Source organism: Aulonocara stuartgranti (assembly GCF_965226115.1).
Source record: "Aulonocara stuartgranti genome assembly, chromosome: 2".
Taxonomy (NCBI): Eukaryota; Metazoa; Chordata; class Actinopteri; order Cichliformes; family Cichlidae; genus Aulonocara; species Aulonocara stuartgranti.
In genome coordinates, this window is record NC_138940.1 from 25,642,768 (window position 1) to 25,786,510 (window position 143,743).

General features: G+C 40.4%; 8 protein-coding genes across 16 annotated transcripts; 3 read left to right on the top strand and 5 right to left on the bottom strand.

The window, feature by feature from the left end:
* Nucleotides 1–6,557: 6,557 nt before the first annotated feature.
* On the bottom strand, nt 6,558–10,844 carry nek12 (NIMA-related kinase 12). Its single transcript, XM_082543573.1, has 2 exons — nt 9,497–10,844; nt 6,558–7,453 (listed from the first exon to the last, which is right to left on the bottom strand). Exons 1-2 carry the CDS (start codon nt 10,593–10,595, stop codon nt 7,257–7,259), a joined length of 1,296 nt encoding a protein of 431 aa, XP_082399699.1. The 5' UTR covers nt 10,596–10,844; the 3' UTR covers nt 6,558–7,256.
* Nucleotides 10,845–11,130: 286 nt separating this feature from the next.
* pin4 (protein (peptidylprolyl cis/trans isomerase) NIMA-interacting, 4 (parvulin)) lies at nt 11,131–14,593 on the top strand. Its single transcript, XM_082543735.1, has 4 exons — nt 11,131–11,297; nt 11,471–11,538; nt 12,573–12,692; nt 13,066–14,593. Exons 1-4 carry the CDS (start codon nt 11,261–11,263, stop codon nt 13,222–13,224), a joined length of 384 nt encoding a protein of 127 aa, XP_082399861.1. The 5' UTR covers nt 11,131–11,260; the 3' UTR covers nt 13,225–14,593.
* A 141-nt stretch (nt 14,594–14,734) lies between these two features.
* Nucleotides 14,735–21,360, top strand: faf2 (Fas associated factor family member 2). The gene is made up of 11 exons (XM_082543497.1): nt 14,735–14,843; nt 15,683–15,751; nt 15,849–15,983; nt 16,260–16,336; nt 16,429–16,567; nt 16,671–16,756; nt 16,987–17,078; nt 17,558–17,735; nt 19,480–19,651; nt 19,738–19,881; nt 20,121–21,360. The coding sequence occupies exons 1-11, from the start codon at nt 14,781–14,783 to the stop codon at nt 20,301–20,303; spliced, it is 1,338 nt and encodes a 445-aa protein (XP_082399623.1). The 5' UTR covers nt 14,735–14,780; the 3' UTR covers nt 20,304–21,360.
* A 437-nt stretch (nt 21,361–21,797) lies between these two features.
* rnf44 (ring finger protein 44) lies at nt 21,798–35,114 on the bottom strand. Of its 7 annotated transcripts, XM_082543513.1 has the most exons (12): nt 33,591–33,985; nt 32,919–33,322; nt 30,713–30,905; nt 30,304–30,526; nt 29,940–30,107; nt 29,348–29,521; nt 29,066–29,227; nt 27,001–27,116; nt 26,193–26,280; nt 25,824–25,945; nt 25,640–25,739; nt 21,798–25,545 (listed from the first exon to the last, which is right to left on the bottom strand). In XM_082543513.1, exons 3-12 carry the CDS (start codon nt 30,817–30,819, stop codon nt 25,483–25,485), a joined length of 1,323 nt encoding a protein of 440 aa, XP_082399639.1. In that variant the 5' UTR covers nt 30,820–30,905; nt 32,919–33,322; nt 33,591–33,985; the 3' UTR covers nt 21,798–25,482. The 7 variants fall into 7 exon arrangements, with proteins under 7 accessions (XP_082399639.1, XP_082399638.1, XP_082399640.1 ...); XM_082543512.1 differs by lacking the exons at nt 32,919–33,322; nt 33,591–33,985 and adding an exon at nt 34,813–35,114; XM_082543514.1 differs by lacking the exon at nt 32,919–33,322.
* Nucleotides 35,115–39,829: 4,715 nt separating this feature from the next.
* Nucleotides 39,830–53,991, top strand: cdhr2 (cadherin related family member 2). Of its 2 annotated transcripts, none has more exons than XM_082543442.1 (31): nt 39,830–39,919; nt 40,536–40,660; nt 40,953–41,009; nt 41,092–41,151; nt 41,255–41,394; nt 41,489–41,542; nt 41,626–41,715; nt 42,200–42,289; nt 42,381–42,503; nt 43,510–43,656; nt 43,905–43,980; nt 44,055–44,164; nt 45,053–45,268; nt 45,402–45,551; nt 45,676–45,837; nt 45,936–45,997; nt 46,083–46,326; nt 48,425–48,664; nt 48,769–48,838; nt 48,922–49,506; nt 49,596–49,670; nt 49,799–49,848; nt 49,940–50,091; nt 50,302–50,398; nt 50,498–50,586; nt 50,700–50,771; nt 50,953–51,088; nt 52,083–52,204; nt 52,290–52,403; nt 52,503–52,580; nt 52,911–53,989. In XM_082543442.1, exons 3-31 carry the CDS (start codon nt 40,955–40,957, stop codon nt 53,086–53,088), a joined length of 3,837 nt encoding a protein of 1,278 aa, XP_082399568.1. In that variant the 5' UTR covers nt 39,830–39,919; nt 40,536–40,660; nt 40,953–40,954; the 3' UTR covers nt 53,089–53,989. The 2 variants fall into 2 exon arrangements, with proteins under 2 accessions (XP_082399568.1, XP_082399567.1); XM_082543441.1 differs by having other exon boundaries at nt 39,862–39,919; nt 40,616–40,660; nt 52,911–53,991.
* An 849-nt stretch (nt 53,992–54,840) lies between these two features.
* gprin1 (G protein regulated inducer of neurite outgrowth 1) lies at nt 54,841–57,639 on the bottom strand (the record flags this gene model as incomplete). The annotated part of the gene is made up of 2 exons (XM_082505462.1): nt 57,589–57,639; nt 54,841–57,174 (listed from the first exon to the last, which is right to left on the bottom strand). Exon 2 carries the CDS (start codon nt 57,142–57,144, stop codon nt 54,841–54,843), a length of 2,304 nt encoding a protein of 767 aa, XP_082361588.1. The 5' UTR covers nt 57,145–57,174; nt 57,589–57,639.
* A 1,573-nt stretch (nt 57,640–59,212) lies between these two features.
* adirf (adipogenesis regulatory factor) lies at nt 59,213–60,197 on the bottom strand. Its single transcript, XM_082543763.1, has 3 exons — nt 60,097–60,197; nt 59,870–59,932; nt 59,213–59,428 (listed from the first exon to the last, which is right to left on the bottom strand). Exons 1-3 carry the CDS (start codon nt 60,173–60,175, stop codon nt 59,325–59,327), a joined length of 246 nt encoding a protein of 81 aa, XP_082399889.1. The 5' UTR covers nt 60,176–60,197; the 3' UTR covers nt 59,213–59,324.
* A 363-nt stretch (nt 60,198–60,560) lies between these two features.
* On the bottom strand, nt 60,561–72,494 carry sncb (synuclein, beta). Of its 2 annotated transcripts, none has more exons than XM_082543752.1 (6): nt 72,350–72,494; nt 71,216–71,346; nt 66,988–67,017; nt 66,582–66,667; nt 62,850–62,936; nt 60,561–61,413 (listed from the first exon to the last, which is right to left on the bottom strand). In XM_082543752.1, the coding sequence occupies exons 2-6, from the start codon at nt 71,334–71,336 to the stop codon at nt 61,384–61,386; spliced, it is 354 nt and encodes a 117-aa protein (XP_082399878.1). In that variant the 5' UTR covers nt 71,337–71,346; nt 72,350–72,494; the 3' UTR covers nt 60,561–61,383. The 2 variants fall into 2 exon arrangements, with proteins under 2 accessions (XP_082399878.1, XP_082399877.1); XM_082543751.1 differs by having other exon boundaries at nt 71,216–71,349.
* Between the last annotated feature and the right edge of the window lie 71,249 nt (nt 72,495–143,743).

Sequence of the window (143,743 nt, forward strand, 5' to 3'; positions counted from 1 at the left end):
TGATAGTTAGGCACTCATAGATCTGATGAAACTCATGGCTGTCCTCTCAGAAGTGTTCTAATGTTGTTAATCCTAACAGTCGATCCTGAGATGATATTCACTGTATCATTCACCAGGCAGTTTCTTCTTTAACCTCCTAGGACCTGGCGTCCACATATGTGCACATCACATTTTGGGTTATTTAGACCAAAATAGTAAATTTTGCTCTACAAGGGCCTACTATCCACTTATGAGGACATTATACTGCTACTGTCCTATCGAAGTTTTAAACGAATATCCTTATATGTGGCTCTCATTTTTCTTAGAAACAAAAATCAGGTAAAAAAAAAAAAAAAAAGAAATCAGGTAATTCTTTGCTTTTACATTCATCAGGTCCCAATCAGCCCAAATATCAAAGAGAAATTAAAAACGCAAGCCATGAAAGAGTCCAGGTCTTAGGAGGTTAAAGCAGTATATTTAGAGTGAGGATGCGTTTCGAGATGTCTTTCAAAACCATGAAATGAAATACATAAATTGTTGGCTTTCGAGACTCATTGTTCCAATTCATAAACAAATTGTGTGTCAGTAGTGTGAGGAAAATAAAAGGTTTGTAGCAGGTTTTTTAACACTGACCCATGACTTCATTCATGATCTGTCTACCTGGTTCTCCCCTTTTTTGTGGTGTGGAGTTTCAGAAAGGAAAATATTGCCAACGCTGCATTTGTGTGTACAGTATTTACTAATGGAACAATTCACTTGTGTCTGTCATCTCAGAGCGGGACCTTTATGTTGCGATGGCGAAGTTACTGTGGGTGAACTTGAGACTGCTGACTGCGAGCTCGGAAAACCTTGGTTAGCTCATGAAAAGATCGTGTGCTGATAAAAGGTGAATCTTTCCGTTGAGACAACATTCCACCTTGAATTTGGCACATTCAAAGCTCATTACACTTTCAGAAAGATGGCGGGGAAAACTCACTCTCTACCATCTTCTTGAAAATGTAACGAGATAGTGGTTAGTGAAATGAGTTAGTGGCAGTTAGCTTTACATTACCTGTCTGCTCTGTTACAGCAGGCCCAGCACCATCGATGACAGTGTGATCCGTATGATCTGAGCGCCTGGGCGTCTTCGTGATATCAAAAAAGGATTAGCTGTTGACGTGTTTATATAATAGGTCACCAAAGGGTCATTTTAAGATTGTGTTTGATATTCCTGAATTTTAAAACTTGCTTTGATGACTGTTGCTTTGAGGAAAAACACAGAGGTGACAAATGCAATGTAAAAACGTACATGTTGAATGCTAATGCTATAATTGATGAATTATTGTGGCATGACAGTTGATTTGTCCCCTTATGATAAAATAACATCATAATAAGGCAGTTTTTTGTCCCTCATTTGTACTTGCAACAAAACTGAACCTGTCTGAAATAATCACAAATTGCAGGCTGCTATGACAATTCAGCTAATTCTTCTGTTCAATATATGGTTTGATCCACGAAAGATTGCAATAGTCATTCAAGGTTTCATGAGCTCTATCCACATCTATTTTCTGCTGCTTATCTGGGTCTGACTCATGAAGGCAGCTGACTGTGTATTTAGGCGTGTATCTGTACTTTTAACCCTGGCATGAGCGAAAATCCAAAATAAATTCAAAGTTGTTCACACAGTGCTTTTTTAAAGGTCACTAAATATATACACTGTGTAATCATTCCAACCCGAAAAAAGAACAGTTCAAAGAAATTACTAAAATAAAATCCCTAAATTCCCATTACATTCACGCCTATGACAAGACAATCTAAACTTCTGACCCCAACTGTAATATTTCCAGCTTGTGCTGGGTTTGTCCTGATGCCTCCTCCTCCTGGTAGGAAATGTCAAGAATTCGTCACTTAGCTTAGGGCTCAAATTAACTTAATCAGAAGTTAATAGTTTATTTCTTAGACAATGACCGACTCTAAAGTATGAAACCCATTTGGACATCCTGCTTTGTAGTGTTTTACCAGACCTATACTGCAGTTGTCGTCAGCTGTCTTTCTGTCTTCAGTTTTGTCCTCAACAAATAAAAAGGTAATTTGCTCAGCTTGAATCAGATAATTGACTTGGCTACTGCAGAATAGTACATTTCTTTTCCTTCAGCAACAAAAGGAGGTTGACCTCATTATCTGTCTAAAGATTTTTCTGGCTGTGACAAATCTGCCTGTCCTGTTTTTTAAGCTGATTGTGCTTTTTTTTGTGTTGAATCTTTCCATATTAATTTCTTAAATGATGATTCTTTTGGAGATTGTGATTCACTTCACTGGATGGTGAGAAGTGTTTTTTTCTTTCTTTACCATGGAAATGTGATCATCAGTCCCTGCTGTCTTCTTCAGACTTCCTTAGAAAGTACCGAATGATTGACTTGGCCACTCCTATTATTTTGGAGCTCACGTACAGTCTGTTTCACTTGCGTCGATACCGCAACTGCTTCCATATGCAAATACCAAACCAGCTTAATTGTTGAAGAAATCGTTTTAAAAAAACACACTATAATAATCCGACTGTGGAGAAATCAATTGTCTAAAAATTTGAATTATTCCACTCTTTCAGCCTACAGAAGAGGGGACTATGTATAAACATGGTGGTAACTCCTTAACAATTAAGGAGTTACAGACTACTTTGAGCCGATATGAAACACCCAGTCGTTACAGCACAGTTATGCCGAGATTTTCCTCTGCACAACTCTGTAGTGACAACTTAGTTGCATGCCTTCTGTTGTAGCCCATCTGCTTCCCACCTTGATGGGCACTACATAAACAGAAGACTGGGTGCCACTGCTTCTAGCTAAGAAAAGAAAACCGAGGTTACAGTTCACCCACAATCACCAGTGGTGAAAAGTAGACCATTGGAAAAATCCAACTTTCAGATGGTAGGATCCAAATTACGCGTAAACAACATGAAAGCATGGATCCATCCTGTCTTGTATCAATGGTTGAGGCTGGTGGTGGTAGTGTAATGGTGTGGGAGATGTTTTCTTGGCCCACTTTGAGCCCCTTACGGCTAATAATAATAATAATAATGGATTGGATTTATACAGCGCTTTTCAAGGCACCCAAAGCGCTTTACAATGCCACTATTCATTCACTCTCGCATTCACACACTGGTGGCTAACTGAGCATCATTTAAACAAACTTCACAGCTTGAAGATTTGAGTTCAAATACCTGGGTTCAACTATTCAAAGGAACAAGAGAGGTAAAGAAGAGAATGCAGGTGGGATTAAATGGGTGGAAACGAGTCTTTGGGGTGATTTGTCATATACAGTGGGGCAAAAAAGTATTTAGTCAGCCACCGATTGTGCAAGTTCCCCCACTTAAAATGATGACAGAGGTCAGTAATTTGCACCAGAGGTACACTTCAACTGTGAGAGACAGAATGTGAAAAAAAAAATCCATGAATCCACATGGTAGGATTTGTAAAGAATCCTACCATGTGTATTTTTTTTGTAAATTTTTGGGTGGAAAATAAGTATTTGGTCACCTCAAACAAGGAAAATCTCTGGCTCTCACAGACCTGTAACGTCTTCTGTAAGAAGCTTTTCTGTCCCCCACTCGTTACCTGTATGAATGGCACCTGTTTGAACTCATCATCTGTATAAAAGACACCTGTCCACAGCCTCAAACAGTCAGACTCCAAACTCCGCCATGGCCAAGACCAAAGAGCTTTCGAAGGACACCAGGAAAAGTATTGTAGACCTGCACCAGACTGGGAAGAGTGAATCAACAATAGGCAAGCAGCTTGGTGTGAAAAAAATCAACTGTGGGAGCAATCATCAGAAAATGGAAGACATACAAGACCACTGATAATCTCCCTCGATCTGGGGCTCCACGCAAGATCTCATCCCATGGGGTCAAAATGATCATGAGAACGGTGAGCAAAGATCCCAGAACCACACGGGGGGACCTGGTGAATGACCTGCAGAGAGCTGGGACCAAAGTAACAAAGGTCACCATCAGTAACACACTACAACGGCAGGGAATCAAATCCCGCAGTGCCAGACGTGTTCCGCTGCTGAAGCCAGTGCATGTCCAGGCCCGTCTGAAGTTTGCCAGAGAGCACATGGATGATACAGCAGAGGATTGGGAGAATGTCATGTGGTCAGATGAAACCAAAGTAGAACTTTTTGGTATAAACTCAACTCGTCGTGTTTGGAGGAAGAAGAATACTGAGTTGCATCCCAAGAACACCATACCTAGTGTGAAGCATGGGGGTGGAAACATCATGCTATGGGGCTGTTTTTCTGCCAAGGGGACAGGACGACTGATCCGTGTTAAGGACAGAATGAATGGGGCCATGTATCGTGAGATTTTGAGCCAAAACCTCCTTCCATCAGTGAGAACTTTGAAGATGAAACGAGGCTGGGTCTTCCAACATGACAATGATCCAAAACACACCGCCCGGGCAACAAAGGAGTGACTCCGTAAGAAGCATTTGAAAGTCCTGGAGTGGCCTAGCCAGTCTCCAGACCTCAACCCCATAGAAAATCTGTGGCGGGAGTTGAAAGTCCGTGTTGCTCGGCGACAGCCCCAAAACATCACTGCTCTCGAGAAGATCTGCATGGAGGAATGGGCCAAAATACCAGCTACTGTGTGTGCAAACCTGGTAAAGACCTATAGTAGACGTTTGACCTCTGTTATTGCCAACAAAGGTTATGTTACAAAGTATTGAGTTGTATTTTTGTTATTGACCAAATACTTATTTTCCACCCTGATTTACGAATAAATTCTTTACAAATCCTACCATGTGGATTCATGGATTTTTTTTTCACATTCTGTCTCTCACAGTTGAAGTGTACCTCTGGTGCAAATTACTGACCTCTGTCATCATTTTAGGTGGGGGAACTTGCACAATCGGTGGCTGACTAAATACTTTTTTGCCCCACTGTAGGGGACAGCAAGTATGAAAGGGAAGGTTTACAAGATGGTAGTGACACCTGCTATTATGTATGGTCTGGAGACTGTTGCACAAACAAAAAAATGGAATTTGGTTGCGGAGTAGAAGGTATTTAGATTTTAATGATGAGTACACCAGTGGTACAAGTCCGGTTGAGCAGACTAGAGACAAAGTTAGAGATTTGAGACTGAGATGATTTGGCCATGTGCAAAGGAGGGATAGCGGATATTTTTGACAAAGGTTGTTGAATACGGAGCTGCCAGGCAGGAGCAAAAAAACACTGAGAAAATCCATGTATCTAGTGAAGGAGGGCATGCAGAGGGTTGGTGTGACAGAAGAGAATGCTAAGGCTAGGATGAGATGGAGGCAGATAATCGACTGCGGTAACCTCTAAAGGGAGCAGCTGAAAGAAGAAGAAGCATACTTGAGTATTGTTACTGCTACTGTATGACCACAGTGTACCCATCGCCTGAAAGCTGCGTCCAGCAGATAATTTGCCATGTCACAAAGCTTAAATCGTCACAAACTGGTTTGTTAAATGTGACAATGAGTCCAGTGTACTCAAGTGGCCTTAACGGGCAACAGATGTCAATCCAGTTGAGTACCTTTTGGATGTGATGGAACAGGAATTTCACGCGATGCATGTCCAGTCATCAAATTTGCAACAGCTGAAGAATGCTGCACGAAGAATCACCCACTACTAGTGATGTGTACCTAATGAAGTGGCTAGTGAGCACATGACACCAGGTTGATGTAATAATGTTGCGCACACCTTAATAACACAAAATAACATGACTTTGAAAGCGTCAAATAAAGTGTGAGCATTATGAAGCTCCTTATTATGATTTTTTTTATATATCGAATCTTAAATATGCGGTTTCACTTTATTTTTTTTCTTTCTTAACAGACACGATCACAGGAAACACAGCGTTCAGTAGTGCCTGCTCGGTATAATGCTGAGACAATGAAGGAGGGTGTTGCTATGTGTGCGCTCTGCCAGTCAGCACTGGGCTTTCTGTTACTTTTTAATTTGAACGTTTGATTAAAACGTTCAAATTAAAAAGTAACAGAAAGCTGAATCAGTGCCGTCCCAGATTACAGCTTTTACCCACAGCGAGCAAATGCTTTAGGTAGATCCTAGCTTTTCAGCAAATATAAACACCACACTTGCGTTGCCCTTTTTGCCACCAATTTTTCATGCTGCCATATTTGGCTCACACTTTGTTTTTCTTTTCGCTGCCAGTATGACTAAGCTACGAATGACATGTAAGATGAGTGAAGAGCATTTGCATGTAAACATCATTGCTTAAGCATTGTGACTGACAGGAAAAAGACGCCTTAAAATCTTCAAATAACATAAATGGCGTGCGTCACAGGAGTTTGCGTGGATTCGGAGATGGAAAAAAAAAATACCATAATATTTTTAATGTCAGTTACTGGTTTGCTGCATAGTCAGTTTTAGCAAAAACAATGAGCTCATTGAGTTGAACACAGAAAGATAAGGAGCTCTAACATTCACTGTGGGGCCTTTTGAATCCTGAATGCAATCAAGTTTAAAGTCGCGCACCGAGTGATGATAATAATGTTTCCTGGCAGGTCTTGCGTTATTTGCAGACCTTTGACTTCTAAGCAGTTTACCCATTATGTCTCTTTGCAATTCCTGCAATATTTTCTGCGCTCATATGTTATCATGGTTAACTTTATGACCAGCATCGTGCACCACATACTTCCTCTGAACAAATGCGTGCCATATAATGAAGCAGAGGTTAAGAAATAGCTGGTAGAAAGGCCGTGTCATTTCACATATATTATGTAATAACACAAAAGACAAAGCATTGAAAGTAATAGGATAAAGACACAAATACACAAACAGATAGAAGCCTGATATTGAAAGTTGTGTATTAACGTTTAACATCCACTTCCAAATGTCCACTGCTGCTTTTGGAAAGCATTCAAAAGTCATTGCTGGTGTTTCATCCTCCATAAGAAAACAATATCAAACTGCATCTACAAAATGTATAAAATTGTAAAACTTCACCTTCACTTCTGTGGCCATAATGCATCACATTCATTCAGCATTTATCACACAGCTGAGCAGCCACAACACAACTATTTGTTCTCTTTAGCCCCACCAAGTGTTTTGAACATCATCCAGCAGTAAAAGGAACTTATTTATCCCAAAAGGGTCTCTTATGGAGGGGAAATGTGCTATAAGACCGCTGACAGGAGGCCTCGCGTCCTTTTCAAACTGAGGCGTATAAAGCTTTTATCAAGCCAGGCACTTTTAAAATAGGTTCAGCGTCAAAGGTCCCGTTATTTAACACTGTTTTATTTTAACAATGCATTGTCTCTTTACCCCTTCTCCTTCAGCACTTTCAGTGTAATGGTCAAACCTCCAGCATCGCAGAGCTGAAACTCTTCCACCAGAGCTTCATCGTGTGGCTGCTGAGCAGCGTCAGCGTGCACACAGTCTCCTTCATCATCGTCCTTGTCCTCAATTTCCTCAAAGTCATCTGGATAGTCAACTTGTTCTGAAGTGTCAGGGATCGCTGGAAAAAAAAAACAAGATTCAAGGGATGACACACGTTTGGTTTTAATAATGGCGTTGTAAGTCGGTTTATTCTCAACAGACCTGATATAGGAGAGCTGTTAACATCTTTCACACATTGTTTTGATCACCAGTAGTGGATTGTTTCGTTTTCACACATCACAGATGAACAGAAGGTCCCACTGGAAAAGCAGGTTTTCCCTCAGTTTATCAGTTGATCATTCTGTTCATCTATCCCTTTTAGCAGAGGAATCAGCTATTTAACACAATGTTGGTAAGTAGCTGAAAAAAGTCTAGCATCTTTCTCAGAACACATTGTAGTGTTTTCATTTCCCCCCAAACTGTCTACATTATTAATCCATCCATCCATCCATATTTTTCTTATCCCAGCTGTCACAAAGACCTTTTTGGTGCATGGCCACACTGCTAACCACTGTACCACCTCTGACATTATTAAGTTGGAACAGATAACGGTAGACATGTTGCACTTTGATGCTGCTGCTGTAAAAGATCTGTAATAATAACTAAATAACTAAAAATGGAATTTCACATTTTTCTGGCCTTAAACAATAATCACTGTATTGTTTGGTAATTTCTGGGTTATTCCACTTTTACTATGCTGCTGTCATGAAACTACACACTGACTATTGATCCCTAAAGTGCCACCAGAAATTCTCAGATTTAAGAAGCTGAAACAGTTGAAGAAATAATATTTTGCTTGATAACACACACACTTCTACATAAATGTTACAAATGTGTTTTGACAGTGTTCAGACAATAACCATAGCCCCAGATAGTTCTTACGTTAGGCTAATCAGTTCACTATAAGATCTAACAAAAAAAAGTTTAGGATTTGATAGAAGTTGCTCAATGAACAATTAACAATATGTGACTGAAGTGATTCAGCTTTAAATCAAGAAATTTAGCCACAATATTACCATTTCCAAAGGCCCAAACTAACTTTAAATATAAGGTTTACTTTTAATACAGCCAATGAGTACATGAAGTCCATAACCTGTGAATATCATCATTGAGATGATAAGTGGGTTTATCTGCATTCAGCTTTGTCTTCATTAACTGAAAAGCTGCTCTACTGAGTTGAAATCAGGTGACTGAACTCTTGGGTTGCTTTTGCACTTTGCTTTGGTTTGATTTGAACACCTGCAGTTCATCCTGCTACTTCCATTAGCAGTCACAGCATCAATAAACCCCTGAGACCCGATTCCACCGGCGGCCACATGTGTCAATGCCATAACGCTGCCTCCGCCATGCTTGACAGATGATGCGGTATGCTTTGGATCATGAGCTTTTTCTCTCCTTCTCCGTAATTGATCCACAGATTCCTTTTACAGAATTGTGCAGACTCGTTTAGATGGGGTTTTTTTTGACAGACTCTAATCTGGCATTCCTGTCCTTTAGCGTAAAAGGTTTTCAGCTTGTTTTACACCTGCAGTGTTTCCATTTACAAAGCCATTTCTTAATTGTAGATTTTGGCAGTGACACACCTGCCCTCTCAAGAGTATTCTTAACGTCATTCAATGTTGTGAAGTAGTTTTTCTCAACCTCAGAAAGACCTGTGTGATCATCCACTTTAGTTTTCTTTGTGGTCTCTCAGGCTTTTTCTCATGCTGAGCTGGCCAGTACATTAATTCTTGTTAGGACAGTACTACATAACTGATCTGGCAATTCCCAATTTTTTGTTTATAGACATATTTTGGGTTTTTTCAACCTAATGACAGCCTATGAATCTTTTACGTCATTTATTTGTCATAGAATAACACAAAGCCTCACTGGGCTATTAAATTACTCATCGGTGAATTTTCCAGTTACTTTCAAGCCTTTGAAAATGGAAGACTGTTTATAAAAATGTTTCTAATTCCTAAAGAGTTAATGTTTTTTGTTAAACTCTGATTTAAACCTAAAGTTGGCCTGTCAGTCACATCATGATTGCCGGATATAAAATCCACTGTGGTGTTTTAATGTTTTTTTTAAATGTCATATGCCCAATGTCTGAATACTTATGGACATTGGAGGGACGCATTACCAATGGACTCAGCAGAATTGCTCCTCATTGCCAACCCAGATTGTTTACTTTGTCCCTCCAGAGAAGACAAACTTCCATCATCATCAAAATCCTCAGGATAGTGGGATTGGTTCTGTTCATCTTCCTCCTCTACATCTGCAGAGGAGAAACTGACATCCATACTTTGTTCTTTCTCTTCCCAAGAGTAGGACTGACTGGCGAAACAGGGTTGAAGTGTTGTGTTGATGTCTTCTTTTCTAAATTCCACATTAATGTGAGCCACAGGCGTGGAGCAATCTGTCTGTGTGTCTTTGATAGATTGCAGGTGATCTCGCACATAGGCACTGCTAAGTATACAAGCAGCACTGGGCCTGTTGTCCGGATTGAGGTTGAGCATGCTCTGGATTAATGAGGAAATACTATCTGAGAACAAGTCAGGCACCGGGTGGTATTCTCCTTTGGTGATCTTATTGAACAGACTCAGGAGATTTGTGGCTGCAAAAGCAGGCCTGAGAGCACAGAGCTCATACAGGAGACAACCAAGAGCCCAGATGTCAGACTTGCAGCTGTACGGGATGTCCTGGCAAAGCTCAGGACTTAGGTAGCTGGGTGTCCCAACACATGTGGAAGCCATATCGGCTGTGTTAGTCATTATTCTGGATATGCCGAAATCCCCTAACTTTACCACACCTTGCTTTGTCAGCAGCACATTAGAGGGTTTGATGTCCCTGTGAAGTATTTTGGCTGTGTGTATGTAATTTACAGCCATAGCGACCTGGACAAACCAGCCCATCACAGTGTGCTCTGTGAAGAACTCCCCTGGCTTCCTCTCCTTTACTCTGTCATCCAAAGTCCCTCCATCGCAGTAGCTCATCACAATGTAAACGAACCCATCGTCGGAGTTCACAAAGGCCTCGCTGCATTTCACAACGTGAGGATGCACCAGCCTTTTGATAATTTCAGCTTCGTGGAGAATGGCCCTCTGCGTTTTTGCCCTCCTCGTGGTCTCCGCCTTTATCCTCTTCACCGCGTACAGGCACTTCCGCTCTACGTGCCTCATGAGAAACACGTCTGCCGCTCCTCCGCTGCCCAACCGCAAGACCCTCTCGTACTTCTCCATATTTGTGTCATAGAAACAAAAACACAGAGGAAACACCCAAACTGCAGCCCGCACGTCACGAGCCGTTTGTGTTCATTACGTTTCCATAGTGACCCATGACGCTGTGAGAATGGGTATGGGGCCAGTCAGCGGCGTCGGGGTGTGAGAGTTACACATGCGAGTCCAAGCATTAGTGTGGTTTCTAAATGGACACACTGTTTTCTTTATTTAGCACCTGTTTCATTACCTCTGCCCTGCACAAACTTTTAAAAAAACCCTTTAATGTTAAAACTATTTAAACTGTGGTTCGACAATATGAATTTATTAATAAATCAAAATATTAAAGCTCGCTGTGCATGCGTGAGCCTTTATGTTGGCAAAGGGGATAACATTGAGTGCCGTCGAATGACTGTAAAAAAAACAGTCATTGGTACTGTCTCATAAGAAAAGGAAGAAAGATCTCATTAGCTTGTACATGAATGAACCGCGTTTATGGTTCTATACAGTAGATGGCGGTATATTGTGTCAAGAATCTTTGATCTACCAACGAGTGGCGAAAGAAGAAGAAGAGTTTGGGTTCTCTGCGCAGGTTTATGCGCATGCTAATCACAACATAGCAAGTGTTTGATCTGTAACTGTTATTTCTCATTGATTATTGTTGAGTTATAAGTGCACGTTAGCCTGAAATGCCACCAAAGGGAAAAGGGGGAAAGGGTGGTAAAGGTTAGTGTCCTATAACTTACTAACTGTATATGTATTCTATAATTAAAGTCAGCTAATAACTTTTCCATGTGATCCCAGAAGCGCCTTTATCACAACGGTTACTACTACAGTGCAGTTTTAATGGGTTTAACGGGTGCTGTGGTGTGTTCATCTGCCACCTTGTCACTATGTAGGAGCTGCTTCAGGGAGTGCAGACACCGACAAGAAAGAAAAAGGCCCAAAAGGAGGGACCGCTGTCAAGGTAACGTTACATTGAAGACAAAGCTTAACTGCAACATTAATGACAGATTTCATTCCCTTCCCAACAAAAATGTGACTTTTGGGGGAGTTGAAAGGAGAGCACAGATGAACGAGTCCATGTCGCGTGCAGTGTCCCGTACGATGCTATTTTAATAATCTAAACCTTCCTGCTTTAACAGAAATGTCTGAACAATTGTTGCCTTTTCTTGTCTTTTTAATAATTATCCTTTGCACAGTATATAATTCCCGCCTTATTTAGGTACATTCAGAGAGACTGTTGTTAAACGTTTTTGTTAAAAAAAAAAAAAAGGTTTTCTGTTAAAAAATATTCTGTGAAAAAGCACTTCATAAACTTAACTAAACATCAAAATTTAGTACCAATAATATCAAAATCTGAATCTTTTGATGTGGAGAAATCTCTGTGCACAAGGGCTGCGATCTTCGAGCCCTCAGGAGGCATAACGTTGAAAAAAAGGCTTGATTCTGTCATGGAAATCACTGGCTCTGTCATGCAAAGAAGAAGTCATGTGAGCATGATCCAGAACTTCCCTCGCTCGCTTAAAATGGACCGAGGGAAAGTGGAAAACCGTTCTGGGTTGAGACAAATAGAAACATGAATATTTTTTTTATTTTTGGAAAACATGGATGCTGAACTAAAGACAAAGAGCGACCATCCAGCTTGTTATATCATCACTCGTCTCTAACACTAGCTTCTCTGATGGCTTGGGGGTACAACAGTGCACTCCTTGGGAGCTCGCACATCTGGAAAGGCACCATCAATGCTGAAAGGTATATACAGGTTTTTAGACCAAAGTGTGCTTCCATCTAGACAATGTGTTTTCGAGGGAAAGGCTTGTGAGAGAATGCTAAACTGCATACTACTGCAAACTGCAAAACATTTAACACATTGTGAAATGAAAAATAAAAAAGACTCAGGGCTATCGGGCAGCTAGAATCATATATCAGACAAGAGTGGGACAACATTTCTCTCCCACAAGTCAAGCAGAATCATCTGTTTTTGTTTTTTTTCCGCAGGTCCGGCATATCCTGTGTGAAAAACATGGAAAATGCATGGAAGCAATGGAGAAACTGAAGGCTGGAGTTCGTTTCAGTGAAGTAGCTACACAGTATAGTGAAGACAAAGCCAGACAAGGAGTAAGCGCTTGCACTCATAATCAGATGTGCGGTGTTAGTTTCCCTTTATTGACAGTCTCAGTTTGTTTATAATGTTTAACTGAAATCATCCCAGTCAGAAGTAACGTAACCATGGAAAATTTGTCATATGATTCCTTAGTTATCATATTACACAGTACGTGGCTTAGATGAGGTCATTGTTGAGAGTTTTTCTTGGCTCTGGCAGAAATCTATCCATTTTAGTCCTTTCTCTTAACTATTTGATAATTGACATTTGGATTATATTAGAGCAAACGAAATCCAAACTAATAGAAATGTTTACAGATTGCTTTTTGCATTTCCCCAGATGCATATCATGTGATCTCTTCATGACTTTTATGTTTGTTTGTCACAGGGTGATCTAGGGTGGATGACGCGAGGATCGATGGTCGGACCTTTCCAGGATGCAGCATTCGCCCTCCCTGTCAGCTCCATGGATAAACCAGTCTACACAGACCCTCCTGTCAAGACAAAATTTGGGTACCACATCATTATGATAGAGGGGAAAAAGTAACTCGGGCCAGTTCAACACTTGAAATCAAGACATGTAAATTCCCCAATGTGCTATATTCCTAAACTTCTGATGATTTTCTTATATTTTTCAAAACACATGAGAATAAAAAAACATTGATGTAGAATTCTGTCAGATTTGTCTGTGATAAATGTGCTTGCCATACTGAAAATTTAACTTGAGGGAGAAGATATGCATTTATGTAATAAAGAAGTTTACTGGTATGACTGAGAGGGTATAACAAGACTGCTAGAAGTTAGACTCATTATTGAAAAAGATCTAATGCCTTATTATCTTTTAGAAAAGGGGATTTATTTTTCTTTAACGTGATGTCTTTTAATTCTTCGCTTCCATAAATAAAATTACCATAGTAAAAAAGGAAATTCTTCAGTGGGTGTGAATATTGGATGATTGAGTGTTAATGTAGGAGTTTCTATTATTGTGTATCCCGAAGAAGAGTTTCATTATAGAGAACATTTTAATTATAGAGAACGTCACATGAATTATAAATCATCAGAATTGTGTAAAAATGTATAAAAGATGCATGCTAAAACACGAACCCTTGAAGCAGAGTTATTACTGTACTGCACATCAGTAGTGTATATGGATGGACAGTCTGGTAGACTCCCACCTTATCATCAAGAATTGGACTGCATGCTAAATCTCAAGTGAACAGACTGTAAATATATGATATACAGTCCAGGGCGTTTCTTGGCTCAAAACAGGCTGTAAATTTTCTTGGGTTTTTCAGAAGGATAGGGGGCAGATGTTCACCAATCTTCAAAAGACTTGAAAAGAAAAATTGTAAAGACTTTGAATATTTTATCATCTGCCGTGCATAATAAGGTCTTAAAAATCAAAGAATCTGGAAAATCTTTGTGCAAAGAACAAGGTTGAAAATCAGTATGGGATAGCCATTATCTTTAAGCTCTGCATCGACACTACATTATAAACAAGCATGATCATTAGATGGAAATCACTGCATGACCTCAAGAACACTTTCATAAATCACTGTCTCTGAACACAGTTCCCTGTGCCATGCACAAATGAAGGTTAAAGCTCAAAGAAGAAGCATATGTGAACATGATCCAGAGACAGCACATTCTTCATTGTGCCAAATTACATTTTAAATGGCAAAGCAGAAAGGTGTTGTGTGATTAATTGAAATTTCAAGTTTCTTTTGGAAAACATGGATCCGGCGTCCTCCAGACTAAGGAGAAGAGCGACCATCTGACTTGTTATTGTGCATTAGTGCATATGGAATTGGCTAAGTTATTACTGTACTGCACATCAGTGGTGTATGTTGATGAAGAAGTCAGTGAATTTTAGTATTTTATAAACAAATAAATGGAATAAAGCTTGAGTAAATGAACATTTTTGTACTTTTGCTTTTCCTTTCAATGGAAAACAAAAACTTCTTTCATGGGTGCCATAATGAGGTGCTCAAATACATCCAAACCGCTAGGCGGCAGCAGCCCGCGCAGCTCGCGCCTGCACGGCTGGAATCAGGAAAAGACAGTTGACGTTGTTAGGCCTTGCTAGATGATTGGCGAGGTAAGATGGCGGCGCCAGAGGAGCCAGAATTATCCCAGGCGCAGACTGAAAAACTCCTCCAATTTCAGGTAGACAGCTGATATTCCGCCTCAACTCGTGCCCGTTTGAGACCTCGTGTGGCGATGCTCTGTCGTCGATAGTAACAGGGTGTGAACGTAGTGTGGCCCGCATGTTTCAACGCTTTTTTGCACAGTCAACTTCGATAACGTTACCCCCAGCCCTCACCCGTCAACTTGAGTCAGAGCTAACGTTAGCGAAGCTAGCGAACACTAGCTAGGCTGGCTAACAAGTTAGCAGACTTTAAACGTTTATATATTTGTCGCGCGGCTCTCACGCGGGTATAAACACTCCAGCTAGGTCAGTCCGTTCCACCATTACCTGGTGTTTAATGTCATTTTTGACTCAACGTCAACTTGGGCTGAGGCTAGCTTTTCATTGACGCTCCCTACATAACACTTGCTGAGTTAACATTAGCACAGCTGCCACTGAAGTTTCTGAGCCACACAATAGTTGTAGCTACGCGAAGTCACTCTGTCATTATATGATAATAAACCAAATACATGCGATATTGCTCCATCTCCATTTGTAGCCTGCTCTAGCTTTCTTTGGCCGTTGGTAAGCTAACTGTTGGAACCACTTGAATTAACATTACATACCATCGTGCTTTGTTCTCTAGATGATTTATCTTGTTTTCGAGGTCAAATTCCTCCCCAAACCCCGTTAAAGGACACTAAATAAGATAGGCGATTCAGACTATTATTGTGTCATTGTTGCTCATTCTTAATGAAGAATTTGTGAGAGACAATCCAAGCTTAGAGACGACAATTTTCTTCTTTTATAGTCCACCTATGGTCTTTTTAATCTTTCGGGGTTTTTTTCTGTTTGTTTGTTGTTGTTTTTTTAATAGGATTTAACCGGTTTGGAATCAATGGACCAATGTCGTCGAACATTAGAGCAACACAATTGGAACATAGAGGTACAGGAGACATGCTTTTTTTATGATTTTCTATTGACTTAATATACATATGACTGCTGAAATAAGAACAACTGGCTTAAACATTTGTTTATTTCAGGCTGCAGTACAAGACAGGCTTAACGAGCAGGAAGGAGTTCCCAGTGTGTTTAACCCTCCACCATCCAGACCACTTCAGGTCAATACAGCAGATCATAGAGTATATAGTTACATCGTGTCAAGGCCACAACCCAGGGTAGGTCTGGAGACTGGTATCTATTGTTTCACTATACAAAAATGGTATACTAGATTCTTTTCAACTCTGGCACATACTTCACCTGTTTCTCTTGGAAATAGTGCTACTTATATGCTGTGTGTAATATTACGTGTGTAACCTTTAAGTGTCTTTGAACAAATGTTCAGTCTAAGTGATTTTGTAGTTTTTAGTTGTGTTTTATAGTTAAAAAGATAGAGAATCTCTCATTTTGGCAATGTTTAAGGTGTGATGGATTGCACTGGTGTTTCTTTTCAGGGGTTACTAGGATGGAGTTACTATTTGATAATGCTACCATTCAGATTTACATATTACACACTTCTGGACATATTCAGGTAATTAGAGCCTTTAGGTTTTTAACTCACAGTTGCTGCATAAAGCAAAATTCCTGATTGCAACTATTATATAAAATGTTTTTTGTTCCAAGGCTCGCCCTGCGGTTCATCAGGCCTGATCCTCGTGGTCGTGTGACAGACCCCGTTGGAGACGTTGTGTCTTTCATTCATAGTTTTGAGGAGAAGTATGGGCAGGCACACCCTGTCTTTTACCAGGGAACATACAGCCAGGTGAGAACATGGATATGGATGATAAAAGTATATTTTCGTTTCTGAAGTGATGTTAAGACAGCTTAAAAGATAAAACCGCCTTTGCTTATTGTGATACTTGTAGGCACTGAATGATGCCAAAAGGGAGCTCCGCTACCTATTAGTGTACCTTCACGGAGACGATCATCAAGACACTGACGAGTTTTGCCGGTATAGTTTTTTTTTTTTTTTATGCCCACATCACCTGTAGCCACTATAGGTCCCATACTGTCTGATGCATGTGTTGTACAGTTGCTGGTGTACAGGTACATCTGCTTGCTTTTTGCTGCATGATGTAAAGACACATCCTTTCTTTATTAACAATTAATTAACAATTTATTTGTTCTAAGCATATACACATAAAAAACATGTTTTTATGGTCCTGATTTGTCACATTCCAGCTCCACATTATGTACTGAAGAGGTCATTACCTTCCTCAACACACGAATGCTCTTTTGGGCATGTTCAACAAGCAAGCCTGAGGGCTACAGAGGTATGCATGTTTGTTGCTTATTACTGAGTTGCTGTGATAAATGGGAAATAAAGTATAAAACAGGTTGAAGTGAGGAAGTGCCCTCCTTGTTTTTGACTTAAAGAATGATAAGAAAAGAGAGCACCATCTTTGTTGTGTGGAGGTGGTCTAGTTGTAATAAAAAAACGCTCAGTTTGAACATCCATGTGCAGTTTTATTAATCATCATTAATGGAGATGTTGTTTCTAGAAACGGTCACATGCTGAGTCTGTAATGTCATTTTTGATGCTTGGAGAAGCAACAAAATCCCTTTTATTGCTTTGAGCTGGCAGTGAAGGGTTTAAAGCCTAATTTGAATAGAAATGATTTGCCTGTGAGCTGCCACATGTTCGATGAGGTAGGATTCGTTTGTCCATTTGTGCTTGGTGTGAACTGACTTTTAATTAAAATGTAGTGTCACTGTTATTACAGGAGATTTGACAGTGTAATTTCTTTTTAAGTGTCCCAAGCGTTGCGAGAGAACACCTACCCATTCCTGGCCATGATAATGCTGAAGGATCGCAAGATGACAGTGGTCGGCAGGCTCGAGGGTCTCATTCAGCCAGAGGACCTTATCAACCAGCTGACGTTCATCATGGATGCTAACCAAACATATCTAATGTCAGAGCGCCTTGAACGGTACAGAAAATTGATTAACTAACACTGACTTGCATGACTTTAAAAGATCTTCTCGACACTTAAAAAACCCCATTATGTTTTGGGGTCTTTGCCTTCATTCGACAGTGTAGTAGTGGAGAGTAGACAGGAAATGAGAGAGAGAGTAAAGGGCTCTGGGTTGAACTCAAACCTAAGCCGCTGTATTCAGCCTTGTGACATATGGTCGTCCATTAACCCCGTGAGCAAAACTGCTCTCTGTTTATGTTTAACTTTAATTGTGTGATAGTTTTGATTGAAGTGTGACCATCACAAATTATTTCATCACTTTCTTTCCCCTGATTACTGAAGGCAAAACTGACCATTGTGATGTTTGTGAAAAAAGATAATAGGCAACTAGTTAAGCTCATCGTAAAAGCTAATCGAAGCCCTGTGGGCTCGCCTTTTGAGTGCTGATTGGTTGTTTGCCAACTGTCAGTCACTTGTGTGTGAAATGTCTGTGAAGGTTCTCAGTCATCCAGGTCATCGTAGTCAAAGGAGCTTGCAAAGAAAAGCGTCTGGACTTCTTTAAGTTGCTTGAAGACGTTTCACCTCTCATCCGAGAAGCTTCTTCAGTTCTAAGGTCAAATGGTGGGGAGTCCCAGATTTAAACCTAGTGGGAGCATCCCCCCGCAGAGGGACAAAAGGACCCCCTGATGATCCTCTAGTCGCCTTAGCCAAGGTGTGAAACTGGGTGTGGGTCCCAATCAGCCAGGGTTTCGGGTGAGCTCATTGTGAAACCTGGCCCCACCTTATCCCCACCGAATTCCTGAGGTCAGATGGCCCAGGATGTGAGTGGGCGTTCAGGCGTCTGGGGAGGGATCTCAAAACTGGATTATAGATGGCAGACAGTTGGAGTCGTAAACCCCCGCCTCTGTTCAAAGATGGTTGCTCACAGTGGACATAGATGACTTCTTTCACTCCTCTTTCAAACCATCTGTCCTCTCTGTTCAAAATGTGAACATTGGCATCCTCGATGCTGATGGCTGATTGGGACCCACACCCAATTTCACACCTTGGCTCAGGCGATTAGAGGATCATCAGGGGGTCCTTTTGTCCCTCTTTGGGGGGATGCTCCCACTAGGTTTATATCTGGGACTCTCCACCATTTGACCTTAGAACTGAAGAAGCTTCTCGGATGAGAGGTGAAACGTCTTCAAGCAACTTAAAGAAGTCCAGACGCTTTTCTTTGCAAGCTCCTTTGACCACTGGTGTGTGAAGTACTTCTGCCTTAGACCTAGTCCACACATACACTAATATTTTTTTTAAAACAGTTTCCCCTTTCTCAAATAAGTGTGCACATGAGAATCCAAAAACACAACTTAGATGTTGTTCAGAGCATGCCCAACCAGTAGGAGGTGATATAACCCCAAAATATAATATTAATACAGAGAAGTGTACACATATTTTTGCCTTAGAAGGATTTCCAAAGGTCAGTTTTGTTAGTAGATGAATGAAAATGGAAAAGTCCAATTTCTGAAAAACACCCATGTTTGTTTTGGTAGGAGGCCCATATTGTTTAATTTAATTGAAGTGCAAGGACAAGGACACAAGGCTAATTTAATGACCACAGCTTATTATGGCATGGACAATGATGTGTAGATGTAGATGTGGTAGTCAGAGATATCGACATGGCCGGCATTTGCGGATATACACAAAACAATAGTATATCATTCACTGCTTAATGCCTCACTTTGTGTCGGATAAAGACGTCACCTTTTTGTTTCAGCGAGGAGAGGAACCAGACCCAAGTGCTAAGGCAGCAGCAGGATGAGGCCTATCTGGCTTCGCTCCGTGCCGACCAGGAGAAGGAACGAAAGAAAAGGGAGGAGCAGGAGCAGAAGAGGCAAGAGGAGGAGAAGGTCCGACAGAGTGCTCTTGCTGAAGAGCGGAGACGACGAGTGAGTCCTGTTTTGCATTGATGGAAATAAGAGATTTTTTTCATGTTTGCATTCTGAGTTTCTGATTAATGTTGTCACTTTTCCAGACACTTGAAGAGGAGAAGGAGAGGAAGTCGGAATGTCTTCCTCCAGAGCCTCCTGCAGATGATCCTGAAAGTGTCAAAATAGTGTTCAAGCTGCCCAACGATACACGAGTAGAGAGGCGATTCCTGTTTGGCCAGTCTCTGACGGTGAGCATCACTCCCTTGCTTAATTTATCTACTTTTAATAATTGTTTTGGCAAAGTGTCAGGTTTCTAGTAAATGATGTTGTGTAGTCACATGGTTTAGCTTCCTTATTTGGTTTTCTCATCTAATTGCAGTAATTCAGTAGTCAACAAATTAATTTTTACATAATTTCATGTTATTAGAAAAAAGTTTCTTCTCTTGTTTCATTATGAAAGCGTCATTTTGTTATTTTTCTTTCACAGGTAATACACGATTTCCTATTCTCTTTGAAAGAAACTCCAGAGAAGTTTCAGATAGTTACAAACTTCCCTCGCCGAGTCTTGCCCTGCCTTCCCACTGAAGAGCAGCCCAACCCACCCACGCTGAAAGAGGCAGGACTCAGCCGCTCCGAGGTGCTTTTTGTTCAGGACCTTACGGACGATTAATAGATAACATACCTCTTCTACAGCGAGGAAACATTTTCCTCTGACACCAACCCATCCTTTTTTTCTTTTTTCATATTTTGTTCAATGGCCATTATGCATAAGGGATCATTGAGATAAAACCCTAACCTGGAAAAAAAAAATTAAACCACCCTACATCTCTAGTCCTTGTTTGGTTGTGTTACAGGGTTCCCAATAGCCTGGAAAGTCTTGAATTTTATCAAATAAATATTTCTTGAAGTCCTTCCTTGAACTCATCTATGTGTGGACAGAGTTTGATTTCCATCACTTGTACTTGCCCCGGTTAATTCGTGTTTTCACACCAGTATTTGTTGCAGCACCAGATTAATCATCTAATGAAATGTTCTGAAACAGCACAATAGCTTTGTGCAACACCAGAATCATAACCCAGTCGTTCTTTTGTGGGCATTTGACCCACCAGAATGTGTTAATAGTTACATTGAGGATGCAGAATGGAGATTTCTATGATGGTGTGTTTCCTTAGCTAACTTTTTTTTTTGGTCAAAGTTTTGATGTTTGATCCTTGTCCCCATCCAACATCCTTTCGCCTTGAGTTTGTTTCCCCTCACACTGACTAATGAGCACAACAAAATCAGTCTGAGTTGGGTTTGTTACCGCTGTGATTGTTAATCCATGTGGTTTGAAGAACAAATGTACCTACTTCAGGGAGCAGGTTAGTGGTTTTGGACTTTGAGGATAAATGGGAACCCTGTTATAAATGAGCCATGACCTGTACATAAGTTAGCTATTTAAAATCCCTAAATTTACCATATGTTTTGTTTGACTCCTTTGTGTCATGAAATGACCAAATGCAGATTGGTTACTATGTAAAGCAGACTGCCGCAAGCTCATGAAGTTCAAAGATACATTATTTAACAAGAAGCCACAGCTTTTACATGTGGCTTTATCTAGTATAGTGCGAGTCTGCTCATAGTGTGCCTGTGGTTACTCATAGATGCCTGTTCGCCTGTAACATCTAAATGGGCTCATGTAAAGATGTAATTTTCCAACTATAAATTAAAAACATTTTAAAAATGTGGGTTTATTGAGAATGAACAACACTTGCATGCAGTGATGAGATCTTATTTCTCTCTTCTTTTTTTTTTTTAGAATGACCTGATGTTATTTAAAGTACAATGAGCCATATATCCCCCCAACCTTGAATAGCGAGTCAGATGACAGTTGTGATATTGGTATACATCATACATTTATTAGTGAACAACCCTCTCAAATCAGCCACAACAATTAAAAAAAAATATGATTGCACTACTTGGTAAAGCATAACTAGCAACTTTTCATTTAAAAAAAGTACAAATCTTAAAAATTTCAAACAGTATACAGATGTATATATATAATACACTAACTAGTTATGTTAAATGCTACAAACAATATGATTCCAATGGAATGAAAAATTATAACATTAATAAGAACCATTTCCTATATATAATATATATTAGTTGTTTTCTCCCCCTCCCACCCGCCCCAATACAAACATGGAAAAAATGAGGTAACTGTAAATGTGCAAGTACCAAAGCAAAATATCTGCCTAACACAGAACACATGCCCCTGGCTCTGTTGGTGGGTGGGTAGTCTGGTGTTCAGGCGAGGGCCCCTAGAGGCCAAGGAGAGTAAGAACAGTAAACCACTATCCCACCACAGCAAAAAAAGAAAAATCATTGGTAAACAATAAATGGCGTCTACGGAGCAATCGATCACAAATCCTAAATAAATTTTAGCTGCTTATTGGAACACAGTTTTCCACCACACAAGCTGTGAGATTATTCAATAACTCTTAACAGAAAGACTACAAGACTCTATTCTCAATTGTCGTTAAAAATTACTTCATTACCTAGGCCTTAATGGGAGGTTCTTTTTAATTAATAGGGTAACTGGATATTGTCAATTAAATATTTACTCCAAAAAGAACAGTGCTAACATTAACATGAATTAAGGTAATCTATATGTGAACAATATATTTTTAAGATATTGATACACTGAGAGCAAGAGCCTGATAGGCAGGTAAAGTACTACACTGAAATAAGTATGACAACACTTTCTTTTTTTCCTTTTTTCTTTTTTTTAAATCCCTTAAACTATATTGGTTTTCACTTACATTGTTTAGGGGTATTGGTATAACATGCTTTAAGAATACATGGGATCCATGACAAACTATTGCATTCACGCAAGTGAGTTTTCATACCTAAAAGCAGAACATCTAGCACCTTTTCACTATGGCTTTTGATAAACTACAGTAGTTTCAGAGCATGTAATTTTCAGTCGTCAGGGCAAGAACAGTAACACAATGTATGTAAGAATTTCTGGATTCAAGACCAGTCTTTTTTTTTCTCTTCTTCTTTTCTATAAAATGAAATTAGCGCAATAAAATCTTGTAGTCATTCAGTTCTATTACAAATGTGTGCAGTACAATGCATGGCAGTTATCAGCTGAGCGTTAAGATCCAAACCCCCAGAACCCGAAGCCAACTAGAGCTAAAAATCAGTTGGGATCTGGTTGACAAGCATGCATATTGTGCACCATTAAATAGGTCCCGACCAGATTTTGAGAGATCCTCCACTATAACACTTGTTTTTACTTTTTTTTCCTTCTTCTTCTTGTTTTTTTTTTAAAGTCATGCAAAACACCTCTGAAATAGATCTGGGAGTGAATTAGGTAGGATAGTGTGCACTGTGGCACGTTTAGAAATGGGATCACAACCGCTATGTCTGAACATATGGTTTGAGTACAAGAACAAAAGTCAAACAGGTTTGAATAATACACTTGTAAATGAGTTGCAGTGTACATTGCCTCTTTTCAGTGAATATTATTAACATATTTACTGATCTTTTTTTCTTGCATGCCTGTCTTTAAATGATGTAATATCTACTATTTCAGACAAAACTGAATATTATAATTGATTACATTAAATTATTTATGGTCTGAGGAAAATGACCAAACTAAATTCAGATATACCCTTTTCATGGCATCCTTTCCATCTGAAATGGACTGTTCTCCTTTATTTTTATATACCGAGAGGCCCTGAGTGATTTTTTTTTTTTAAACTTACAATATATGCCAGCGAATAGATATGTACACATAGGTTAATTCTCAAAGCTGTGGGTTTAACTCATTAAATGGCTTTTTTTCTCTTGAAGGTGGCACACATCAACGACTCACATTCACGTAAGAAACAAAATTAAAAGGAAAAAAAAAAAAGGCAAGATCCCTTTACACATAAAAGCAAAGGTTACAACCGCCTGTTAGTGCTTAGTGGGGCAGTTAGGAGGCAAGAGAGAATTAAAAGCAAAAGTTCATATGTTGCTCTTTTCCCTCCCACCCCTAATAGATCCTGTTTTCTTTTTTTAGCATCAACGCAAGCAGGGAACTAGAAGTCAAACAGTGTTTCTACACTACTGAACACTCCAGCTCCGTGTCATTTGAAGCCCGCTCTGATCACTGTAGAGCTGGTGGAGTGTCATCAGTGACTTCTACAAGGTTTTGTCAACATTCTTCTGTCTTCAAACGTTTATCTAAAAGCATTCACACTGAAGCTATACATACAGTTGGCTCTTTTACAAACACCATTACCATGGCCTAAGACAATGACCTGACCGAGTTACCAGATTATAACACTTACACAAACATTGTTAGTGCTCTAACTGTTTTCTTCAATGCATTTTCTCTAGAACGTAAAACCAATAAATAAACCTTAAAAAAAGGAAATAAAACGGCATACTTTCAAAACAAGTGGAAATGACATAGTATTTTCAGGATTAGTAACAGGTTTGTGCTTGTCAAGGTCATAAAAAGGCAGATCTGAAATCTTCAACAGTAGGCTATATATGTATATAGGATTTGGCTCACAAACAATGAAATAAAAAGCCCAGTCTTCCTAAAAGGGGAAGAAAAATGTTCATTTAAAACTCGCCACTCACTGCACATATTGCTTTCTGCACAGGTCTCCAGAGCACTATGGCATCAGCATACCCCTCAGAAGAGTACTCCCATACTTTAAATACACAGCCATGGTGTATTCACATGCTAAGTCTTCTCTCATGGCGCTTTCTGAACAAGCAAGCAATTCATTTAGTATGCTTCTTTGTCTTTTCTATTTCTTTAAAATTTGATAATTTTGGTGGCAATGCTTGATTAAAATATTGCTAGTCTGAATCAACAGTTCATGCAAATCCTAGCATGCTGCCCTGTATCCAGTGGTTACACAATGCATTGGCTCTGTGAACAGGACAAACATACACGCACAATATGCACACACGCGTACACACTTTGCCAGAGGAACAATGCTGACGTGGAGGGTGGATGAAGCACTTGTGCAGTTATGCCGGATGACCTCGAAAAGATGCAGTCCATTAATCTACGACTGCTTTTTGTACAGATCCGTGTTCCAGAGTGGATTATCTGGGGTAGAGGATACCCCATGGTTGCAGTCCATAAACCTCAGGCTTAACAGAATCTGCACTGAACCACAGCAAGTCACACTTTCACAATAGCATCGGCAAAAAAACTAAAATAAAAACAAACAAACAAAAAAACAACCCTAAAAACAAATAATGGATAAAACCGTTAAAAGGATCAATACATTATTGCAGAACATACATTATTAACAAGTCACTTTGCCCAACACCTACACAAACATGCATCTATGATGGTTAGGTGTCGCCTCCAAACACAGATACCCATGTTGAAGTACTCCTATTATTTTTCTGCTAATTGCACACGGTGTCCAGCCATCATTATCCAGGCTTCCGACTCACCTCTTCCAAAGCAGGACCCCCACTTTTCACAAACGCCCCAACCAAATCCACCAAATTTAAAAGAAACCCTGTAAACAAAAGCAGCAAATAATGCATTGCAGGGAAAAATCTTTGGAATCTGCAACGAGGGGGCAGAGAAAGAACTGGCTGGCGATCCCAGATCTCTGGCTATAGGCTGCGATAGGCAGTGGGTTTCATGTGACTCGGGTGATGAAGCACAGCAGAGGTACAACAGGCTCCAGAAACAATCCTGGATTGCTTTTTATTTAGGAAGGGGCAGGAGTAGTGGGTTGGTAAGCAATAATTACTGGAGGACGCAGGGGCAGGTGTCCCCAGCTTTGGGGCAGACTCTGGTGTGTGCAGCTTTCCAGTTCAGCACTCAGAGACAGTTCTCACTCCACCTCCCGGTGTACGTCCGAGGCATCGGCTCGGCAAATAGGACAAGTGCGATTGGTCTGAAAGCCAAACAACACTCAGTGTAAAGACAAAGTCTTCTAAACAAAGTGCTAAAAATATACTTTTTAAAGGTTTAAGCAGACATCCGCTTACCTTTAACCACTTGTCCACACACTTGGCGTGGAATTCGTGGTTACACGGTAATACACGAAGTAGCTGCCTACACTCAAAGTCACTAAAGCACACAACACACCTGAAGGGATGGAGGGGACTGGTTAGTATCATTAAGCCAATCTACACTTACTGAATCCTACTGAAAAGTGAGAGATGATCTTACAGCGTTTGTTCAGATAGATGATTCTCTGAGTTGAATCTATAGGACGGAAGTTGCTCTATATCTGCTTTTGTGAGTCCTCGTGGTTTTGCTTCACCCAACCTCTCTGCCAGATTCAGTAATGCCTAAGAAGAGAGAGAGAGAGGGAAATTATGTTGATGTTTTTGGTGTTCCTTCTAGGTTTTTGATCCACATATAGAAATGAGAATTGTATTTTATAGGTGTTTTTCAGCACTTGTACATGAAGTCAGAATTCAAGAACAATGAGCGCTATGATGCATTTGTATTACTGCAACCCTTTGGTATGTAATGTCAATTCAGCGTGGAAACAAGTTTACATGTGACAAATGAGCGATTAACAAATTCACTAACTTCATAGTTCTCCATCTCCACATCATCCACATCCAGGTCTAAACTGATGGCTGGGCCCACTGCTGTTGGAGGCACAGGAAGCATTGACCTGAGCATGCAAACACACAGAGACAACAGGTGTAAGAAAGAACTGAACCCAAACACATAATTTCTCCTTGTCAAAAGGCAGCACATGCCGTGCAAATACTAGCACTGAGTGGCAGCTACATTGAACCTCCATTTATTTTTAGACAGCAGAGATTCAAAAGTCATTATCATCATCAATATCTGCATAAATTTAAAAAGGATATGAAACACTAAACATATTCCTGTTTGAGTGCAGCTAGCCAAACAATGTAGAGCCACTTACAGCTAAAGAGTAAGTGGGTGAACATGGACAGTATATCCTAAAACACATTGTTGCAGCCAGAGCCAGCTGACTTTTACTAATAGTGTCGCTAGTTTCCTCTGAGTTATCAAATCTGTCACTAGTTCGCTAATATAAACGAATGTAAGTCTATTAATCCACAACCAACCACATGACTTCACACTCCAAACTGACAGAAGATGGCGCTAAACATGTTTTTATAACTTTAAGTACTTGTTTCTGAAATCCAGCTTCACAGAGTTGCATCTATGTTAGTTTTTGAGAGCAGGGCTCCTTTATATGTGTAGCATTTCATGTCCCCTTTAACCCTGATGTAGCTGCAGTCAATCATCAAGCCCATGCACTAAAATCAGTGTAATCAGGCAGTTTTTATTGAAAAAAAGTATATGATTAAAACTGCTATATTTCATCAAGAGGTGTGCTTTTCCTGCAGATACTCACAGGAAGTAAGGGAGGAAGCCTGGGTAGTAAGATGGGGGAGGGGGAGGTGGGGGGAGAGGCTGCTGCAACCGGTATCTCTGTCCACTCATTCGCCGGGGCAGCATGTGTGGATATGGCTGCAGAAAGACACAGTGTCAAACAATTCAGTGTTTATAGTTGTACCTTTTCTTCCATTTTACCTTCAAATGACAGTAAATTCAGTATTAATATTTTACAGAAATTAATTTTCATGCTTTGAAGTTGATGTAAAGCAACATTTGAAACAGCTGGAACAGAATGTGACCAGCTACTTTTAAGCACAGTAATAATATTACATTTTCTATGTTAAATAAATAGGGAGCCAATTATTACAATTTGCAAGTAATGTGCCTAAAACTGCTGATTATTCAGAGAAATTGTTCTCATACCAGTCACAAACGTGAATCACATGAATTACTATACAGTGCAAAATGCTTGAGCTACACCCCATTTCTTTATATTTCACTAGGAAAATGGGAAATAGATGCAGTGATTTATTAAAATGCGCAAACATATGCTGAAAAAAAAAGTTTGTACAATTCTAACAGGCTTGAAAGTCAATATTTGTTTGTAGTTACAGTGCATATGGTGAGTTAATATCTGACAGTACTTTTCTCTGTTCATAATTCCATCAGTTAACAAGATTACCAACATCACAGGCTCAAATGCTGCTCCAAATGACAACAGGGCTTCCACTGTGTTCTACAGATTGATGTAGACACTGTACTGCTACTCTTCTGACCTCCGTGTACGTATTATACCAAATCTTTCAAATTTGGGTTCACTCCATAAGACCTGTTGCCACTGATTTTCAGTCCAGTTCTTGTGTAATTTGGCATACCTCTGTTTTTTTCTCCCCATTTCGCTTCCTTAAGAATGGCTTCTTGACAGCCATCCTTCCCCTGACACCATTTCTGATGACGCTTATGTAGATGGATCAACTGAAGGGCCAGATGCGTCTCTCAAGTGTCTGTTCTTTGCTTTTCCCTATTTCTTAAGGACACAACTTGTCCTGTTCATCTGCTGCAGATAGTTTTTTAGGCATGACACTTTTTTTGTCCTCCAATTGCCCTTAATTTTTAAGGACACACTGGACAACATGTCAAGAAATGCCAAATGTCCAACTAATAGCTCTTTGCATCTTGTTGGCACAAGTGCTATTTTATGCCTGTCAAACTGTGTTTTCATTCTGCGACAAGCTGCTAGTAACAAAATAGCTAAAGATAAAATTTTAAATTGGTTCTTTGCCAAGTTTTCTATTATGTGTATTGAGTTAGGTATTTTCCTTATGCTTTAATGTTTCATAGGTCAAAAAAAAAAAAAAAAAAAACTCATCTGAAAATGGTCAGGTACAAGGAATGGACTGAAAACGAGTGAAAAAGGAGCAGCTTTGAAAGACCTACAGAAAATACAATTTACAAATTTGTGCAAAAATGTGTTCAGTATTTCAAAAACTCAAAAAGGATTGTTTCAGTTCAGACTCTTACTTTGTAAATATGAACACAATGTGTCTGTTTTTTCATATATACATGAACACATTGTAACCAATATAAGTATTACTACTTTAGATTTCTAACTTCAATTTCACACCTCAAAAATCTTAATCTTCTGTAAAGCTTCTGGCATACTTAAATGCATCAGTGTGTATGCACCTACTCAGATTAGAGCACACTGGCGTGTGAATTTGAGACGCTTTCCATGCTCTCTGCTCAACCCAAAACCACCAGGGCATGTCAAAAACTAGGAGATCATTCAGTGGATTCATATTTTCAAAGTGGGAAAAAAGTTTTTCTAAACAGACAAGTTAGAACTAACTCAATTGGAATACACGCATTTACCAACTACTGACTTTACCTTGACTTATAAATATAAATATAGCTAGTAAAGGCAAAAAGTACATAACGTTCAATCAAGACAATGTAACTGTAACATTGGAAGGACTCATCCAACTTTTTGCAGCAGTAAAGCTAACATTAATGTTAGTTCCCTGAAAAATAGAGCTCCAGTTGTTAATCTGTTTAACTGTGCGAGTCACAGGCTGTCTTACCACTCCAAAGGGAAGCTCCTGATGCAGAGGCTCTTGAGGAAGATACTGAAGGGGCAAAGAAGGAGGCAGCGCTGGTGGGTGATGAGAGGGAGGGTAGGAGAAGGTGCCTAATGGGTGCTGGTCCCCTCTTAGGTCAACTTCATTGTCTACCCTCTGTAGAGGCTGCCAGGAGACAGAAAAGGTCAGCATCGGGTTAAGCATGCAGACTGACCAACAAGCGACAATATTCTCTCTTTTTCTAGATTTTTATTATAGAACAAAAATATACAGTGCAGTACTCACCATGCGTGGGTGCTGAGGCTGTAAAGGGACAAACTGGCTCAAAGGAGTAAGGTGCGGTGGCTGGTGGGGTGGTACAGATGGGGTTGGGTGCAATACAAAATGTTCGCTGGAGATCAGGGGTGGGAAGGCTTGATAAGACACCGGTATATGCTGCATGGTACATGCCTGTATGAGCTGAGGAGAGAAAACACCACAAGAACAAACATTTAAGTCAATTTAGAATCAAACCCAGTATTTTGAATAAGCCTCCACTTAACCAAAGCAAATTTGCTCCTTATATTCACAATAATGCAGCTATAATGAAAGCGTGTAGTGAATAGAAGCAATGTGCTGCATAAAGCCACACCACTGACATTACTAACACAACACCAGTCTGCTTAATAACAGTTAAAAAAAAACAACAAAAAAAAAAAAATTAAATATGCCAAAAATCTTATTTCACACTGCCTGACTCATTTTTATGCTAACATGAACACTAATTTACAAATCCAAGAAGCTTGTTTGCTAATCATGAACAGTGACAGATTGCATGGCTGTTATGGCGTGCTACATGGATGCCACTGACATTTGGGCTCTTCCTTTTCAAACTCACAGGAGGAGGAAGGCAGCAGAGCAGAGAGAGCTGTCCGCTGAACATTACCGAGCATGCTGGGAGCTGCTGAGTGTTGCACCCTGGAAGGGGCTGCCCGGTGTGCATGGGAAATCCGTGGGTCGTCACCGTCGTAACAGTGTATGATATAGGAACCGATCCCTGGTGCATCTTTTAAGGGAACAAAGTAAGGGGGCAAGATGAGGCAAAACAAAAAAAAAAAACAGATGTCTGTCTGTTAAAAAACATTTATTACATATTAACCCACAAGAGACTTAAAATAATATATTACTGTGAATACATCCAGTTAGATAGCACAGCTTAACACATTTAACAAATGGTAGAAACAAGTTACTCTCACTGTTACCTGGTCATGTAGATCCACCATGATGGGGCTCTGCTGGGGCAGGTGAGCAGCAGGGTGAAGCATGCGTGGTGCTGTGCTGGTGTGGCTGTACTGTCTGGACTCATCTAAAGGAACCTGTTGGTGGTGTTGGGAGAAAAGCAGATGATGGAAGTTCTCATCCTGGACCGGCGAAGTGTGCAGTACAGGTCTGTCTCGTCTCCCCCACTGGCGTCTTATTGGTGGGCTATATGTCCATATAGGGAAAAAACAAAACAACAACAAGTGATTGCTACAAACACTGAGTACATTGTATGAAGGTATATGGTCTGAAATTGTTCTAGAAACCATTTGACATGCTTGATGCAAAACTATACTTCAAAAATAACTCAAAACAACAATCCTGGATGGAAAGACAGGGCTGAGAGTTTACCTTCTCCTGAGGTGCACTGGGGCGTTGCAGGGCTCTCCAAGGAACCTCCTCGGGTTTAAGGGGGCTGTTGGTGGCAGCCTATTTACTGCTATTTCCCATGGTCGCATTGGTGACGTCGTGCAGACGAGTCACGCTCTGGGAAAGGAAATCGTACAGTGGAGGCACTTGTATGTTGCCTCTGATTGTCTTAACCCTGCAAAGAAAAAAAAACACCAACAACAAAAATGCCAACTGTCACGTTAATAATCATGATTATGCTGCAGTGCTTATTGCTGTGTCTATTAACTGAGCATGCACCAATGATAAGTGAAGTTTATGGGTAGAAAATAAAACGAATATTAACCTTTTTAAAAGGACCCTCTATGTAAGATTCACAAAGATTTCCAGGATCTTAACCCAAATTGGATCAAAAAAGAAGGCTGATAACAGGATCACTGACACTATCTGCACACTGTTTTGGTTAGATTAAATATGAAACAAGAGCATTTTTATGAACTAACCTGTAAATTTCATAATACAAGCAACATAACAAGATATGTGACTTAAGAAAGTGTCTGTAACTTCATGTTTTACTAAGGCACAAGAGGATTTAATTGCTCCTAGGCCCATATCTCACTGCTTTGTTTTAATGACCTCATTCAGGACTCAGAATTTATGAAAAAGGAGCTAAAGTATATTCACCGCAGCTCCCTTTATTTAAGTGCTAAATTTAAAGGGAAAGCCAACATAGCAGGGTGTTGGGCCACCACGTGCACCTTTGGTGACCATTCTACAAGTCCCTGAAACAAATAGATTAATGGAAAACCATTCCTCCAAAAGATTTTCCCTCATCTGGTGTTTTGATGATTTTAGTGAGAGAGCTGTGTAACACGCATTCACTGTGTCGAGATCTAGTGTTTGCAAAGGCCAAAGCTTATGAGTCATATCATTTTCATACTCAAACCATTCAGTGATCCTTGTGCCTATTGGATGTGGCCATTGTCAGGTTGGCAGCACAATAGAACAGTGCTTTTCCAGACTCAAAATGGGCCTTTGGTAGATAAGAAAGCCCACAACCCACAAAAAAGTATTTTACCCTCTTTTTGTCAAGAAAATTCATCTTTAATTTGCAAGGCCAGATAAACCTACACAACAGATTCCACCAGTTAATAGCAAATGTAACACACACAAACACAGTGTTGTGTGAGGAGGTGCAAAAGTAATCATCAATTTCACTGACAGTCATTCTTGATGCTAAATAAATCAGTATGTTGTCCTCACACACACACCAAATTATTTTTCCTCATTAATTTCCAACTTAATGACATCAATGTATGACTTTAAATTTGGATTGTTAGCCACTTTTTAAAAAAATACCTAGAACTGTCCTATGCTTTCGCAGGCACTGCCATCTGACCAACAAGGTTTCATCCCAGGATAAAAGAGATTATTCTGAACAACTTTATATTGATTTTCAGCAGCCCTACCTTCCAAGTGAACAAGCAGAGCCAAAGGGGAAAAAAAAAAAATCATATCAGAATGCTCAGATCCCTTTCATTTAAAGTAAGGCTCAAGGTTCCTTTCCTTTTCCCCCTTCCCCTTTAATTTGCTACCGGGCTGTAAACTAAAACTGACAATTTCTATAACTCATTTATACATTATCGAATAAATATCACTTGAGCTAAAAAATAAATAAATAAAATCTGTATAAAATAGTAAATTCTAAACTACACCTCTTCTCTGAGGGGCCTCCTGTCTGTTTCACTTACTGTTGCCTACTCCGAGATATGAAAATGTAACAAACACATCATGTTGCTAGTTACAGGTGCCTAACTGGACTAACAGGAACTGGATAATTACATCCAGCGGTATTGCCACTAATAATGAATTGTTTAAAAAGCCAGGTCGATAATATACACTACTTTATTCCGACTTTACTGCATTGTCTGTATTATACGTGGACATGACTTGAGTTAAACTACAATAATGCAATATCAACAGCTAAGGAATGTGCAAGCGGTGGTGTAACTGATGCGATTACATTGTGGGTGCTGATAAACAGGGGTCGCTGCAGCGTGCATGAACAAAAACATGGAAAGCCATGTGCTCATAAGACAAAGCAACAACAAAAGATGTGGTAGGTAAGCGGGTAAGCTCGCTACTGTGCAGCTTGTGAGGCCACTGCACCACAACATAATTTCACAACGACATTAGGTAAAAGCCTTACACGCATTGCTGCAAGATGAGAAACAATGATATCGGGGCATCCGCCAGTTCCTTATAACCAGGGCAAATCAGATGTCCCCTGCTGAAGGAGAACAGCTAACTTTAGACGAGCTAGGCTAACGCTTTGTCCAATGATGCAGCTGCTGCAAATAACGTTTGTTAGCTAGCATGCTATTACAAGATTTGGATAGATATTATTACAACTGCACATCTAAATCCACATAACAATTCTACACCACAGACAGACACAAGTATTATTCAGCAATGAGTTTGGTCACAACACACTGCCCATATCTTACTTTTTTTTTTTAGCTAGTCTGCTTGTTCGACGAGAAAGGGAGATGTCAGGTGTTTCAGCCTTCGAAATGTCGTGTCCCATCAAGTTATCCTTGCACGTAACTGCCTCTAAACGACCACCACCATCGGCAAAAAACAAAAAACAAAACCCAACGTTAACGGACTTTCAATCTTCTCTGTTCGACAGCTTTTTTGACACTGAGCCCGACGAAGCTGCTATTAGCTTGCTAAAGTTAGCCAGCTAGCACACGCTTTTAACAACTGCATAAGGAGTCCGTCTCTCCCCAGAAGCCGCTAAAATGGCCCGTCGGTTAACCGGAGCGTTTACCTGAGCAGGAAATACCGTTAATTGTGTAACAAAGACAACGTTAGCTACCATAAGACAGAAAACATTCCTTGGCGCGTGTATGTTCCTTGAAATGCATTGTTATGGCGAAACCACGCCTCCTTCGCCGAGCGGCCAATCAGCATTCAACAAACACAGACGGCAGACATCCTGACAGTCTTAGCTACAATGTATCAAAACAAGCAGCCGCGCTTCTTACTTGTAGCTTATAAACAAAACGCCGCCGGAGGGGTCGCAGGGAAAGTAGTGCAGATGACCGGAAACATTCAATTAAGTGTTACAATTAAGTGCAATTTTGAGGTTTTACACTATACTTTCAAAGATTTTTACATATAGATTGACTAAAAACTATGATGTATTCATTTCTATTTGTTAAGCTACCCACCAGTAAATACAGAAACCCCATCTCGACCTCCACAAGTTGCTCATTCAATAATGCATTCGCAATAATTCAGCAATATTCGGTACATGCATCGACCTGCTATTATTTGTCAATGCGTATTGCTGACTTTTATTCTTATTTTTATTTATTTATGTATCTTACTCAAGTAGTAAGAAACACTAATTTACATACGTCAGTTTTCCACTTTTCTCACTTTTCCTCACTTAAAAATGATTGAATATTTAGAATCAAATTACAATCAAACTTAGTCTACTAATTTTTTTGTTTGTTTTGTTTTTGTTTGTAGAGCACACTTTTTGAACTCAACAACAGCACTGTTGCACACAGTCTGTTTTGATTCTCATTGGAGGCCACCATGTCCTACTGTAGACTACCCAGCCGGTTATGTAATATTGCACTTGCATGATCAAGTCAGACATAATAAGGGATTTTATGTTTCTGTTGGCGACTGAATACAGCTGCAAAACATTTTACGTGATGCTGCACTTTAAGATTACCAAGCTTAAATGGGCTCACAGGCTACCTATTAGGCCCAATTTGTCCTGTAAGAATAGTAAATAATACAGGGCGTTTTGGGTGCTTCAAGGCACAGTACCGGAGCATTTCTGACATTTTGCATGCATTCGAAGGGTGCACCTATGCAAAGCTGACTGGAGAGTGCAGTGGCCGTATGCAGCATAGACTAAATGTAAACATTACAACATCGCACTCGGTAGCAGCAAAACAAGGAGGGGCTGGAGGTTGAGCAGGATGACAGCCCCAATAAGCCGTCTAACCATCTCCCGTTAAAAAAAAAGCAGCGCAAATCTTCAAATTTGAAAGCAATAAGAAGAGGAGATGTGTCGTTACCTGATTGTTAATATGCAACCATCTAGTTATGACTGATATTTCCCTTGTAATGTTCACATCTCGTTAGGCTAAGTGCGGCATCCTGTGGTCAGCTGTTCCCGTGTGGAACATTCCGTGGATTTCACCACTGCTATTAAAAAAAAAGGTGCTAAACATTACACTCTCACATTATCGGCAAGTTCTGTGTATATATTGTGCGCATTTGTGGCTTCTCAGCGGTCGAGACTGATTCCGTTGGAGCCACCTTTTCGTTTTGGAAGTGGCAGTCCAGCCCCGTGTCTGTTTTGACTTTCTGCAGTTCCCTGTTACACCCCCATTTTTGCGTATTTCAAGAGCAGAGAGCACACGGCGCGCTGCCATTTTTACCGTAATGGACAGAAAAAAGTGTGCCAGTCTGACTAGGAAGTTCATAGTTTCCCTACATAAAGTGTTTTATTTGCCTTCTGGGATTTGTGCGAAAAGGGGGGAAAGACATCTTCATCATCTTACTGAAAAAGGTTAATTAGTTACTTAAGATAACTAATTAACTCTATCCTTCAGTTTTTACATAACCTAAGACATCTTAGCCTGGGGCAAGCAAAATTGCCTAGAGAAGTAGTATGGAATAACTTTTTGTATATAATGTACAAAAAGTTGTTCATTATGTACAGCATTTTGCAAAAGTCTTGACTCACCCATCTTATATTTTCCTAGCAAAATGAAAATAGGTGAAGCGATTTATCGAAAGGTGCAAACACATGAAAATACAGGTTATAAGGCAAAAACAGAGTTTGTACAATTCTAACACTTTTGAGAGTCAGTATTTAGTTTGACCATCTTTACGCTTCAATGCAGCCTGAACTGTCTTAATAGTAATATCCTTTAGTAGTCGAATAGTAGTGGTTCACTGTGTGTTTTTCTATCCAGTTATGCTTTTAGCCACTAATCAGAAGGTCGGTGGTTCGATCCCAGGCTGCCTCCTGGCTGCATGCCAAATATCCTTGGGCAAGATACTAACCCCGTGTTTGCCTACTGGTGGTGGTCAGAGGGCCCGGTGGCGCCAGTGTCCGGCAGCCTCGCCTCTGTCAGTGCGCCCCAGGGCAGCTGTGGCTACAATGTAGCTTGCCATCGCCAGTGTGTGAATGGGTGAATGACTGAATGTAGTGTGAAGCGCTTTGGGGTCCTTAGGGACTAGAAAAGCGCTATACAAATGCAGGCCATTTACCATTTTAGTGCAGTGAGAGTGTGTTTGGGATCATTGCCATGCTGACAAATAAGGCTGCTCTCAATCTGACAATATTGAACCATGATCTGTGTTTTAAAAGTGGCTGTAGACACTCTCCTGATCTCCTTTGTACATATTAATGATGATTTGAATAAATAAAATACAAATTAGGATTCATCAGTCCATAAGACCTGTTAGCACCTATGTCTGTCCAGTTCTTGTGTAAGAAGGCATACATGAGCTTTTTTTCCCCTTGCTTCCCTCCCTTAACAATGGCTTCTTGACAGCCACCCTTCTACTGACAGTATTTCTGATGAGGCTTCAGTGAACAGTAGATTGATCAACAGAGGGTTCAAATCCATCTCTGAGGTTCTGTATCAGTTCTCTGCTGGATTTTCCCCCAATGTTTTAAAGAAATGACTTTCATGTCCTGCTGAAGTTAGGAGATGACCCGAAGCTAATAGGTCTTTGGGAATCTTCCAAATGCTTGTACCAACAAGGTGAAAACACCTATCTCCTGACCTCCTCTGTACACATTGTCTGCAATGCATAACAGACACCTATTTCTTCCCTAGTGCTGTTACTGAACTAGGGAAGAAATATGTCTACACATGTAGGCATAACACTAGTTCATTCTTTGAGTTCTTTGACTATTTTATACTATAAATTGGCTTAACAAACAAACAAACAAAAACAAAATTATTGAAAATTGTCAAAAAGAAGTACTGGACTAAGTGAAAATCAGCCAATGCCCATGGAAATGTTTGAAAGACCTTAATAAACCTTTGGGAACTTATTGCTCAAGACCATTTTAAAAAACTATCAAAAACGTCTGGCTTCTGGGAAGGAAAATATAAATAAATGAAGGGTGGCTTGATGTAGGAACTAAATAGCATGAAATCAGATATATATATTTATATATATATATATAGTACTATGTTTTAAAGCATGTGCAGGGTTGTTATGAAAGCAGACATACATACATGATTCAGAACTGCCAAGTATTGCACAGGGATCAAAAGTTGTATTAATATTTACTCAATTTATGACTCCATCTGTGGAAAGAGGAACCCTTTCACTTTGTAACTATGAGCCACTAGAGGGACTATTTTACACTGAGCATGAGGCTTGTGTAGCCTGTTGTTCCCGTTTGGTTTGGCTGCCTCTGATCATGTTTTTGTGACTCAGAGCTCTTAATCAATGGTTTAAAAAGACAAAACAGGGGAGAAATCCCACCTATTAACCACAGAACAACACTGCTGGCTGACCTTGACGTCCAGTGCTCTGGCTATTTCTTTATCACAACAACCTGCCAACCTGGGCCGGACTTCCAGATAACTCATATGTCTTTTCCCAGTGTCTTTTTGAATTTGAATTTTTCATTCACATTTTTTCTTTCCCTCCCTATTGCATTAATTCCAGCAATTCTCACAGTATTCTCAGAGTCCCCCCAGACGATATATTCCCAGGACCTGAATGTAAAATTTGGTTGCACCAGATGTGAAAATATGTTGCAATTACAATAAAAATCCTTAAAAACACACACACACACTCACATCTGTACCTATCTTGTTTTTTTGTTTGTACCCAAGTGTTTTTTGTCCAATACCCTGAAATCACAATTTGTCTTATTCCATTTTTAAAAAGTAAAGTTATTAAAAACATACACAATAAAATCAAATAAAACAAACTGTGGTACATTGATCTTGTTTCTTGAGGAAACGAGGAAACGAGAAGTCAGAAAAATGTGGGGGGAAAAATAGGACACCATTCATCCAACAAGGAAGGAATCAAATTAGGTGAGAAGAAAGGGCTGATTTGTCCAATTTTTATCAATACTCATATAATTTCCTAGAAACCTGTCACTGCAAATCGATTTTTTTGTTTCTTTTGGAATTCAGTCATTCTCTTGTCCATTTTGTTACACAATCATATGCCTTAAATCATGATCTAGTTTATCAACATTTATCTTCTCAGTATTGGACTGTGTGGGTTCAACAGTTTGCGTAACCCTGAGATCACTCTTTTTTCTTTAAAAAAAATTATGTTTCTGTTTACTGGAATTGCTAAGGAAGAGTTTTATTCTGTTACCGCCCATTCATATATTTCTATTGCTGCTCAGGGAGTGGCAGTGCTGTGTTAAATGCTGTAGGTCATAAACCAAAGTCGAACTGGATAAGAGTCTTGGAACAAATTCTTTGTCGCCAGTATCTTGTCTTAATCACTTTATGTCAGCCTGTGAATTATAATATTGCTCTATTTTTTTCTGCATATCATCGTTTGACTACACGTTTGCTTAAATGAAGAGTTTCACACATTTTTCTTCATCATAAAATAAATCTTCACATTTATATCTATTGAGAACAGCTCCTGGAGGACTGATTCTTTTTCAGCCTCTGCTGACTGTCCGCTGACTTCCTGTGACACTATCAAGAGGCTGACATTTATGTTTTCTGTAAAAAAATAAAAATGCAAAGTGTTTCTTTTCTACCAGATTTGGCTTAGCCACTCTTGTGGCATACAGGATAAACTTTGTGAACCTTTAAGCTACCACAAAACTAACACCATGTAATAATATGACGAAGACAATACCTGCTTAGCATTAGCATTTTTAGCATCACTATTGTCACTGGCATTATCATTTAGCTCAAAGCAAACCAAGTATTTGGAATAATTTTTCATCAATGTTTTTATAGTTACTGGTAAGCATCAGTAATTCAGTGGATCCAGTGGATTAATAGTAGACACAGACAGTGAGTTTAGGGACAGTACTAGCATGATAACATGCCAAATCAATATGGCGGCCGTGGTAAGCTTCTTGAAAAAAACATGCATTCAGGACTTGGTGGAAAGCTTTTCTCCTTTATATATCTTAAAAATTTCAGTTGCTGTTTATTTTAAAATGTTACTTTTCAAATGACTCTTGGAAAGCTGTAGCAAACTTCTTTTGTACTAATATGCAAATATTTATTTATTTTTTTGCTTATTCAGTAAACCACTGAATAAAGTCAGTGTTACATTAGATATTACCACAAGTAAGATATATCTTTAGGCTGTGTGTTTCTTTTTCTTTAAATTTAATTTGTTTTTGACAGAAATAAATAAGAAACTTGTCTGATATATATAACATGTATATCAGGAATTTTCTTTTGAGCATTCTGCACATTTGTTCATGCTAGTGTTTTTCAAATGTATTTTTATTAATAGCCCCATTCTCAACACTTAATTTACTGGCATTTGTTTCAGTCACAGTGAAGATGTTGTTTTCAGTATATTGCCTCATTATGAATGAAGCCAGTGGATACAAGAGAGCATAATCCTTTGTGTGATACCCTTTAATGAGTAGAGTAGACTGGATGGGTTGTGGAGCTTCACTGGGAAGAGCTCATTAGGGCCTGGAACTGTAGTTTCTGGATAAGGGACTGAATCTCTGATTGGTTCTGAAGGCATGGGCATTAGTAAGCCCTGGGTTTCCAAACCTAAGCAATCAGAAGAGTATTGTTGCCATGACAGCAGCACCACTCATTTAGACAAAAGGGCATTTCAGATACTTGTGGGGTTCTCGTTTGGACACTTGTGGCCCAGTATGGCTCAGTGCCATTTGTTACTGGTGAGGAGCTTGTTTCTACGCTTAAACAGCTAGCGTGAAGTCATAGTTGAGACCAGCTTCAACTGTGTGAAGTTTTTCTGTTTTACTTATTAGAAAACAGTTAAAACATTTTTTTTCTTTTTTAACAAGCAAACAAGGAAGTGGATTAAAATGCTATCATATTTGCTGGACGTCACTGGTGCATGTTAATCATTTATATTTACTGCTGCGAGACGACAATCACTAAGAGGAACAAGAGTCAAAGGTCTCATCCAGACATCAGTAAAGAAGAAGCCCTCTGTGAATGTTGGCTGGTAAGTTTGTCTTATGCATTTGGATTTATTTTTTAGAGCATTAGTATATGTATTTAGTTACTATGTAATTACTATATAATGTTTAGATAATTAAGAAAAGAAGAAGATAATAACGAACAATACGTAATATCAATCCAGTGTGTTGCTTCGAACACCTGAAACCTGAAATAAGCTGATCAGTTTTTTTGGTGTTTTTTCTTTCCTAGAACAGTAGCGAAAAAAAGTGGTAAAGCCCTTAAAACAAAGGGCTTACATATTCAAGTAAAGACTTGTTTATATGAGGTCATTCTTAATTTTTATATCTTAATTATTCAAGGTTATATATATATATATATATATATATATATATATATATATCATCATCATCATCATCAAAGTGTAAAACTGCCAACCAAATTTTTTAACAGTTGAAAATGAACTAAACTGTCTTTACATCTTTTTTTAAATGTATGTAAAATTACTTAAAGCTTAATGCAAAGTTCCAAAGTAGGTTTTTAAAAAATAGTCAAAATACGGTGTCCACTTTTTTAAGTTAATATAAGGGGACAGCAAAAATGTAAATGTTTGAGGTTTCATATTATAAAAAGGTTCTGCTGTGTTCTCTCTGTAAACAAAGATTTCCAGGTGTTTTCACCACCTGCTATGCCGTGAACAGTTTGGGTGTGGCTGTAATAACAATTGGCTGCTGAATTTCAGCCTACAAAAATCAGGACAAGAGCTGCGTACTACCAGCGTCATCCAGTATGTGATTCACCTTCTTATATTTCTGTTTGCATCATGACATTTAATGATTTTGTTGTTTTTCTAAAGATTAAATTTTTTTTTTGCCTCAGCTAGAATTTGCGATTAGAACTAATAACTAGTAAGGTGGTCAGTGTAAAAACCAATAACTGAACATTGTCATTATGAACCTGTTAGCATACTGATAAGTGAACTGAGCAATTGTCTTTAAGGTTTTACCATTTCATGGTGACACTAAGAACAAAAATCAAATATTTGCTACTTTTATAAAATTGTCTCTTTTGATTCGCAGGCATGGAGCGGATTGCAGGAAGCATACTGTTATTATGCCTGATCAGCCTAACTAATGGTGTGTGTTCATTTGATGTTTGATGATTCATTTTTGCTTTTCTTATCTTCATGTCAACATTTAATCTTCAAATCTTATGCAGCAAATAGCAGTCCTGAATTCACCGAACTTGTTTATGAAGTGTGTGAAGACACCCTTGTTGGTATGTTAAATTTGTTTTAACTTCTTTTTTTTTAAACATGTTTGTAATATGTCTCTTTTGCCCATTTTCTTTTAATATATGTTTCCATGTTGTTGTTCTTCAGGTCAACCGGGATTTACTATAACTGCATCAGATCCAGATGGTGACAGCCTGACTTACACACTCATTGGGCCCAATGCTCAAAACTTCAGAGTTGAAGAATCTACAGGGGTTGTATCTGTTGCAAGGCCTCTTGATAGAGAGGTGTGGCAGACATAGAGCAGCGACCCTTTATTGGAAAAAACACAATTTCGGTTAAGCATGTGCACTTATACATTTGATCAATTCTCTCTTCTAGATTCCTCCAGGGTATTTGACACTTGAAGCTGGTGTTTCCGATGGCCCTAATTATGTAAGTGACATCTAACTTAGTAAAATTTATTTCTTTAATGCCAGTTTGTCCATTATATTCACAGAGTGCATCATGTGTTACAGAGAAAAGGAGACTTAACCATAATATTACTTGATGCCAATGACAACGCACCCAACTTTCAGAGGCCTTCTTATGACACAAGTGTTCCAGAAGTAAGGCAAATATATTTAAATGAATTACTATACAAATGGTTTTGTGATTTTTTTTTCTGTCACAGCGTCTTACTTGTTAGTAAATAATGTCCATTTAACCATTTCATGTTGCTGTGAGAGAAAAGCATTCTTTGGGGTTATTCTAGCTCAGGAGGGAGAGCAGGTCATCTCCTAATTGGAAGCTTACCGGTCTGATCCTTGGCTGCTTCAGGCTGCATGCCAAATATGCTAACCCCAAGTAGCTCTCTGATTCATTCATTTGAGTGTGACTGCACTGCAGCATAGGAAAAAAGTATTTGTATGAATGGGTTGCATGTTTTATAAAGTGTTTTGAGTGCTCAGATAGAGTAGAAAAGTGCTATGAAAGAAGCAGTCCATTTACCACTGGCTCATCATCAAGGAAAAAATAAACACAATCATTTGTTTACGAAGTGAATAATTTCTGTTTTTATAATTCTGTTTTGTTTTTCTGTTTTATCAACAGAATACTCCTGTAGGCACAACTTTGTTTAAAGCATCAGCCAGTGATGCTGATACAGGAACTGCTGGCATTGTTACATACGCCATTGATGAAGTAAGCTTCCTTTAGGAAAACATAAAATGTAATGATATTCAATAGAGGTGTTCCATGAACCTGTAAAGCACTGTTTACCTGTTTTTTCCAGGTAATCCCAAATGATGGGTTTAGTCTGTTCAGCATTGTAAGAGAAAGTGGTGATGTCAAACTGATCAAGCCCCTGAATTATACCTCACTGAGTACTTACTATCGGCTGAAGATCAATGCCAGTGTAAGTATGATTGTTCAAGTTTAAACATGCGTTACCTTATGATACTAATATTGGTTAAAGAAAAGTGTAAATAGCAAAGGTTGCCCTAACGTTAAAGCAGCTTTGTATATTCTTGTGGTTCCTAATTTCTTAAAGGAAAAGTTTGGCATGTTGTGAATTTCCCTTCCTTGTATCTGTATCAGCCAGTCTTTTGTTCAAATGCTGCTTTTTATTTTTACATTTTAGATTGTGGATAGTAGATAAATAAATATAATTAAATACATTGTAAATCATTAAATTATAATAATTAAATAAGTACACAATTTAAGTGACCTTTAGTGTGATGGGTTGGCAGTTTTGTGACCTTTAGACCGCTACTGGTTTAACGAGAAGCACGCTAGTTGTTTCCTTCTGCTTTGGTTCTTTGACCCACTCTGGTGCTGCTGAAACATCATAATAAACAGATATATGACTGGCGCCATTTTTCTTATATAACTGTTTGATAAGAAATCGATTAGAGATGTTTCCAAAACAATTGAAACATAACTTTATATGTGTCCTCCTAAATAAACCTGCAGCTAAGAACACTAAAACAACTAACCGCTAACGTAACATAACACACGGGGGCATATTGTAACATCCAGAGTCAGATTTTTGTTTGTTAAGCAGTGAATTGCGCTGTTATTTACTCCTAATAAGAAAGTGTAAATGAAGCTAGAGCATTCAGGCATAAAAAATTATGTTGCTTTGTCAGTTTGATAAAGAGAAATGATGAATATTCACTATTAATTTAATTATGTGAAAGTCACAGTCACAAGCCTTTGCTTATTGTAACAGTGGTCATACTATTTACTTACTTTGTTTGTTTTTTATAATTTGATAGCCCTGTCAAAAGTGAATAACACATTTTCAGCATCTTTGAGTTTAGGTGTCATGTTTATCTGTTATATTTAATCTGTTTTAATGTATTCTAGATTTATCTGATCATCAAAAAAACTAAGAGATTTTTAAAAATGTTTTCTAACAGGATGGTGGAGGCAAGTGTCATAAATCTGATACAGAATACTTGTCGAAGACTGTTTATTCCTTCGTTACTGTTGAGGATGTCCCAGATCTTGACCCTCAGTTCATCGGCGTTCCCTATGTTGGAAGTGTTAGAGAGCATTCACCTGTGGTGAGTGCTGCTAAACCTGACCAATGATTTCAAAGAATTATTGTAAGGCAAACAAAGATTTTTCTGATAGTACAATATATGACCCAGTGTATACAAAGACTTTGACAACTTTTTGTTACAGTTTGTTTGTTACTATTACCACACTTCTGTGGTAATAGAAGGCACTGAGCCTGCTTTGAGTTGACATATTTTTTATAAAAGACTTTCAAATGCTTCACATTTCATAAACATTTTCTTTCCTTTGATAGGACACATCTGTGCTTAAAGTGACTGCTGTGGACCCAGACATAGGAGTCAGTGATGCAATCAGCTATAGCATTGAAGGTAAGCTACAGTATTTTTTTTGCTTTTAGCTTGTGAGTGGTAGTATAATATGTAATTTCCACATTATTTTACAGAGTCATCAGAAGCTGGCCTGTTTAAAATCTCAACCAGTGATGGTGTCATATCTGTACTGTCAGAAATTGACAGAGAAGTTATTGGTGACACTGTAACTCTGACTGTGAAGGTACATTTTTATTTCATTGTCAATTTCCTTCTCTCTGTGTGTGTTACTACAGTAAGCTTGTCCATTAGTACTAACTAAAGTTATCACATGAAGTTCATACAGATTACAGCACATTACAGTTTCACTGTGACCAAACTGAGCTTTCTCTGACATTTTTCAGTCACTCATTTTTTAGTTTTATGTATTAAGATTTAAAGGAATAACTCAACATTTTGTCAAGACTTAACACAGAACAAGACCACTCCCTAGAATCATTATGACGTATTGACCAGCAAGTATAAAATTCTCTTATCTTAATAAGACCTAGCAGCAATGAAAGGCAGGTTGAGCCTCTCTGTGTAGCACCAGAAACTTCCTTAAAGACGGAGCGTCTTTAAGAACCCAAATCAAAGGTTGTTTTTACAACTCAAGCAAACATGACATAAACTGTGATAAGACCATTTTGAAGGTTGAGGAAGACAAATCTTCACAAAACTCATGAAACTAATGGTGACAATGTTTTCTCATTGTTTTTTTAAACTTTGCATAACAGTTTTTCACCAAAGTTGCACTAGTAGCAGTTTTTGAAGGTGTTTACAGTGACCTTAGAGAGCACATTCAAAATACAGATGGGAACTGGTGTGAGCAGAATGGGAGGCTGAGCTCAGGGTCGCTGAAAACAAAGAGCAGATGGTGTCATGGTGGAACCCACCATTACACAGGAGCAACTTCTCAATGATGCAAGAAAACCCCCCACAAAAACATTTATGATCTTCTTCTTTAGACCATTTAATTTAATATTATTATTATAATTAATCATAAAAAATATTGAGAAATATTAAATATATTTAATCTTTTTAACAATATCTTGAATATTGAAAAAATAAAATTCATTTTGGCCTATTTAAGGCCACTGAGTCTAAAGAAAACATCCACGGGGTTCGTGCCAGCGTCACAACAACTGTGCAGATCAACATCCTTGATGACAATGACAATAAGCCAGAGTTTTACAAGTGTGGAGACTCAGGGGACGACTGTGTAACAGCAACTGAATTCACTGGTGAGATCTTGGAGCACTCACTGGGATTTATTAACATCGGCATGACTGTCAAAGATCCCGACAAGGTAAGGAAACAGACCATTCATCATCTAAAGGATGAGGTCTCCAGTCCCCCCCCCCCCCCCCCCCCCAATCAATATCAGCTCTGTGTAACATTATGGATCAAACATAAAACTTTTGGGTCCTGGGATTTTACAGATTTCCAACACTCAGCTAATCTTGGATGGAGAGGACAAAGCCGTGTTTTCTGTGGAACCTCAATTTACCACTGTAGACAGCATCGTTCAGATCATGATCAGGCAGCCCGAAAATCTGGATTTTGAAAAAAAACGGCAAATGACTTTGCAGGTAAAAATGTAATTAAAATAAGCCATATATATACATACAAACCATTGCATGTGCCAATACCACTCATGTTTGTGACTTTTAAAACTCTTTACAATTCCAATGAGTTGCTCATATCATGGTGCAGGTGACTGCTGTAGATCAATATAAACCCGCCTTCAGCTCCACTGCTCAAGTCACTATAAACATCAAGGATGCCAATGACAACAGTCCAACCTTCAAACAGGACACATACAGGTTAAATGTGTCAGAGCATTCACCCATTGGGACAGAATTGGCCATAATCACCGTAAGTTCCTTGCAGTCTGAATTCTCTCTCAGACATCTGGAGCTTTTATTCTTTTGTTTCAGAAACTCTCACACGTTGTTTTGTTTTCTCTCTTTTAGGCAGATGATCCAGACACAATGGATAAAGGCAACCTGACATACAAACTTTTTCCCGACAGCATGTACGTCTTCACTTGTGGCCTGCTGCAGTAATTCTGTCTTTGTCTTGCACGCAACACCTCTCCAACAGTCTATGCTATGTTTCAGATTACCTTACTTTGACGTGGAGTCACGCACAGGCAAAGTTTATGTGAAAAGCCAAGAGCTCCTGGATCGTGAGCTCAGATCTCTGTATACAGCGACCCTACAGGCCAGAGACACAGATGGCAAGCCTGGCTCTACAGTACTGGAGATCACACTGACTGACATTAATGACAAGCCTCCAGTCATGAACAGAGATTCTTACGTGGCTTTTGTTAGAGAGGGCCAAGAGCTTGAAGTCAAAATAGAGGTAAGTTTGGCAGGGTGAGCACTAAGGACAATAGCTGTCAAATTAATTTTGATTAATTTATTTTTTTCATTTTGGGGGGGAAAACAGCAGCAGGTGGTGGTGGTGGGGCTATCAAATAAGAGTGTAGTATAGTCTTTATATGCATTAATAAAGGCATCCCCATTGGCTGGCAGGAATTAACTGCTTAAAGGCAATGACTTCAATTCCATTCCATTCAATTCAACTTTATTTATATAGCACCAAATCACAACAACAGTTGCCTCAAGACTTCTCATACATACATTTACTTATCACTTCTACTTTGAAGAGCCTAGAAGACATGAACACAAATAACAGGTTTCATGTTGCTGAAAAATGAAAAGCGCTTTATTGTGCATGTTAATGTTGGTAGGCAGAGACAGCAAAAAGTTCATGAGGCTGCAGCTATGGTCATAATTTTCAAAGTGAAGGGTTTATATGGAACAACAGTCACACTGTTAGAAAAAACATCTTTAAAAAAACAGTAATATTCCGGCAGCTGGGCACCAAAAAACAATACCATAAAATAACAGAAAATAACTTACTCATAAAAATACGGTTATTTCCAGTAATGAAAATACAATTTGTTGCCCTAATTTTACATGGGATTTTGCTTTTTTCAAGTGCTTTTAAACATTAAATTAGGAACAATTTAATGTGATTAAACAATGAAATTACCTATAAACAAGGTCAATGAATGCGGCAATATGAATAATGATACTTAAATGTACAGAAATATACAGTTAAGAGTTGGTTTAAATAATAATGGATTGCATTCATATAGTGCATTTTGAAACCCTCAAAGCGCTTTACAATTCCACTTTATAATTCCCCTCTGGCCATCACCAGTAGGTGGTAGGTGAAGTTTCTTGCCCAAGGACACAATGACCGAGAGTGTCCGAGCCGGGGCTCGAACCGGCAACCTTCTGATTACAAGGCGAACTGCCAACTTTCTAAAAAAAGTTTATAAGAATAATTTTATATATTTTTCCATAGCATTACATTTGAATTTAACAGTCCAATCTTTCAAATAACGGACAAATATTTGTGAATGTATTTTAACAATCTAAATATGCATATGTACAGACAAATACATTTAAAGAACAAGAAAATTATGTTTTATTACATTACAGTAATTTTACGTTAATTTACATTTGAAATGTGAAATCACAGTCTATTGATGCAGATTTAATGATATTCTAGAAGAACAGTACAAAACTGTAAAATACACAGTAAAATACTTTTATATTAGGATTTTTTTTTTACAGTGCATTGTATCTGACCTTAAACTCTTAGTTCAGAGCTTTTTAATAACATATATATATTTTTAAAATCTGCTAAATTCCATTAAAATTAAGAAATATGGATTTAGCATATGTATAAGAGTCTAGTGAAGTCTGATCCAAACATACATTTCTGGAGAAATTTGCATCACCCAATATCATGGCCTGTCATGTGACATGAATAAAGTGTGTAGCCAGGACTAAAATATTATTTTAAAAAAACTTTCCAAGAAATTGACAGGGAGTTATAATTTTCAAATGCATACACAGTCAAAACATGTCATCATAAATATGAAACATCACTTTTAATTTAAAATAATTTAAATGTGACTGAAATAAATTATTAATTATTACGGAAAATATGCTTGGTATAAACTAGATGTATACCAATCAGGTACATTTCATTTGACCAGATTCCAATAAATGTTTTACACTGTTTTACACAATGTAACAACATTACATCAAAAATGTACATTTAATCAAATGACTTAACCCTGTCAAGGCTGATCCATGAAATCATTTCCAGAAAATTGTATTTTTTTGAAACTGGAATGTTTGTTGGACCTTCTGACAAATTATATTAAAAAAGAAATTACATTTCAGGTTACATATATGAGGTTTTGGTCAATATTGTACTTTTGTAGCCTTAAAAGTTTATACGATACATGGCATTACTGGATTAAATTCAGCATTTGGCCATAAATTTTGTTTTCAGGCTTTATTGCATTTTTGCAGTATCAGCAAAGAAAATCATCTTCCTAAAAGTGTCTCTTCTGATGTTTCTCTGCTTTGGACAGGCTACTGATGGAGATGAGCCCAATACTCCAAACAGCCAAATTGTGTATGGTATCGTGTCAAGCACATACAGTAAGAACTTCACTATAGACCCTGAAACCGGTGTTTTGACAAACCATGTTGAACTGGATCGTGAGGCCCTGGATCCAATGCTGGAAGGGGAGATTAAACTTGTAGTGACTGCTACAGACCAGGGTGAACCCCCGCTATCCACCAATGTCACAGTTACCATCAATGTACAGGTAGGTATTTTAGCAAGTTGACAGTACCAAGTTACAAGAGATGGTATAAATGCTGGTACAGCTGATGACTGCCAGTGTTTTTTCTTCTTTATGATCCATTTCAGGACATCAATGATAACACGCCAACAATTTTTGCCCCATCTTACAAATTCTCTGTTAAAGAAGGAGAAAAAGGCAAGTATTTCACACCGCAAAATGTTTTAAGTGTTTACAACTTAACTTGTCAGGGTTTTAATTCATATTTATCATTCATTCAGGTGCATTTGTTGGCTCTGTTGAAGCTGAGGATTTGGACCAAACAGCAGAGTTTAATCGCATCTCTTTCAGCATTGTCGATGGGAGCTTTGGGAACTTCATCATTCGAACCTTCGCTGCCACAAGAGGTTTCATGGGAAACATCACTGTGGACCCAGACATTGAGCTGGACTATGAGAAAGGCCCCAAAAAGTTTAATATGAGGGTAGAGGCAGCAGATCTGGAGTCAAATAAAGCTACAGTGATGGTGGACGTAGATGTACTTGATGTAAATGATGAGCGACCTGAGTTCACGCCAATAGCATCTATGACAGTGAAGGAGAACACCACAGTAGTGGAAGCTGTTGGGAGTTTTAAAGCGGAAGATAAAGACGGGAGTCATTCTCTGGTCTTTGAGCTGGAATCCGTCAAATGCAGATGCAATAACAGCCTGGATTTCTGCGACTTGTTTGTCCTGGATCCAAACGGAGAGGTCAGGGTCAACCCTAAGTTCACGGTGGATTATGAAAAATGCGACCAGGCGATTGTAGAGGCTCAGGTGGTGGACATTAACACAGAGAAGGGATATAACAACAGCGCCACGACAGGTCAGTAATGGGTTGTTTGCTGATAATAAGAGTAAGCCATTAAAACAAACAGCTTACATAAAAGCTGGTTCACTGTCATTTCTCTTCAGGCCTAATGGTGATCAACATTGAAGACATCAATGACAATGCCCCAGAATTCATTTTCTCAGACAGTCAGGTGTTTGGTGAGTCCTCTCAGAATAACCAGTCGTCTGCAGTACTTACCAACAGGGCCACGTTCTTTCACATATCGCCCTAAATTTTTAAAACATTATATGAGTCCAACGCTGATTTTTTTCTTCTTCTTTTATAGTTGTGGTGTCAGAAAGTGCAAGCAAAGGGACATCAGTTGCAGGGGTCACTGTGAGTACGACTGAAAAGCAAAAACACCTGACCTCATTTCGGCATGTTAACGATGCATGAAGCATGATGCTCTACTTCATGTCTTTCATAGGCTACAGATCGTGACAGTGGCATAAACAGTCAGATCGAGTTTAAAGTGACAGATGTGAAATTCCAAAACACCAACAATGAAATAAGTGACAAGGGGGCACTGTTTGAGGCTGTCACCACACAGCAAAATGACCGCTATGTTGGGATTATTCAGTGAGTACAAAATCGTCTCCTGCAGTCACAACTCAGTCTGCTCTGGTTTTTCTCACAAGTGTCGGTGTTTTTACTTTTACTTATATATTTACATTTATACTCGAGCAGGGATAATAGGAGCCCATGCACGTGTTGTTTTTTCCAAAATGATATTGTCATGGGTGCATTTTTATGGTTCTTATGGGTGTGCTTCCCTTCAACTATCCACAGATCTACACAGACACTTGATTTGACACTGAAGGGGAAGTATTTGGTAACAGTCTCTGCGACTGATCCCGGCGGCCTGTCCTCTAGCACCGTGCTGGATGTAAGTGACATGGGATTTGCTTACCCTGTGTTGTATATTGAAAACAGGCTGTAAAACTTGCAGCACACACCAATGTTTGCATTCTTTTTATAACTGCAGATTTTCACAGTCGATGAATCCTACAAAGTCGAACTCAGGTTTGCAAATAATCAGATTGAGGTTGAAAAAAAGCTCAGTGAGATCAAGAGGTAATGTCTGAATCATTAGTAAAGACTATATCTGATCTAATCTGCTAATTTTCATTCAGTCACCACTTAAATCTACCCATTTTCTTCCCCCCGTCATCTTCTGGGACTCTTAGAGCACTTATGACTGCCACTAAGGCTGCTGTTGAAATTGTTGCTCTTAGGCCTTACAACAGTGAGACATCCAGGTAAGTTCCCTTTCATATCTCCTTGCTTACTCCTATGCTTTGTTTTTCCTCACTAGGTGGTGCAATTGCACATGTAGACAAAATGTCAATGGCAGCAACTCCAGGTTTTAGGTTTTAAACAGCTGAAATGTGTTGATTTAATTTATGTGTATGTGTGTGTGTGTTTTAATGGTTCTCTCAGGGCTACAGAGAAAACTATTGTGGTAGCTTATTTTGTCTATGCCAATGGAACGGCCCTTACCTCTGTTCAAGTGGAAATAATGCTCTCTGATGCGGAACACTTTCCTAAGCTGATAGAGCTTGGGCTAGATAACATTGTAAGTACGGTTTTATTTTTTAAACACGGCAAAAAAACCCAACTATTTTTCTGCCTCTTCTTTATATCTTCTTGGTCATTTTGTCATCATTTTTTTTATTCTTCTTTTTTGATAAATTGCTGTTGGCAGTCTAATACAAAGTATTTCAGAGTCAGCACAGGGGCAGGGGATAGTTCACTGATTCTTTTCACCAAGTTCAATGTGTGCTCCAACAAGCACTCTGGCTCCACCAGCAGGTTAAATTCAGAATTGTTTCATGTGTATCACTTTTAAAAAACATGCCTAATTTTCAATAATTTAGGATTTATATTTATTAAATATTAAAAGGCATTTGATTTCCCATAAAGGTGGATCACGTGATCTTCAGAAACAGCCGTAACTACGTTGAGATTAATGACTCAGTGTATGTAACATTACAGTGTATGTAAGGGATGGTGCATTTGAATTATATTGGCTATATGGAAAAATTACTTATATTAAATTACTTTAATATCAGTGTTGACCCCCCCCCACCCCCCCAAAAAAACATCAATAAAACCCCCAAAAAAAATGTAACTGATTTTTTACATGTACATTTTTTCATGGAATTTTATTACGTAAGTACAATGTAAAATGCTACATTTAATGGAATCTTGTCAAATGAAGTCACATTTTTTAATTATTTGAATAAATAAACCTTTTTATAAATTTTATATATTACAGTTGCATTTTACTCAAAATTATTGCTTTGTGTATATTGAGGGTGTAAAAACAATTTTTTAATGTAGATTTAGAAAAGTAAAGTAAAATATATTTTACAGGGATAAAGACATTTAAAATCTGGTTAAAGGAGACAGCAGTAGCAATCCCTTTGGTTCATTTTACAAAACAATTAACTCCAGATTAGTAAGAGGTCTGATAAGTCTGATCAGTATTAAAGGACATGTGAAAATTGTGAGGTTAGTATAAATATAATCTACATATGAAACTCGAAACCTGAAACCTCTGTTTTTAGGGGACTGCTCCCGAGGAAGAAAAAACGGTGGACACAGTAAAATATGTCCTGCTGGGGATTGTGGCAGGCCTTGTCATTGTACTTCTTGTCCTCACCACTTCACTCCTCTGCACTCGCAGAAAGTAAGAAAATGTGATACCTATGATTTCAAACAACTATGACCAGCAGGGAGTCTGTGTACTGACCACTCATCATTCCACCCTACAGCTACAGAAGGAAGCTTAAGGCTGCTAAAGCTGCAGAATCTGCATCCAGTATGAATTATGACAACCAGAAAAATGGTCTTATGCTACCTGGAACCAACAAGTACACTATGGAAGGGTGAGGAGACAAAACCTTATTCAGATAAATGAAATAGGCAATGGTATGAAACCTAATGTATAAGTTTGCCTTCTAACATGTGTCACTTCTCTCTGATAGTGCTAATCCTGTGCTCAACCTGAACATCGACACAACCATCGAGTTAGAAGAGAGCAGCTCTGATGATGACAAACACAGGTAAAACAAAAACAACAAGGAAACAAAGAACCCTGTCTGTAAATCGGTCCACTGCCTACAGAGAGCAGTTACTGGCTTGATCAACACAGTTTGATAAGGTGGCTCACGGTGAAACGCAGCTGCGCTCACCACTCTGTAGCTGTGCTGGTTAATAAACCGGGATGATTTCCAGGTGAACATTTTGCCACAGAGTGCCCACTACAGCATGTTGTGACAGAGCTGGCTCTGTGCTTCCAGCAATGCCATGTGATTGTTGTTTTTAAATCAAAAACCTTGAAATGATCATTTGTTCATATTGTCTCCCTCTTTCTCTTTGTTTTTCCACCAAAGCCATCTAAGCTTCAACTCCGACGACTCTGACTTGGAAAGTGCTCGATATCCGAAAGAGGATCCACCAGGGTACACTGAGCCTTTGCATGAAGCACTGACCCTGGCTGACCAAAACCAAAGCACTGACAACCCCCTCATGGGGTACAGCAACCCTGTATTTGACACCACAGATTTGTAATGTAAATAGTGAAGGCCAGATGCCTCAGCTAGACAAATGTAGCTTCTTTGTAATCAGGCATACCAAATCAAACTTATTATATAGTTCTTGATGAAGACTTCATCTTCAAATAGCCATTTCTGTATTACAGATTTAACTTTGAAGCCTAAACACCCTTTACAAGCATAAAACTGACCCAAAAGGGGGATCCTATTTTGTGAAAAAGATCTAATTGTATAAAAGTGTAATGATTTCAAAGACCTTATTCCAATCCAGTCAGAGAGCTGAAGTATGCGAACTGCTTGTTTGCTGTAGCCTCATAGTTTGTACATAGGTATGAAAGTGAAATCAATATCGATGGCCTAAAAATATCAAACTCTTCCTTTATCTTTCTGTAGAGACAGTTTCAATCCATGCAGTATAAAAAAATGAATAGCAGCAGTGGTTAAACACACAAACTTCTTGCTTGATGCACATGTGAATCACTTTATTTTTGTTATTATAATAAGCAGTGGTTTAAAAAGGGTTTGAATTGCTTTTGAAAGAAACTGTTTCTTAAAGTTATACCAACACAGAAATCAAGAAAAACAGATAAATTAAAAAAAAAAGGTTTCAAAATGTCAGTGTATGAATGAAACCCTTATTTATAACTGTGTGTCTGACAAAATCTCGCTCTCTCTTTCCCTGTTTTAATTTGTCAGTGTTTGCTATGAAATTCTTGATGAAGAGAAAAAAAAACTCATGCAGAGTGACTTCCAACAAGCAGCAGATTGAAAAGATTATTCACTGTTTACTGACACCTAAATGAATGTAACACAAGTGCAATCCATGAATAAATTCTGATCCTTTGAATGTGGACCTGAAGTTAATGCTGGTGAACACGGACATTCACTGACACTGTAACAACCGCTTGTTTAAAACACGCTTAAAATCATTGCCTTCGCATAATTTACAACAGGATCACAGATTATGGCATTAAAATACTGTGAGCACTCATGACTAAAAATACCCTGATATCAGGAGTCATTACTTTCCTCGAAAGGTGATTGTACGCGTCATCAGTTTTTTTGTCTTTTTTTTTTTTTACACTTTTCACAATACAAACAAGTCAAAACACTGCCAAATCTAAAGCAATATATAAGACATACAAAAGCCTGCACTGACAGTAGAGACTCCTCTTACAAAGAGATCAAGGCAACACTTGATCGATTTAAATATCCCCCAGGCCACCAGGTCACAAATCACACTCAAAACCTGTCATTACACTATCATATCTCTCTCTCTGTCGAAGCTTAACAAGCTTTTTAGCAACCAGGAGAAAAGCTGGTTGCCATGGCTTCACATTGTGTGAGGTGAGTGGAAAAAACAACAACAAAAAAAGCACCAACAGCTAAAATGAGTCAGTGGATGGTTTCAGCGAAAAACACTAAAGGAGGAGAGCCAGGCTGATGATGACGCTGACGCATCGCTCTCATTTCCCCAAACGTCCATCATCACTCTGTCGGTGTGTGCAGAGAGATTTGTGAATAAGATACCAATCAGCGAGGGTGGGGTGTGTGGGGGATAAAAAGAGAAATCATAATTTATGGCTGCTTTCTCAGCGGTTAATGCTTCTCGGCGCAAACTTCATATTAAATGCTTTTGTGCTTGCTTGTCTTGAGCGAAGGTGTGAATTTTGTCCTTCTTTTTCTCACACCATCGAGACGACGTCATTCAGTGGATGCACTGGATAACAACCACGTGTATCAGATCCCATGTAAACTTTCTCTCCTGTCACTCAGTGGTATGAGCTCTGGAGCAACAGTGTGGCTGCTGCATGTTCTCCATCAGCAGGCGGAAGGGGTTTCTTCTGCGTCGGCCCGCTTTCCCATCATGCTCCCCTCTTCTCCCTGCACGACCCTTACCTGAACCCCCCTGGGCTATCTCGGGGGTCAGGGGTGTAGCTGTGGGGTTGAGCGGAGGAGGCGGTGGCATGGAGGATTGCCTCTTCTGCTTCTTCACCTGCTTCTCCAGGTGTTTCTGGATGGCAGAGCCCAGCACGGCTACTTCCACCACAGCTCCGTACACCTCCCACGTCATCCCCTTCTCATCCCAGCTCACCTCCTGCACTGGCTCCTCGCATTTCTCCTCATCTTTCTCCTTACAGTTGATTTCCTCCTTTGTGTTCTCTTCAACTCCCTCCACCTTTCTCTCTTGGGTTACTTTCTCCTCTTTCTCCTCCATCACCTCCTCTTTCTTTACCTCTTTCTCCTCCATTGCCTCCTCTTTCTTTACCTCTTTCTCCTCTGTCGCCTCCTCTTTCTTTTCCTCTTTCTCTTCCGTCGCCTCCTCTTTCTTTTCCTCTTTCTCCTTCTTTGCCTCCTCTTTCTTTTCCTCTTTCTCCTCTGTTGCCTCTTCTTTCTTTTCCTCTTCCTCCTCCACTATCTTCTCCTCTATGCTAGGCTCCTTCATGACCTGAGGGAAAGTCATAATCGTGGGAGTTCTCGGGGTCATGGGTGCGGTAGCGACAGAGCGAAATTCCACCTGCTGACCCACCTGCAACTCAGCATCTTTAGTCTCTGTGCCCACAGCCCCACATTTTCCAAAAGAGGTGGGGAAATAGAAGGCCTGGTCCCCCTCAGGTGGGGTCATGGGGCTGGTGGCCACAGACTGACACTGTACTACCTCCAGGCTCACCTGTGTGCGGATGTTATGGCAGCCAAAGGGAGCCGGTGATTCAGGGATGGGGGATTTTTTTGCAGAAACAACTCTCTCTTCTTCACGTGCATCTTTGTTTTCGACCTCTGACTGCTCGGATCCTGTGCATGTTTTCGGATGTTCGCTGACAGCAGCAGAAGGTACTTTAGTTTGTGGATCGTTTGTGCTCCTGTGAACACTTTCACTGAAGGACTTTCCTTCCTTCCTCTTTATATCACTGCAGCTTTCTCCAACCTCATCTTCATCTATTTTGACCATCTCCGGTTCAACAGAATAAAAAAACGACTCAGCCTCGTCCGTTTCTTCCTCCTCATTGTTGCCATACTGGGTCACCAAGATTGTAATGTCTTGATCCATACTTCCCATCCTCTGCTGCTTACACTGCTGATTGCTACCCTCCACACTTACATGTGCGCCTATTAACTCAGCATCCACTCCATTGGTGGAACTCTCAGTCATCTCCTTTGATGTAGTAAATTTTAAAGTTTCAGTTGTTTCTGACACAGCATCTGCTGAAACTTTTTTCTCCTGCTGACCAGTCTCCCTCTGCTCCTCATTCTTTTTCACTTTCTCGTCCCTTTGCACTGGCTCTCTCCCGATAACCTCTGGGAAAGCCATGCTATATGGGGATTTGGGGGTCATGGGGGATGTGGCGACAGAGCAGAACTCCACTTGCTGACCCACCTGCAACTCTGCATCTTTAGTGTCAGTGCCCACGGCTTGAGGTTTCCCAAAAGAACTTGGGAAGAAGAAGGAATGGCTGCCCTCTGGAGGAGTCATGGGGCTGGTTGCTGCCGAGCAGCACTGGACCACCTCGAGGCTCACCTGTGTGCGCATGTGGTGCTGCCCAAAAGGGGCCGGGGAGCGTGGGTCATAAGGGTCTGGAGTTGATGGGACAGCAACTGAGATTTTCTCAATTCCTGCATCTTTTCCTCTGTTGAGATTTTGATCTTCAAAGTTTTCCTCTTGAATTTCAGGTTTTCCATCTCCATCACTCAGAAACTTGATCGTCACCTTTGCATCGTTATTTGTAGCTGCTGTCGTTGTTTTATTGTGCTCTTCTGTTGCAGGCATGGCATCGATCTGTGTGCAGTTTTTAACTCGTTCAGTGTCTGTTAGGTCAGCATTGCTATAATCCCCCCCTGAAAGCACTTGATCTTTAGATATTAGGTTTTTCTCTTTCTCCTCAACAGAGCTGACATTCCCCTGTAGTGCCGGCTGATAGTCCCCTTGAGTGGTTGACTCTTGACTCCTGTACAGTTGAGGTCCTTCAGGCGCAGCAGTGCTATCTGAGCCTCCCGGACGCCCCCCATTATCCGTCTTCTCGCAAGGCTGGTGGTCCTCCGTGACACCTCTCATCTCATCCTTAAGGCTTCCCATTCTGTCTCCGCATTAAAGGGCTAGAATTACCTGCAGGAATAACACAGCAGTGTGAAAGTGTCCGCGCAGTTAATCATCGGGAACAAGCACAAGCACAAGCACAAGCACAAGCGGAAGATAAAAATATTCTGTCATGCGATACGAAACAAAATTGATATTATTCAGTTATTCAAATAGACACAGGAGCATCACTGCTACTACTTGATCAGAATTGTTTGCACACTTAATTTAATATCGCAGGACTATCTTTTTAAATACTTTAAAAAGAGACAAAGTCAAATCTTCATGCCCAAAAATATCTCATTATCAGCTCCTGTCTGAATTCTATTCTAGTCCATAATTACATAACACAAACAGCGTGCACATGAATTCAGAGTTGTTTTCAAAATGTAACTATAAAACAAGCATGATTACAAAAGGAGATCTCAGAAAATTAGGACATACCTCAGCAGTCTAAAGTCAGGCTGAAGCCACTCCACAACTCTTCTTCAGATTTGGGTCAAACATTGCAAATCTCAGCACCGATTGCGACAAACATCTGTCCGTGCATCTCCCCCCGGTGATTGATGCTGATTGCAGTGGCTACAGGTTTGTCTCTAGAAGAATCTATCTTAGGCAATCCTCGCTCTTTAGGCTGTGGCTGTGTCTATTGAAAAGCTTCACATTTCCAGTTTCCCTGGAAACCACGGTCGGGTTTCTGGCAGTGAGTGGTAATGTAATGGCAAAATATCTCTACAGCTCTCTAATCAGCAGTAAATCATAGTAATTAACTTCAGGTTCTCATAGAAACACAATGGCAGCTACGTGCACAGAGATAAACCTGTGAACTGGCTAATCTGGAGAAATTTTAAAGGAGGCATAAATTGGTGATAAAACTCTCACGTCATTACAAATGATCATGAGGGAGGGAGGGTGAAGTATGCAGAAGTGGGATTTCTCTTAGCAATAATGAAGCAGGGTTTTGAACTAAAACAGCAGTGTCTGTGTGTGTGTGTGTGTGTGTATGTCTGCATGTACATGTGTGCGTCAAGGCCACATTTGCCCGTTTGTTTGTTTAACAGAATCTTAAGCTTAGTAAAAAAGAAAAAAAATAAATAGATAAATGCTTAAAACATGTCCTACTTCAGGAAGACAGATGATCACAGGCTCATTACAGGACTTCCAAAAAGTCTATGCAAACTCAAAGCTTGTGGAGAACATCAGAGAGATATTAGTAACAGTGGTTGTTCTGCAGCATCTGTACATGAAAGACACAACAGAGAATTTAAGCTGAAGGAGCCTGGAAGCAGCAGCTTCGCCTCCCACACAAACAAACACTTGTAAATCACCAAGTATTTTATACTCATTCGTCATTCCCCTCCAACCTCCCTGCTTTGCGACACATATTTCTCTAGAGCCTCTCTAATTCTGCTTGCCTCTAGTGATTGAGTGGGACATTTCTTTCTTTTTTTTTTTTTTTTTGAGAATCTCTAACCGACTTGCTTGTAGCATGGCAGTGGGCTGCTGCGGCTTGGCCAGAACACCGTGTACTGACATAAGTATTCTCGCCGTTAATTCGAAGGCTGCCACAGAGTTCTGTTGCTTGGCAACCACGTAGTGGGATGCAGGGGAGGTGTGCTGCTGAGGACCAAGGTAGACGGGCTCTGATCACACTCTCATCAGGGGCCATCAGCCTGCCAAAGGCCATCTTCTCAGCAATGTGTTGGTAATAATGATGACCGTGGTGATTCACTGATGAGTGCGCTCCACAGAGCAAAAAAACAGGATGCATCATAGATACCGTGCCTGCAGAGCAACTAACAGTGTTAAGTCTCCTGAGTGTGGCAGGATATCACATTTTACGAACCCGTAAGAGGTGTTGGAATTCATTTATTTCGCAAAAACAGGCAGAAAGCAAAAAAGAAAAAGAAGAAAAAAAGCACAAATGGAAAATTAGAAAAGACAGTTTATAAACATTTCTTCTGGAATGTTAGCTACGTAAAGCCATATGTCTCTTTCTCTCTATATATGTATCTATATATATATATATAGATATATATATATCGATAACTATAGTTTATATCTTTTTAAAAATAGTTTATATGGTTTGCATAATTCCATCCCAACAGTTTCCCCTGCCTGAAGGGGGTGATCAGACAAGTTGGCTTAACTTTCAGCTACAAGTGTCCATTCTTTAGGGATCATTTAGATTCCATTTTCTGCCCAAACTCCTTGATGGTGTCCGTGGCCTTGCCCGCAGCTTTTCCTATGGCTGCTTGAGTCTGCCTGCTGGTTTCTTCAGCAGCTTTGATAAGTCAGAGCAGAACAGAAGAGAAGTAAGCTAAGCAACAAATCCTCTAATATTCAGCTAATATTCAACTGGATAGAGTTGAATAAAAAATATTCAACTAATATTTTCACAGTGCATTCATTTGTATGATTGTCAAATATGATATTTCTCCACATTTCAAATTTTTCTAATAACCCGAGGAATTATTTCTAAAACTAATTTTAAACAATATAAAATTTGCATTTTATTCATACTGTTATAATAATTCCAATATTTCTATTTTGACTGCATTCATTTTTACAATTCATGTTTCCTTTTAACTGCTCTGCTTTTATTAGCAATTAAACATCTAATTTGGCAGTAATATGACTGACAGCTTGTGTCTGCCATCCATGCCTCAGTAAACACCAACTAATTACAGTATATGATGCTAGAAAGAAGGAATGTGCGCCTTACCTTTGTTGACTGTTTCTTTGGAGGAGTCTGCCACCTGCTGCACGGCTTCCTCAGCTGCCTGCACTGGAAACGCATCACAGGTTTTTAAAGTGACTGACAGCTTTTAAACTTCATTTTACTGCAAAATCTCTTAGAAAGAAAAATAAAATGCTGTATTAATTGCAGTACAACTCTCTTGATTCCAGGTCTGATGTCGATCGTATCACCTTGTAGCCACCGGTCTGTACCTGCAGTGTCTGTGACTCCTTTAGCGGCTGAGTGGCTCGTGCTTTTCAGGCCCTCAAAGGACTTCTTGAATGATGCCATGGCTCCTGTCTTTGTCCCTGCAGCTTCCACACACCCTTCTGACCTGAGAGCGGCAGGAGCAGCTGTTTAATACCCTCGGCTTGAGCCCGGCACCACCGAGCCTGCACGTTCCAGCTGGATTAACCAAAACAAAACCCACCCAAAGAGGCACGATCAGACTGGAATCCCAAATATGGCACCATTGTGCCAATGGCCAGAGCCTACTCAGCAGATTTTACACATCCTTTAATCAAACCCCAGACAAGAGTGAGCAAAAAAGATAAACATGCGAGGGCGACGCATAATAGATTCTTATTGAGGTCAACTTTAGAAAAGATTTAAAATGCGATGAGCGATCAGCGCAGTAAATGAGTTTGCACATTATTAAACAACGCTAACAAATGTGTATTTTTTAACCTTTTATTTACAGAGGATTTGTATGTCTGGCTTAACATGTAACCCTTTATATTGACAAGTCCTGCAATTTAAAGCACATATTGTTATGACAACCATTATGATTCCAAGACATAATATATTGACTTTAACTTGATAAAATCTTCAGTACACACAAACAAACACACACACACACACACACACACCCACACACCCACACAAACAAACGTGTACACTCTGTCAGTTTCTAACAGATAGTTTACTGGAATGATTTCACAAGCAATCATAAAGATACAATGTAAAAAACTCTTACTTCAAGAAACGTTCAAATTAAACTTCCAAAGAAATGCAAAAAGAAAAATAGAATTCCACAAACAGGCATTGTCGACACTTAGGAGGATATTATTGTATTCATATCTGCTTGCAACCGGTCATATTTATTTTTTACCACTCCCAATGTCTCATTGGAAGATGATGAACATCTATTGCACATTTCTAAATACAGATACACACAAGTACAAAGTCACAAGCCCTGGTTCTGGTCTCATTTCATTGGGAGGGAATCAAGGAAATGAGACCGTGAGGACAAATCCTACATCTCAATAAATACCTACACCCAACACATTACATTAAGAACATGACATTTACAATATATAATAATAAAAGATTTGTCTTGAAGGAAGAACATTTTTCAGTGGGAATGCTTGTCTTTTTTATTGTTTTTTTCTTTTTTTTTTTGCAACAGGAATATAATTGTAATAGTTTCAGCATTTGTCCTTTTTATTATTAGAAATATTATTGTGCTGCTGGTTGGACGGTGGCTTCGACTGATGCTCTTATGCTTCTGGCTCGTAGTCCTGGCTCCCCTGGGGAAAAGAAGAGCAAGTTTTTTTATGAGGATGGCCAGTAAAATTTGCAGCACACAGAAGCTCTAAAGGTAAATCTACATCTAAAATAATATTCAGCTTTAATGTGATTTAGCAGAATATATGATACAGAGTTTATTAGTCTCAGCAGACGGTAATGATGTCACTTTGTTGAAGCTGAGCTCATCTGTTCCTTCAGTGCTTCTCTCAAGCCTGCAGAGGGCAGCACAACACTGCACTTACATCGAGGACGCGCATCGTGAGCACACTCTCCATATCCTTGCAAGCCTGCACACGCCTCCACCACACATGATCATAAAAAAATAAATAAATAACACAGCCTCCAACAGTCTTATGTCATCTAATGTATTCACAAAGCCTTGAGTGATACTGGATGACACAGATTTCTTTTCACATCCTCCCAGTGATGGCTTCGTTCACTCTGCAGCACTCAGACTCCATATTTACAGCAATGCAGGGAGACCCTGACATTACCCACAATGCATGAAGGCAGAGAGCGTCATCACCACACCCATTCAGACCGAGCTTGCACATCGCTGGTGTAGCAAAAGATGGGGGAGGGGAAAGAGACACGGAGGAGGAGGACAAGGATGATACACATCCGTGGAGAAATTCACTTTGAATTTGGATCTCAGGGAACGCCTTGGGTTTACTCCTTTTCCCAACTAGTGCAAGACTCCACTGATGCAAAGGATTATTAAAGTAAACACACAGAATATATTATTATTGGAAATCACATAAAATCTCAAAATAAATCTTATTTCACCCGCTTCAGAAAACGTATATATCCAGTGGCAATAACACAGGATCAGTGCTCTCATACTAGCACGATCAGCCCTTTGACATTATGTACACTGTATGATATTTTTATATGCTACCATCGCTATTTAAAATCTGTACTCAAAGCCATCAGTTCTGCACAGTTTGTCTCGCCCCTGACAGCCAAATTCCAAAAATAACCATCTGTGTCAGATTCACATACCTCCTTCGTGCACACGGACACACACCCAACGCTCAGTGAAAGTAGGTGGTGCTATATTCACTGTACTAGCTGCGTGGCAATTGGCTTGTTAAGTCCTCCGTTATCATTTCCACAGAAAGGAAAAAATTACCTCAGCGTGAGCTGTAGTGTTTGTGTGGGACACAAGTGGAGGGCAAAAGTGGAGTGCCATTGAAATCCAATACAGCTAAAATGTGTATCCATGCAGAGCTCGTGAATACTGATGAACCTCAATCTACGGTAAGTGAATGGACTCATCTCTGACTGATGTCCACTACTCCACAGTTTTTTTTAAAGGGTTTTACACAAAAATGATCTGTAATGTAATTATAGTCCAATTCAAAAGCTGATTCTTGTGATACTTTGATGACAGAGCAGAGCCATGTGTACACTTTGCGTATTGTAGGCTGATTACCTGCTGGGACTCATCATATGTCTCCCCTTCTGGCTCCAGCATTGCCTCTCCTTGGCCCTCCATGGCCTCCTGCCCATACTCCTCAGGCTAGAAAATGAGACAAACATAAAGAGATACAGAGAAGGAAAGATTTACAGAAACAGAAGCAATCATACAGATACGTCGTCATTAATACACTGTCAACCTATTTTTTTTTACCATCAGGGAATTCTCAAAAATGACATTTTTTAATGCTCTTTCAAGGCACAGTTAAACTGGTAATAATTAAATCATAAAACGTACTGCAAGTATAGCCGTACAGTACCATTTTTTCTCAATTTTGGTTGTCTGTTCTGCAAAAGACAAGGTTGAGAAAACTACATTTCTTGGTTTGTCCAATTTCTCAATTCTCTGAGGAGTCTAGAAATCACTTCTGAACAATTAGACAACCTTGTGGGATTTCAGCTAACTGAAGAGCTCTATGGGTGACACAATTGCTCTGCCTGACTCACTACTTTGAAACTTTTTAATGGACTGCAATAGAGTTTTCTTTAGATATTTTGTCCCCTACAGATTGACAGAATCCCATAAAAAACATCAATCTGAGTCATATGCTGTGCTTCATGAAACAACCCTGTGACAGTGGTGTGACAGTGTATTGAAGGTAAAAAACTCTTTCTGGAAAGTCAGAACCTTCATAATATAATATAATATAATATAATATAATATAATATAATATAATGACTCCAACAAACAGCCAGAAGCTACAAACAAAACATTTGTCCTGTTAACATATTTAGCCAGCGTTTTCCGTGAAGTAGGGACTTGCTCTATTTTTGAGTGAGATTTGTTTGACAGTGTGAGCATAACATTTAAGAACCCTAAACGAAAATGGTGATCAACTGCTTGAAATGAGCACATTATAAAGAGTATATGCTATATATGAGTTTGTGGCATGATTCTGACTGTAGCTTTTTGGCCATACAGAGCTGTTAGTATGGATTTAAAGTCTTGGTCTTGTTGCAAGTCTATTGCAGACACTGAGCTGTGGGACTGGAGTGTGAGGAAAAGGCTGGCACAGTGTGCAGATAGAAAAGTCCATTAATCTGTCAGTACTTCCTTCTTACGGAACCACCCCGCAGCAGCTTGCACAAACAAAACTGTCTCTTTCTTCCACTTAAAAGTGAATTTCAAAAAAGAATCACTTTCTAAAACAGCCCTTCTCAATGGTGGGTAGTAGTAAACTCACTCAAACAGGAACAAAACAGGAGAAAAATATCAAATTTGATGGGGACTATTTTCAGCTGTGGGGAACACACACCTGAGTGATACTTGTTTGTAAGATCAGATCATTGCTGTTTTGCTTTACCAGCAATAAGAAAAGAAATCTGTATAACACAGGTGTAACACTATGGTTTGTGTGGACATACGACATGTGATGAGTGCTTCTGAGAGCTTTCTTAAACAGATAAAGCTCCACTGAAACAAAGCTAGTGGGTCAGCACCACACATTTATTTTTAAACCCAGCACTAATCAAGTCAATTAGGTCAGGAAAGAACAGCCTGTGATCCTGTGTGCTGTCTCAGGCTTGTTATTGCTGTATGCCCACCAACACGATTAGCATGGTCGAGGTTGCACAATGGGAAAACTATCGCTAGAACAGCCCTAATCAGATGGATCATTGCCTGAGAAAAAGTGAACATGAAATAGACTGTTTGCATCTGTATTTCTGATTGGTCACGAATTTTAATTCAGTCAAGGATAAGACAAGGCAAGGCTTTTATAAAATGTTATAAAATGTGACACCTGAATGGGTTGTGCAAGGGAAATTTTGTGATTAGAGGCCAACAGAGCCAAAACTGAACTCAAAAAGTAGCTGTGTGCATTTGATCACAGTGTCAACAGTTTAGCAGTCTGTTGTGAGGGTGCTGAAATGAGGAGCTTTATCACTCAGATAACGCCTTCGAGAAGCCTATTAGAGCAGGCTGTCAGATTTACTAGATTAGCGAGTCAGTGGAGAGGGTCCAGCTCTGAGTGATGAAGGCTTAGGACCGGATGAGGACCTCACTGTGTCACTGACAGTCTGACAGAGATAGACAAAATGTCAACATACTGACAGCGCATCTCCAGGTCATTAAAAGGGAAGGAAAACAATAGAAAAGAAGCATCCTAACACAGCATGTGCCACTCAAATGTCCAAACTTTGCTATAAGCAGGTTTCACCGCTGCTGTGTCAAGTCAGCTTGATTTTGTGCCTTTCCTTGCATAATAATATCAGAGTGCCTAAAAAAAATGATAAAAGCAGGGGATAGAAGGGGTGACACTGAGGTCAATGGGCAAGAGCATTCGGTGATGTTAGTGGGGGTAGGGCATTAATGGAAAAGCAGTGTTTGCTTTAAGAGAGGTGATAGTCCCACAGAGAGATTGTTTCTGTCATAAGACACCTGAACAGTGATCTGCATCCTTAATAATCATTGAATGCAGCTCTGTGTGCAGAGCAGACTGGAGAAGTCCTCTTCAATGAAATGAGTATATAGCAACAAAGCCCAAGTCTATTTCAGTCATCTCCAGTTTTTTTCTTTTATAATAACTGTATAAAAGCAATTGCCAGTGTAGTATTCATCCTCAGCAGATGGAAAACTATTCCTCTAAACCAAAGACACGAGCAAACTCGTGCAGACAGGAAATATACATTTAGTACAGTGCATGCTTTTGCTGACAGCGGCAGAATGAAACAGTCCAAATGCACACTAGTAATTCTGTTTTGAAGTGACATGCAGATTCATCAGATTTGACCCTGCTGTCTAAATCTGGCTCTGCTGTCATCACGATCCTATCCAGGCTTTTATGAGTGCAACTTGGCGCAAGTTGCCAGCTCTAATTGAGGCATACGTTTGGAACAGATTTTTGTTTTCCACTTGTTTTCCGGCACATGTGCAGACCTAAATAAAGCCGGTCACTTATAAGAGTAAGTTGCTGCATTGTTAGCGCACACTGGGTAGTTTGTCATAATATGAATATCTTTAAGAGTGCACCCTACTAGTAATGCACGTTCAGTTTGATTTACTCATTGAATGCCAAACAACCTGTAAAAACTGTACAGAATTCCTTCTAAAGATATCAAATCTCAGCTTGTGCTCAAAGATCAAATTTCCATAAAAAGCCAGTTTTTCAAAGCAAAGTTAAGTTGGCAGACACACATGGATAAGAGAATGCATCATAGGAAAATTGAGGCTTCCCTACTTTTGGACACTAGAATGATGTCTTCTGCTTTTATTTTCCTTTTTAAGTCCAAGTCTCTTAAGTCCACCAATATTGTAGAAATGAACTGCTGTATTGCAACAATAAAGCTTGATAAAGAATAACATAAAAAGTAAGGTATATCATAAATAAATGTTTTAAGTGTATCCTATTAATCTTATAATGGATGCCTTCTAAATGAAAATGTTATTTTCTTTTTTTTTTATGCTTTATTTTGCAGGAATTATGCAAGCTGAAGTTTTTTTTTTTTTTAATGAAAAAAAAAAAATCAATTTAAAGACTTATGACATTCATATAATAGTTTAAATTTTTTTTTCCACCACTTGTTGTAATGCAATACTGATCCCACATAAGGCAACAATGCTGTACTCCTAATTCAAGTTCACAGGTAATTTATTTCCTGTGTGTTTAAACACTATGCAGTGCTGCTATTCTGCCTCACTGCAGGCAACAAAGCAACGTGTTACACTGTAAGGACGTGCAGCACATACGTTCATGTCAGCTGGGAACTCGTCCTTCTTCACCAAGCCGGTAGCAGCGACGATGTTCCCGACAGCTCCGGTGGTCTTTTCAGCCACTGGAGACACACACACAAACACACACACATAGTGAGAGAGAGAGAGAGAGAGAGAGAGAGAGAGAGAGAGAGAGAGAGAGAGAGAGAGAGAGAGAGAGAGAGAGAGAGAGAGAGAGAGAGACAAATGCAGATAGATTAAAAAGATGCATGACTGTGGTCCTCCGTTGCTTCTTATGTCACTACTGGACATAACAACCACTTACACATGACAAATTAGCTGTTTTCCAGTTATCAGTAGTATTTTACTACTGTAATGAAACCAGGCTTCGAACTCCAGTTAACAGAAATTTAAAGAGGTAACGAGCAGATGGGAAACTCACCTGTGCCCACGCTGTCTTTGGCCTTGCTACCTGAATTGAGAAAAAGCAAACTGTAGTCAGAAAAGGCACAGATTCTTTTACAAATAATTAACTATTTGAAGTTTGGAGATTAGTTTTCTTCGTGTGAATGTGTGTGTGCGCATGCGTGTGTAGGTGCTATAACTTTACACTTCTCTGATGCTAATGACAAAAGCAATGCAACAAATGGCTTTAAATGAAATCATCAAAATGATTGTCAAGTCTGAATCTGACTGCCCTTATTATTTGTTAAAATTTGTCATTTTTAAGCGATGTACTTTTCTTTACTATTGAAAAGTAAAAAAAAAACAAAACAACAACAACAACAAAACAAAAACAAAAACGAAGAGGGCAACGTCTCTGCAACTAGGTAAGCTCAGTGTTTGCCCAGTGATTGCATTGATTTTTTTTTCTTTTTGCATTTGGCAAAATAAAAAAAACTGGTGACCAACTGTTAAACTGTGGTTGTGTGAGAACCCTTAACTTTTGATAACATAGCGATTGCACAGATCAGCTGGTGGTAAACAACCTCCCTCCAAACAGTTGTGGTGTGACTCAGATTGGCTGCAATCACTCTCAGACAGATTCGCAATTGTTTGCAAATCATTTTTTATCTATTTAATAAAAGCAGTTAGATAAGCAACATGCTACAATCAGCACCGATGAGCGCAACTCATCTGCAACACATCTCTTTTCAGTAGGGCACTCAACCCAGCTGACCGTACTCTGTATATATTCCTATACAGAAGCAATCATTCGTATCATTTTGCAATTAAATCATGGTTCTACAGCAATTACATCACTATTTGTGGAAGATTCTGAGTCTCTGTGTTTGTACATGGCAACAGAGGTGGGATTTTTGATTGTTTATTTGATTTAATTAATTATAACAAATAAATTGCAAACAGTTGCTAACTTGACCACATTTGCAAACTAGCAGCACACTGACTCCCTCCTGTTCCCTTTTTATTGCATCTTGATGCACCAAGATCCCTTTGAAGACAGCAACTGACTGCAGCTGGTCGTCGACGCAACTGTTGCAAAGGCAATGAGATCACAGGTTCACTGCACATGCTTGCACTAATTTGGTCACACTGCAGTCTCCAGCCACTGTTTTCCTACTGTGAGTGTAGCATTATCCACCTGATAGCACAGTTCCTAATATACTGTTCCTCCAGTGCTATATGTCGACATGACAAAAAGCTGCAGTAAGTTCCAGAGTCCAGAAAACCTCTTGTGATAAACTGAAATTGAATTAACATGATTACATTTGGACCATCACCGCCAACCAATTACTTTTCATAAATACTGTAATATCATTTTTGTTTATCTTTCACTGTTTGCCTCAGGTCCTGGAGAACAGTGGTGGCTACAGTAGTCGGGCTTCTTGGTTTATTGTAAGGACTTATTAAACCACAACCAAGCCACTGTTCAGTCCTCTGATCCATATTCTTTGGCAGTTGTCATCCATCTACACGCTGTACTCCATCATGCTATTGGGGCAATCTACTGCAGGCCCCATCCAGTTCTGATCACTCAAGCCCTGTCATCCTCTTTATTGTGCAACAGTCAGTGGACTTATTGGTCCCCGAGGGCCTTTAAAAACCAACAAAAAAGAGCAGAAATAATGAAGTACAGAAGCCACTCTTCAAAAGGCGAGCCTCAAAGCAAAGCATACAGTACATCTGAGTGATGCCTCCATTTAAGTTTGGCTTTGGTAAATTGCAGCTATTGCGCAATGGAGCACAAATGGAAGATAGCTGCAGGTGTGATTGCCAAATGATATTAGAATTATTATTCTTCACAAACTGACTTTGGATATTTTTAGACTACGGATTCAACAAAACATCTGCAACATTTTCCATCATCAGGAAAAAAGGGTTGATAATGATTTCTTGTAGTGTTTAAGTAAAAAAAAAGAAAAGAAGGATGGAACAAATTAGCACTAATGAAATGATATAGTTGAAACCGATTACAGATAAACGCTATTTTTTTGAACTGCAAATGTTAGCAAAAGCGATAACTGTGTAAACTAAATTTCCATATGGTCGGACTGATGCTGTGTGACTGCAAGGGTCTGCAAAATAAAAACAGTTTTTAATGTGATGCTGTAAAAAAATACTAATTTGTCATAAAAAAATAGGAAACAGATGCTTTATGAATAGCATCCTATACTATAGGGGTTTCTCTTTCCCACCTCTGCTTGCCTTTCTCAGCCTGACTGCTCAGTTCAGGTGGTTGGGTGGTTTGCAGCTGCAGCAGCAGTAGCAGCTGTCAAAAGGTGGGCCACAGTCCTATTAGATCACTCTTACCCCTCCTCCATGAGGGACTGTCAAGCATATCACATACAGCTTTCTAGGGCACCACCATATTCAACAGCGGCATGTAGAACCACAGAGACACCACAGAAGTGAGCCTTTCCTGCCATTGCGTTAACAAGGACATGATGAAATTGGTTCTGCACATGTTTTGACTACAGTCTGATACGTTTGGTGGTGCTGATCAGTGACAGGGACACTATGCTAAATGTGTAAGATAATGAGATTCCACCGAAATGCGAACACATTTGACAACCTGTGCTGGATGTGTGCTCGATGTTGTAACCCATCATATTGTTGCGGAATCAATTATACAAGCTGGTGACTGTAAAACAAGCAGGAGGCCTGTCACTGGAAATTTGGTTCCTCTCACAACAACTCAGCAGCTGACAAAATAAATTCCAAGCAGGCCTGCTCCGCGTCTCCTGAGTCACACTGATCTCCCGACTAATACGTAAGTAACTATTTGTCATCACAAACAAGATGGGGAAAGTTGCAAATAAAGACTGCTGAAGTGCACCTGATAAATCACTTTGTCGATCAATGGAAACTCATCAGCAACTCTTTTGATTAACAGCGCGAGTCACTTGTGGCATCCTCTACCAGTCGTGAGGATTTGCTGCTCTTCTCATCTTATGTATTCACACAGAGAACACGTTCTGGTTTTTGGTATGTTGATTAAAAGAAAGCAGCCAATCTGAAGACACCAATGTAAATTTTAGAATAAAAGATCATGGAAACTGTACAACTCAAATGAGTAAAATAAGAACAACTGCTGAAAATGTGACTTTTGATTAATTTTTTTGAGACATTAAATCATCAGATTATCAACAAAAATGCTGGGATATTAAATCTTAACTGACACCAGTACATAATGAATTACACTGATTACTTGAGTAATTTATTAGCACTACCTTTACAGCATAACAGAAAATGATTTAAATGTTTTAAATGTTGAGAAATACCGTATTATCACCCTCCATTGCTACATCTATTTAATTAATGATTGAAACCAAGTGATATAGATTGGGTTAATGATGCAAGCTGCATATCTGACAACTACACTTTAAATCAGCAGACAGATTTGCTCGTTAGTTGCAGGCTGTCAATGACAAGTTAGCCAGCACTGAAAAGCACAAAAAGCAGGCCTGCTCCTCCTAGGGTCTGTTTGTCCCTAGGAGGAGACTGCTGACACTGTTTTACAATCTGCTGCTATCCAATCCACAGGCATGTTGCAGGAGCTGCTCCCACCATCAGCTGCCCCACCCCCACTCCTATTTCCATCTCCTTCCCATAACCTAGACAGGCCACAAGGACACCCAGATTCCTTGTATCACACACTTCTACGTCACAACGAAATACTTTGAAACAGAGTTCACTACTATTATTCTGCTGAAATTGAGAGTCAGGGCTGGATTACTCATTTTTGATACGCTGTGGTATTTTACACCAAATCGGCTTGCAACATTAGAACAAAAATATTGATCAGCTCAGAGGCTGGCTGGTTCATTATACTGCCGCCACTCAAGTGAACGACACTGGATTTATCAAAGGAAGGCACTTGGATGCACTTTCTGCACACAATGAGCTATGGATAGCTGTAATATTGTCCCTTAACTGTGAACTGAGAACAAACAAAGACAAACATATATAGGCGAACAATGCGTTCAGCCTCCTGCTTGTTTGTTTCCTGTATAAGAGATTTACACAGTTAGTAAGAAGAGCTACTGTATAATTGAAGCATTTGATTCAGGATGTATACTGCATGATCTAAGTCATAAAATATTCCTTGAGCTTTTCTACAGCTGCTCCTGCATGTAGCGGGACGATAACAGGCGTGTGTACAATTTGCATGCAAATAATCTGCAAGCATACATTTGTGATCATCTTACCTACAAACATGACTCCTTCCTTTGTCTTTTCAGCAGCAACTGCAACTCCTTCCTTGGTCTTCTCTGCAGCCACAGCCATCCCCTCTTTCGCTTTAGACAAACCCTTCATAAACACATCCATCTTGGCCAAGCTACTGTGGAGAGAAGCACCATTAGCTGATGTCAGTCAATGTGCAGCCTTTGTCTTATTTATACACATTTAAAGCCTCATTATTAATACGAGAGGGTAATTATTTTATTCCCATCCATTTTTTATGAACCTTTATATATTCCAGTCTAATATTAGAGCATACATTATGAGAAGAGAAGGCAGCACCGCCTCCTGTGGTGGATCGTGACAGCCACACTCCAGCCATCAGGCAGTAGTAAAAACCTTCTGTTCACTCATGCATTCAACCCCATTTTTCTCCCCCTCACACCCTCCTCGATGCATGAAATATTCAGAGGTAAAAATATTTCAATGAAATGGTTAACCCAGCAGGCAACTCATTAATTATTGCTCGTCTGTAACGCTACTCTTAGTAGCAGAAAGATGACAGGATGACTGCGCCGGGCCCCCTTTTTTAAAGGACTGCACGGCGTATTACGATAGAAGGTGGCATCTATTTCCAAGAGCTACATGGCGTTGCTGGGGGAAGGGAAACGCGGTGTAAGATAGGATTTCTGCACGAATAACGGTTTTAGCGACGAATTGTGTGGTGTGGAAGCGATACGAGGCTGCCCGATTACACGCGGGGGGCACATCGCGATGAAGCAGACTAACAGCTGGTATTCTTCATTCTGGCATTACACACGTCCCTCCGAGTCCCATCCTGGATGCTGCAGGTCAAGGATGCAACAATGATTAAAATATGCACCAGTTCACGTCGACCGATTCCCACGTTCACATTCCGCCCCTGGCTTTTGTGTCTTTTGTACGTGCATTATCTTCCACGTACAAACAAACAGTACACAGAAAAAAAAATATCACGATCATTACTAGTATTTTTTTTTAATGCATTTAATAGTATTTCAAGCACGGTGCAAACATTCCAGTGACGACGCTCACATACATGGCTCTCAAACGGAGGTGACCTCTATATGTTCAGGAATAATAATAATACTGGATTAAGCAGTAGAAAAACGTGTTCTTACCTATTTACAAATAGCCTTCGACTTGTCCCCTTCTGATACAGTCGAGTCAAACTACCGTCTAAATGGGAGATATCTTCAAATGATCACTAGGTGGGCCTTCCTCGGGCAGATCTCCACCAACAGGGACGGCCCCCTTCACAGTGCGGCTGAGACGATCACGCCCCCCCCACACCCCCCTCCCCCTCTCCTCTCTCCACCATTGCCTATTGATCCCCTCATGTGTCACAGCAAGGAAAAAAGGGCCACTCCACGTTACCTCGCCCACTTTTTTTGCAATAGTTACACCATGTGTCATTAGGACAATAAATACATGAAAATCTACGTTTCTTCTCTGGACATACTACATACTCTGCTGAGCATATCTATCTATCTATCTATCTATCTATCTATCTATCATTTTCTGTTTGTGAACTTTTATTAAATGAAAAACTGCTAGAGCTCAGTTTTTCTATAGCTGGTCTCCATTTTTGATTTAACTGCTGGAACATCTCACCTTCCACTTATCCAAGAGCCATTCTGACTTGTATTAATACCCAGTTAACAATCGCCAGAATATGTTTTTAATCCCCTATAAATTACACATCTTTAACATAAAGAACAAGACAATATGATGCAAATTTCAGTGGATTAAATAATAACATGGCTAATCAAATACAATTTGAATATTAAAAATTAGTTATATGTAAAAAAAATAAATAAAACTTTTGCTTATCTGTTGTTTTTTCTATATGTTAAGCAGAGGCACCATTGTCTTATATATTTTGGATGCAATTAACCTGCAAATTTAAGAATCTGCTATAATCTTACCGGAAAATGGTAGGTTTGACCCATTTTAATATATGAGCTTTATATATGGGATGATCGTGGCTCAAGAGTTGGGAGTTCGCCTTGTAATCGGAAGGTTGCCGGTTCGAGCCTTGGCTCGGACAGTCTTAGCTGTTGTGTCCTTGGGCAAGACACTTCACCTGTTGCCTACTGGTGGTGGTCAGAGGGCCCGTTGGCGCCAGTGTCCGGCAGCCTCGCCTCTGTCAGTGCGCCCCAGGGCAGCTGTGGCTACAATGTAGCTTGCCATCACGTGTGTGTGAATGGGTGGATGACTGGATATGTAAAGCGCTTTGGGGTCCTTAGGCACTAGTAAAGCGCTATATAAATATTTACCATATAATATGTCGAAATATTTCTTATGCAATGTGCATGCCTTTGTACTCTTATTTGTACTGTTTAAACTATAACATGTACCCGAAGTGTTTTATTTTCTGTACTGCACACCACAGTCTGGCATATAACCATTTAAAATGCCTTAAGTGACAAATGTAACCACATATTGTGCTTTATGGATTTCTGCAACTTCAGCTGTAACTGTTTTCTGCATTCAGCTCACTTACAGTAATCTCAGATTATCTCAGATAGATAAGACTAGACTCTTGTCTGTAATCTAACCATTTCTTTGGCATATTGGCATGCTATGTGCAACACGAGTGTGATATCAGGGTGATACCACTTTGTGCGAGAGGTAGGGGTGGACTGATTCATGGTGATGCTTAATGAGATCGTGCCCTATTTACCAGAAACATAAAGAATAAAGTTAATGATATTCTCAGAAGTAAAACATTTTTTATGTAGAACTAATTACTGTGAAAAGTAACTCAACAGGACGACTATTACGCGTGTCTTAGTATAACAGTTTTTTTTTTTCCATTTAATTCAATTATTTTTTATTTTATCATGGATGTTCGGATTTTATGACTACAGCAAAAGATCCTCAGCCAATCAGAGTCACGATGACCTCAGATGGACTCGTGATTTTCCTCGAGCAGTATATTATATTTAGGCAATTCACAGGCACAATTTAGGGGGGAAGGGGTTAAACACCACCCCTCCCCTTTTACCCCCCTTTCTGACGTATTTGCGCTGACGCGATTCATGTTGTAATGGGAGAAAGATTGCGAAATCCTCCTCCCCCCTCCTTCATCCCGAGAACCCCCCAACCCCCATTCTGAGGAAATCCCACATAGCCGCATCTCTTTGAATCGTCCAGCTCTCTCACGTTTGTTCTCGGCTGTGGCTTGTGTGAGAAGGTGACCCATAAAGAGCCCGCAACGCATAATCAAACAGTAAGGTTATCTCCTCCCACAACTTACGAACTACACCATTTAATGTGCGATCTACTCCTCAGTTTTAAAAAACAAACAAATAAATAAAATCCTGTCCTTATGTTCAAGAGTCACGGGACGGTGCTGTCCGTGGTGCTGAAGGGAATCTCTGTCCATGGTGCTGAGCTGCTTCAGTCAGTATTGACACAGCCCCGGAGGACGTGGTGCAACATAAAAGAGGATATAAACCCCCTTCCAATCATCCACAAACAGACTTCAATAATTTTTACATACAGTCAGCCCAGATGTCTTTTTCTCCATTTTGCTTTCAGCCTCAGAGGCTGAGCAGAGGAACTCACATGTTGGTTTCAGCACATGGCTGTTTGTAAATGTAAGCCACATCTGCCCTCTTGTGGTCTTAAGGACATTTTCAGCAGCAAACATCTAGGCTGTAGGAATAATTAGCATGTACATTTAAAATAAAAGTATGTAAGCAAGTTACATTCAGCATTAACAGTTTGTTACAGATCACTGGAAGGCAGCTTTTAAAAAATTGTTCTGGTAAAATAGATGTCACTCTGTGGTGTGTAAAAATAAAAGCTTAGATTTTGCAGTTCATGTCCAAATATCCACAACAAGAAAGAAAGAAAGAAAGAAAGAAAGAAAGAAAGAAAGAAATCCAGTTCTTTCAGGTAAATCAAACCAAAGAATTAAGGTGGCTTTTTTTTTACACTAAGTGTTTATAACAAGTGAACATGTTGTTTTCATAATACAGTTTATGCAGTTACATCTGTTTCTATGGCTTTCTACTGGCTTCATGCATCACAGCCACTGGACGCAGCTGAGCCCCAAACACAGAGAGCAGCACAACTTGAGATTCATCTCTTCAAAGAGAAGACGGTTTTGTTGGAGTTGGCAGATTTGAGGCAAGGCTCTTTTTTTTAAAGTCCCTGAAGGCTTTATAAAAGTTACCAAATCAACTGACACAGTCAATAAAATGCACAGAGAGGATTTAAGTCAGGTCATATGGCTGATACATGTTTCTTATAACAATGGAGGTGATCATTACTAACTATGTATGTCAGTACTGATCATTTAGTGATTCATATACACTCATATACCTTCTAAAATGACTCATCATCAATCTAACATGTTTGGTTCATGGCTATTAGCATCCAGCAACTGTTATTTCATGCTGACTTGACAGATTTGGTCTGTTGTTGCAATAATTAATTATTTTTAAATACAAAAGCTAATCAGTGCCGCTTGAGCTGTGATGCTAACAGATACAGTCAGACTGGGACTGCGAACAGATTTCACATCTGTGATCGTGGTGACTAATGACTGTAGGCGTACTGTTAAAACGGATGCTGAGATTTAAGACCTGCCACTCAACCATACAGGAAAAGACACAGATGCCCCTGTCGTTTAAGCTCACAATAAGGTAGGCACAATGACATTAAGAACTTGTTAATTTCAGTTAATTTCTTTTTTTAAATTAAAATATTAACTTTTAACATGTTTTTCTTCCACAATTGTTACTTGTTTTGTTATGGACTGATTTTCATCCCGAAAAGCCCCCCCCCCCCCCCCCCCCCCACACACACACACACATGAAAATCCCCAATCAACCAAGCAAAAAACAAAGCAAGACAAAACAATAGAACATATAAAAGAAAATAATTACCCGATGTAGGACCTTACCTGAGTTTTTCCGTGTTTTGATTACTTGATAGCAAAACTGATGCAACTTCCTAAATGATGAATGTATTATTAATATTAGATTTCTGCAAATTGAACCAATTAAAGACTGAGTGTGAGGGGTTGTACACCTGTGATCTGGAGTGAAACCTGAAGATCTGGGTTCCCTGGGAAGGTGTCTGTTTTGCTTTTTTGTTAATCCAGCTTTGCTCAGTTATCCCAGTAAACACATCACGGTTGGATATACCCCTGATTGGCTCCCCTCAGTGAAAACTTCTGAAAACCCTTCCAGTTAACAGCACTTTAATGAACAGCAGCATGTAAAGTCTCCTCTCGGTAGGTTTACCGTATTTAAATAGGAGGAGCTTGCTGTTTGTTGCTAATAAGGGTCCAGTGTTCAGCTTTTGTGAACATGTTTTTTTCCAATCCATTTAACAAATGCCCCTTTACTACACCACATTACCTCGCACGACACTTTCAAGAAAACAGCTCTCATCCTTCGCTGCAGTTTATCTGAATTCAGAATCGTGGAAATTGAATAATATCTGCTCCTTAGCCTGTAAATGTTGCAGAAGACATGCTCACTGCTCGCAGAACATTGTGTTTGTACAGCTTTAGTGCCCACAAGTTTATGTGAATGAGTAGCAGGCCGTGTTTGAAGTAGACTGTGCAAGCGCTACAGACCCAGCAGGCCAAAAATAAAGGTGACTCACCATGCGTTATATCCTGCGAAATAAATTGTGACATAAAATGTTCTCTGTGTGCAGCTCCAAAATCGCTAGCACAGTCAGATTTCTCAGCCTCACTGGGCAGCGGGCCTTTCAGCCCCCAGTGAACCCGGCTTCTTTACGACTCCAGCTCCTGCACGATGCTTTTCCTTTTACAGAGCCATTGAGTAGAGTCAGTCAGTCACGGCAAGCATTATATAATTCTAATCAATCTAAGTAATAAAATGTTGACATAGACTGAGGCCACCATGCAGTTGAAATTTACAGCTGTTTAGACTGCAAGTCATTTCCCTATGGTATGCGCCTACATGCTGCATCCGCCTTCTCAAGCTGAGTGAAAATAAAAGACTGCATGTGAAAGTCTTCAATTCTGAGTTTTACTCCTTCTTTGAAGCAGCTGTGAATGACTGTGTACATTTACCGCATTGGATATTTTGTAGTCTGCCACAAACTGTCAGTAAAAAAAAAGTAGGAGTGTTTGCTGTGGGTCTCTGAGTCAAGAAAAAAAAGCTTGATGTTTTTAAGAATGATGAATAAATCCACGAAGCAGAGTGGCAACACCTCTAGGTGGCAGCAGAGACTGTTTGTCTTCTCAAGGGCTGTGATTACTATTCCCGGCACTAACCAGGGAGCATATCAGCTCAGGACATGCATGAATCGATTCATTCTAATGTATATGCGCCGTTGCAAGGAATGAAATATTTCCTTGTATCTGCCACTCGTCCTCGGCAGCCAGGGTGCGCAGCTGTTAGATGTGGCAGCGATGCTGCTGACATCACCTTGAAAAGCCTTGGCTCTCGGTGTCTCACATCTGCATGTGTAAGAGCAGCAAGTTTAGCGTCAACATCCAAAATGGCACAAGATAAACTCTTGCCTCACAGTCAAGATGGACGGAAGGAGGAAAGCACATCCTTCGGCTCAAATGGCTTTGTTTATATCACACATAGTGTAACACTGTGGCGTGTTTACAGCTCTTGGATAGGGTTTATGTTCTATTTGTTTTTATCACACAGGTTTGTGTTTGTTATACAAAAACTGTGCCAGTAATCACCTATAGCTGTCCATATCCCTTAAGAATACACCCATGCTTTTGATAATGTGTGTTAATTTATGTAACATGATATATTTGTATTGACGAGCCCCCATTCACTATGTACATTACACACACGCTGCCTATAGTCGACTGATTGAACTATCCTTTGGGTGTAATAGCAGGCGTGCTAAAATTAAAGGCATTATGCAAATTATACATACAAAGTGCTCAAAGCAATTCTCCATCTTCTTTATGCGCCCGGGCTCGATGAATCTGTGTGAGAGCACTTTCACCAATGATTGAACTCCTTATACAGCACCTGAACGTAAGCCAAGCTATACAGATTACCAATGTGACATACTGGAAGCAATATTATGTCATAGCAATTTATTAAACTGTCTCCAGGCTGACCACATGAGCGGCAAAGGAGAACTTGTGTCTCGTGCGTGCCTTACTGCCTCCAGTAAGGAGTGAATTTTCCTCCTGACTGGAAAAACATTGCTCACTTTCCTTTTTTGACTTGTCAATTTTGGGCAGTTATATAAACCCATCACAGCTGGCTGGTTGCTTGCACAATTGCCTGCTATTAATTGTGATGCATAATTGCATTACATAATGCGTTATGCTGCCTTTTAAAAAGACTCGAACAGCTGTGGCTATCGGCTGTCTCTGCTGTGCATAGAGTCAAGCTCTCTCCTTGAATACAGTCCCAGACAACAGTCTGATCGTAAATGGAAGCTGTCATAGGTCATTGTCAGTCTCAAACCATATCAATAGGTCTTTTGTAACTCCTACAGCACTTCAATATATTATGTCAATGAATTGTAAGATTTTGAGTCCGGGGAGATTTGATTCATTTACATTCTCTTATCAGACTGCCGCTAATTTAAACACAGCAGTCGTACAATGTCATCAGTGACAGACAGAGAAATAAATCTCTGTTATAGAAAGAGAGAGAGAGAGATGTGCAAGAGGGACAGTGAGCGGCGATCGACTCTGCCTGTAGGTTCCCCCAGCAGATGGTAGTGCAGCATCATGGAGGAGCTGCTCTCAGAACAGCATGAAAGTGGCGTAGGGAGATGAGCAGTCTGCAAATGAATGCTAAAGATTCTGAGGCATGGACATTAATGGGATAATAGGATCATGTCTTACCCACACACTCTGCAAGATGGCATATTTGTACAAAAATAGACAGACTCACGAGTGACAGCAGCGTATCTTTCAGTATCTCCCATATGGTGTACCCAAGGGGAAGATTAACCCTTACATATTGTTCAGGTCATATTTGACATGTTTTGATATTTGACAGCAGCAAAAATATCTTAAATCTCTTCTTTTTTTTGACTTTTTCCCAAAGTCCCTCAAATTTCACAAAAATGAAAAGAATTAAAGATTGTATACTTTTGTCTAGATGCTATAGATTTTTGTACACCGAGGCTGTTCTAGACTGAATTTGATCATTTGCATCTTTTGATATGGATTTTAAATCCACCAGTTTGAAGTCAAATAAAGGAAAATGGTGGTTTTATGGGTTTGTGTGTATTTTTTGTGAGACAGTGGTGGCAGAGGTCATGGGGAACCTTGACATAAGAAGTGTTTGTGTTCCCTCTGTGTTTGTCCAGGTTTTTGCAGAGAATGGCCTTTGTGGGGTCATGTGGTATCCCGAAAGAGACAGTAACACAGCTCAGGAGTGATCATTTATGGTGTACATGAGGAACAGAGGTCACACGGAGGTCAGTAGGTGACTCAACACAGACACAACATCTGTACCTGCAAGCACAAGCACCGACAATGTCGTTAAATAACCTAAAAATAAACAAATTTCATCCATCCATCCATCCATCCATCCATCCATCCATCCATCCATCAAGGGAGACACTGAGTTGTTCCCAACCTAGCCAAGATATATAATGTCTCCAGCTTGCTCCATGTCTGCTCTGGTGTCTCCTGCCAGTAGGACATATTTGAAAACCTTAACCAAGGTGGGATCCAGTGTCCTGGTCAAAAGCCCGAACCACCTCAACCATCTCCTTATAATGTGCAGGAGTAGAGTCCCATCTCTGAGATCCTCCTGAATGTCCATATCTTGCTTGTATTAACTTGTATTCACAAAATATATGAAGAAGAGAAGATTACTGGGCATGGTTACCCTGGTCAGGGTAACCGGGGTGCTCAAGGGACAGCACCTGGTGGCCATGCTTTAGCCAGTGGAGCTTGACTGGGCCCAACCATAAAAGCTACAAGATGGACCAACACTCCCAGGAGGAGTTGTAGTGGTTCTGTGCTTTTGTGGATCAGGAAGCTGAAGCCCTGTCGATCTGACATGGAAAAAAACCCCCCAAACAAACCAAATCCATTTATTCTGATGTAACTGAGATTTATTTTAAGCTAATTGAGATTAAACTCACTGAGCGCTAACTGAGATCAAAAGAGGGGTTGTGCGGGTCATAAGATTATAAAACCACCTAAGCTGCCTTTTCAGTGAGTGAGAAAAATACATGCACGTCCCACACACGCATGCACTGTGAACACACAGCCTTGTTTGCAATAAACAGATTCTTATGTTTTGTGTTTTACATGTTAGATATGAGAAGGGTTTTTCTTAATCAGAGAGCTGTTGATAACAGCTGTAATGTTTACACATGGTTACATAATGAATGCTAGAAGTTCCAGAATGTGATTTTCATTTTCATGTAGTTAAATCAATGTGGCTGATATATTTTCATGTCTTAGACATAATGGGACATGATAGTGGGTGATAATAGATTTATTTGTGGCAAAAATTAATTTAGTGTCAACAGTATGTAAAGGTTAAAAGTGGAGCACAGGGCGTGTGTGTGTTGCTGCAGCTTTGTATCCGCTCACTTACGCAAATGAATCTCTGACTGAGTGCAAGAAAAATATTCAAACAGCAGATAAAATACTTGATTCGGCAGGAGCAGAAAGTAAACCCAAAACCAAACAAGGACCAGAGCAAATATCAAATATGCTCAGACGTGATGAGCCCCCCCCCCAAAAAAAATCTCCATAATGGCTTCATTTGCATAACAAAGAGTTTTTTTTGTTGCAACTGCGACTTCTGTGTCATCAAACACTTTGCTTTGCTGGAGTATTGCTTGTGGTATTACAAGCATTATGTAGTCAAATATAAAGTAAGACTGAAGCGCATTACTATTTCCGAGTTGGCCTTTTCAAAATTGCCACACTGTAAGTGCATGCAGAAGTGAGATCAACCTGTCTGATTCATCTGAGATTCCGATTGTCTCTGCCCCTAAACACAAAGTGAAGTATTGTTTCTGCGCTGTATTGTATTCCATTTGGGAAATATCAAATAGGAGCAGATAGATTCACCCTCTCATAGGTGCTTGAAGAAAGTGTGGTGAAGGAAGTTTATCACACTGTAGCAGAAGCACAAAAAAGAAAGAAAGAAAGAAAAACTCGACTCAGAGCAAGGAGTGCTCGTACATGACAATGTGACATTTTCTGTGCTCCCCTCCACCCCACACATAAATGGAAATAAGATGTCAAGGTCTGTTGATGGAAGTTTTCATTAAGGTGAAACATACCTTGCCCTGTATGTTCTGACACAATACAGAAACATCAGCCTTTAAGTTCTGAGGCATAACTGTGTCTTTTGAAGTCATGCAAAGTGGCTCTCATCAGATGAGAGCTCTGCAGACGGAGCCATACAGCATATAAAAAAATGCTGTGATTGGAAACCTGGTAAGCTAATGAGTTTGCACTTCTATCTTCTCAATTTGTACAGGCTTTTGTGCCAAGGCCTTTGAGGCTTTTCTGTGCCAAGTCTTGTAATAGTGTTCTCATTGTTCGCCTGAGAATCTGACACTTTTTTCATGAAACTTAGGGGGAATCCATCTCTGAACTTTTTTTTTTCATTTCTTATGGGAAAGACAAGGAGACATTCTCTGTGAATTATGGATATTACTGCAGTGAAATTAAGATGACAAAGAAATGGCATGCAAAAAAAAAGAATCTGTCTTAACGGCTCTAAAGAGTGGACACTTTGCAACTGCATCTGAGCTGCAATGCGGCATAACAAGTGACAAGTAGCTCTTGTTAAAGACTAATAAAACCATATAGACATTTCACCTTTGTTCTCACTTTATGTTAGCCAGAGAGCCTGAAAACATACAGTCTTATACACAATAATTACCTATAACTATTAGTTATTAGTTTTGCTCTAATATTGCGTATATCAATAACAAAATTATTGTCATAAAAGCTCTCCCTCGCTCCCTCCTCTCACATTTTGGTCTCTTGGTGCCTTAGCAAACCACATAACTGCTGTATCTTCTAAATGAGCTACAAATTAGAAAGGGCTTTTACACTCGGGAGTTGTTCAAAGTCTACGGAGGGCAGTGACCACAGTGCTTATCTGGGCTTAAGATGGGGGCTGTTGAGATTTGCTGGGAGCGGAACTAGAGGCTGGTTGAGTCTTCAGGCATGTCCAATCCTATCCATTCAACCATTAATGCCCAAGAGTAGACCGGAGGAAACATTACAGCCCTTAGATCCACTCTCAGGCAGATAGGCCAGGGTTCCTTCTCCTCCTCATGCTAACTGCTTCCTTTTCCCAGCTTTAGTAGTGAAAAAAACAGTGCAGAACATTTTTCATATCCTCTTTATACAGTAGATTCACCACAGGAATCTCCTGCACCCACAGAAATACAGATTTTTTTGATGAAATAAACAGCTGTTGGGGGGGGGGGGGGGGGGGGGGGGCGTTAGATAAACACACAGTAGTTACTCAGCACTATGCACTTTGTTGTGAATGCAAATAAATGCTCATTCACAAATATAATATCCTACGGGTCAATCTACTGAAGAGAGGCACCCTCAAAAATCATTTAAAGTCATTTTGGGGAGAACTTATAACAAATATGTCCCGTAAAATATTATGATTTCTTCTGCACAGATCAGGCGCGCGATGGATTCATTCACACACATAGACAAGCACACGCACGCACACACACATGGGTGGCAATTCTATGCAGCTCAAGGTTGTTGCGCTTATTGAATATATCAACTTAACCACTGATGTCATTGATCAAGAAGCCAATTCCAGTTCTATTATTGTGTTAGAGGGTAAAACAATTGCCAAACGACTTTGTAAGGTGCACTCACTTGGTAAACAGATCTCAGATCCATTAAAGCCTTGGAGATTATCAAGCCTTAGTCCAACAATTTGTGGGGACCGCTCTAAACACCTTAGTGCTGACCTTCCTCATCCAGTTGAAAGTCAGTGGGAAACGTGGCAAGGAGCCCGTCATAACCACAAGCACCTCCCTGCACTTTAATTACGCTGCATCTCGATGGATGGCCATTTCCTTGTCCTCTCGCCCCCCTTATATAACCATGTGTTCCTATCAATACCTCAGACCCACTTACCATATTTGCCATATAGGTTTAACAGCCCCCACGATACTGCTGGCCACAGTTAATCACAGTATACTTACTCCATGATAGATATGGCATAGCATGAACTCCATCACATTGATATTGCTGCCAGGACATTGTGTTACCTGCCTCTCTGTGACCTCTGAGTGAGGAACGAGGATCCTTTCCATGTGCTTAATCATAATGCACAGTGCCTACTGCATTGATAGGTTAATGTACCCGAGAGGATCAATGCAGTCTCGAGGACGTCTAGTACAACAGACATTCAAAGGTTTGGCAAAGGCTTAACAATGAGCGCAGTCTGGCTATGGATCTGAATACAACTTAATTAAATGGAGTTGTGTGCGGTCTCGTGACTGGTGTGACGAGCTACTGTAGATAATTGGCAAGCACAGCAATTCCAGAGAATGCAAATTTGACCGGAAGCTCATTAAAATCACATAAACATTTTCTACATGTTTGTTTTGGAAACTCATTCTTCAGATCAGCTTCAGTTCAATACTTTGAACCCCCCCTCCCCCAAAAAACTGGCACAGTAATGAATGTTTGTAACCTTCGGGGACCGAAATAAGGTTTAACTCAAAGCTGTCTTGATGTGGATTTCTATCAGTTATATAATGTCACAGTGATATTCAGGATCTTTGAAGATATCTGGCAAGGCTCGCAAGAGATCAACAGCTGAAGCGTGTTTGTACTTGTAATCTCCATAAAACTTTATGCAAATCTCTTTGGAGAAAAAAGAGGCCTCACATGGAAAACTCAGCAATAATTGAAAAACAAGTCAGAAACAATTTTTTATCCCTCTCTGTCAAGATAATTCTTTCAGTTTGGTATTTAAAGGAAGGTTATGTGGACAGGAAACATGAAAAAGTCTTTCTTTAGAATTTTTCTTTTTAAATTTTGTGAAATGCTACCTAGGTAGCATTTCACAAATGCTTCCTCTGAAGGGGAAAAAAGCATCCGCATGCATACAGAGGAAAACATTTGCTCCCAATGAATAAATAATGAAAGGAAATGAGGTGCTTGCATTAATTTGCAAAGCATAAAATGCGAAAATATTTCACACAGTTTTTAAGCCAAGGTTTTTGGGTGGGATCATTATCCTCGCAGCGGGGTGTTACAATATGCAGCCAAAAATAGCAGCACTTTGGAAACTTTAAAAATGCAGCGTACTTTGACATTAAATGAAATGGAAAGCATTCTACAACCTTTTTATTTTAAAAGGAGCAGTGCTGAATCCAAATGTAAACTAAGACGAATAGCTGAGTGTGCTTTGAGTTGAAGGATGCAGAATCTAAAGTGCGAGTAAAAAGGTTTTTGGAAATGTGCACATTTTATTTTTTCATCTGTCCTTCCAATATCCATTTTCTGAGTATTCATTCTCAAAAAGTTTGAACTTCAAAGCTGTAACATCAAAACAACTTGCCTAATTTTGTGTAGGTGCCTCCTGTGTCACCAGAACTTGTCAGGGGGGCCTAGTAGCAGAGGGTTGGCAAGTGAATCTTATAGCTCGCAGGGTCAATGGAGTTTGTTCCTGCACATCTTTTTTGGCTGCACGACTGCATTGGAATCTAGGAGCGTTTGGAGGCACTGGGATCTTTGTTGTGTTCCTCGTGCCACAGTTCAACAGTATGTTGGAGTGTTCAATTCAATTCTTTATTTATTTGTCACATGTAGTTATAGCTGGTACAACATACAGTGAAATGTTTTTTCTGGCTAAAAAAGTACTCCCCCCGACTGTGCAAACATGCTAAAAAGGATTTTACATAAGCTAAGAAAAAAAGGAAAAGAAACAAAAGTTAAAAGTAAAAAAATATATAAAAAAACAATGTAAAAGTCCATATGTTTGTGCTTATAAATATATATCCATGACGTGCAAGATATTGCACTGTAATGAGTTGAATGAGAAGACTATAAAAATATACATATTTACATAGTACAGATGTATATAATAAGGTACGGATAAGGTTCAGAGAAGAAAGATAAAGTGCAAATTATGTACTGTGTGTGAGATTGTCCATCATGTTGTCCGGTTTGTGTTTTGGTTGAGGAGTCTCACAGTTTGTGGGTAAAAACTCCTCCTGAACCTTTCTGTTCTTGTTTTCAGGCTACAGAGGCGCTTCCCTGACCTCCTGTTCTCGGCCTACAGCAATGTTCTTGTGGGTGGCTCATGTCAGTGTAACATCCACATAAATGCCGGGACCTGAGGCTTTCCCAGCAGAACACTAAAACTGTAACGAGATGACAGACGCTCTGCACTTCACCTGTCGGTGGTTTTAATGTTGTGGCTGATGGATGTAGAGCTGTTTGCAAACTTTGCTAAAAATTCACTGAGCAGATCTGCTTAAGACAATAGTGAGTCATTTTACAGAATATCACTGAGCATCTGCACACCAATTGTCTCTTTTATCGTCTAGAGTCTGGCATGCCATAGCAGAGCTTTACGGTCCAAGAACAGGAAAGCTGTTGTCTTTTCTTGATGCAAACTTGAAAACAGAGAGACTTGTGTGCCAGTGACTGGTCAGAGAGAGACGCAAAAATTCATCTTTGGTGCACAAGCACTATTCTAACCCGCTGCAAAGACAGCAAATTATATCTTTTTGCCAAACAGCTCTGCTGGATAATAATTAAAATGTAGCTCTGGGCTTGTGTCTCAGCAGGGGTCCCTACCTATTGTGTGAGTGTAGAAATGCCCCCAGCAGACACAAGTTCAGCCACCTCCAATATTGGGTGATCTACAACCCGAACAATCAGCTCTTTCCTCTTTCTTTAGCTCTCAGAAGTGTGTTCCTTAGCACTGTCTGCTGAAGAAATCATGATATGGAGGTAAAGATTTCCCTGGCAAGGATTTGAGAAAGCAGAATAAATAACAAGAGCAATGATCTGTCCCACATGGAAAATTATTTGTGACTATGAAGTATTACATCACTTAACGGTGCGACTCGGGGAAAAAAGAGGAAGAAGAAAAAAAAAACTTAATTAGTGCCTCCAGAGAGCAGAAACAGATCCAAGATTTCAAGGGTAACACTCAGCCAAAATCTCAGCCAATACATTATCTCTCACATTAGCTGGTACCCTGCTGCAGGAGAGCGCTCTTTTAGAGATATACAATATGGCAGGCCCTGACAAATAAATATGAGTCCTGGTCGTAAGCCTGAATATCTTCTGTGTTTAATTAACCAAGTTGTCATCAGGCTACTCATGCTCTACTTTTACCTGAGTCAGACTTGTATCATACCACCATTGCGTGTGGCTGCCTGCAGAATATATAACAGAACTCCAGAGAGAGACAGAGAGAGAGCGCCTTTGTTTTTCTTTTCTCTTATTTTTAAGGCAGAAAAAAAAATACTACAACGTCTGCTGACCTTTTCGAAGAGGAACTAGATGTGTTTCACACTTGTTAAATACGGTTGAGCCACACAGCTCCTGGTTGGAGCCGAAGGTCTTAATTGGCATGTGATTGCCTGTCATGAGTCATCACGGGAAATGCTGGGTGTTTTTCAGTGTCACTGACTGTGTGCAAACACACGGATCCAACAGATGGCAACATTGTTCCTTCTTCACCAGAACAGGTTACTTGGCGATCTGCCAGTGAGGTAGGGGTGCATCGACGAACCCTCAAAAATAAAAACAGCCATCAAACGCAAGTGTGGGCGATGACGATGTGACCAATTGTTGCCATGGTGATCTGGTCTTTGAGATAACGTCTAACGGTAAGGGAAAAGGAGCGAGCTGTGTAGACGGCGGAGGAGAAAATGGGAATGAAAAAAGAAGGAGGAGATTAAGGAGCACTAATGTTGAGTGTGGGAAAAGTGAGAGGGGAGAAGTGACCTTATAATGTAAGGTCAGTTCAATGTCCCCCAGCCAATTCAGCGATGTAAATACCTTGCGGTTCATTTATTCAAGAACTGGTCTTCATCCTCAGAGACTATCATTTCTCATTTCGGACTTACTAGTGTTCCAAATGGATTTTAACTGTACCCGGTCACCACCGCCAAGGTTAATGTTAGCAAGGGTTTGTTTCTGTGAGCTCAGGAACACCAAAAGGTGTCGCAAGTGGCATTTAAAGTTTACTTTATTTTTGTAAAATGCCTCTTCGGGTGCATCTAAATGATTATAGTCTCAGCTAATAACGGCCATGCATAGCAGTATAAGAAATGACCTGCTTTTGCATTTCTGTCAAAGAAAGAAAAAAGCAGGATCTATACCTGCAGTTGCAGGTGGAGCGTGCACTCATCCTTTCAATCACCTCCAGGATCCTTTCATCAGGCTGTGTCTATGAAGCAGCGTGCTGGCATTATGTGTGCTGTTTGCTCAAGCAGTGTTACCCCACAGCGAGTGCCGAGTCAGTGTCTGCTGTGTTAATGTTGTGCCAGCGAGAGACGCCTGGCCACGGACTGTTGCATCAGCCTTTCCTTTTGTTTAACAGGACAATGAACATGCTTTTGGATGCTAGTAAAAACAAGACAGGGAAAGAGTGAGGCAAATAATAGAGAGCGTGAAAAAGAAGAGGCTCTGCATAACACATCCCATCTCTTTGTTAAAAATAAATCCAACTAATCCAGTTTTCCCCATGGTCAAGGTCAGCTCTTTAATAAGACAGATATAAATCATCACTGAGTTCATATTTCCCCTCAGTGCTATCAAGACCCTGCAGTACTGTTGTGTTGTGTTTTATCACATGGGTGCTGCCAGTGGTGTGGCAAACTATGTTGAGCTGTGGCTTGTCACAGAGCTGTGTGTCATATGACAACCCGCTACCTGGCAATAGTTTCCACTGGGGCTGAGCGATAAGAGGGGTGCTGCAGATAAGATGCTTCCTATTCTGGATATGCCAGGAGCCCCTGCCATTTACAAGGGAGGGAACTGATCATTTTTAAAGCAGTGTAAGGACTGCCAGGACTCTGTTTCACTCCGGGTCCCACGGCACAAGCTGGATTTGTTTTTCACAGCCGGGATCAGCCTTTTGTAGCGCGTTTGATGTCACTCACCAAAAATGTCATTAACGGCAGGAGCTGCCATTGCTGGCATCTTTTTTAGTATTGACTAGTGAATAGCAGCCACCACTGTACGTGACTAATCGTTACTCACGCCTCCGACTGCAGTGTGCCTGATAACGACGCAGGAATGTGGATTTGTCTTCACTCCCACACAGGCTGGTGCTAAATGACAGTGAAGTGACGAGTCCTGACGATTCTGACATGATACATGTCGTCTTCCAACGAGCCAAATTCGTCACTAACACCCATCACAGTGCCACTTGTCACTGTGCTCCTGCTACTCAGTGATGTGCCTGTCACTGTGATGTTGCAACATAAAAAGACGGCCCCATTCCCTGCTCCCGAATATATAGTTAACTGTATCACCTAATGTTCTGTGTAATATACAAAAATGTTGTACCATTCTGACATACCTGCATCAACCAGTCAGGCAGCACATGCCATACATATAGGCTATTATGCATAGCCAACAATTTTATAGGTGTCACACATAACAGTGACCTGTGACAACTAACATCTAATAAAGTCTTCATATTTTAAGAAATTCCCTAAAGGTGCTACAGAGATTTCATGTTGACATGAATGTGGATTTGAGGTGAAGACATAAAGTTCCTGTGACCTTAACCTTTGACCTTGATGGGCTTATGTGGTCGAGTGGGGTGTCCTCTAATTACGCAGTCCTGAATCCCGAATGGTCGAATGTTTAAAAGCCCTCTGTGGGACCTAGCAGAAATTAGAAAGAGCAGTATAAGTGCAGATCATTTATCGTTGTTCCATTTCACCAAAATCTAAGCAGTTCATTCTCGAGTCCAACTGGGCATTTTTGTGTCGAATTTAAATAAATCCCTGGAGGCTTTCAGTAGATATCCTGTTGATGAAAATACATCAGAATGAACAGGCAACATTGAAAAACATGACGCTTCAGGCCTCTGCTTTGTATATTTTCTAAAGCAGGTAAGAATATTGCAATTTTTATATTATTTTTCAGCCACAAAAACACATTCTCGCATGAGTGTGAATGTGTTTTTGTCATGTAATGCACCCCTGTGTCCCCTCTGCTCCCTTGCTATGTGTACAGGACAGTGTGTTTCTGCATCAGTCTCTCAGCAGGAAATTAGTGGGCACAAGGATACAAACCTGTATCTGCAGGCCTGTGCTAGAGCATCAGGCAGGCTTTTTTGTGTATATGTGCATGCATGTATGTTAGCCTAAACAAGGCGCTTACAAGATACTCTGCATAACAGCAATCAGCTAAGGATTCATTAAAATGTAAATTCTATCTAGGCCTCTTGTGAGTCTTTACAGTGCTTCCAAAATAACTGTGCGAAGGCCTTCTGGGGACTTAACTTATGATCTAATCTGTATGTCTTATCTGAAACCTCCTTCTTTCTCTATGCAAGCAGAATTGGAGTGCCCCATCTGATTTGGGGGAAACAGAGCACTTAGAACCGATGCCTGGCTGGCTTTCAGACTGTCCCACTTTCACTGTTTGTTTGCTTTTCAAGAGCAGCACAAAGATAATTAGACAGCTGGTGCTGAGCCAATTTGTGTCCCTCAGTCTGTTGTTTACCCACTTTTTGCATAATGCAGACGTGATTGTTGACATTGTACGGTGTCGCTGCACGGTCACAAGTGGCCATTTGGGTTATTTTTCTTCGTGTAGCCCGGTGTCAAGAAGCTGGACTTTTTTTTGGCTTGGGGAGGCACACATATGTCCATTGTGTGTCTTTGTGTCCTGAGTGGCTCATCTATTTACAGTTAGCACCGATGCACAATTAACCACCATCAAAAGAGATTACAATACCATTCTTAATCAACTAGCCACATGAAGCCCACTCACCGCTATACAGTTGCAAGTGGCTCCTATTTCCTCCTCAATATTTTCAGAGAAAGTTGCAGTGAAGACTGACAACAATTAGTTTTGGGGGTCAGTAATATCTGCCGCTTTTGAGGACCACGGTGAAAGGCATTTTGTTTTGGGGCTAAATGTTGACTTGGACCTAATGAAAAGCTGATAACATTTTGGTGATCAGAGGCCAAAGGTCACTGTGACCTCACAAGAACACTTTCTGGCCACGATTTCTGGACATTTTTTCAGTTCTATAACTGCTTAAATAGAAAAGAAAGGAATTTATGATAATATATGGGAATATTTGGTCTGATACTATTGTCATAGCAATATATTTGTGATTCATCAAAATTAGATTTACTGTTTACAAATAAATACATTTAATACAAAGTTTTCACTGGACTGATATTGTGTGTAACACTTTCCAAAGTGAGTTTTTCTCCAATGCAGCAATCTAACACATCACTCTACTAAGTTCAGTAATCACACATAAATCTACTAATCAAACGACTGTTTGATTCATTCCTTGTGTTACATGAGCTCTTCAGTTATCTCACTGATGGGCAAAAAAAATCTCATCAAATGTTCCCTTTTCCTGTACTATAATCACATCACTTAATAAAATATAAAGTGTTTTAAAACTTTTGAGCAGATATGAAGACATGAACATTGCACATTTTTTTATTTTTTATCGCACAAAAGGACAAGAAGGTAAAACGCAAACAGGCCCTAACAGCATCGGTTCTTTCGAAGTATTAGCAAAGTTAACAGACTTGCCTCTTATGATGTTGAAACTAAGGAAGACGCAGAGCAGTCACGCTAGATTTTTTTGTAACACAGTTATGTAACATATTATCGTGCCAAAATTGGTAATTCAGTAAAAATTTGGTTACAGTTACAAATATGCAATTACTTGTATTCAGTTATCTGCAGGCTGGGTGGATTGAAAGAAAAACCTGCACTACAATCAGTTTATGTACAGGAAGGAGGAAAATGGTGATGTGGCCTACATCTTTTTTATTTGCATTGAACAAATGACTTTTATTTTTGTTATTTTTCACCTTTATTTTTATTGCAACGCGACAGTAAAGCGCAGAGTGCTTCCAGGATTGAAATAACTGCATTATACTGCTCTTTATAAGCATGTACATATACTAGCATGCTAACACAAAGCTAGCCAAGAGCCCAGGGTGATGTTAAAGCTGAGTCTATGCTGACCCCATCCCAGCAGTCAGAGCCTGATCTATAACTGGTTTCTACCTGTCTTTCTACAAAGAATTGCGGTGGTGATTGCTTCGTGGGCTTTTATAGGCTTGTTTTTTAACTTTGCTTTGTGTTGTTTGAACATTAGAAAGATTGTATGCATGTCCTCATTAGAACCTTCATTAGGGATTTGTCAGTGTGTAACCTAAGGCTTATATTGTAAAGTGGTAATTACGTGACAGTGTCTTTCGGGGGCATGTTAACGAGTAATGCAAAAGTGACAAAACAAATAGTGCTGCAAATTACTTTTTTCTGGAGAGTAACTGAATAATGTAACATTACTTAAAACTGATCAATGAATGATGTAGTCTCCATCAGGTATGACTGCTTTTAAGATGTGACTGATACATATCAAATTAATGCACATGGATTTCTAACATCCTTCTTCTATATCATTCTGCTACCCAGAGTTTCTGAAATCGTTGCCTGTAGGTATAGTACATCCTGTACAAATCATGATAAATTAAAAAAAGGTAAAAAAAAAACATTTCTTCTTGCAGTGTGAGATGAAGGTTTAATGCTAAATATACATTATAGGCTTGGATATTGCAGAAATGTGGAAAAAGTAAAGCTTTTATACAATAAAATATGAAAAATTGTGCACATCTGCATTTTGTTGCTTTGTGTCTCACCCAGCTGAAAAGCTTAGCTTGTAATGAAGTTGCCAGTTGGCTTCTGTGTTGGACAATAAATCACTTGGTCACTCAGAAGAAATAAAATCCCTCTGGTTTCCAGTGTGCTTTTGTAGCATAAGCTGTGTTCGTTTTTTAGTCAAATGCTGGTGAGAGCTTATCATGGAAAACAGAGAGTATGACAAAGGAGTCATGAGAGACATTACTGATTAAATCAATTGTAAATTGCTTGCAGTATATAGGAACAATTCATTCCACGAGGGTCAAACATCACACTTATACGTTATCCACTTCCTCTGTGACAAATAGGACATTTGGCTTGAGTGTATTCGATTAAAAGAGCGCAGCACTTGGGAGTGATTAAAGTTTGATGAAGCATGCATCTGCTCACAGACAAAAATGTTGTTTTGGGGTTGTTGCACTGGTGCTTCTGCCCAAGTGACACAGAAATGCAGAAACGCAATACTTGCATTGGCAAAAATCTTTATTCATACAACAGAAATGTCTATTTAGTGTGAGTAGTACCAAATTCAAGATGAATACTTGTGTCATTTTTCTTTTAAGAGGTCAAGTGTGCTTTTTTTGTTCAGATTATGTTTTACATTATACTGCAGCTTTGGTGTAGAAGATATAAATCTATGGTTGGAAGATATGAATTTGTCTGTCAGTTTGTAATATTGTTCATATTAAAAGAGTACATTTTTCTTTATTAAATTTATTGTCATTCTAAAATTATCATTAAGTATTTTGGTAAGACACAAAAAAGAAGAAGACAAGCAATTTCACAATATGCAGCTAATAAGATCCTAAGCTACTATCTCTAAATCAGGCCCCCATGAGAATATGTACAATAAAACTTATAGCACTAAAAATTGGAAAATCAGCGTGACCATGCTTTTTTTTTTTTTTTTTTTACATTTAACTATCTGTATGCACTACTGAGGTGTTTTCACCTTTGGTATGGAAAAGATAAGATTTCTCATCTCATCTCATCTGTCAGTGTCCGGGACCCGGGGGTGTCTCTGTGAATTTCACATTCCCGTGGCAGCGTGCTAGGTACTTGCTCGGACGTTTAGGGTTTTTTTCACTGTAAAAAGAAGTTTTCTTCTCATGCAGCAGAGGCTAATGTTTTTGTAACGTTTTACGGAATCAAACTCAAAGTAAGGTCAGTATTTCCATGCTTTAAATGCTGCACGGCGATGCTCTCTCCCACACTCGATAAATCATCCATTGTTGATCTGCAAACGTCTGTTACCACGAACGCCGCACACGCTTGCGTCATTGTCATGAGACACTCTCGCAAACAAAATCATGGTTTAGTAATGCAGTAACCGAGTGAGCTTACGAGAAAATAACAGTAATCTAATGACCTTTTTTGCAATAGTAATCCCTTACTTTACTCGATACTTGAAAAAAGTAATCGGATTAAGCGTACATAAAATATAAACTATAAAATAGACTTCTGGTCCTCCATAAAAAACAGCTATATATGACATGTTTGGCAGATGATCATGAGTTTCAGATGCAGCCAAAGTCTTCTTGTTTCAGAGTTTGCTTCATATTAAATCAGTGAATCTGTGACACCAGGAGTGCAGGTCAATTCCTGTGACGGCACAGACAGGAGTGATGTTCTTATTTTGAAGCCTCACAGATTTTAGCAAGACTGAAGTAATGAACAATTGTGCTGTTTGAAAGGTCAACAAGTAAAAGAAAACAGAAAAAAAACAAAAATCTGTTTACCTGAAATATATTTTTGATTTTATATCAACATTTTGGTTTCACAGTGTAATGTTGGCTCACTGATGTTGTCCTATAAACTCATACCAAATACAGTTTAAAAACTCTTTCTGGTATGAGTAGATGTTACAGTTAGGCAAGCAAATGTAAAGCGGGAAGTAAAAATTTGAATATTTTATAACTATTTGCAAAATTTCAAAGACTTTTAACTTTTAACAAAGCTATGTTGCTTGTAGTGTAACTCATCTGCAGTTTTTTTTATTCATTTTTCTTATTCAGGGAGAAATCTAGGCTGTACAACCCACATCTTCTGAGTATGTCTCATATGAGTGGAAAGTTCTTCTCTTTGAGAAAAGAATAAAAATCTAGCAGTGAAGCTGATTTGAAGTGCTCTGCTTAGCGAATTAAAAGTGCAACAAACTGTTTGTGATTCAGTGCTCTTTCCCTGATGAAGTTAACTATTTTAGCAACAACAAAAGGGTTCATTTTTAGAAGTGACTTACACCACACTCCCTTGGTGTATGATACATTGAAAAAATACGAATTACAGTTCTGGGTTCATTTCAGTCACTTTATTTTGCAGCTGCTTGAAAAATCCAGTATATTTCTCTGGCAGATTTAGATGGTCATCGGTTGCACCACCTGCCAGTTTCCTCCATTTCGGCCCAACCTATAGGGGTAAACGGGGGTAAAATGGGGCAACAGGGAGTGTTTTGTTACCCTCGTGAACAAAATACTCCCTGTTGTAGTCCCTTTCATTGCTGCCAGCTCCTCTGTAATCTCAAACTCTTTCGCTATCCCACATACAAAGAAAACGGGGCTGTGCTGTGGACATCATAGCTCTTGTTGAAAGTCAAGAAGAAAAAATACAAAATTTCCACTTTGTTTCAACTTAAATTGCAGATTTCCCACAATGTCCTTGATCCATATGCCCCTCTCATGGTTAGCCTAGAGAGGGGCATATTCTCAAACGTTTCTTTCTTCTCCGGGAATATTAGCACAGCAGTGTTCACCAAAACTCCCCATCAGAGAATGGCTTACTGTTTGTTTGTGATTTTGTGGGAAATTACAAAGCTGGTCCTGACTGCTTGGATGTGTAAAGCTTGGTAAAAAGTCCTGCAGCTTTTGAAGCTTTCCTAGCAAAGGTTCAGATGTCTACTCCCGCTCTGTAACAGTCAGGTTCTTGTATTTCTCTGCGTGTTTAATCTTATAAAGGTGAGGATTCAAAGGATTCAAATTGTAATCCTCAAAAACACCAAACTGCTCTCCACAAACTAAGCACACAGCTTGACCTCTGACCTCAGCAAATAAATACATAGAAAACCATGTCCTGCTGGAAACTCCACATTCTGTATCAGTCTTTCTGTTTTGAATGTGAGCTGACATCTATCAGGTCTAGCAACCTCACATTTCTCAAAAATGTTGGCTGCACTGCATGAGAAGCTGCATTCAGTTGCACACAAGAGCATTTTCTACATTTAACAAAAAATAGCAGTCCTCTTCAAAGTAAACGCAAAAATCTTGTATTGTGAATTCCCACAAAACGGCAAAGAAACCCATTAAGCCATTCTCTGATAGAGTTTGTCTGAAGACTGAAATGGGACAAACTGAATGATGTATAATAATTTATTGTCAAATCCTAATTTTGTATTGATCACACACAGGCTAATCAGTAAAAACCAATGGGCTGGATGTGGCCTGATGATGTCCAGGTCTGCTGTAACAGGGTTAAAGTGAGACATACACATATGCAAACGTACTAGATAAAAAACAAACAAACATTAGAACTAAACAAAAAACTGTTTCACTGATTTTTCCACGATGTGTTAATTATGTAATGACATCATGAAAAATACAAGTATGCATATATATTAGTAGTTCCCATTTTTTTTCTTTCTGGAATTCCTGAAACTACTACTACTTTAGCAGCTGAATAGGTACACAAACCACACACCAAACAACAAAAAAGGACTCCGGTTGACTCTTCCTTCAAAGCTGCGGCAGTAACATCAGCAAATATTCACTCAGCTTCTGTTCATTTTATACCTAGTTTCCTGAGCCCCACCTGTATCGGTTCCTCTTTAAGTTATAAAGATTGCTTACAATCAAAGTCACCCACATACACCCACTGAGACCATCCTGCCAAACAGCATGCTGCCAGTTGGTTGAAAATTCTTAAATCTGTGACAACCGAAGCTAAATTTGCATACAGAGCTTTCCCCAGTGCAACGCTAACTGAATGAAGACAGATCAAGAAGATTTCTTTCCTCAAAAGGGCTTAGTGTTGCAGCCTCAAGAAGCGTTTGACTGCAATGAAATTTAGCGCATGTATCGTGTTCTGTTTGTGATGTGCAGCTCTTTATTTGCTGCAAAAACTACTGTTATAGTACTTTTCATGCTACCCCACAGGGAAAACACTTCTTTGTGTGTCAGGAATGAGTTTGACATAAGTGTGATTAATGGTGCGTAGTTGTGCTGCTGCATACTCACCACCCTGTTATTTGAAGTGCTGCATGGATGCACATAGCGTAAGAATGCTGAACGTATACACCATATGTAAGATGACAACATAGTCTCTAGTTTGCTGTGCACGATGTCAGTCCTGCTGGGCCAAGTGAACCAGTTATATATCAGTGCTAGTAGATTATCTGTGCTTCAGTTGTCCCATATTTAGTTATTTTTATTGTAAAGCACTCGACGGTTTTTCTGTGCTTTGCTTATTATTTTTAATGTCTTTTGTCTTGTCTTGAAAGATTTTATATTTGTTAGCACATAAGGGAAAATGAAAGCAAGCTTCATTTTGTTATGTACAGTACAATCCAGAAAAAGTGTCAGAAATAAAGTGGAGAAATCAGAAATAAATATTTTAATAGTGAATAACTACTGGCTCGGACCAAAGCGTGCTTGGATGAGAGTTGGCATATCGAGCTGGGGAGAAGCTTCAGACAAGGGACTAATTGGTTTCTTTGGGACATGTGGCAGGGTGTCAACTGAAAGGTTAAAAGTGGCCATCAGACAGCACACGAGTGACAGTTTTTAAGAAGCCCTCATCATCTCCCATTCACATCATGTTGATCACTTCATCAATATCACCACAGGTGACTCGAGAGAAGCCAATGCCTTCAGATGCCCTCCATGCGGAAACTTTCCTTTGCTGTGGCAACTTTGCAGCCAGTTCACTTTTAGCTCATACATCTGAAATAATTGCGTGTGGCATCAAAAAGATCAAAAGGAAACAGGATAAAAGTTCGGAGCAGATGGATTCAGAAGCCAGCAATAATGCAAAAATAATAAAGGATGCACAGCTCTAAAGGAGGGTGTTTACTGACTTGTTTGCCTGTGCTTTTGGAGTGCATGCAAGTGTGTGTTCACGTTTTCCTTTCATGCATCTCATAGTCGGAGTGAACGAGATGAAAGCCGTGTTTGGATGTGCTCTTTGTTTAAATGTAATTCTTGATTTCCTTTGTCAAGGGGGAGTCAGATCGCGACCCCGTGCTTCTGTCAGTCATCTCTTCAGCCCGGAGGGGAACAGTCTGTCTTCATCATCCAAGCCTTCCATCTACTGCTGTCCTTTTGTTTCAGACTCTATTCATAGATCATGAAAAGAGAGATGTTGTGCGCTTGTCTTTTGCCTTCTTTAAACCTATTTTTGTCCTTCTGAGGCTTTATTAAGTTGTCATGTGAAGGGGCTTGTAGTCTCTCATGGCGTATTCAACCTTGAAGAGCAATAATTATCAGGACACATGCATACACACGAGGCTACAGGTGGGTCGCTCTTGTCACTTATCATCAACAAACAAAAATCAATTAATGATCACGCGTCTCTCTTATCGAAGCAGGCTAAACAGCCTGACACAGCAGCGCTCCAAAAATGTATTTATGTGTCTGTTCGCACACGTGTTCGTGTATCTGTGAGTGCATCTGCCCGGTTGCATGATATGCCAGTGTGAGCCATGTACAGTATCTGCTCCCGGAGTACTTAGCCAGAGGAGCTGTCTGCTGTTTGAATAAGGGCAGTCAGGCACTAAAGAGAACATTCATCAAGCACTTTCGCAGCTTACACCTGTTTCTGCTGGCTAAGACAGGCAAGCTGGGACGGCTGTTGTGCCACATCACTCTCTGCGCGCTCTCTCTCAAGTGTTCCTGTGTGGGCTACCCACACATATTGTTCCTGATGTTTTTCACATTAGCACCCTGCAATGACCATCGTCACTTATGGGTAAATAAAGCTAACCTGACTCGGTGTGACAGTGGAGCGAGTAAACGAGGACACTGTTGTTTTTAATGTCCTTATATCATAAATTCATCCGCACCTGCAGCGATGATGTGGTCCAGAACAACATTATAGCATGATGTTGTTATAGTTGACTTGTGCTGTGGAGAGGGAGGGTGTGACCTCACACACTGCCAGCGGTTTCGTAAAGTCGTTGCCAGCAGCAGCAGCGGCAGCAGGCATGGATGCCTTCTGCTCAGTCTTGTACAGTAGGCTATAGCACTGCTTAATTCCCTGCTAATATGACAGATGTGTTCTAATCATGATAAAGAGCTGGCTTAGCTGTGTGAAGACCCACTGGTCTTACTTTAGTGCTTAAAGCACTCTTTCCTTTTTCAGCCATGCTGCATCACACATAATTGCCTTACTCTATTCTGACATGGCCACTCGGTGGAATTAGACCTTTCTAGCTTCACGTATCACCTTCCTTATCTTGGCGTGGTGTGTGTCTCTCATAATTTTACAGCATTCACTTCAGTGTGCTTGAAGAATATGTCCTTAAATGGACAGACTGGGCATTATTAGTGTTATCCATCAGAGGATATGCGTCACTACTTCATATCTTCTTTCCAACCCTCTCAGGTTTTGATATTACACTCTTATCTTCTCCTTGCGCCTGTTGTCTGCCGTAGTTCAGGAGAAAAAAAGAAGACGAAGAAAAAAAGAAAGCCTCCCCACTCCTCTCGCATGCAGTACACATTCACAGCATTATCGATTTCCTTTAAAATTGTATTTGCAGTAAACAGGAAGAATGTAGGCTTTAATATTTCCTACTCTCTGCAACACCTGGTTTGGGTTGCTAGGTAACACGTTGCATGGCAGTGTTTGATGTGTGTGTGCTCTTTGCAAATGGCTTTGATCCTCAGCATACTGACAGACTCTCCACAGAGTTACCTTCCCCTGGTAGTTTTGGCACCTCATCACACTGCGGAGACTAAAATGTATCTGAAAGCTCCCAGGTGAAATGGAATACCTAGCTTGTTAAGCAAAGTAGAAAAGGGAAGCTGTCCAGAAAAGTTTTAGCTTTAAACTCTTTTCATTAAGAATTCTACAGGACAAGGCAGGGAGCCTCCGAGTCATGGAGCCACGCGGGAAATGGACAGAGAAAGAAAACAGCGCCAAGTTATTCGTTATTCTTTTTTTCATTCAACTTTTACAAGAATTCCTATGTGAATTACAGCATCCCTACACGTATATACTGTAATGGCTGCATAAAGCATCAAAATCACCATAATGAGACGCTCCTTAAAAAGGAGCACGATGCGAAATCTTCAAAGTTATCTCCCCCACAGCAGTCCTTGCGCATGATTTTACTTTTACACTATGACATTTTATTTCTTCGCAGCAATAAATTCTCTCTCTATCCGAAGCACTGAAAAATTACAGACAGCGAAATCAGTCAAATTTAGTGCTTAAAAGCACATTCATACACATTATAGCATCTGCTTTGAGGCTGATGATAACATTTTTACTGGAAACCATTCTGGAGATAAACAAATCCTTTTAGTGCATGATTTACAACAGATGTTTATTCAGGGTAGGTACACAAACAGGTTCATAAAAAGTTACCCGTGTCTTACTGAGATTGTGTACAGTGGCGGTTTTCACAAAGATGTTTTTGCGTAAAATTGTTTCTTTACTGTACACCAAAGTGGGCAAGCTGAAAGGTATCTTTTGGCCTCCGATGACACAAATGAACTCTATTTTACATAATAGCTTACTTTTAATGACTTGGCAACATACCTTGCTGCATTGAACTGCCATGTGAACTAACTTGAAAATTATAGTTGCAGGTGTGCACACTTTGAAGTCAAATAACTGAGGCTGAAATTAATCACGCTCAGTATGCACATGTACATTTGGACAAAGTGAGACAGAGCGAGCGAGAGGGAGAAAGAGGGCGGGGGGGAAGGGGATGTGCTCTGGCTGGCCCTGCACACGAGTGCATTTCAGGTTGTGTGAGGTTATTACAGGTTTGATTATTGAGTTCCACAGGGCAATTGGCTCAAATGAGGGCTGACAGCTTTGGAGGGCAGCAAACAGCTGGAGAGCTCGTCTCTGCCAGCAGCCATATTAGAACCATTCCACTCCCAGGTGCATCAGCTGCTATGATCTCTGATTAAGGCATAACTAATGAAGAGTTGATGAAAGTAATCAGGTGCCACTGCATTTGCAGATGCTTTCAAGATGCTGGAACTGTATCTTCACAGCTTTAGAGGGAAGAATAAAGCCTAAGAGGAGGCGTGCTATTAATGAGTCTATATTTAGAATTTAAGGTGGAGCTCAGGCACTGAATGCATTCCTTACAAGCTCTTCAAATATTCATTTCAACATTAAAGGCTAATTACAGCACAGTGAGCTAGTCTGAGCAGCTATTTAAATAAGTGGCAGCATGCTTATTATACAAATATCACATCTCTTTATTTATTAGTATACATCTATAGCTAGCTGGGACACAGAGCAGTCAGTCTCACTGCTCTGTACATCTCTGTGTGAACTTTGTAATCCATGTCTCTGTGTATACTATATAGACAAAAATATTGGGAAATACCACTTCTTCCCACTGAATTCTTTGAATTCAGGTGTTTTCAGGCCTTTTGCCTGGCCTAGCTATTCAGTTTGCCTTTGCAAACATTCATTAAAAGATGTCACCATTGCAACAAGACAGTGTCTAAAATGTAAAGTGTTAAAGCTTGTTGCTTTTTACTTGTGAGAGTTGATCCACAAAGTTTACATTATTTTCCTTGACATCAACAGTGAAATGCACTCATCTCCTCTACTACTCTTTATACCAAGCGTTGACAGTTTGTTGAGTTTTCAGAGAGCATGGAAGCTACTTCTGCTGTTACACCCCCTACTGTTTCTATACGTAATTATTTCTAATTGGCTCTTGTCTCTCCAGAATATTATTATCTGACTTTAATAAGATCATGAACATTTGTCCTTGTGCATCATTTTTGTGATTTTTTTTCGTCAGAAAAAAAGGTCACTGACGAAAATGATGTCTATATAGGTTAAAGAAATTAACACTGGTGTGTAAGAACTGCCTGTGGTCTGCTGAGTAAATAACTCCTGGCATTAACATCAGCACCGTTAGCTTCATGGCATGGGTTTCCAATAGCTGAGCAGCTCCCATTGGCCTAGTGTGTAGGTGGTGCAGCGCTGTTAAATTTTGACACTATGAGAAAGTTCTTTGGTGTTAGATTTGGCTGAGTCCAAGTGCATGAATGATTTTGAGCATTATCACTTGCTGTGAACTGATGTCAAAGCCTGTAGGAAATGTATCGACATATTATCTCTTTAGTGCAATATGTAAAAGCAACCACTTACCGTGGCAAAATAAAATTTGCCCTAATGCTACGCAATTTGTTTGTGTTCGGACCCCTGAGCACCTTGCAATTGCATTTCACAATGGTTTTTTTCTTCCCCCTTACTCTTTTTTTGTGTCGGCATGGGACCTAATGGAGAACTGTGCAGAAAGGGATGTATAAGGTGTTTAGCAGCTTCAAAAGATTTGTGTAATTTCACCTGTTACTTCCAGTGTGACTTTGATGTAAGCGACTCCACAGACATCCTGTCTTTTGGTAGGCAGGGGGCCTATACACACACTGAGATTTTCAGGTTTCATTTATCATTTAATTCTTTGGAGATGTCTCACCAGCCTGTCACCTGTTGTGCCAACAGTAAACAAGAATGAATGATGAATTACAGAATTCAATTAGATGACAGCAGCTGTCACTGAGGCTAGTTAAACCATTAGCAGTGCTAATCTTGTGAAAGTCTTGCAATCTTTTTTTTTTTTTGCAGACCTGCTTGTGGTCTAGGCTCCTGTTGACAAATGCTACATCACCGTAGAGGACAGGAAGCCGGATTGCATCTCAAGGCTGTTTCCATGTAATATTCATTGTCATCTGAGAACACTGCAGCCTCAAGTTTTAGATCAAAAGCATTTCTATTCAGCAACAAGGGAAGGCACTTGAGTGTGGAGGAGGAATTCACAAAACGCCTCGGTCTGCCTTTGATATTGCAGCCTTCTTTCGGACCTTTGCCAGTTAAGGAACAGAGTCCATGTTTCTCAAGCATGTAACAAAGAACTGCATCTTTAGGGAGTCAAAAAATCGATATTCATAGCGTTGTATCAATAAGGTCTGTCGTAAAGCAGGGCCGCGTTTTTCCAAGTTCTGCGCTTCACTTCACTGAGAAGTTATGAACATCACACTATGTGCACATGCAGCAAAGCCATAGTTTTTTTCTTTCTTTCACTGACATAGAGTTTGATGCCATATCCCCCCCCCTCCCCCCGCACAGCTGTGCTACCATCCATGCAACAACTACAGTGATGCAGCTTCACATAGAAGTGTCATGAATACCAACTCAAACTGTTAATTATCATTAATGAACAGCAGCAATCTGATCGTGAACTCATGGGAACTGAAACCTTGTGGTGCTAATATGTCACATCACAGAGGAATTAAAAGAAACACACTAACAGGTGCAACACAGATTGTGTTTTTGTTTCATTATGAGATAAAAGTGTTGTCAGCAACACAACCATTGTCCTCAGAGTTCTCTCGGTAAGGTTCCACCTTTGTATCTGAGTATGTACAAAACTATCTAACTTCTCCTTTGTAGTAATTACTAACCTTTTGTCTTTCACTTTTGGCTAAAATTTCTTTAGGAAATTTCTTGATTGCACAGATGTGCACGTCCTGCAGTGACAGCTTGAAATCCAGTCTTCTCATCACATATCCATTCATGATTTGCCGTACTTGTGCAGATATCTACAGTTCTGGTGGTTTTTATCAGGCCTGCGGCACTTATTCGCTTTGCTGAACAACTGACTACTTGTTTGTTAATTTAACATGTTATTCTTTTGATTTTCATGATTTGACTTTATAAGCTATATGTTTATTGTGACAAGACAAAATGATCAATTACAAGTACTATTTGCACTTATAACTACACTACAGGCATGCATGACAAGATTTCACTAAAAACTGTTGAGCAAAACGTATTTACGAACAACGACGTACATGTAGAAAACATGTAATGTCACAAAGTTCATGTAACATACACGTAACATCACTTTTTGATTTGATATCAGCCACTACACACAATATATATAATTTGTAAGGATTTGAGTGTCATTAAAACAATTCCTAAAAGCTATATAGATGCTGATAATCTTGGTACTCTAGGCAGTTTATATGGTAAGTTTCATGTAGATTGATTAACATGTCTAGTAGGAGTTAGGGAAGAGACATACATTCATACACTATGATCATTACAGTGAGATTTAGCTGCCTCTGCTGCTGCTGCACAGAACAGAAATCAATCTAAAGGGAGATACAAAGTGCGGTAGCCAGTGTGTGGGCACGCTCACCACTCACATTTTTTATTACAATTCACTCACAATTGATCAGGAGCTCATCTAATTAACACTCAGAGGACATCGCTAATACAAAAAAAAAAAACAGCATCAGGAAGTGCTGGCACTAGAGACGAATACGCTCTTAAGTGTCATTGTACAAAGAGACACCAGCTCAAAGCTCAGCTGGAAGATCAAATGTCTCAGTCCGATAATTCCATGCAGGAATCCTCTATTTAGAGCAGTTTTCCTGTTTTACATTTGTAATTTGTATTTGTTTAAGTTATTGCATATTTAATTCATTATTCTTGCAGTAATGATGCAAATGGCCCTTTTATGCAGCAGTGGTCAGCGAATTAAAACAACCTTGACATCACTGTAAATCTTCACAAGGCCATGTTTAAGCTCAGGGTGCACACTACATGTTCCTCCTCACCAGAGGAGAGTTGCAGAAGGCACTGCTGTTGGATTTCAAAGGAAATATCTATTTTGAGATCCAACACTAAACCGATTCTACAGCAGTAAACACAAGTATTTCGCCTTTCTGAACAGCAGCATAGAAATCACGTATTATACATTAAGACATTAGTCAATGGATTGCCGTGGTGGAAAATTACATGAGTAATTCAACAATAGCTATTCTGGGATGGGAAAACATATGACAAAACAGCACAGCACTTCTAAAGAAATATAATGAATGGATGGCTAAGAAAAGAAGCACCGTTATGATCCAACAGCAGGGAAGACACTCAATTCTTTTGCGCTGATGAACACACCAAGGTCTGTTGTACTGATGATAGTCTATAGTGTTAGATTGATAGGATACTTGGGGTGTGAGTGAAACACACCATTTATAACAGCCTCAGTACAGCATGGCCCCGACAGTGCAAATTCACTTAATAATCCTTGAAACCTAGGACAACCTGACAAGCGCACTTAAACCAATTTCATTTTACAGGGTTAGCATTAGGCTATACATTAATCTTCTCAGATTATTTCATGTGCAAGATCCTCTTGCTGTAACCCCGTAAATACCATGAAGTAATTTACACAGTATACAATATCTGCTCACTTGCAAGTTAAATCCTTTGGGATTTTTCCTGAATTGATGAATACATCTGGCATAAGCAATGTCTTTTCACACTGCATACTTACTTTGGGCCTATTTCTTAATTTAATTCAGTGCTACAAGTCCTCTGGGATGGTGGAAGGCCAACACTTGTTGTATCTTAACTTCTTTGTCTCTGCAAAGTGGGGTTATGCAGATAAGCTCATGCTCCATTTTGGTCAGTTCAGTGTAGCACAGAGTGGGTGATATTAAGCAATACCCTGACAAATGCTGACAGCAACTTAGCAGGGAAAAAAGAGGTTAATGGGACCCCTCACATTCATATGCCAGTATCTAATAAATGTGTTAGACAGAAACACAGTTATTAGTTTATCAGTGGCATCTCTCAATGAAAGTCATTTAAATAATTCCGAGATGTTGTTTTCCTCCCAAAAGAGCAAATGTGAGTGTGAGTTGCAAGGCAATCAGCCCTCCTAGCACTGAAGGCTGGGGTAATAGTATGCATGATCCAAAGGGACAAAGACTGTTTCAGCCGTGCGCTGCCTTGAGCCGGATTTACAAAGCAAGTAAACAGCTGATTGCATGGGTTGAGGGCCTTGATATGTGCCTCACGTGTAATCCGTGCACCATGCAGTCAGTTTCCTCGGCTCTCTAAAGACACAAGAGAGAAAAAAGCATCTACATCAAAAGCAAGAGACAGGTTAAGAGCCTTATGAGTACACTCATACACTCAATTTAGGGTATAACATAACATATACCCCAGCTGGGAACTGGTAGAGAAAGTATGAACTGACAGTGCATGAAAGTTAAATATTGTCTTGGCAAAGCAGAGAGCCAAGAACAGGGCGTTTTTAAGATACTTCAAGTAGACCTGCCGCATCCAGTGGTTGAAAAGGGGGTTCATATTGTGACTCAATAAGGACAGACCCCAGAGAGTCTGGAGACACTCAGCTGGGATCACCGATAAAACATGATGAGGTAAACATAGATAGCTGCCAACTAAACTGTGAGGATGGTTAGGAAACCTAATTTTATAATATGGTTTTTAGATCATTGATTTCCTAATATTAAGTTACTAATGACATTTCAAGTTAAATCACTGTGGAGTTTCAAGTTTAATTTAAATCAGTAATTACAAAGAATAATTTAAGAATAGATATAATAAATTTGTTGTAGATTTGTTGTAGCATAATGTCAAAGTGTGCTATTTTTTCACAGCAGATGGCTGCCTCCCTGAGCCTGGTTCTGCTGGTGGTTTCTTCTTGTTAAAGGGGGACTTTCACCATTGTTGCCAAGTTTTCCATGATTGACCCAACCTGTGACAGCTATGGTTGAGTCATGGGCTATGATAGCTGGAATGGGCCCCAGTTTGGCTGTGGTGCTGAACTGGACAGACTGTTAAGAAAATGGATGGATGGATGTTCAAACTATGTGTTTCTGTGCAGTACACATGTAATACTGTGGCAGAAAATTACTTGGGTTCCTATATTGCACTTGTAAATTTTTATTTTAAGCTACTGTCAGCATGGGAATTAAGATTGGCTATCATCAAACGACTTAGCCTCTGAGGGCAGTGGCTAATGTTTTGCAGGCTTTCAGCCAGTTGATGTCCAGATAGTAGACAGATATCTGGGCCAAGACGCAGAGTCCTGGTCATTGCTCATAATCTGACTCTAAATGCAAATAATTTTTATAGAAACAAAAAAGCTCATAAAAAGCTAAATTGTGGTAAGGCAGTAGCTGAAGACTTCAAGATTGCTTTTTGGCTAATGCCTTTCCTCCCCTCCTACTCTCTGACTGCCCCTGCATACAGCTACAGTAAATCCTGTGCAAATGTGATTGATCAGTACTTCACAGAAAGGTTCTAATATCACAAATCGAATCCTTCCCCTACTGATTCAGCATGCTCATGTTTACTATTCTCTGCCTCTGATCCACATTACAGAGGGAAATATTGTAGTACCTTAACCTAATAAATTGTATCTGTGACTAGTTACAGCACTTTACAGACCATAATTTCATTTTAAAATAGATCCTCTAAAGCACAATTCATTGTTCAAAGACTAATTTAGTACATATTGTCCTGTGAGACTTGTAAATAAATCCAACTCACACCATCAGAACATTTATATTTAAACTGTGTGGAGCCAGAGAGGTAAAATTATCCAACATTTAACAAAAAAAGTTAATTAGCCATGATCCAAAACATAGGGAGGATGCTGCTGACACACTGATACATCAGTATTTATATTTTTAACAATCTAGTTATACTGTTTTTATGGTTTTGATGGAAAGAGCATTAAAAGTGAAGGATTTTGCATTGAGGTTTAGATATTTTTATTAGAGTACAGGCATCTAAACTACTTCCACTGCAGGTGATAATAAGGGATGTTGTCTCCATGGTGCTGTGAGCAGGAATCCTGTTAAGCTGTTGCAGTGTTTGTATGAATAATGTTGGCCTCTGATGTTGACAAGCTTACCTGGGTTATAAAAGCTGACAGATTCAGCTGATAACTATATGATCATTAACCATACACCTGACTGAATCAGGACATGGAATATTGGAAGAATTTAGCGTGATAGTAAAATCTGCTTGTCTGTAATAGTTGGATCTTAGAAGGGTTCAACAAAGAGTTGAGCTACAATGGAAGGAAGAAAGCACTGCGCCCTGGATGGGGCAGCAGGCCAAGCTACCTTAAGGGAATTCACACCTCTACAACTCAGTGAGAAAGATGGGGGCAGAGCTGGAGTTTGACGTTTCTTTGAGCGAGATAGGTTAAAGCTCTCTCCTCGAATAGATCGCAACCTGATGCAAACAGGCCTGTCAGCTGAATTGGGATGAGACTGTCACAGTGAAAGGAGGCTGAGGACTGCACAGAGGATAGTGTGGTCAAACGAGGTGAGTATACCTTGTCCAGCATTTACTACAAGGGAAGCTAGCTCTTTGTGCATCATCTCTATCATACTTCACATCCTAAGAAAGTCGATGTAGTGCTTTAAGGAAAATATCAAAGCACAGCTGTAGGTATGTCTTTCCCACATGGATGCAGCAGCAGCAAAAGCATTGTTTACCCATGATTTGTTGGACATTTGCCAAGCTGATTGACGAGGCAGATTGAGCGTGCGCCCAATGAAGAGAGGTTTAAGTAACAACCAAAACACAACCTGCCAAAACTTACTAGCAATGCCTACCCGGCAAGTCATCGAAAAAATGACATTGCTGGCTGGCAGCAAACATCTAAGCACAGTAGAGAAACAAAAGGTCAGCTAAAGAAACCCAACTCTCTCTAGTAAGTCTAGGCCTAGTAACTCTCCCAAAGTACACCAACAGTTTAGCTCACAATAAAAAGCTTAATCTTTAAATAAGGCTTGCACTGGATGCCTAATTGTTTAATTTAATCACTTTCATGATTAGTTATTTTTCATTTGGTCATTAAAATTTTCCAAAATTAGTATCAAAGCTATAGCTTCCCACAAGTAAAGGTGATGTCTTCAGATTTTCTTATAAATGTGCAAAAACTTAACAGAGATTATAAGCTTATGATGCTAAAACTTGAACAACAGAAAAGTCTTACATTAGCAAAAACAGACCAAAATAGAATTTTGTCTATTTTTTATATTAGTATGTGGTAAATATGTTTGCATTAATCAGCAATTAGTCCAGATGTAATCAGTTTGTGTTTTAACCATGTAAATTTCTTTTTTCTTTCTAGCAATATGCCTGTAGGATACCTTGATTGCAAGGGAAAGTAATTACTTTTGCAAAATCGTATTTTTCTCCTTTTTCCATTGTATGCATGCATTTGTATCTGCGGCCCCCGTGGATCAGAATTTGTTCCTGTCCATGACCTGGATTATGAGGATGTTGCGTCATGCTTGAGAACAGGTTCTGCTTCAGCTGAGCAATTTAGCCCTTGGTAGTTGTCAACTGTTCTTCTAAAAAGCTCGATATACAATTACGACAACCTTCTTGCTTCATATACTCCGCAGGCTGTGTATTGGAGTGAGATTATGAGTTTGACAGATGGAGGAGGAGGGAAAAAAAATGAAGAACTTCCCTCGGGGACATCTTAAGGGAATCCATTTTATTGTATGACTGCATTTCTAAATAGAGAGAAATGCAATGAGCTGACACATCAAACATTATCATGGAGGGCTAAAAGCAGAGTTAAGCTCTTTATGTTTACCTCTATGGTTTGAAGTTTTGCTGAACCCTTTTCAGTGAAGCCATTCATACTGTAGCGCATGTTGATCTCCTGTTCCCCATCAAATGAGACTCCCTTTCTTGCGCCTTTAAATATCAAGTTTGATATACACAAGTCTTTTTAATCACTATTATTGCATGCGTATGAAAGCTTTATGTGTGACAACACTATGAAAATAGCGCTGTTTATTAGCCTGGTAACCATGAATTGCGACGGGAAGCAAAGAGCAACATTTCAGGATCTCCACAGAGGAGACTCTAAAATGCCATAGTCGACTAATAACTTGAGAAGCATTTATCTCCGTGTCAGGAAAGTGAGGAGAGAAATGATGAAGGCCGACAACCTGTAGAGCTGCTCACATTACACCATGGATTTCCGCAGCCCTCAGGCTAAGAAGGAGGGGGGGTGTCGAGGAGGGGGGGACTTTGAAAGGAGCAGAGAGTGAAAGGAATAAAGGCAGGGTCTTGAGATGGCATGCCAAATAGTGAATAGAGCTGAGACCTTTTGAAAAGTCAGACAGTTAACTTCTGACTGATTCATTTCATCTCAATCGACATTGTTTATTTATGTGGCAGATGGGTTGCATAAATTTCATCGCGGAACTCACCGTTATAAACCTAACTCAATTAGCCAGCCGGGGTGTTAGCAGACACTTAGTCGGATCCATTGCAGCAAATCACAATAGGCAGAAGGGTGATATTTTTCATTTTTGGTGGCTAAAGCTCAAACCCATTATTTTTCCTTGTTTGTGAGTGCCTGACTCATTGAATAATCAGTTTGATTAATAAAACCAGTCACTGTAGGCATAATGTATTTGGCTCACATGAGTGTTTCTGTAGTAAGGGGGGAGCCTCTGTGGTACACTATGTGTTCATGTGCTGGATGAATTCTTTTTGTTTTTCCGGCTCTCTAACACCGCTACAAATAATGTGACAAATTCATCATTAATGCTCAGAGCTTTAATTCAGATTAACTTGGCTCCCCACATGATGTTTTCTCCACCTTTCGCCTTTTGTCTTCAACTTAACCCCTCATTATTCTCTTTCACTGCTGCTTCTATAGTTACTGCTTCCGTATTCTCTCTAATTGATCTTGCCCTCCATCATTTTTCATTCTCATTTTAAATATTTCTCACGTCCCCACTTCATCTACATACCAACCTCCTCTGCCCGCCTCCCCATCCATCGCTCACTTCATATCTCCTTCTTCTCTCCCCACCAGTGAGCCCACCCTGGCAGCCTTGGCCCTCTTAAATGCATCATTTCTTCCAAGAGATATCCTTCTGCACTGACCTCTGTGCTAGCTGGCTGACTGCCATCTTCACTCAATGGACTCATCAATCCATCTTGGTTCTTGGATGGCCTTGATTTTATTGTCTCACACAGCCCTCTGTCATCCTGTTCATCTCTCATCCTTAATGTCATCCTTTCAGATTTTAACATGTCTGCATTTTCTGAGCATACAGCGTTTGATTACATTGAGCTGGAATGGCAGAGTCCAGGTGGGCTATTGTTGTCAAGTCCTTGCTGGGGCAACTGATATAGAGTCATGGATGTGCCATTTTTGTAGACTTAATCATCTGGGTGGAAGCAGCAGCTACTTTGAAACGATTTATTTTTCTACGTATTATTACTGATGACTAGCAGCACCTTTTAATGCATTAATGCTTTACATTAAACAATGCTTGTAGACACTTATCAGTAACATTTAAGTGACAAACAGTATTGAATTTTTTGTGTGTGTATATGTTTCATAATGAAACATTAACCTTGTCTGTTTGTAGTTTGTAGAAGAACAACTGTATATGGCAGGTTCTTCATGGGAAATACATATATTCTAGAAAGCTAACCTTCCTTCAAAATACTTACACAATAGAATATAGGCAAAAACCTCCATATTTGCAAACACTCGACAACTACTGTCTGTGCGAAAGTGGAACTGTGAAATGAGTAGGGCTGCCACGATTAGTCGACTAGTCACGATTATGTCGATCAAAATCGCCGAGGACTAATTTAATAGTCGACGCGTCGTTTGAAGCTTTGTAAGAATAAGTAGTAGGATTTAAGCATGTAATAACGGACTGAAACAGAAGATGGCAGCACTGCATGTACAAGGATTCCAGCTGCCGTTAAACCCCGAAGAAGAAGAAGCTGTGTCCCAGAATTCCTAGCGCAGCCCTGCTCAGTTTCAAACAATGGCGGCCGCTAATTAGTTTTAATATTACTCTTATTATTCTTTCTGGGTCACAAAATAAACGTTTAACATATTTTCAGGCAAGAATGTAGCTGTGTAAACCTCAAATATCTGCTCAGTTTATCAAGACACCACATGTTTTCAAAAGCGCTCTGACCTTTTCGGAGACGTCTGTTACCCACCAGCTCTTTAGCTAACCGGGGTTCAACGCTCACTAGAGCCTGTGAGAACACCGGACTCCCGGCAAATCGTTTTCAAACCCACTGCCGTCTTTTGCTACTCAGGTTAAACATGATATATAAGTCACTTAGATAACTTGAAAATTTTCAGTATTTTATTTGTTCCTGAGTAAATCGGTTTGGCTGAAATTAAAATTATAGTTTTTACACAGCTGAATAAACGTCAAGCAGACAACTGATTATCAGAAGTGTGAGATGCTCGAGAATATACTCCGGTGTCCCGTTATATTTTAGATAGCAAGGAGCAGACGGCTGAGTTTATTAAACTCCACCAAAACAATTTGCAAATTTCATTAAAATTTAATAAACTATCATCTTGTCTTTATTTTTAGTTAGCACATACCTTAAACACTTAAAGCTGTAAGCTAATGATATTTATATAAGAGCAGATGCTGCTGGTGCAATAAGCTGTACGTTTTACGTCCAATGGATGCACGATCTGATTAGTCGACTAATCGCAAAAATAATAAATGACTAGTTGACTATCAAAATAATCGTTCGTGGTAGCCCTAGAAAAGAGCAACAGAAACTGCTAACTGAGTTATTTTGAGGGCTGTTATTGTCCAAGTAAATATGATTTTTAAAACATTTTGGCTTCAGCTACATCTCCAGTTTAGAGAATTGTTAGTGAGTGTCTGCAGACATGTCAGAATCCTCTATACTGATGCAATCATAAGGAAACTTTTGGTGCAGCGCCCTCTTGGTAAATGGTATATGGACTGATTCCTATATAGTACTTTTCTACTCTCCCAGAGCACTCAAAGCACTTTATATAGCATGCCTCATTCATACAAGCACTTTTTCCTATGTTTTTAAGTGTTTTCTATCTAACATTCACACATATTCAGACTTGGGGTTAATATCTTGCTGAAGGATATTTGGCATCCAGACTGGTATCAAACCACCAACCTTCCGATTACTAGTTGATGAGCTCTACCTTCTGAGTTACAGCCACCCCAAACTAAGCTTTGCAATCCATTTTATCCAGTGACAGCCATCAAGAAATACTCACCAACCAGTCCGGTAATAATCATTTCTCCTCATGACTGGTGTTTCTATCAAGTTCAATATGGCAAACTACTCTTGAAGCCACATCAGCCTGATGTCACATGAAAAACCTCAATAAATAAGAACACAGCATTCCACCCTCTAATCCAAATATTTGTGTAGTTTTGATTTGAAGTCTGATAGCTAACTTTTTTTGGTTAAAAGCTTGAAAAGGAAGTTTCTGGAAATAGCTTTTGTTCAAAGAAATTTGGAACTCTAGTTTGCTAACTAATCTCAAGAACATGTTGCCTGCCTTTATTATTTTTAGCCTCTGTAATACAGCTGAGATATATGATTTCTAAAAATCATCCCAAAACACAGTTAGACACGATGTGGTAGGATATGAGCAGAAATCTGAGCTTTTAGAGTACTTCCCCAATTGAAAGACCCAAAAGTAGCCAGTAGAAAAGTAGATATCAGACAGAATTTCCAGTTATATTTCCAATATTTGTGTTGACTCAGTATTGAATAAGAAAAACTGAAAATAATCATTTGGAAAACAGTACAGAATGTCCGACTGTCTCAGTGCCTCTTAATCAGGCGTGTGTGAATTTGTGTTTCCTTTACATAAATAAAGCCATTTCTACCACAAACTGATGCATAAAACCAACCATAAAATCCAGGAAATAAAGTGTCAAAATGTCCTGAAAGAAGACCCGAACAACCCCGCATAATGTGATCCCCCAGTGCTCAAACCAAACCTACGCCGATGTGTAACCCTCACCTTGCAGATGGTAGCAGTTTGAGTCTCCTTGAAAATTCACTCTGAATAGCAAGAGTGTGGCTCAATTGCAGATGAAGCTAGCTATATTATAGAAAATGTTTAAGCACAAGTCAAGCTCAACGCACAAGGTGTGCTTAGTATGCATTACAGAGATCTGTCTGATCACTGGGTCAAAAGCCCTATTTTCGCTGCGCTCTGGGTGAGCCGGGTCACGAGCGGGATGAATAAATGCACAGGCGTTTATGCTGCGCTCGTTATTTGCTGAGAAAAGCGTTTGCAATTCCGGATCAATAAGTACCCTGCCGCACAACCAACTTATGGCCAGGTCTGGGGATTTTCTGTTATATATGGACATGCTAAATGTCAGTCATGCTTCCCCAGCTCTCCAAGGCCATTATGAACATTTGCTCTGCACTATTTATAAAGAGTCCCAGCATGTTTAGTCATGAAGAACCTGACCCTTCAAATCATAGCCTACTGAGTTGAGGATGGAAAATTTGCTGGTATCTTATCTCTGAAACAGCAGCAGCATTAGGCCAGTAAAATTCATACAGATAAGGTGAGTAAAATGTACATTTTAAAAGGGCAAAAGTGTCCTTCACCTTTCCCTTTTCTTTATCAGTCTTTTTTATAACATTCTCACTCTTTCAACAATACCTTTTTTCTCCCTGAAGGTCCACCAACTCCTGGCAGAGCTTGTTCACTGGAAACTGCAACACCCACTGAGGTGTGTGTTTGTATTACTGCCTTTGTCTGAACCTTAGGTTTAGACCTCACTCCCCAGTATATTCAGGTTTACCAGCAACCCCACGGTGCTGAGCAAACTTCACAGACAGGGGACAGAGACGGAGGGCACTTACTGTCTGCACACTCAAAAGAGAGCCTCCTTTGCTTTTAGCTTGATTCAACTCGTGCTCACTCATAAAATTATTTAAAATGTGCTCCTGGCATTTTAACACCCACTTTCAATTTGAATTCGACTACACTTTTGTAAATGAATGGCAATAATAAAACTTGCATATTATCACAGCAACTCAAATGCGCTTTTCTGAGGGTTGCATGAAAAATCTATGAAAAGCAGAGTTACTTAAAATGAAATCACAATTTGCTGCAGATGCATTGCAGTGGTTTTTGTAATCACACCGCTGTTTTTTTTTTCTGCCAACAAAGGCAAAATGGCATTTAATTGCTACTGCAAATGTACATCTGTGTGACTGTGAATATAAATGAGTCTGCTAGGCCTCTTGTTCTCATGGTAACACTAGCAGAATGTGATGTGCTGATTGACCTTGGGGGTGTGGAGTTTCCTTTTCCTACTTGAATCTGGCTGCAAGGTGAGAGGTTCTGGGCGTCTGCAAGGAAACAGTCTTGCCGTTTGGGAACACAGACCATCAAATGCCGTTTTTGTTAGTTCATTTTCTCTGCCTGCATATGACTCTGAAGAATTCTAATAGTTTATGTAATGAGAAAACAAGTCTGTCAGAAAAATAAATTGCATTCATTTCACTCACTGCACTTATCTTATTAGGAAATGACTGCAGCCATTCAGGTGATCATTGTGTAATGTTTCAATTTACACATGCAATGCATTACAATGATACATAGATCAGTGGGTGCTGCACTGCTGCTGTGTCAGCAGGCCTGTGGGGGGCACTCCAGCACTTTCACCCATCATCTGTCGCTCTCTTTCCCTCCATCTCCACTTTTTTCCCAGCTCTCTATCCCCATTTTCTGTCTTCCTTTTGTTCTGCGACTCTATCACTCCTCAGTCTTCCTCTCTCTCTTTCTTGTACTAATGTGCTCTCTCATCACTGCTTCTCCTCTTTGCTCGCTCCCTCTAACGCACACACACCCTCTCTCGAGTTCGCCCTCCTCCCGCTCCACTCTTTCACTTTTGGTGGGCGCCCATTTTCTCTAGTTCACTCCCTCTTTCTTCTCCAATCCCTCATGCTCATTTCTATCGCCCGCCTGCCACTTTTTGTTGTGGATTTTTTAATCGATACCAAATCCTTCACTCCCTCCTCTTCCGTCTCGTCCAAATGAAATAAAATGTACGCACACTGGCAATGAGGCATAAAGCAGGCTGACCTTCTTTCTGTCGCACCTATTTCTCTGCACTTACAAAATGCGGCAGGGTATAAGTGCACAGCATATCACACAATAAGTTACCTTTTATGTCAGTTTTTTTTTTCAAATATGCAGGGTGATCATTTTAAATTGAAGCTTTTTAGTTAAAGAACTTGAAAAAAACAATCTCTAATATGACATGAGCTGCAGTCTGCTGAGGGATGTTGTTGTGATTTACTCCTCTGCGTCTGGTATTGCCATGGCAGCACATGATGTCACCAACACCAAAGAGACACCTCAATGCATGTTTGAGACACCGGCAGTTTGACAAAATGGCAGTGTTTGACACTCTGGAAATGAGAACAGGTTGGGCCTAATTAGTATGGCCTGCCATACAAGAGTATTATCAAGATGCTGTTAAAGCATCTTTAACAGAATTCAAGATGCTGTTAAAGCATCTTGATAATGGGGAAAAGGGGGGGGGGGGGGGGGGGGATAATGACAGTAGTGTGATGACACGGGACGTTCATTTTTTCTGGCATGAAATAGTCATCTCATCAGTCACGCTACAGATTCTCCTTCATTCAACGTGTTAATTTATCTGGCTGCATTGGAAAGATAACTGGCCATCAAATTAAGGGAACAGGTATGTCAAACTGGCAGAGGCATGAAATGTGCTAGATGTTCTGAGACTTGTTAAAGCAGAAGCCCATGTTCGATCTTTTCCTCGAGTAAATCCACCTCTCTCTTTACGAGGAAGAGGCAAATATATAAATATTTGATCTTTTGCTCTTTTATTTCAGATCATTTGCAGATTCACAAACAATTGCCCGGCCATTTAATCTTGCCGGAGCTTCAGGCTTAAAAGTGTTTTCTCAAGTAGACAGATATTTATCTAAAAAATGTCATAGTGTCAAGAGTATTTGCTCGTGCCAGGAGTTACAATCGTGTTGACAGTATCTGCACCTGCGGATTAAGTGAAAGAACAGCAAAACCATGGGATGGATTGGGCAAAACATAGTGAACCTCACTGCCTGTGGATAATAAGAGCCATTTTAAAGTCTCTCCTTAGTGCAAACGGACTGTCAGCCATACATCGAGAATTCAGTGTATTCCATTAAAACAGTATCGATTTCTCCTTTGTCACAAATTATAATAAAAAGAAGCAGTGTCAAGAGACGATAATCAACGATTAGCTATTATATCTTTAACTCTGTCTGGAAATGACTGATAGCTGCTTGAAGGCTGATGGCCATGACCTTGTCAGGGATAATTGCCAGTGAAGGGGCAGACCAAGGAAATAGGTTGCATGAAGCAGCCATTTCTTAATGATTGAGTTATAGTCCATTCATGGTTCGTGGCTTCAAGCTGCAAGACCACACAGAACATTTTCAGCCACTTTTTTAGGTTTATTCATTTTTTTTTTTAGCTGAATCCATAGACTAGTGGATCTTTTCTTACAACTCTCTGTGGATGAGGTAATATTAAGGATTCGAGGGATAATTCATTTGCTGTTAATGACTTCATTGGCATTCATGGTAAATTGAAAAGTGGCATCTATCCGTTTAGTGACACGGAGGTGTAGGTAATTGTATTATAACCACTTGTGGGGGCTGCGCACATTAAATAAATGAGTGACCCTATTTTAAAGCTAAATTTAATCACTTTGGTGTTTTCAGTGGCTGTTCTGAGAGCTAGCTAACCAAACTAACTAGGTAACAGCTGGTATGTTCCACTGGCACCTTGAACATAAAGCAGCATGATGAAAACATCATTAAGTTGTTGTCTTACAGCTGGTCTGGTTTATTTAGGTGTTGAATGTGCTAAGGCTGCGTTCACACATAGGAACGCAGGTTTTTAATGACACTGAATGACAGTATTCAGCCGAAGTAAAACATTCACATTTACTTCATCAATGAGCTTGTCAAATGTAATTATAATGTATGTATTTACATGAATGATATACAGCAACAGCAGCTTCAAATGGCATAATGCAATATAATAATAAACTTCATGCTTCAGTGGAAAAACCTTTTAATAGCTGCATGTCAGTCAGAAAACTAGAACACTTGCATTATAGTGCTGAAATAGTTTGGCCAAGAAACACTTTCTATCAAGATCTAATAGTATTAGTATTCTTGAGCAGCTTCTTTAGAGTGAAAACTGTTTGGACAGCAAATAAATATACCTTTGTCTTGGTGAATGCTCAGCCTTACAAGTAAGAAAATCCCAGAAAGTTTGATTCTGTTCGTCTGGACGTAGCTTTTTAAGTGGGACAAAATGTGCTCTCTGCAACTTCTTAAGACTCTGGAGGTTCAGTCCCAGAACCCTGCACCCAGATGACCAAAATCAACAATCTGGCAAATATGCTGATTAAATAAGGCCAGCAGGACAGGATCCAATCGCAGGTGGAATTGAACAAACCCTTCACAGTGTGCAGCATCAGTGCAGAGTATATACACAGACACATGGAGATGTTTTGAATTGCCTTCATAGAAATGGCTGAGTGGACATTTACCAGCCTTGTGATGGAGCAAAAACCTGTTCAGAGTGTACCCTGTCACTTGCCGAGTGTAAACTGGGATAGGACTAAATCCTGGGTAGTTAAGCTGTTATGGCATGAGTTCTTACCATACTACAGTAACAGCTAGTTTTTGGGGTTTATTTTTAGCTTGCATAGCTGTCACTCAGTGGGAAATTAACCAGCTTGCTGTTGGTTATATGGTGGAAGGGAAGCTAAGAACACCAAACCGCTGTGTAGTCAGGGTGAATCAATGCATTCAAAGGTTGATGTATAATCCCCTCCAAACTCTCTGGAAGTTATAACTGACATGTGGAAGAAACTGCAAAGTGGCGTTTATACTGGAAAGCAAAAAAAGTTCTCTAACAGCTTGCTTTTCTAAGCAGGCAATGGAGTGGTCTGGGGCAATACACTGTAGTAGCAGTACCTGAGTGCAACAGGTCAGGTTGATAGCAATGTTACCCAGTGGCTGTCATATACAATACATTTTTTTTCTTTATTTTATCTATTTTTTTTTTTATTTACATTCTTTTTAGATTTGTTGCAGCTATTTATAGCTAAAGCCCTTTGACTTCATGAAACAACAATAGCCCTACAGAGACACATTAAAATATTGAACCTGTCTGGCAAATAGTGACAAAATTTTTATACATTATATCGCTGAAATACCGAATGTATTTGGAATTTGAGGTGATTTGGGGTAACAGACATTAGTTCAAGCACAATTGGAAAAACAGTACTTCAGTCTGTTTAATCACTGACTAGTTAATTCACTGAATTTGCATCCTTAGTCAGTATTATTATAAGATAAGATTTGCTAGGATAAACTAACAATCCAAATATTGGATTAGAGTTTAGAGTTTCATCAGAGGCGGTTCTGTAATATCAGCACTTTGGGGTCTAGTTATGAGGATAATTCATAATGTATACAGTAGTTCATGCAATTAAGAACAAGACAGCATAAGTAATTTGGAGACTTTACTCCTCTGCTAATTTAGACAAACTCACAATGGGCCTGTCATTTAATTAATGAGATTTCACAAATCTGTATCTGCTGATTTGACACACAGTCATCTATCGTCAATCTATTCCCTAAAGAAAAACAGAAAAGAAAAGGAATATTCATCATTTATAGGCTAATATAGAAATGATCATTAACCACATGCAATGCTCAAATTGCAGAATAAAGCAAACCTAGAAAAATGGGGAGAGGGGCAATCCTCCATGGTGGTTAACATGGCCCAGTCCCAGAATACGGATCAACTGGTGAAAGCATCAGAGGTGGATAATGTCCGCTATGCAGTGAGGGATTATCTTGTCAAAGCATGGACTGCCTGCCAATACACAGGCCTGTGCCCACATGGCGCGAAGCTTAACAAAAGCACAGAGACAGGTTGTGTTATATGTAGTGCCGACGTAGGACAGTTTTTCCAATTTCATTGTACTACTGTACTATGTATGACTGTGCAATGACAATAAAGAGTTATCTTATCTTATCTTATCTTATCAATCTGCTTTATTTCAGGCTCTTTATCAATATTTCCCCAATAATGCAGCAATTAGTCAAATGCATTTATTTCATCCACTCACATGAGAATTTGTGTTATTGAATGTGCATGCATTGTAAAGAGAATATAAAACACCAAATGCATACATATTTTGAGTGGATGGGTAAGAGGTGCTGGAAAATCTTTTCTGTAAATCTGTAGCACAGCCATTCTGCTCCGAGGAGCTTATCCAGAGACCAGCCTTGTGAGTAGGAGGATATTGTACAAACAACATGCCACAAAGCAAACATTACACTTAGCAAAACGCAGCTTTTTGTCATGTGTAGCATTTGCGACAATTATATGCAATTCAAGTGGGAGTAGAAATTATTGAGGTGACCAAGGTCAGCAGAACCTCCCATTAAATGAATGACAAAATGAATGATAAAAGCAGGGGACCCTAGCTCCTGGGAGGCCATTTGTTCAAATAACCCTCTTGGGGATATTTAAAGCGTTTTTCTTATAAATTGAACCACATGGAGGGTAATGAAACGGTTTTTCTGTCACTTTAAATGGAATTTCCAAGTCTTTTTAAGCCCATGTTCAATGTGTCTATTCATTTTGATTTAATCTTCACTAACTTTTTAAAATCCTTCATTCCTTCACAGAGCATAAGGGCAACATACACAGAAAAAGGAAGTCACATGCCTTTGGATACACAGTGCTATAAAAAGTATTTGCCCCCTTCCTGATATCCTCCTCATAGTTTTTTACATATTAGTCAGATGTAGGTGTTTCTGATAATCAAACAAGTTTTAAAATTAGACAACAATAACCCAAGTAAGTAAACATTTTTAAAAGATGATTTCTTTTATAAAGAGAAAAAATCGACCTGGCCCACTTTGAAAAAGTAACTGCCCCCCTCCCTTGTTAAACCATGAAATAACTCTGATTACACAGTTTTGGAAAGCTGAGTTATCCACACCCCAAATGTCTTAAATCAAGAAATCACTTAACTAGCAAAGCATCATGTCATGATCTAAAGAAACTCAAGAACAGAGAAGATACAAAGTCACTGAAATATATTAGTCTCGAAAGGGTTACAAAGCTATTTCTAAGGTTTTGGGAGCTATTTGAGAGCTATTATCCACATATGGAGGAAGTCTGGAACAGTGGTGAACCTTCCCAGGAGGGGCTGGAGAACCAAAAGTATTCCATGAGTGCATTTATGACTCATCCAGGAGATCACAAAAGAACCGAGAACAACATCTAAAGAACTGCATGCCTCATTTGACAATAGGACACCAGCAGGACCTTCTCTGAATGGTTAAAAATCCCCAAAATGAAGGTTCTCGAATGGCCAAGTAAAAGTCTGGACTTAAATTTAATTGAGATGTTAGGCACTGACCTTAAACAGACCAGTGAAAAGCCTCCAGTGTGGGTAAAATAATCCTGCAAAGAAGAGCAGGCCAAAATTCCTCCACAGCGATGTGAAAGACACATTGCCAGTTATTGCAAATGGTTGACAGCAGTTTGTGCTGCCAATGGTGGCACAGACAGTTTTTAGATTTTAGGGGGCAGTTACTTTTTCCCAGGTGGGGCCAGGTAAGTTTGGATGGCCTTTTTTTGCATTTTTTTCTCTTAATAAATTAAGTCACCATTTAAAAAAACTGCATTGCATTTGTATATACTCAGGTTAGCTTGATCATCTGAATTATATGAGTGTGACAAATATGCAAAAAAAGAAAACACAAGAAAACAAGAAGGGAGCCGACACATGTTCACAGCACTGCAGATTCTTCAGAACACTGTAGCACAACATTCAACTAATTGTCTTCTTGTTCAGCGCTCCCAGTTTCATCTATTAGCGTTAGGATTTCTTCTCTCATATGCTTTGTTAAAATAAAATCAATTATCTGTGATTAAAACAATCCAGCACCCAGCAGTCCCTAAAGCAGGAGGCGATTTAGAATTATCTGTCAGCTATTTTTGAGAAGAGATGGCAGAATGCCATCCTGCTGGTGATGAATCTGGTGGAATACCAATAGAACAGGGAAAGCTACAGCACAGAGAGGAGAGAGAGTAGAGATATTTGTGCTGCACGGAGGCACACTGCTTCACATTTCTGTGCTGCAGTCCCAAAATCGTGCAAGAAAAAAGAAAAAAAAAACACATACACGTTTCAAGCTCATCATACTTATGTGGCATGTTTCTCCCCGCGCAGTGTAATGGCCCTCTTTGAGTTCACCCCATGTCTGTCATAAGATGCTATAATCACTGCTCCACCATAAAAGGCTGACCAGCCTTTCCCCCATCCTCCGCCTCATCTCTTTACTAAAATTGGAGCAGCCATACTATACTGTCATTTGTTTTTGTACCGAGACAAAAAAGCCTTCTGGGTAACACTGTTTGAATGTGGCCAGCTCAAATACACTCTCAGAACCAACAGAAGTACTCACACAAAATCTCATAGTCAGTCCCTATTATTGTGGAGTGCTGCGCAGCTCCAAATAATCAACATTCTCTGTAGACCCCTGCAGCACAGTGAATCAATGAGGTAAAAGTACATAAAGATTGTGCCAATGTCTCACCACAAATCAAAGCTTTTATGGCTTTACATCAACAAATTTTCTCATCTCAACTGTTTGTAGAACTCTTAAACTTTCAGAAGTTAGTCGCTTGGATTTTACTTTGTGTAAAATCTGGAGCAAACAAAACACTTCAGTTGATGTACAACTGATAAAACCACAACAATGTTGGCACACAAATGCGATTAGCTGCTAATCATTCTGAACAGTGAGTAGGTGCGAAATAAATCAAAGTCCTGAAACAAAAGTCTAGTCGTGTTTGATTTGTCATCTCCCAAATAACAAACCTGGACTTATTCTTGATATTAATGCACGTCGCACTGAGCCATATGAACAGCGAGGCTGAGTGAAAGAGAGTTGCGGCGTCTTCAAAGTCTAATTGAAAGAAATGCATTTCAGCGGGGCTCTTAGCTCTTCTGCCTTTTAGTTGAAAGTCTGGGCTCTGAAGCCAGCAGGTAGGCTTTTACACTTCTCATGGTTAGCTCATTAGTTAAGATGCTTCTGCCAGACAGAGCAAGAGCTCTGAAAACATGCCAAAAATCAAAGTCAGGACCAGCTAAAGTGACTTTATTGGCAACCGGCTATTCAGTATGTGTGTTCACACCATGGTAGTTGGCTTAGATGTGGAAGCTGTGTTTGTGTTCAACCACTAGATGAATCTCCTTCAGGCTAAATGATTTACTTTAAAAGGATAACCGAAAATACATTATGCTCATTTCCTTTTTAGTAGCATTATTACACCATTATTATTACATCATGTTTATTTCCTGTGGGCATAATTTCCAGGTTCAGATTATTTTCTAATGTATCCAAAACGTCAGTACCTCAACCAGCAGTTTGACTGATGACAGCAAGGACTTCTGACCACCTCTGTGACCTGTCTTTCGTTCACTCTGGTTTTCTTAACACTTTTTTAGATACAGTACATGTCTCTTTGGTCAGTTTGCCAGCACTCATTCTGTAGTGATTGTACCCACTGTAAAGTTATGTAAACAGAAAATAGCAGTGCTTCCTTAATTAGGTGGAACAGCAGAATGAATGACTTTTTAATGGACATGATTTCCCTATCTTGTTTCTTCTCAGCGCAAAGAGATTCGTTGCACAGAACTTAATTTATTTCAAAAGTTAACCCTACGATTAATAGTTAGAAGCAAAACAATTATAATCCACACCAGTGACTTTTTTTTTTTGGCTGGCTGTAATGAATATACAGCATCAGCGACTTAATTTGTTTTTCAACCACAGAGTCCTAAACGTGTCAGTGTTAGATTAGTTTTGGAGACCAAAACGGTAATGAGCTTAATGTTTTTATTCAATTAAGAGTTGAAAAGGAACTCCATAAGACAGCAGATTTAACACCAGAAGAAGCATACAGCATCATGGATTGATTTTAAAATGATACGGTAATTTATAAAGCTACTGGGGTCTTGTAATTTACTGAATCCACTTAATTTGTTGACAATTCAACAAGGTCAGACTTTGATTCTGATGTATTTTAAGATGACAAAACACGTGTAAAGCCTCATTACTTGTGCAGACTCACTGCACTTGATATTATTCAGACAAATTTCCATCCATAAAAAATTCCAACAGAGACCGTCTGACCCCTTGCCTGCCCCGGACAATAACAAGGTCTCCTGTGCAGCCGAAGCTGAGTACCCACGGACAACCTCTGTCCTGTATCTCATTATCAAACTGGCTTTTCTTGCTCTTTTTCTAAAATTACAGAGTTTCTCCGCTCCCTGCAGGATCACTGAAAGGCACAGGCTCTGTGATTCAAGCCTGCCACTTTTTCTAAGAGGTAAAGGATCTCTCTCATTTCCTTTCTTAATAATGCATGCAGCGAGTCGTAGTAGCCAAAGAGTAAACGTTTTCAAGACAAAGCGCTGGAAATTGTGACTCACTTCAAGTCATGCATCTGATATACAGACGTTATCACAGTGCTCACCACTTTTATCCCGGCAGACAAAGGCACCAATACGACCAGAATAGCTCATTGATAAATGTCCAAAATTGATGGAAAAATCTCACATGAACAGTGTGCTTGTACATAAAAAAATGATTAAATACAGGGGCACAAAAACAACAATAGCCAGCCATGAAAAGATCAAACATTATGAAAAGAGAACAGCTCATTAGCCGCAGTAGTTTTGGTTCTTCAAAACAATGTGTCACTATACTTAAAATGACAACCTGCTGAGACAAACAGACATTTCTCCCCTGTCACTGTGCTTTAGCTAGGAGAAGCAGAAAGCTACAGAGATGCCATAATCTTCAAGACTTCAGTGTCTCTCTGAAAAGTGTCTTTTTTTTGCCCCCCACCCCCACCCCTCAAAATGTAAGCTTTTTATCTATATGTGCACGTACAGTACTTATGAGCTCACGTAAAGAGCTTTAATTCAGCATATTTTAAGGTGACTGAAGCGACAACAGTTTTATTCAAAACAAACAAGGAAATAAATAAATAACCAAACGGCATCAGACTAGTTCAAAGCGTTGCTTTCTAACCTCGGCTCGCTGATCGAGGAACTTGAAAAGGGGCCCCAGGAGATGGTGGGTTCCACAGACCAGCGTGATTTATGGCCTTCCATAACAAATCAACAAGTTTAACTTTAATTGTTTTCTTTGCGATGGGAGGTGGGGTAGTTAATACAGAGCGATGATTGATGGAACAGGGCACTGTGTTTGGCTCGGCACTTTGTCTTTTGCAGTGCAGCTCAGGAATTGAACCAGCTGATAGAAGCAATTAATTTGAGGATTGTTTTTTTTTATTTTTTTTATTTCAGAAAAAACAGGTTCTAAAAATATCCAAGATTGTTTTGCCATCAAACTGTACAGTACGTGCTACTTTAGAGGAAATATATATCTATATGTAAAATAAGTCTAGATTGCCTAACAACACCTTTCACATCTGGAATTAATGTGACTTTACACCTGCACACATTAGTATCTGAATATTGGTGAAAAACCTCTGTAAAATCAGAGGGGCTGACATTTCGTATGGTTTAATGAAGTTAGCTTGTGTTTCAGCTACATTAGTTTGCTAAGTAAATGAGACAACCATTTAATTACATGCTTTACTGATGATGCTTCTCTTGGAATAGTTGCTGTTAACCATTAATCTCGGGTGCACACCTAATTTACAAGGACAACATTGTAGGAATGGGACCTGCACAGGAGAGGAAATGGTCACATTGTTCCATTAAATCACCTTCAGCAATTACTGTAGCTGGCAGCACGGAGGGCATTGTATATATAATCATAGGAGGACATAGGAAGAAACTACAAATATTGCTTCATGTTTGCTTGCCTTTGCCAACATATTAAGTTGCAATTTACATTCATGTCTGTCCAGACTCCTATAATATGTTTGGGGAAGACTTTAAATCAATTTAATTGATGGGTAACTCAGATTAGTGTCGGCAATTCACCCCAAAAATGTGAAATGTCGTCAGTCTCTCCTTGTTTTCCTGAGTTATAGCACTGAGTAATGGCTATAACGGCTGGATACAAAGTTTAAGATCTCATGTATATCTTACATATTACATATTCATTTTATGAAATTGCCATTTTTGGCATATAATTCTCATATTACCTCACCTGCAATGTGCACACTTCCAATACACTTTCATCAGCTCAGATGTTTTCAAATAATTTTTTTTAGTAATTTATATGAAAATTTGCCATAATTATAGAGCGAGGTTTTGAGTCATGGTCAAATTTTTGGGGGCTATGTGTGGTAATATTGGCCTTTGACTAGCAAAATGCAATCACTTCATCCTTGAGTCCAAGTGAATTTTAGTGCCAGATTAGAAGAAAGTCCCACAAGACATTAAAGTGTTACGACGATCAGGAGAATGGGACCAGCTGACAGAAGGAAAAATCAAAAACATAATTTCTCTGGCCACAGCTGTTGCCATCACAATAATATATACCAGCTAGCATTAACATCTGACCAGCCCGCCATAGATCATAGTGCTTTAAACAGACTTTCTCTCTGATAATTTTAGCCGTGTAGTCTAAAGGTGCCTCTGAGTGTGTCACAGAGTAACCTTGCAGCTCCTGCCAGTAACTCAGGGCATGCCAGAGTAGGTCTATTTATTTTTTGCATTTGTTCCAGCCTGCTGGCGACTGATGCAATAGACTGTAGATGATTTACTTCTGTTGATTATTGAGTCATGGAGGAAGAAAAAAAAAGGCCTTGCCCAGAAAGATATGCCGGAGTTTTAATTAAGTTAGGACAAAAACCGGCCTTTCCTCACTCAATTCAAAAGAATGACTTCATTGTGAATTATAGTAATGAAATATGAGTGCAGCTTGGGAGCTTTGATTCTACTGTGTGTGTGTGTGTGTGTGTGTGTGTGTGTGTGTGTGTGTTGGGGGGTGTATGGCTGAAGAATGATTATGTTTCTGTAAGTCTGCACAGAAAGTTTTTGTTGTTACAAATGCTACACAATGCATACTGAAACTTCAAAGACAATAAATCAAGCATAATTGATTGCACTACTGTCTTAGAAGGCTTTTGTGAGCATCAATCACATTTACAATGTATTACAGGGACTGCTGCAAATTTCTACCACGCAGAGCAGACAGAGATGGACTCATCACAACAACTGAAATTATGTTGTTGTGTTTGGGAGTGTTAAGGTAAACAACATAAGGACTGTTCATCAATTTCAGATTTAAAAAAAATGTGAGGAATAAAATGAAAATCATCAGATTGGGCAGATATGTTGCAAAAGTGTCAGTCGGTGTTAGTGTTCTTATGTGCTACAAAAAAAGTAAATAAAATAGCACTGTTACATAAACATTACAAGTCTTACACCATACTGTGAGAAATGAAAACACATTTAATTCGCATAGTCACAGTGGATTTGTTCTGCAACCTGTGGCTGATAAACTAAATACACTTTTCTGTATTTCCCCTGCTTACACGGGGTTTGTTGGAGTTTGTGTTGTGGTTCCATCTTGTTGTGGATGACTTAAACTCTAAGCTAACATTAGTTATTCTATTCTGGCATATTTGCTTCATAAAACTCAAATATTCTGGAGTGAAATTATTAAACTGTTTTTCCATGTACACCAAAACAATTACACAATGTCACCATCACTGGTGGTTGTGGATGTTGATGGTTTGTGGGGACATATGCACACTAGTTAATGCTTGGACTTCTGCACCCTTCGAAATTAACAAGCCTTTATATGAAGATTTCTCCGTTTTTTTGCATTTGGGACACGTGTGTGAATTGTTTGGTGATTTGAAAATCAGATATGTTGGTCAATATCTATTTTTTCTGTTAGATACATTTGTTAGGTGTAGTTATTTTTGAGTCCTCACTAATATAACAATGCATTTTAAATAGACACCTTTTTTGATAGCAATAGGTCATTAATTACTTTGTGACACTCTGCACCACTGCTTGGATGAGCTGATTGTTGTGTTTGTGGCATACAGGTGTGCTACAAAAAGGGAGGTTGCAGAGTACTGGCTGTTATAAATGCAGATACGGATATATGGGCGAAAAGGTAATAGGGCCCAGTAATATTGGCCTGCCAGGATATTGTTTAACGTCTTTTTAAGTTTTATGGATTCGAGTTAGGTTAAGTGCTTTAACCTGTTAACATCTACCAGGCAACTGCTGACCTTTGAGGTTAAGGATCCTATAATTACAGATTGTTTGCTATTTTGCAAAAAAATAAATAAATAAAAACTTCAAGATCAAAAGGAACATTTTGTCACAGGTAATGGGGGAAATACAGACTCAGTCGCGGAGCTCTGGATGCGAAGCAAACAGTGCGTTTATTTACAGTGCTCAAAACAGTCACAAAGCGAAGTACAAAAATCCAACGGTGATCATCTCCAAATTCCCAGTGGTGTGCAGGTGAGTCTCCCAAGTGATTATCTGAGTGTGTTTCTCCTCCGAGGGCTTAATCCAGCGGACTCCTTCTCTCCAACCTTCTGCTCCGTATCACTTCCTCCTATAAACAAGTGACGACAGCTACAGGTGAGAAGGGTAGCCGGCTAAGGCTATGTTAAAAGTAAGAAAACACTCTTTACTACCGAGCCTCCAGTACAATCCAGCGTCGACTGCCATCCAGACACATAGTTAAGTACCTCAGTCCACAACGAGGATGATCAGTGACAGCTGGATGGCAAATTAGGTACAGGTGTGTCAGCCACTGGGTGGAGGAGGAGAGAGAGAGAAGCACACACATACACACACAGACAGGTCGTTCCGGGAAGGACCGTCCGACCATGACAGTACCCCCCCTCTAACGGGAGCCCCCGGGCGACCCACGAAACTTGTCAGGGTGCCGACGGCGGAACTCTCTCACCATAGCGTGGTCGAGAACCGCAGACCGCGGCACCCAGGAACGCTCTTCTGCCTCCCTCTTCCCGCTCCACCACAACCACCCACACATGCAGGGCCTTGGAGTAGGGGTATGTCACCAGGGTGCAGAGGAGGCTACCCCCCCCTCTGTCCCCTTCTGGCTGCCTCTGCCTCAATTTTATCCCACAACTTAGACATTCACATTACTCACACTCTCATTACACATACATATAGGATCTTGGGGGTGGGCACGATACACGGAGTCCAAAGTACCATCAGGGTGTACACCCCACCCCTGGCATCGTTGCCCACCTCTCAATTTTAAATACACGTAGACATTGAGGGCTAGCAGGAGGGACCATGCGCTTACCTGCTGCTCTCTGGCAGGTAGCTCCAAGCCCTCCTGGGTTTTAAATGCACCTTAGAACACACATGCATCAACATTACAATGAGCGGGTGGAGGGAGGTTTGGAGTCTTCTCTCATCCCCATTCTCTGCGACCTGCTGGAGCAGGGGGGCTAGGACTAGGAGGAGGAGTTGGCCGTCCGACTGCGGTCTGGAGTGTGGAGCCTTCCTGCTGCTGCAGAGTCGGGGCGGTCTGCCTTCCCCCACCGCAGGGAAAAGGGAAACACCACCTGGGTCTGGGTGCAGTTCCCCCCTCCAGGGGCGGGGGCACCTAGACCCGGTTTGTAGAGTACGCTTGGGGAGTGTGATCGTGTGTACAACGTCTCTTTATGTCTGTCTCCACGTTGGTTGAGTGTGGAGTAAGTGCATATGAGAGCATGAGGGTGGGAATGGATGTTTGTATCTGTGTGTGCCTGTATGTCTGTGTCTATATGTCAGGTTGGGTGTCAGGCGCCACCTCTCTGGGGACATCTCAGGCCCTCCAAGGTTTGGAGGCCTGTCTCCCCCTACCACCACTTCCCCTGCCAGTGGCGGACCCCCTCAGACATCGGTGCGTTGGTGGTTCTTTGTGTCCGGGGATGGGCGTCCAGGTACACACCGGCTCACTCCTTGGCGGCCGCTTATCGGGGCCTGGAGCCTGGGGCTCGCTCGGGCCACTTCGGAGGTGGGGTGCCCCCGGCCTCTCGGCCTGGGGCTCGGTCACTCAGGCGCAGCTGGCTGCCGGCGGAGCTCACGGGCGCGTCACTGCAACTCCCCCTGGCTTCTGCTCCGCGGCTGCTGAGTGAGCCCTCATCTGGGACTCTCCTCAGCTCTTTCCGGGACAGTGGCGCAGCTGCCCCTCTGTTGGTCTTCCTTGGTCTCTTGTGTTCTGGGGGCCTCTGGATGTCTGGAGTTTTGATCTCCTCCACACCTGCTTCACGCCCTGGAGGACGGGGCTGTGGCCCCCCCACACCCTCTAGCAGATTATTACATGAAGGAACCTTTTAAAAAACAAAAAACAAGCGCGTCCATGCTCACAGGTGTACACACGGGTGATCACACCCACAAACTACACCCTTTTTGGCTCCTACCTCAAAGCACACTGTGTTCTGTTGATCTTATGTGCTGCACAATAATGTTTAACATTTAGTATTTACTGTCATATTCCCATATATCATTGTGATGTTGTTTATTCTATTACTCTTGTTCTCTTCTGCTTGCTTTCTTTTTTCTTTCTCAGCGTGGTCGAGAACCGCAGACCGCGGCACCCAGGAACGCTCTTCCGGACCGTACCCCGCCCAATCCACCAAAAACTGGAAGCCCCTACCGCGGCGCCTGGCATCCATTATGCGAGTAATGGAATACGCCGGAGCGCCAGCGATATCCAGGGCGGGTGGCGGGGGCCCGGGAGGCGGGCACAACGGTTTGGTCCGGACCGGCCTAATTTGAGAAACATGAAACACGTCGTGTACCTTCATGTTGCGCGGGAGGGCCAGTCGGACAGTCACTGGATTCAGGATGGCTTGCACAGAAAAGGGTCCAAGGAACCGGGGAGCCAGCTTCTTGGACTCAGTCCGCAGAGTGATGTTCTTAGAGGAAAGCCACACCTGCTGGCCCACCCGATAGGCCGGTGTAGGGACGCGGCGGCGGTCAGCCAGTCTCTTGTTTTGAGCGCTCGTACGCAGCAGTGCCGCTCGAGTTGCCCGCCAGATCCGTCGACAGCGCCTCATGTGATGTTGCACGGAAGGCACGGCCACCTCTCCCTCCGTGATGCAGAGGAGCGGGGGTTGATACCCCAGGGACGCCTCGAAGGGAGAGACACCCGTAGCGGCCGACGTGCTAGAGTTATGGGCGTATTCGGCCCACGCCAACTGCTCACTCCATGACGACTGGTTGGAGGAAACGACGCAGCGCAGCATGGCCTCCAGCTCCTGGTTCGCTCGCTCAGTCTGCCCATTAGTCTGCGGGTGGAACCCAGAGGACAGGCTGACCTGGACCCCCAGCTCGGTACAAAACATCTTCCATACCCGCGAGGTGAACTGGGGCCCACGGTCAGAAACAATGTCCAGAGGAATGCCGTGAAGGCGGAAAACATGTTGGGTCAAGAGCTGGGCAGTCTCTAGAGCGGTGGGAAGTTTGGTAAGGGCAACAAAATGGGCAGCCTTAGAAAAACGGTCAACGATGGTGAGTATAACAGTTTTACCAGAGGACGGAGGGAGGCCAGTGATGAAGTCCAGAGCGACGTGCGACCACGGCCGGCTGGGGACAGGCAGTGGTCTGAGGAGTCCCGATGGAGGGGAGTTGGACGTCTTATTTCGGGCGCACACAGGACATGCGGCCACATACTCCCGGACGTCCTGAGAGAGAGAGGGCCACCAAAACAGCCTTTGTAAGAAGGTGACAGTTCGGTTCCTGCCCGGATGGCAGGTAAACCGTGCGGTGTGTGCCCAGTGGATGACCTTACCCCTGACCGCTGAGGGAACGTACAATCTACCTGCTGGACCGGTGCCGGGGTCGGGTTCTTGTCGCTGAGCATCTTGGACCACCCTTTCTATCTCCCAGGTGAGGGTCCCCACGATGCATGAGGCTGGCAGAATGGGTTTCTCCTTCTCCTCAGGGTCCGTGTCTGGCACGAACTGGCGCGACAAGGCGTCTGGCTTCGTATTCCGGGACCCGGGCCTGTAGGTGATGGTTAGGTTAAACCGTGCAAAAAACAGTGCCCACCTGGCCTGTCGGGCATTCAGGCGCTTAGCCGCTTGGAGGTAGGCGAGGTTCTTGTGGTCCGTCCACACGATAACAGGATGTTCGCTCCCCTCCAACCAGTGCCGCCACTCCTCCAGCGCCAACTTGATGGCAAGAAGCTCCCGGTCGCCCACGTCATAATTCCTTTCAGCCTGAGTGAGCCGACGGGAGAAAAAGGCACAGGGGTGTAATTTACCTGCCTTGCGCTGAGAGAGAACCGCCCCAACTCCAGAATCAGAAGCGTCCACCTCCACCACAAACGGCAGGGCGAGGTCAGCCTGGGCCAGGATGGGGGCCGAGGCAAACAAGCTCTTGAGACGGTCGAATGCTTGCTGAGCCGCTGGAGACCACTGGTACGGCTGTTTGGGCGACGTGAGTTGGGTAAGAGGCAATGCCACCTTACCGAAGTCCCGGATGAAGCGTCTGTAGAAGTTGCTGAATCCCAGAAAACTTTGCAACTTCTTCCGAGTGCCGGGCACAGGCCACTCCAACACAGCTTTGACCTTAGCCGGGTCTGCTCGCAACCGGCCCTGTTCAATGATGAAACCCAGAAAAGAGACAGTTGAGGCATGAAACTCACATTTCTCCGCTTTACAAAACAGCCGATTCTCCAGCAGGCGGTGCAACACCAGTCTCACATGCTTAACATGCTCAGCTCCGGACCTGGAGAAAATCAGAATGTCATCAAGGTAGACGAACACGAAGTGGTTTAAAAAATCTCGTAGGACGTCATTTACCATGGCTTGGAAAATGGCAGGGGCGTTAGTGAGTCCGAACGGCATTACCAGGTACTCGAAGTGGCCCAGATGGGTGTTGAAGGCCGTCTTCCACTCGTCCCCCTCGCGGATGCGGACCAGGTGATAAGCATTGCGGAGATCAAGTTTGGTGAAATGGGTGGCTCCTTGAAGGAGTTCAAAAGCTGAGGTGAGCAGAGGTAGAGGATATTTGTTTTTGATAGTGATCTTGTTCAGTCCCCGATAGTCAATGCAGGGGCGTAGGGACGCATCTTTCTTTTTAACAAAAAAGAAGCCTGCACCCAAGGGAGAGGTGGAGGGACGGATGATGCCTGCTGCCAGGGAGTCTGTGATGTAGCGCTCCATAGACTCGCGCTCAGGTTTCGAGATACTGTAGAGTCGGCTAGTGGGCAAGGGGGCGCCTGAGAGCAAATCAATCCCGCAGTCGTACGGACGATGGGGGGGCAGCGATTGGGCCCCGTCTTTGCTAAAGACTCGACCTAGATCATGATATTCGGCTGGCACGGTTGACAAGTCGAGGCGAGAGGGCGGCCCCGCAAGATCGTCTGACATGCAACCCGGCACAGCAGAGCGTAAACACTGCTCATGGCAACGGGTGCTCCACCCTACGATACATCCCTTGGCCCAATCAATCTGTGGATTGTGTCGCTGGAGCCAGGGGAATCCCAAAACTAAGGGTGTGTAAGGTGCCTTGAAGAGAAACAGGAACATCTGTTCAGTGTGGTTGCCGGAGAGAGTGAGTGTGATTTCTTGAGTGCGGTGAGTGACAGCGGCTAAAGGCCTGCCATTAAGCGCTGACACCTGGAGTGTTTCCGGGAGAGGAACAACAGGCAAACCCATCTTGTGGGCCAAAGCCTCATCCAAAAAACTTTGTTCAGCTCCTGAGTCTATTAGTGCATCACAAGAATGGGTGCGGGAAAGAAACCATAATTTAGCAGGGCAGCTGAGGTGGAGGAATGTATTCACCGGCGCACCCGTCAGTATCCCCACCTTTACTGACGGGCTGAGTCTTTTAGCCGTGAGGGACAGGAGTCCGCGAAATGCCCCTTCTTCCCGCACACAAAACACTCACCCACCAGTTGTCTTCTGCTCCGGGTGAATTTAGTCCGTCCGAGCTGCATGGGTTGCTCCTCGTCAGCAGGTGAGTCCGTTCCCTCCTCTCTCCACTCGAGAGAGGGGAGTCCAGTCGAAACTCCTACGACCCCTACTGACCGTCGCCCATCTCCAGTCCGCCTGCCAAACTCCCGCATATGGTCGTCTAGACTGATACACATGTTAACCAGGGCACTTAACGATTTAGGAAGCTCTTTAGTGGCCAACTCACGTTTGACATTCTCGTTTAAGCTGTTTAGGAATGCTCCTCGGAGCGCCTTTTCCTCCCAACCCGTCTCCTCGGCCAGGATCCAAAAGTCCACGGAGAAGTCTGCCACGCTTCGCCGGCCCTGCTTTAAAGTAAACATGCGATGAGCAGCACTGTCAGGGTTAGAGCCTTTGTCAAACACACACCGAAATTTGCTCAAAAAATCACTATATGAGATGGAGGATTGGGCGCTCAGGACTGCTTGAGCCCAGAGTAGCGCTCGTCCAGTCATGAGCTCCACCATGAGGGTGATCTTGGCGATATCAGAGGCATAAGCTCGAGTCTGCTGCCTAAAAATCAGAGAGCATTGAGCCAAAAACCCCCGGCTCTTGTCCAACTCTCCACTGAATTTTTCAGGTATAGGGAACGTGTGTTCTCGCTGAGGCGGAGGCGGAGATGGGGGAAGGGGACAGGCCGCCGCTATATTTAGAAGCTCCACTGGTGGTTGTGGTGGTGTACTGGGCTCTGGTGGTTGAATGGGTGCCCTAGGTGTAGCAAGCAACATACCTTTCAGTTCAGATACCACCTGTAGTAGCGCGGACTGCTCCTTGGCAACATGCTGCAGCATCTGTTCATGCCGCTCCAACCGTTCAGCTTGAAGCGCGAGCTCGCGCTGGACGGGGGTTGAGTCCGCTGAGTCCATAGCTGGCTGGATTGTTCTGTCACGGGTAATGGGGGAAATACAGACTCAGTCGCGGAGCTCTGGATGCGAAGCAAACAGTGCGTTTATTTACAGTGCTCAAAACAGTCACAAAGCGAAGTACAAAAATCCAACGGTGATCATCTCCAAATTCCCAGTGGTGTGCAGGTGAGTCTCCCAAGTGATTATCTGAGTGTGTTTCTCCTCCGAGGGCTTAATCCAGCGGACTCCTTCTCTCCAACCTTCTGCTCCGTATCACTTCCTCCTATAAACAAGTGACGACAGCTACAGGTGAGAAGGGTAGCCGGCTAAGGCTATGTTAAAAGTAAGAAAACACTCTTTACTACCGAGCCTCCAGTACAATCCAGCGTCGACTGCCATCCAGACACATAGTTAAATACCTCAGTCCACAACGAGGATGATCAGTGACAGCTGGATGGCAAATTAGGTGCAGGTGTGTCAGCCACTGGGTGGAGGAGGAGAGAGAGAGAAGCACACACATACACACACAGACAGGTCGCTCCGGGAAGGACCGTCCGACCATGACACATTTAAAACATCATTTGAAAAGTAACATCTTGCAGTTTCTGAAAATTTACCTGTTTAGTGCATGGCATAAAGCAAACCCTACACGGGCTCCCACTGACCTGTTGGATGTTAACAGGTTAAATTATATATATGTATATGTATATATATATATATATATATATATGGTCACTCACCTTCGCATGGCTCTGCTCAGGTAAGCAGATGTGTTCCATAGGTTACATCATAAGCATACTTTAGATGCCACCTGGTGTATAATAAGCTTATTTAAATATTAATGTGAGCACTGGCAGGACCCAATAATGAATGATATATATTAGAGAACTCTGGCTCGGGCAAGACATTAAAGCTCTTATCAATATTAACAACAGAAGAATTAGTGTTGAGGACAGACAGGAGGGTAAGTTGCAGAGGGAATCATCTGCAACAAAGCAGTATGATGCTGGGGAGCTGTGGTGTCACAGAACATTATTAGGTAAAGGTATAAAAGGCCAGTCAGCATTAGAAATGCATATCAAAGTGAATGTTTTTACCTGATGAAAACCCTGATCTAGAGGAAGTCTGACAGAAAAAAAACTCAGATGTTTTCACCCATTCAGGGTCATCCACCACCCAAATACCTCTATTACCAATCTCTCACCTCTAACTCAACGCCTTCTGAGCTCATCATGGCTCCTGTCATCTTTCATCCTTCCTTTCAGAAATGTTTTTTTTTAAAATATCTAGCCTGCACATAACCTCAAATTAAGTCCACACAGTAGCCAACTTTAATTTCTCCAGTGAAGTCGAGAGTTTCAGTGCTTCAATGCCGCAGCAATCTGTATTTTACATAAAAAACTGATTCAGTGTCAATATGACATGAAACAGGTCTTTTGTGGTGATTGGACCACATGAAAGACTAGAGTTCTCTCAGCTATATGAACCATTTTACTTTTTTCACCTCATTGTTTTGAATGGGATGATTTGGTTTACTCTCACTGCTCTCATTAACCTAATTTCCTTTCGCAACAGGGAGCTGTTTAAAAAAGGTTTAAAAAAAAATAGAGAAAGAGAGAGAAAAAAGTAGAAAAAAATCACAATCTGCACGGACAGTTTGTCACTAGATGATGAACATAATGGAACATTTAACTACTCATGAGCCAGATATTTCTCCAGGATGTGGGCGTCATAGACAAACTCTGTATTTTTATTTTTTTTGCTAACACTTTCACTTAATCAGCAGTGTCACTGAGGTGATTTTATGTCAGTATTGTGTTTACAGCTTGTTGCGTGATGAGCACAAGATTGGCTGGGCTGAAAGACTGTTTACTATGATTCGTTATTAAGTTATTAGGAGCATCTGAAAATGCTCACCCAACCGTCTAACACAGTGGCACCAAACCTTTTTCATTTTTATGTGCTCCCACAGGCCTGTCAGATGGGCCCTCCATTAACACCAACTCTAATGTTCTTTTGAACTAAAATAGTCCCTATTTAACACTTTCCTCTATAAAAGCAGACATCGTTAAAACACCTATCTCCTTGAATTGTTTAGGCTGCATTAAGCTGAGCTATTTATTTGTTAACGTAGGTTTAAAAATGTCCATTAAATTACTTCTAGCCCCCTTCTAAACTGCTATTTAACCATTTCTGGACCACATTCAGCTTATCTATTTTAATCATTTATGCATATCTTCAGGCTGTCTGTTTCTGCTAGTTATTAATTACCCCTAATTAACCTTTCTGCTGAAAGTTCACTGAAAATTTCCGTTTTTCTGTTCTTCTTCTTTTTTTTCCAGTTGAGCTAATCTTTTCACGTTCCCTCTGGCATATGCAAAAGGAGCTCCTGTGTTGGTTCTTGGACCCCTTGATTGGGATTTACTGATCCCCAGCCTGCTAAACAACAAACAGCAAGTTCACAACTGACCCATTAAGCTGCTGCATGACCTTTTCAAATGCCCAGAGTCATCAGTTGCCTTACAGAGAAACAGTCAGTCACAATAAAACAATCCCTTAGCTGATCCAGTCTCTCTACATTGTTTTTTTTTTTCACAATTCACAAATTGTTCATTTTCTTAAACCCTGTATAGTTTGGCTGGAAATGTTTCTTTCTTTTAAAGACATACAAGTTGAAAGAACGAGCTTCACTCTCCCTCTCTCAAATGAACTGCCTATTTTTCGGACATCCTCTCCTTTCACTCCCTTTTCTCTTTTTCCTTCGCTTTTTTACTCTGGGCATTTTTCTTTGCTCCAAGAATCACCAAAGGCCACTTTGTAAGTGCTTAATGATGCATGCAAATGCAAATAAAACCACAGATATCGCAGAATATTGCTCCTGAACCCTGAGGGAACAAATAGCAAGGGGCAAACACTATCTTCCTGCTTCTAGAGAGAATCATTTTTAACCCCTTTTCCCAGGTTGGAAAAATACATAAATAAAATCAGTTCAGTAGCAGAAAGCAATTATGCCTTCCTCTCCAGCTCGTGTGTACAACAAACTCTTTCATTGATCTGGTGATAATTACCTCAGTCACATCATAAATCACCTGGAACAGATTGGTGGCTCAAATTATCGATTACCCCTGGGCTACCCTTCATCGTTCATTGTATTGCTGCTATACATTACTTGATGAGATCTGCTTTGCCGTGCTTTCCACTGTATTTCTCGTTGGTGCTCTGAGGGGATACATTGACAGATGGTTTGGTGGTCAAGAGCAGTCTTTCAAAGTCATTTGTCATCCTTTTTTAGTCTTTAGCCTGCGAACCAAGGTTAATCTACAGTATACTTACCAGTCGCTAGCGCACGCACTTCCTCCAAAGCACCGGAAAACACATTTAATCTCCAACAGTTTTAGTCCAAAAATGACCTCTCATTCCTGCTTGTAACTTGAGGCGTGCCCTGGCAAGCACCAGCTGTGTCTAATGCTTCAGTGCGCACCTTCCTTGAGGCATGTCCATGCATGACCCTGAAACCTCTGCCCACTAGCAACACATAGTAGCTAAGTCCCGAGCCACAGTCATGACAACAGTACAACCTCTTCTGAGCCAAGTACAGTTGTTGGCAATAAAATAATGAGATCGGAATTTTGGCACCAGCTTTTTGTCTTTGAGTATTTCATGAAGCTTACGCGAAGGTGTCACAGTTATTTTGCAAGCCCCATGTTTTTTCATAAGGTTCAGCTTGTTCAGGAGAACAACAAGAAGGCACACAGGAGATGCTCTGCTTTGTTACCGAGTTTGTCTTAGCTTTGTTGCTGTCTGGTTATCAAAAGAACAGTGGCTCCTGGCATTTCCCCGGATTCCTCTTCCTTCAAACATGATGAAAATACATCACAATTTAAACTATAAATGGCAAGCCATGTGGAGTGAAGTCTGAGGTTATAAATGCTTACAAACTTTTCTAACCAGGTTTGCTTTGAGAATTTTTGACCTGCGATTAACTAATTTAATATAAAAATAGATCATTTACTGTAATAGACGATTACATATATTACATACAAACGGATTAATCAGTAGGTCAACCACAAACAGCAACCTTTAATTTTTCTCCTCTTTTTGGGGGGTGGGGGGGGGGGTCAATAATAGAACCAATTCCCATGATATGTAATTACTGCATTTTGTAAATGTGTCTGTGTTTTGCTGAGAACCATTTAAACACAAATTTCTGGTTAAAAAGCACGATCGCTGTGATGTAATCTCCTGTGTACAGTAACAAGCTTATCAGATGAATAGTTTATAATAAATAGCTGCCTATCTGTTTGTGCATTAATGCTACCCTAACAGTGCCTTAATTAGACGACTGAAAGACACCAAATGATTATCAGTGTGAGAGCATTATCCTTGATTCTTTTTAAATCACAAAAGTCGCATTGACAACTCCAGAGTGATTTAGCAGTGAATACAAAGCTGCATGATTAGCTGCCACAGCAAGCACAGCACCTCTGTGGAAACAGCACAGAAGCCTGAATGAAGTAGGATTATATAGGTTCCATCAAGACCATGTGTTTGTTTTTATTATTACTGCAAGAAATAAGCTATTTTTTGAAACAACAAATCCTGCCTTTTAGCCATGCAAGCACATAACAGTGTTGCTGATGAATCTAATGTTCTCTGTTTATCGTCATCAACTCTGTTTCTCATTAAACTCTGAAGATACTCATATCTGATTATTCCAGGAAGTTATTATCAGAGAGCAGGAATTAATCCTGCCTGCAGGAAAGGTTGTTGAAGGTGGGACGCTCACCTTAGCCATCTGCAGTGAACCAAACTGGTTCTGGGCAGGTGTTCAACATGGCCAGGTGGAAAGCAGCTGACACAGACATAGCTCCCCAGTGCTATTTGTCACTGTAAATAACATTTGTTTCTTCAATATTAGAATTGGACAGGAGCGAGCATCCAGCCAGTCTTCCTCATTCTCCTCTAATTTAGCCAATTAAAAAGAAAGGTCATGTGTGGAAACAGATGGCTAAACTTTAACTGTGTTCTGAGGCAGGAGGCGGAAAGAGACAATTGGCATTTTACCTGTGCAATTCAAGCTCTCAGGATGTATAGGAGGCAGACCGTAAACGGCTAAACGACTATCAGTTTTATTTCCTGGGCGTACTAAAGTATGTAATCATGCAAAGATTTCATGATTGGACTGTAGAAACTCTATCCCATTAGAGGGACTCCGGTTTAAGACTAGTACATCTCGTAAGTGTTAAATTAAAACACACAAAAGGTTAATAAGACTTTTCGTTTTAGACGTTTTGTTTCCTCTGTGTATATTTCCAACCTTCTATATATTACATCAATAAAGCGAGGCAGCTTAAATTACTGATATTTGGCTGCTCTCCTCAAAAAGATGCTGTGTCAGAAGTAGTTTCAAACGCTATTAAAGACAGTGTTTTCTTTAATCATCCTCTGGAGTGGAAGCCACTGTAGCCTGCACAATGAAAACTATAAAACCAACTGAGATTGCATCTGGGAGAAGAAAGGGAACATTTTCTGTGCTCAGGGACAGGACAATTAAAGTAAAATAAAGTCTGGTAAAGTTAAAAGAGCCTAGCGAACCTCCCAAAAGTAACATAGGAAGCTTGTGTAGGCTGTAAGGTGGGGAGGAACAACAAACACAATGTTGTCACACTTCCACTCCCTGTGGAGGCGAGCTAAAAGGAGTAGAGACATGGATCTGGAAACAGTACACTGCCTCCAGCTTTTGCTACTTTCTATCGCAATGTTTGTGAAATTCTTGCTGATGAGGTGATTATACAAGAACACGGGCTTCTTTTAGTCTGACTAGTGACAACATTTCAATCTGATGTTTAAAGACCATGAATAGAAGATAGGGCAGCAGGCCTGGTATGATTTTTGTTTAGTACAGGGATTTGTTTGGGTTCACTGGAAAATCTGTGCGCACTTATAGTTCAACATCTGAGCCCACTGTAGAGACACACACACACACACACACACACACACTCTGCAAACAGTATATGCTTAAGGGATTTTGTGGTGGGGAGAGGTTTTGAGCCAACATCCACTGTCCATGTTTGTTAAGGTTCAATGGCCCTTTTGAAGTGAACAGAGAGTGCACAGCGTATGCACTGTGACCAGCAATTTTGTTTCACCATGCTCATCATTTTACCTAATAACTCTGCTCCTGCCGATGGAGATAAAAGGTACCATCTCCATACTTCATATCCTGCTTCTATTCACACTGTTAAGATCCCAGGAAAGCGGTTTTCTGTTACCTCGTGAAGCTGTTCTGATGTGTCTTTGGGGAACATTAACTTTTCCAGTTTATGGAACATCTGACAACACTCACCTCCAGTGCCAGGAATGCTTTTAATACAAAGTGTCACTTGGGTGCTTATGCACTGAGTAGGATCACAAAATCTGCTACTAGACTTGAGGCTGTGTGTATACTGTATATGTACAGTATGAATGTGGATGTGTGTTGACACTGATCTCTGCAAACAAGCTACAGCTTGCCGCTAGTGTGAGCTAACATGTATCTCTTCACTCACCAAAAATGAATACACAAACCATAAAGCTATACAACTGTCAAAACCTGCAGTCAGTAAAGCTCCACAAATACCCCAGCCCAAAAGAGAGCGATAACCTGGTAGCTGTGTCCCCAGAATCAACAGATGGTGCATAGATGAGTAGATGAGCAGCCAGCGGTCCCTTTAGTGCTACAGACTGTAACAAGTTAGGGAAATTTATCTCCAACAAAGGATGCTTGATAAACAAACATCTCCTTTGTTCTGTGAGTTACATTTCATTTAACGCTTTATAAATAAAGTCACGGTTTTGAAAGTGAGAATCTTGTAAAACTGTAAGATGGCTTTTGGCACGCTGATGGATATTAGCCATTTTCACAGAGGATTCAAGGTATTAATATATAATCCGGAAATGTCTCTTTTGACTGGGGTCACTTTCAAAAACAACATTAAGTACATGGCATACTTAAAAACACTAGTTTTTGTGTACATTATGCATAAGGCTGTGTGTATAACAGCATTATTACTTATTGGGGAAATTCAGGAGTGGGCGCATTCCCTCTTTGTAACCATAAATGCTTGCCTGCCCCTCGTTCAGCCTCTCTTCATCATCTTCACACATAGATATCACAGGTATCTTCCAGCCCTGTGAGCCACAGTGATAAGAGCTTCTACAAAATACACCCTCTGGCCTAGAATGCTGTCCCTCATTTATCCTTATCTTCATCAACGATAAAAATGTTTGGAGTAGCAGTTCTTGCAAATGAGTTGTATGAAAATGCACTGCTTTCGGTTTAATGCACATGACATATCATTTAATTTTACTTTACTTATGAACCTTAATAAGGCTGGTAAGACACAATACAGAACATGATTTTAAAAGCTAGTCTATGTACTGCACCTTTCCACATGTTCTGTGTCTCATGTTTTCCTGATAACATATTTTTAGTTTAATTCAATCCAGTTTAATTCAATTTATATACCAATCAATATATATCAGTTTATAACAACTGTTACCTCAAGGCCATTTATATTTTAGGCATCAGACCCAGTAATACTATAATGCCCCAAAAGAACAAGGACTTTGTGATGGTGGGAAGGCTTTGTGTGAAAACTACTGAAAAATATTTGTGTGACTAGTAAATGGACTAGTTTTTATATAGCGCTTTTCTACTGCACTTTAGCACTCTATGTGCTTTTTACAATATGCCTCATTCACCCATTCATACAAGCACTTTTTTCTATGCCTAAGTGCTCTCTATCTAACATTCATACTCTGATGTAAGCATCAGAGAGCAACCTGGGTTTCACTATCTTGCCCAAGGATACTTTGGCATGCTCACTAGAGCAGCCAAGGCTCAAACCACCAACCTTCTACTTAGTAGATGACCTGCTCTCTCAGTTACACTGCAGCCATTCCAGAGCAACATCCTTGCAACTGGGAAATTTCAGTGGTTGTCTGTTATTGTATTGATTTTTTATTTTCATTTATTTTTGCATTTGGTAACTGATTGCAGCCAACTGGCATCCATCTACTTTTGATCACTGGCGATTGCACAGGCTGCTTGTGTTATGTGACGGCTGTGTGCAGGCAGGAATAGGACCCAAAGTGCAGACAGTCGGAGACAAAAGGTGAACTTAATACAGCTTTAATGCTGAACTCCAACACAAAACAGACTTCAAGGTAACCCTATACAGACAGCACACACAGCTAAGCTAGATAAGAGTAGATCACAACACAGACAAACTGAAACACAGGGCTTAAATACACAGAGGGAGCAATCAGGGAATGGGCAACAGGAGGGAAACACAGCTGGGGCAAATCAGGCCTAACGAGACAAAGGAAGCAAAACCAGACGCATTTACATGAGACACGGACTTTCAAAGTAAAACAGGAAACATAACACAGACTGAGCTTACAGACACAGAGTCACAGGCAGGCACTACAACAGAGGGAACAGAGACGTGGGACCAGGGCAGACACAGACACTGACTGGACACGGGGATATAGCAACTAAGGATTACTCAGAGACATAAACCATAAGACAGAACTCTAACAAAGAAACCAAAGACTAGAAATGATAAATAATATAGTAAACTCAAAACCCTGGGTCAACGACCCAGGCATCCTAACAGCTTGGTCGGACGCAACGTGTCTTCAAACAATCACGGTGTAATCGTTCTCAGTGGCAAAGATTTGCAAATAACTGCTGTCTAATTCATAAGTGACTACCAATGTGTTCTATCAATCTGAGTCGGTCTGTGATGATGTGCGTAACTCATTTGCGACATCTGTCTTTGTAAAAGGGGACTTAACTCAGCTGGTAGGCACCTGGTTACATTCCTATATAAAAGCAAGGTTACCAAGTGCCTACACTGTGGTTAAATTGCCATTCTGCAGCAATGTCACTATTTGTGAAGGAATTTTGATTTCAGGTCTGTAATTCTGGCTGGAGTCTAAATGTAAAAGTAGTTAATCTGAATTTCTGTTTATGAGAATTTCCATCTTTGCAGACAGCAACAGATTCTCTCACCAATTTATCACATTTACTGTAATTACTATGTCATCACAAACCGATTACCTGTAATTGCCAACCTGACCCTATTCAATTACATACTGATAGCAGACTGACTTCATCGTATTGTCTTTTTATTGCTGAAGTTGCTTTGAAGATGCCAACTGAGTGTGCTTGGTCCAACTTTTGAAACGGCCATTTCTAAAGGAATAATTTAGTTTGTGCACCAATCTCCAACCACTGTTTTCCCCAGTGTGACTGTGGCACGATGGCACACTGGCAGAGTCTAAGCAAATCTTTAAGTTGCTTTAATATTGATTGCTGGGTGCGAGAAAAAAAAAGAAGAGGGCTTGGATCCTAATAACGGAGCCAGCAGGCGATGTGTCTCTGTCACCATGAAGTGTGCACACTTGGTGATGTTAATTAATATGGTACAGTCTGATATGTAAATTAAGGAGCATCCTATTGATGGCCATGAATTCAAAACAGGCCAGCTGTACAGGGTGCGCTAGGAGAGTTTTTAAATTCTTATTCAAATATGTAGTAGCAGCTCAGAATTACAGCACGTCATGTCTAAATTATTCTGCCATAAATCCATTTATTGTGACCGTGAAGTTCTCTCAGTTTTAAGCTCCTTGTGTTGGTTCTCTGACCTCCACATAAACAGGACGATTGAGTCATATTAGCCTCGTCATATAAAATAATCAATCAGCTGTTTTCTCACTAAAGCTGTTACGTGTTCGGCACAAAAGGGCAAAGAGATAAAACAAAAAGCGGCCGGTACTAAAAGTCAAGCGTGTGGCCAGCTGAAGTCATGAATAATAATACATTTTTTTTCACAAGTTATTGAGCAATGCATGAAAGTTTGCACATAAAACTGTTTGCATGCATACATACTCACACATTATTTTTGGCAGATTTATA

Bases quoted from the DNA above. Each gene is read 5' to 3' on its own strand.
- rnf44 (XM_082543512.1), bottom strand. From the start codon at position 30,819: ATGCGACCATGGGAAATAGCAGTAAATAGGCTGCCACCAACAGCCCCC. The intron at 29,228-29,347 runs GTGAGTACTGCA...GTCTCCTGGCAG, and splicing joins AGCCTCAGCACCCACGCATG to CCTCTACAGAGGGTAGACAA. The intron at 27,117-29,065 runs GTAAGACAGCCT...GTCTTTCTGCAG, and splicing joins AGGAGCTTCCCTTTGGAGTG to CCATATCCACACATGCTGCC.
- cdhr2 (XM_082543441.1), top strand. The intron at 41,716-42,199 runs GTAAGGCAAATA...TTTTATCAACAG, and splicing joins ATGACACAAGTGTTCCAGAA to AATACTCCTGTAGGCACAAC. The intron at 43,657-43,904 runs GTGAGTGCTGCT...TTCCTTTGATAG, and splicing joins TTAGAGAGCATTCACCTGTG to GACACATCTGTGCTTAAAGT.
- pin4 (XM_082543735.1), top strand. From the start codon at position 11,261: ATGCCACCAAAGGGAAAAGGGGGAAAGGGTGGTAAAG. The intron at 11,298-11,470 runs GTTAGTGTCCTA...GTCACTATGTAG, and splicing joins AGGGGGAAAGGGTGGTAAAG to GAGCTGCTTCAGGGAGTGCA. The intron at 11,539-12,572 runs GTAACGTTACAT...TTTTTTCCGCAG, and splicing joins AAGGAGGGACCGCTGTCAAG to GTCCGGCATATCCTGTGTGA.
- faf2 (XM_082543497.1), top strand. From the start codon at position 14,781: ATGGCGGCGCCAGAGGAGCCAGAATTATCCCAGGCGCAGACTGAAAAA. The intron at 14,844-15,682 runs GTAGACAGCTGA...TTTTTTTAATAG, and splicing joins AAAAACTCCTCCAATTTCAG to GATTTAACCGGTTTGGAATC. The intron at 15,984-16,259 runs GTAGGTCTGGAG...GTTTCTTTTCAG, and splicing joins TGTCAAGGCCACAACCCAGG to GGGTTACTAGGATGGAGTTA.
- adirf (XM_082543763.1), bottom strand. From the start codon at position 60,175: ATGGCATCATTCAAGAAGTCCTTTGAGGGCCTGAAAAGCACGAGCCAC. The intron at 59,933-60,096 runs GTACAGACCGGT...ATGCGTTTCCAG, and splicing joins AGGAGTCACAGACACTGCAG to TGCAGGCAGCTGAGGAAGCC. The intron at 59,429-59,869 runs GTAAGGCGCACA...GACTTATCAAAG, and splicing joins CAAAGAAACAGTCAACAAAG to CTGCTGAAGAAACCAGCAGG.
- sncb (XM_082543752.1), bottom strand. From the start codon at position 71,336: ATGGATGTGTTTATGAAGGGTTTGTCTAAAGCGAAAGAGGGGATGGCT. The intron at 62,937-66,581 runs GTATGTGCTGCA...CTCATTTTCTAG, and splicing joins AGTTCCCAGCTGACATGAAC to CCTGAGGAGTATGGGCAGGA. The intron at 61,414-62,849 runs GTAATCAGCCTA...TCTTTTCCCCAG, and splicing joins CATATGATGAGTCCCAGCAG to GGGAGCCAGGACTACGAGCC.
- nek12 (XM_082543573.1), bottom strand. From the start codon at position 10,595: ATGGAGAAGTACGAGAGGGTCTTGCGGTTGGGCAGCGGAGGAGCGGCA. The intron at 7,454-9,496 runs GTAATGCGTCCC...TTTTTTTTCCAG, and splicing joins CAATTCTGCTGAGTCCATTG to CGATCCCTGACACTTCAGAA.